The sequence below is a fragment of the Sander vitreus genome, chromosome 4 (assembly GCF_031162955.1).
Source record: "Sander vitreus isolate 19-12246 chromosome 4, sanVit1, whole genome shotgun sequence".
Taxonomy (NCBI): Eukaryota; Metazoa; Chordata; class Actinopteri; order Perciformes; family Percidae; genus Sander; species Sander vitreus.
Genome location: NC_135858.1, coordinates 23459529 through 23603707, shown reverse-complemented (window position 1 = coordinate 23603707; position 144179 = coordinate 23459529). Strand labels below are relative to the sequence as shown.

The 144179-nt window shown below is 39.6% G+C and overlaps 6 protein-coding genes across 6 annotated transcripts; 3 read left to right on the top strand and 3 right to left on the bottom strand.

The window, feature by feature from the left end:
* Positions 1-19920: 19920 nt before the first annotated feature.
* snrpc (small nuclear ribonucleoprotein polypeptide C) lies at positions 19921-23197 on the bottom strand. The gene is made up of 6 exons (XM_078249078.1): positions 23112-23197; positions 22249-22291; positions 22032-22140; positions 21127-21186; positions 20841-20945; positions 19921-20501 (listed from the first exon to the last, which is right to left on the bottom strand). The coding sequence occupies exons 1-6, from the start codon at positions 23117-23119 to the stop codon at positions 20380-20382; spliced, it is 447 nt and encodes a 148-aa protein (XP_078105204.1). The 5' UTR covers positions 23120-23197; the 3' UTR covers positions 19921-20379.
* A 3671-nt stretch (positions 23198-26868) lies between these two features.
* On the top strand, positions 26869-36970 carry ilrun (inflammation and lipid regulator with UBA-like and NBR1-like domains). The gene is made up of 5 exons (XM_078249076.1): positions 26869-27164; positions 30283-30437; positions 30585-30782; positions 31078-31382; positions 34167-36970. The coding sequence occupies exons 1-5, from the start codon at positions 27007-27009 to the stop codon at positions 34200-34202; spliced, it is 852 nt and encodes a 283-aa protein (XP_078105202.1). The 5' UTR covers positions 26869-27006; the 3' UTR covers positions 34203-36970.
* A 12828-nt stretch (positions 36971-49798) lies between these two features.
* Positions 49799-59571, top strand: spdef (SAM pointed domain containing ets transcription factor). Its single transcript, XM_078249075.1, has 6 exons — positions 49799-50165; positions 55749-56207; positions 56820-57017; positions 57370-57417; positions 57821-57955; positions 58609-59571. The coding sequence occupies exons 2-6, from the start codon at positions 55763-55765 to the stop codon at positions 58785-58787; spliced, it is 1005 nt and encodes a 334-aa protein (XP_078105201.1). The 5' UTR covers positions 49799-50165; positions 55749-55762; the 3' UTR covers positions 58788-59571.
* Positions 59572-62715: 3144 nt separating this feature from the next.
* Positions 62716-96060, bottom strand: pacsin1b (protein kinase C and casein kinase substrate in neurons 1b). The gene is made up of 10 exons (XM_078249074.1): positions 95937-96060; positions 74774-74900; positions 70880-71036; positions 70532-70767; positions 69549-69704; positions 68156-68331; positions 67943-68063; positions 67310-67434; positions 66156-66352; positions 62716-65313 (listed from the first exon to the last, which is right to left on the bottom strand). The coding sequence occupies exons 2-10, from the start codon at positions 74831-74833 to the stop codon at positions 65204-65206; spliced, it is 1338 nt and encodes a 445-aa protein (XP_078105200.1). The 5' UTR covers positions 74834-74900; positions 95937-96060; the 3' UTR covers positions 62716-65203.
* A 2717-nt stretch (positions 96061-98777) lies between these two features.
* rps10 (ribosomal protein S10) lies at positions 98778-105901 on the top strand. The gene is made up of 6 exons (XM_078249073.1): positions 98778-98879; positions 99350-99499; positions 101589-101763; positions 104913-104990; positions 105456-105511; positions 105820-105901. Exons 2-6 carry the CDS (start codon positions 99350-99352, stop codon positions 105859-105861), a joined length of 501 nt encoding a protein of 166 aa, XP_078105199.1. The 5' UTR covers positions 98778-98879; the 3' UTR covers positions 105862-105901.
* Positions 105902-108605: 2704 nt separating this feature from the next.
* Positions 108606-116698, bottom strand: nudt3b (nudix (nucleoside diphosphate linked moiety X)-type motif 3b). The gene is made up of 5 exons (XM_078249072.1): positions 116420-116698; positions 115108-115218; positions 111693-111737; positions 111486-111570; positions 108606-111175 (listed from the first exon to the last, which is right to left on the bottom strand). The coding sequence occupies exons 1-5, from the start codon at positions 116528-116530 to the stop codon at positions 110979-110981; spliced, it is 549 nt and encodes a 182-aa protein (XP_078105198.1). The 5' UTR covers positions 116531-116698; the 3' UTR covers positions 108606-110978.
* Positions 116699-144179: the final 27481 nt, after the last annotated feature.

The following is a 144179-nucleotide window of genomic DNA, read 5'->3' as shown; positions in this document are numbered from 1 at the left end:
ACATCTAATGAAGCAAGTTGAATTGCACATTTTGATCTCTATGACTGTGATGAGGATGAAACAGTTTAGGTTATCCACATATTCTGTGTCATTTTAAACAATAGAGGCTCTGGAATACAACATGTTTCAAGATAATGATGTCTTCACGGCATATTAGAGCGTCTAAAATAAAACATGCATCCCCTCCCTCAGCTGGCTGGCTGCTGAGCCTCGGGCTAAAGACAGTGGTGACTCATGAACGCTGTTCTCCAACAAAGACATGCACACTGTGCAAGTCACAGAGAGACAGCACGTACAGTAAACACACACACACACACACACACACACACACACACACATACACACACACACACACACACACACACACTGGAGTGCAGTGTTTCATGTGCATGGTGTCTGTGTTTGTGGGCTGTGTGCACCTTAATAGTTTGTGCTCCCTGACACACGGATGCCTTTTCAGGATTCTTGTGCGTGTTTGTAATTGTACCATGTGGCCCCACGTCCACAACTGACTTTTTTAATAACAATGCACAAGTTCTAAAACCACTTTTCTCACCACTTACCAGCTCACCAGCCTTATAAATCATAATCCTTCTCTGCAATTTTGGCGCTCTGCAGTTTCCACCTGATCAGCCGACATTATGGAGAAGGAGAATGAGGCCACTGGGTAAAAGATCTAATAAAGCTAATCAACCTTGGAAGCTATTACCTTCAGATAGGCTGCTTGGCTTCAAAACAAATCTGGAAGTGGCAACAAAACTCCAAATCAGCCTCTCATGAACGCCATAAAATGTGCTGTACGATTCCCTGTATGCCTGGGAATCTACAGACCTAAATGACAGTTATAGACCTATGCTTCACTCTCTGAAATACCATAGTGCGTTGTTTGGCTTGTGTTTTTCTCCTTGGAGAGTTTGAGTGGACGTTAACCCGAGAGTCACTGACAAGAATGTTCTAATGCTAACCCTTTAAGTCATCTGTTCCCCGAGGCGGCAGGGACGTCATTCTTCCAAGCTTTCATTTTCAGAGCCCCGAAATGTGGGAATTTGTACTGTCAGTCACTGAACAAGCAGAGAAATCCTAGAAATAATAATGTGCTAGATCAAGTTATGCTTATACAACACTGTAAATAAAGAGGTAATTTCACAGGCCAACAACATAAACAGCAAATGCATTTTGAAATAAGTAAAACAGTGATGTTGATGTGGTGATGCATTATTTTGGAGATATCAAACACAGATGTCTCACTTTGAAACAACATCATCAAATATGACTTTGTTGTAAAGTAACTTCAAAGTTGAGGGATGAAATAAATCACTTCAATAGAGGCAACAGAAAATCTACTAGCTCAGAATGGCTAAAGGTGCGGCTACTGTGAAAGCTTTCCAACAGACGAACAGAGCCGACCTCTCAGCAGCGACATGGGAGGGCAAGCATGCATGGCTGAGTGAAGATGCAGCGCTGCACATCCATCAGTGAGAGTGTGATAGAGACAGAGAGACTGGAGGGTGGAGATACAATCTTTTCTCAGCGTCTAACTGGGTGTAGGTAATAATCTTATTGGGTTAGTCTGTGAATTTCCTCAAATACTCTCTTATCACATCTTCAAAATCTTTAGGTTGTGGGAAAATCGGCATGAGGTTCCCCACAGAAAAGGGATCTGACAAATCTCTACTGGTTTACAGGGGACATTTTAGCCACCCTCGCGGCACTGCTCTATGGATCTCAATGTTTATCAGTGTTTTTTTAGTCAGTCGCAACAATTATTGGATGTATTGCTGTGAAATTTGGTACAGACATTCATGGTTTTCAGACAATAAATCGGTCAAAGTTTTCACTTATTTTGTCAATTATCTTAGCATTTTCAAGATGGATTGGCACAGAATCTTTTGTACAAACAGTCATGGTCCTGCGACAATGAAACCTAATGACTGTGACTAAACCATGAGGTTCATATCTGTGGTTTTAAGGGAAATATTCTTGACAAATATTATGACTTACTATTACAAGGGATTGCCATGAAATTTCATACAGACAACTTCAGTGACTTTTAATCTAGCACTATCATCAGGTCAAAATGTAAAGGTGTCCAGTACTTTGGTCTATGACGGAATATTTTTACACATTGACCAATCTAATATACATCATCATTGCGAGCATGTTAGCATTCTGATGTTAGGATTAGGATGGCATGGCTGTAGACTCTTGTCCCATGCATGGAGGCATAGAAATATAAATCTGAAGGCTCGAAGAAGTGTTGATAGCCTGCAGATGCCTTTAAACAAGATCCATTGTTGTGACACTGTAAAATAGAGAGCAATCAATCCTGAGTGGGGAATTTCAGCATTGTTGCCATGAATTCACACCTTCAAAAACGGGTTATCAGTGATGTTATTACAGCATTTATAGTGTATCCTTTTCAAATGGAAAACATTTTTTTTGGTCTGGTGTGATAAGGGATTGCTCATTCTTTTCTATCACGCTGCATTGCATTATGTGCCACAACAACCACTGCCGGCCACATAAGAATAAAATTTAACAGATAAATTCAGTTTGCTGGAAAGATAAGAATCACCGTGGAATCCAGCTGTAGTTCCTTCATTTGTATGTAAGATGAGAAACGATGGCATGATAGAGGGATGCGTGTGCATGCAGTTGTGTGCTCACTTGCAGTGTATTCATGTATGCATACATGCACGTATGTGTGCACATGTATGTGTGTACGGATGGGTAAATGTTTGTGTTGAAGACAAAGGCACGCAGTGCTTCCTGAGTTGGGTTATTGCTCTTGTTGTTGCTCTCAGTGAAAACGCTGGGCACAGCTCCATGTTTCTGAATTTCCCATCAGGGGCATGATAATGACAATGGCCACTGACAGATTCCCTGTTTTATGAAACTCCAGCATTTTTCAATTGAATCTAATAACAATCCAGTGTGTCTTATCAAAGGTACATGGGGAGAAAATGAAGGAGGGACACATTCAAATTCAGAGGGAAGAAATGGGACAAAAGGAATGAGTGAGCAAGAGATGCCACAGAGGAGAACAGGTAGAGCAAGCTGTTCTCATGAAGCACACTGGCCATTTTAGTAATCCACAGATAATGTTGACAGTTCACAGGCAGGTCACTTTCAGTGTAACACCACCATTATAGCTGCCCTTGACAAGCTCTATATCCAGAGAGTACTGGTGATGTATGTGGTAATGATAAAGATACTGGCAGTCATGAATCAATCAGACATGCTTGATATATTCAGCTGAGAGTCAAGAAAGTGATACTGTAAGACAATCCACTTCCATTATTACACGGCTCACACAGCACTTTAAGATTAGGAACACCCATTGAGAATAAAGACATTAATCAATGTTCATAGTTGAGGGAAAATCCATTTATAAAAGAAGAGTTTGCATGTCGTCAAGGTGCAAAATACTATAGGAACATCTTTTGATTATTACGTTGCACTCTTTGTTGCACAAACCATGCCTACTGTCTCAAATCTCTTTAATAAGTCATTCTTTTATGTGCACAAGTGTATTGCTTTGGTTAAATCTGCCTTCATCCTTATATACACAGCGCTTAGCCAAAGGCTTTTAGCCTTTTTAACTTCTGAACATCAAGTAATTTTAGAGAGAGTAAGAATCCTCTCCTTCCTTAAAAATAGACTCTGCCCTTGTCTCTATATTGAGCACATTTTTAGAAGCAATTTCACTTGTTGCTGGATTAAAAGACAAGATAGCAATCTCGTATTCAGTCCTAGCTTTCTGTCATGGATGAAAATGTGACTTCACAGTAGATTTTTGTTTTAACCTCGATTTACCTGCTCGTTCTTTTTTTTTAGAAAGAGAAAACGTTCTTGCTGTTTTGTGCACAAGAAATATGTCATTCTTTATCTAGGAAAAAAGTCACTCATAACTACAAATGTAAAAAAATGAACAACTCGTCAGAGAAGTTGTAGTACAACATGGCACTAAAAGAAGAAAGTCAGTGAATTGTCAGAAAAGGAAGAAAAAAATGTGAAAAAGATGACTACCTCAAATCTTTGGCAAGTAAGCACAGAAATAACAATACCCAACAGTGGAAAGCAGTCTCTCGCATACTTTGATAAAGACGAGTTTTGCTTATTTCTAACAAGAGCTGAGTCCTTTTATTAAAAACCATTACATGCATGAATGAGCTGGTAACCGATGATGGGTTTTTCAATGCCACCTTGGGCGCATATTGACTGGCAGAAGGGAACAAAAGAAATTTCTGTAGGGGAGATAACCAGAGAGACAGCTTCCCAATAGAAACAATTTAGGATACATGAGGCAGTTTTTAAGTATGCCTCTGAGGCTGGAAAAGAACTACTTTGTGAAACTTCTCTCATCTCTACTTGCTGGTAATCTTCCACAATCATTATGGATAAAACTGCACCTTCATTTTGGATTCATCATGTTGTGTGTTGGTGTACAAGTGCTGAACTGAAGGGTTTTAAGATTGTTCATGCTGCTCCTAATGAGAAGACAGACAGAGAGAGTGGGAGCAGGAGTGAGAGGCTGCATCCACATTTATTTTATGCCTGCACAGCACGGCACACATGCCTGACTGTAGAAACCTGCCTTTTGGCAGAGAAGCAGTAACTTTAGAAGCAGCAAAGTTGAAAAAAAATGTTTGAGAATTTCAGGCTGGCAAACTGCATAACAGATACAGAGGTTGTAAGCCTTCATTTTATGCTTTTTTTAGGCTAATTATTATACTAAAGTAATTTAGATACTGAACTCTGTCTTTGGGTAATATTCACAAATGCAAGTATCCAACACCAAAATGTCCATTTAGCTTTCATTTAACAATTCCTTTACTGTTATTTTGCATGTTACAGTATCTTTTTTTTTGCATGTGAATCTATATTATTATTTGTATTTAAATCAATATCTTTCTATCATCTACAATTTAATACACTTAAATGGGTTATTTAAATGTGGCTTACCACACCAAATAGCATGAATTCCCCCATGCAAAGTCACACACGAGATGAGATGACAGTTAGTTGTTGCGCGGCTAAGGGTTAGGGTTGGGGTAAGCTAGTTACGTTAGCTTAAGCTGTAACGTTTTTTCCCTATATCATGATTGGATTTAGCTACTGCTTCAATTTATTATGTGGAATAAAACACTGAATAACCAACATGTCAGTTCATCAGAATGTATAACAACAAACAGTTCATCAAAAATAAACAACAGTTATAGCTAAGGCTATAGCTTTCATTTGATTTAGTTGTAGTGTAGTTACTGCGGTTAGCTTGGTTTTTAGCATTAGCTTTGGTTTAGCGTTTAACTTTTGTAGTCACTGCAACTTTTCATGGTGTTTTTACAGAAATTATACATTTCCATGGAATAATGTTTTGTATATAGTAAAACAGATGTCACAAAGTCAGGTTCCTGTCTTAGCTCATTTTTTAACAAATATAATGGAATATACAATAATATATAATATTAATGTAATACATATTAAACCAGATTTAATAAAAAGCATGGTTCTAAGAGTAGGGGCTCGGTAGCTTTTAAGAGTAGTCCTTAATTTACTGAAATAATAACTGAATGTTAAGTTGCGTTTCCGTCAAACACTTTCGGTATTAGGCTACCTTTAGAACCTTACATAATGTAACCCGTATGGACATGTACCAAAACATTTAATCTGTTCTGCGTTTCCACCGCCGACAGTACTCTTAAATGTAGGCAGGGTTGTAGGATGGAAATAGGCGATGACAGCCATGCGGTGAGAAACGAGCAGAAAACCCTTTTTATTCCATCCAGCTCTCGCTGTATTTCCTCGTCAGTGACGATGCAGAGGAACGTCTGCACCAATCACGGACTGCAGTGTTTCTAGCTTCACCTTTAGTATCAGATCAGTGTGCTAGGTAACTCAACAAAGTGGTAATGAAAAAACTGAACGGAATAGAGCAGTTCTCTTGGTACCATCCACAACTTTTCAATGAAAACACAAAAATAACCGTTCTAATTCTGAACTGAACCGAACCAGACTGCTTGGAGGAAACGAGTATATGTGTGTATGTCTTTTTAGAATAGAAATAAAATAAAATAAAATAAATGGGGCAGTCAGTGGAACAAATCAAGGGAAGGTAAATTAAACCACTTACAATGGTTCTGGAAGAACATTTCATGAACACGGGGGCAAAATAAGTTTTAGACTAAAAGATTTTCTTGCAACAAAGTGATAAGAAAGGCAAAAAATAATCTTTATGATGGCACATCAGTTATGGGCCAGGGACACTCGCTAAAGGCAGACATTTGCAACTACTTTTATATGCATGTATGGATAAGAACCATATGTTTGAGGTGATGAGGACACTGATAAAAATATCCTTTAGCTGGAGGTGAGCTTATATGACATATTTATCAAGTCAAGTTATTCCAAATTCAGACTTTCAGAATTGTGGAAAACAAAACACTCCAAAGGAGACTATAATAATAGGATCACCTTACACTGTAAATCCAGATTTAGTTGTAATTAAAGTTTTTACTGGTCACTACTTATTATTTAATGTTTTGTTATAAAACATATTCATTACTAAATCACATTAGTTGTTTGTAATAATAGGCTTAGGTATGCAGTGCACAGATCATATTAAGCCGAGATAACTAAGGATTCTAAGTTTCTGTAAGGGAGGGGCGGGGTCATTTGAACTGTTCTGCGCTGAAGCGATGCAAAGGCTCATCCATCCATCCATCTTCGTCCGCTTATCCAGGGTCGGGTCACGGGGGTAGCAGCTCCAGCAGGGGACCCCAAACTTCCCTTTCCCGAGCCACATTAACCAGCTCCGACTGGGGGATCCTGAGGCGTTCCCAGGCCAGGTTGGAGATGTAATCCCTCCACCTAGTCCTGGGTCTTCCCCGGGGCCTCCTCCCAGCTGGATGTGCCTGGAACACCTCCCTAGGGAGGCGCCCAGGGGGCATCCTTACCAGATGCCCGAACCACCTCAACTGGCTCCTTTCGACGTGAAGGAGCAGCGGCTCTACTCCGAGCTCCTCACGGATAACTGAGCTTCTCACCCTATCTCTAAGGGAGACGCCAGCTACCCTCCTGAGGAAACCCATTTCGGCCGCTTGTACCCTGGATCTTATTCTTTCGGTCATGACCCAGCCTTCATGACCATAGATGAGGGTAGGAACAAAAACAGACCGGTAGATTGAGAGCTTTGCCTTCTGGCTCAGCTCTCTTTTCGTCACAACGGTGCGGTAAATTGAATGTCGATTCTCCGACCAATCTCCCGCTCCATTGTCCCCTCACTCGCGAAGTACTGAAGTGCTGAAGGTCACAGGCCGATGATGCCATCAGGACCACATCATCTGCAAAAAGCAGCGATGAGATCCCCAGCCCACCGAACTGCAACCCCTCTCCACCCCGACTACGCCTCGATATCCTGTCCATAAATACTACAAACAGGATTGGTGACAAAGCGCAGCCCTGGCGGAGGCCAACTCTCACCTGAAACGAGTCTGACTTACTGCCGAGAACCCGGACACAGCTCTCGCTTTGGTCGTACAGAGATTGGATGGCCCTGAGAAGGGACCCCCTCACCCCGTACTCCTGCAGCACCTCCCACAGTATCTCCCGGGGCACCCGGTCATATGCCTTCTCCAGATCCACAAAACACATGTAGACCGGTTGGGCATACTCCCAGGCTCCCTCCAGGATCCTTGCGAGAGTAAAGATCTGGTCCGTTGTTCCACGACCAGGACAGAATCCGCATTGTTCCTCTTCAACCTGAGATTCGACTATCGACCGAACCCTCCTTTCCAGCACCTTGGAGTAGACTTTACCGGGGAGGCTGAGAAGTGTGATACCCCTGTAATTAGCACACACCCTCTGGTCCCCCTTTTTAAAAAGGGGAACCATCACCCCGGTCTGCCACTCCTTAGGCACCGTCCCAGACTTCCACGCAATGTTGAAGAGGTGTGTCAACCAAGACAACCCCTCCCCACCCAGAGCCTTAAGCATTTCTGGAGCGATCTCATCAATTCCTGGGGCTTTGCCACTGTGGAGTTGTTTAACTACCTCAGCAATCTCCACCAGGGAAATTGACGACAATCCCCCACTATCCTCCAGCTCTGCCTCTACCATAGAGGGCATATTAGTCGGATTTAGGAGTTCCTCAAAGTGCTCCTTCCACCGCCCTATTACCTCCTCAGTTGAGGTCAACAGCGTCCCATCCTTACTGTACACAGCTTGGATGGTTCCCCGCTTCCCCCTCCTGAGGCGGCGAACGGTTTTCCAGAAGCACCTTGGTGCCAACCGAAAGTCCTTCTCCATGTCTTCTCCGAACTTCTCCCACACCCGCTGCTTTGCCTCTTTCACGGTAGAGGCTGCAGCCCTTCGGGCCCTTCGGTACATTGCAACTGCCTCCGGAGTCCTCTGGGATAACATATCCCGGAAAGACTCCTTCTTCAGTCGGACGGCTTCCCTGACCACCGGTGTCCACCACGGTGTTCGTGGGTTACCGCCCCTTGAGGCACCTAAGACCCTAAGACCACAGCTCCTCACGCAGCTTCAGCAATGGAAACTTTGAACATTGTCCACTCGGGTTCAATGCCCCCAGCCTCCACAGGGATGCACGAAAAGCTCCGCCGGAGGTGTGAGTTGAAAGTCTGTCGGACAGGGGCCTCCTCCAGACATTCCCAATTTACCCGCACTACCCGTTTAGGCTTACCAGGTCTGTCCAGAGTCTTCCCCCACCCCTTGACCCAACTCACCAACAGATGGTGATCGGTTGACAGCTCCGCCCCTCTCTTCACCCGAGTGTCCAAAACATACGGCCTCAGATCAGATGAAACGATTATAAAATCGATCATTGACCTTTGGCCTAGGGTGCTCTGGTACCAAGTACACTTATGAGCATCCCTATGTTCGAACATGGTGTTCGTTATAGACAATCCATGACTAGCACAGAAGTCCAACAACAACCACTCTGGTTTAGATCAGGGAGGCCGTTCCTCCCAATCACGCCTCTCCATGTGTCTCCATCATTGCCCACGTGCGCGTTGAAGTCCCCCCAGCAGAACTATGGAGTCCCCCGACTGGAGCCCCATGCAGGACTCCACTCAAGGTCTCCAAGAAGGCCGAATACTCCGAACTCTTGTTTGGTGCATATGCACAAACAAAAGTCAGAGTTTTCCTCCCCACAACCTGCAGGCGTAGGGAGGCGACCCTCTCGTCCACCGGGTTAAACTCCAACGTAGCGGCGCTCAGCTGGGGGCTTGTGAGTATCCCCACACCCGCCCGGCGCCTCACACCCTGTGCAACTCCGGAGAAGAAAAGAGTCCAACCCCTATCCAGGAGTATGGTTCCAGAACCGAGACTGTGCGTAGAGGTAAGCCCCACCAGATCTAACCGGTAGCGCTCCACCTCCCGCACAAGTTCCGGCTCCTTCCCCCACAGAGAGGTGACATTCCACGTCCCCAGAGCCAGCGTCTGCTGCCCAGGTCTGGTCCGTCGAGGCCCCTGACCTTCACTGCCACCCATATGGCAGCGCACCCGACCCCAGCGGTTCCTCCCACAGGTGGTGGGCTCATGGGATGGAGAGATAGGTGCCACGTAGCTTTTTCAGGCTGTGCCCGACCGGGCTCCGTGGCAAACCCGGCCACCAGACGCTCGCTGACGAGCCCTCCATCTGGGCCTGGCTCCAGACGGGGGCCCCGGGCTTCCTCCGGCAGGGTCACTATATCTCTACCTCGGTCACTCATAGGGTTTTTGAACCATTCTTCCCTCTCCGGGGACCATCACCTTATCGTGGTGGAGAGGTTTGTGTGTCCCTATGAACCTGAGGGCTGTGTTGTCTGGAGCTTTGTGCTCCTGGTAGGGTCTCCCAAGGCAATGTGGTCTCAGGTGAGGGGCCAGACAAAGAATGGTTGGTGCAAAGGCTCATGGGTAAAATATATGTTGTAATGGTTTCTGTTCTAGTTAAGTGTGTTTTAATAATGTTCTGTTAATGTTTTGGGTGTGCATTTATGTCACCTGGGTTTTAGTTTTGTATGGTTGATTTAGTGTTCATGTTTAGCTACATTTATTGTTGTACCCTGACTGACACCCGGGTGGGGACTGATGGGGTCTGGGCAGTGGCAGAGTGTGAAACTAATCACGCATTACAATACATTGAGAAATACAATTCTTATATGCGAACTGATGTCACCATGCTTTGGAACAAATGTGTTGAATACATTGATCTTAAAAGTAGATATAACTGTTAATATAATCAAATTAATCCTTGCTTATTTTAAACAACACTCGAGAAAAAAATAATTTATGTTTACTAATGGCTTTCACCTTGTGTAAAAACTTAAAGGAAATTTCTAGTAAAGTCAACTAATTCGGGATAACAGTGTATGTGTACTTGAGTTTTTCATCCACTTCAGCTTCTAAAAATGACCTTTTCCTGTCTGTATGTAAATGTGTGACCACATACAGCTTCTTTTTTTAAAAACAAAACCAAGAAAGTTGCTTAAAAAAGGAGTCAAAAATAATTACAATGGACTTCAATCAGTACCCAGGCCAGGGTGACATTTTCATGTTTAGATGTTAATAATTCTGTAAAGCAAATATTTAGTGGACAAAACCAACTCACAATTTGAAGCTCAATTTAGTAGCTGTTCTGGAGCTATCACACGATATTCATCAAAATGAATCATGAATCATAAAGAAATTACAGATCTGAGCACTTTTTTAATCACTTATAGTTTTTTATTCAGAGTATTTCAAAATACATTCTGTTTTTACATTATAGACCACCATTATTCATTATGTTTTTGCAAATATATAAGCACAAACTATAAAAAGAAAAAGAAGCAAGCAAAGCACACAAAACAAAAGGTAAGGAGATGTTGGGAACAGAATGGAATAAAGACAACTTGTTTACAGCACATAAAACATCACATTCATTTATTCCCTTTAGATTACAATGGTAGGGACATTATTATAATTATAATAATAATAAATAATAATATAATATAATATAATATTTATTGGTTATTTAAACATAAAATAAAATAACCAGGATAAATGGCACTAAAGCATCCATTTAACCCAATATAACTGAAATCTGCTTACTTGCAGCTTTAAGGAAAATGTCAATTTCTCCATTACACAGATATCCCTCATAATTTCAACAAAGTTTTGTAATGTAGGCGGTTCAGGCTGTAACCATTTTCTTGTTATAGTTTTCATACTTGCAGCCAAAATTATTTTAAACTATATAATAAATAATGATGTCTTAGTAAAGTCATGTTTGCAGGTGGTTGGCCTATAGGTATAGTACATCAAACCTAAACGGAATATTAATATCAAGTACACTTTTTATAACGTTATGCATGTCCTGCCAAATTGTAGCTCTGAGCATTACTTAAAAGTTGAGCATCATAGTTCATTCTTGACCACAGAAATCCACTAATGAAGATCATGGGATATAATCAAAAGCCCCAAACAACTACGGACGGTTTTCGAGGTCAAGAAATAACTATGTGTCGTGGCTGGGTTGGTTCAGTGGGTAGCGCGGGGTAATATACTGTCGAGGTTTATACCTCGACGCAGAAGTACAGGGTTCGAATCCGACCTGTGATGATTTCCTGCGTGTCTTCCCCCTTTCTCACCTAGCTGTCCTGTCAAATTAAAGGTGGAAAAGCCCAAAAAATAATCTGAAAAGAAATAACTTTGTGTGGATCTTTGTTGCACATCACTTTCAACTGTTTGATAAAGGAGTAGACCGCTCAATAACACTTTGGGAAAAGAAGAATTATCTTTTTCTGGAGTAAAGCCTCAGGCAGATAATCTTACTCTTAAACAGCCATAAATCATAAATTTTGACTGATGAATAAATGTTTCTTTTGGGGCTGCATATAATACTGACGTGTGAATGAAATACAGGTACGGTGGGTGGGTAAATTTTAGTTTAGTAAAATCCATTAAAACATTCTGACATATGTTTAACCAGTTTTTAATGTCTTATGTCACACCAGTTACAATCGTGTCAATAAATGGTTGTGTAAATTGTTTGGCTCTCCTTTTGACTTTATGAAACTCAGCTGTAAAGTACAAAATACTTTGCATGCAAATGCTGGCAGATGAATATTTAACACGGTTATTTATAAAACATGGCGATGCACAACGCAGTGGAGCAGGTGAAGGAGAATCACTGTCAGTGTCTACACAGCGTACAGCTGGTCGGTGGCAGGCTGCCACGGGGTGGGCTAAAGACAGTTCATACTGATGTAGGGCAGCCAACAATGTTATGTGCACTGAAAATGTTCACCCAATGGCAGCGAGTGACTAATTCTTACAGTCACATTTAGACTTTTAGCCGATGGCATGTTGTTATCTTGTTAGGGGACACGTTAGCAAGCTGTTTGTGGTAATTGAACCTTTTTTATTGCAGTGTAGTAAAGCTTTATCTGCCATCCCAGTATGTTACATTGTGCCAACAGTAAATCCAATCCTGGAGGGAATAATAATTCCATCTTTCTTCCTGGTCACTTACAAGGCCCACTAATCAAATTAGCCTTAATTGAATCTATTTTGATGTCATTCATTTGCTTACCGACCGGGCGTTGCATTTCAACATCTCAGTGGAAGAGAATAATTCATCTGTGATCAAGAAGAGAGCCTTTTGGGATTTTAGGTGATGCAAAGTACAATAAAAAAGTAAAAAAAGAAAAGTGAAAATGCATATAAAGCTTCAACATCTACAGCTGTGTTTTTGTTCCAGCAGGTTAGTGAGAAATTAGGTGTGAGCTTTGCTTTGTTTTGTCAGATACTGTGGTGTACTACGTCTGAATTAGCCCGCAGGCCCGTGGGAGCCCCTGCTGGCCAACACAACCACTGTTTGAAACAAGAGGATTCAAGAGTCTCTCCCTAAGGCCAAGGAAAATGGATATTGATCTGGAGCCATGACTAAATGGATTAAATTACAGGCTAGTGTTGGTAGCACGGCAGCAGAGAGAACGCTATGAGAGGGAGGAGGAGGTAGACTAGAGGTGGAGGTAGAGACAAAAGGGAGGAGGAAAAGGAGAAGCAGGGGGTATTGAAAAAGTCTTCCAAAGTATTTGTCTTTCTCTCTGAGTCTTTTCATCAATAGCCCACCCAGCAGCCCTGCGTACTTCATGCCATACTCCCCAGCATCATCCTGGTCATTGTGCAGTTTTTGAGTCAATTGGCTTTAGAGGAATCAACAGTCGGGGGGATTATCATTTCCATTCAACCAAGGCTGTTAAGTGGTAAGAATGCCAACTGCATGCTGGGAGCAAAAGAAGATGCATCATTATGAATACAGAACAAGTTAATCTGGACGGATGTGGCCAGCCTGCGGTTGCAGTCAAACCTGTAAAAAAAAAAACTATAAATAGTTAGTCAATCAGCTCTCAAGACCCTCTTGTTCATGGCCTTGCTGATGGGTCGGGGAGATGCAGAGAATAGCTGTCTGAGTGCCTGTCCTTTGAGCCCTGAGAGTTGATATTCGGGACATTAATGTGCTCACTTGTATGCCAGGAATATCAAAGAGGTGAGTGTGAACTGAACTGTAAAAAAAAAAAAAAAAAAAGAGAAAGTTAAGTCAACCTACAGGCAACAAAATACAATAACATCATAAGTTCTGTCTTTAAATTAATCCAACTTTGAATAATTTCTCCCAAGTCTTCAGTACATGCACTAACAAATCTTAAAACTCGTATCCTTTAAACTGAACCGACTATACTGACTCATCTTTGTCACTGAGTCTGTAGCTTTTAGAAGTGGAGCTCCTCTCACTGGTCACTGAAAGCAAGTGAGGACTTCCTGGATAAAAACGCACTGAAAGACTGTGAAAGCCACGTAAACATTAATGATGTGATACTCCGTTGCAAGTAGGTGGCTGCTGATCTATTAAAGGACAGGTTCGCATTTTTTTCAGTGAGCTTTCTAAAGTCTAGCTTAAGATAATATTATGGGCAGTCTGAGTTAATCAAATCAAATGGAAGGAGATAGTTACACAAAGAGGGAATGTTGTAAGAAAAAAACAGTAACTTTGGAAGACTTTGGATTAGGGCTGCATCATATGACCTAAAATCACGATTAATTGCACATTTTACCTCGATAACGATAAATAAACGATAATTAATCATGTTGTTCTAAATCATCTTTTCTGAAGCCAAAAGTTTCCAGATGACGGAAACTGTGTTTTTTTTGGGCACAAGTTGCTCAGTTGACTCGGACTCGATGTTTGAGTTATCCTCCATTATGCTTTCCATGCGGCTGACTGGTCCGGGCGAAGTCATGTGACTACACACGCGATAGAATGTTTTTAAGGAGAAAGTAGCAACAGGAATAAATAATCAAAATTATCGTCATGGGAAAAATACATTTATAACAGCTTCAGAACTTCGATGTCGATACATTTTCGATTAATCGACCAGCCCTACTTTGGATTCATTTGTCCAACTCAAGTTGCACAAGCCTCAAATCAACCTCCAATATACTTTGGAATATGTTTTTGTACAGACCAAGGTCTGGGGATATCGATACCGATTATTAGTATTTAATAAAACCAATAACGGATTTGGAATCGATATGCATATACAGTGTCAAAATTAAGATTTTCTGAATGTTACAAAATACAACACAAAACTTTGTTTAGATGCTTTAAGCAATTATGTAATTGTAATACACAGTAACAGATAGTCAGATAGTGTTGTGGGCGGGACATTACGTCAGACTCAGTGGTGAGTGAAACCGAAGCAGAGGGACAGACACAGAGTTGTAGCCGAGCCAAAGTAGTGCACTTTAATTAACTTTATCGGTTATCAGGCAAATAAAACGCTGATACAGATAATCTGCAAACTGCCAAAAAACGGGCAGATAATCGGCCAGGGCCAAGAACTGGTCTGTCCCCACTGGGGATTTTGCCCCCGATCACTTACATTGGAAACATGTTGTATAAGTGATGCAAGGTCAACACAGTAACTTTAGCTAACAGCATTAGCTTACCTCTGCTCTGTCTGCAGCTCTCCACTCTTGGAATAGCATTTTTCTTTAGGAAAAGGTGCATTGGTATTGGATTTATTCCCCTTTTTTGGCTGGCAGTAGTCATTCCCAGTCAAATTCCTGATGGTCTGCAAGTAGCAGTATATGGACTGGAGTGTTCTGGAGGATCCATTTGTACCTGTAGCACAATTAGCCACAACTTCAGCCAGTAAGTATCCAAAGGGGATGTCTACGAAAGCTGCACGAAGTGTAGCTCAACATTTTGTTGGCATAATTCAAAAATGCACAATTGAAAATCAAAAAAACTCAACGCTACACTTCCTGTACTCAAAAACAACAAACCCCCCGGAACTCCTTTCTCCCCATTCACGTTCTACAGCGCTGTCTTTCGGCAAGTCACCTCGCAAGATTTCAGAACAGGACTTCTTTCTATGATGTAGTCAGACATTAATAATAACAATCTGAGCCGGTCAGTGGCAAAAACAAGCACTTTTAGTGGACGTACTGACAGTACCTTATAGGATTACATTGCAGCAAGGCTCCAGCTCAATACTGGACCAATTAGAAAGATGTTAGTTCATATTAGTCACTTAAACACAAATGCATAGGAAAATAGGGCCCAGGTTAAACAATTATGTAAATTCCTCTTTAAAATTGAGAGATATAGCATGTCTTAGTGGAGGTATGCACTCACTGAGTGCCTTTCTAGTTGATTATATTTTACAGTGTAGATGAATCTGGTATAGACAGCTGAAGCTGATGAGTTAACTGAGTTGACTTTGTAAAGAATTCCAGCTAGACTGCAAATCATCACGACATTTTATATTTTATAAGTCCTAACAGCTTGTAATCCTTATTTATACCAAAATAAAAATCAGTCTGAGTTTTTACAGTGCAGCAAATAGGAAATGCTGTTTTCTCCCAAAGGTCACTTCTCCTACGATTGTTGAAATAATATGAATGACATTTTGCACGTCTACTGTAACATTTACAATATCTAAACGAGACCTACAGCGCCTGTTCATGAATGGTCTCCCTGCTGTTAAATTTATTATAATATATACTTACTATACATACTTCTCATGATCAAGGCTTATTTCCACAAGTCCTGAGCTCTAGTCATAAACACTTTTCCCCACTCCACTTCATTCCCTTCAGGGCATTGCTCCACTTCATGGCTAGATTGAATATTCATAAAGACTCTTCTGATTTCAGATGACACACAGGCATCCGCATATGCTCGACATATGCATAAAATGTGCATTAACATGGTTTTATTCCTGTATCACTGATGTGGAGAGTGGATGTTTATAGGACTTTTAATGGAATCCATCCTTTAGAGTGGCCATCAGATTGCATGTAATCTACCAAAGTCTCTTTGAAGATCACAATTTACAACATGCATGACCGACAGCTACCAAAAATTATTTGATGTGGTGCAAAGCAGTAAAGCAGTTTGGATTGTCTTTGCAGTGCTTTCCCTCCGGTCTGCAAGTATATAAATTGGCAAACACAGCGTGAAGCACATGGCTACTGCCCCCAACAAATTTGTTTCTTTTTTATACGTGGCCTAGAAATTTCCTAAACCATAAAGCCACAAAAGTGTCCTCTGGGAATGTGAGATACAAAGAAATTTGACAGTCCATAGAAGCACATAATCAGTCATCACACATCATTTCAGTGTCTTGGTTCTAATTGCAAAACATGACGACTCTCTAGCTCCATCTGTTGAGACATTTTCATAATTATACACTGGGATTATGGATACAGAATTTACAATCCAGCTAGAGGAGAGTGCTGAATTCTTGCAAGGCATTGTAGTCACAAACGTCAGCTGAGATAATGATTCACTAGCAGCCACAGATTCTTATGTAAGAGATGTAATTCTTCAAACATGCTTGACTGAATAAACTAATGAGGGCTGGGTCAACATTCTCATTCGTCTAGTGAAACAGTATTTTAAAACATCGTCTGTTTTCTACATCTACTTGTAATATTTAGGGTCTTGAGAGGGTGATGCTCATTCCAGGATGCAGTAGGCAGGGCGCAGAGTTCACCCTGAACAGGTCACCAGTCTGTCACAAAGCTAACACACTTGAACAGATTCACGCCTGCAGGCAGAGTTAACATGTCAAAGTCACTCTGGAAAACCTGAGGTGCCAGGGTTGGGTTTAAATCAGGGACCTCTGCTGCCCAGCGACAGTGCTGACCTTAATTACCTAATTTAGGTTTGACAAATAATGGGCCTTGTTTTTAGAATGATTAAGTTTGTTTTCTCTTGCAGCATAGGCAAACGTTTCTTTCTTTTGAGTGATGTTTTGGCAAGTTTAAAGTGAAAATGATTTGGGGGAACATTGTGTGTAACCTTAGGCTGTGGCATATCTTTCACTACTGTGTTGAATGGAGAAAATAATCAGCAGATCAATCGCTGATGAAAAGAATCGTCAATCACATCCCTCTTTTGAACACACGTTCCACACCTTGTCATTTTGTTGTCATTGCATTAAGTTGCCACCTAAAAGTAGGGCTGAACGATTAATTGCATTTGCGATAATATCGCGATCTGTTAAGATGCGATTTCCTAATCGCAAAGGCTGCGATTTGGTCACGTGACTCCCAAGAGCAAATCAGTCTGCACCCGCAGAGAAAGCATCAACTTAGCACGCTAACGCTACGCCGTACCTTGAGCAGATTTCTGTCATTCAAACAACTCTGAGTTGTAGTTTAAAACTTTTACAGCCATTTTAATAAAATGAAGGGTTTTATTTGGACTCGAGTCCATACATGCAGTTAATGGATACAGGCACGCAGAACTGAAGGCTCGGTTAGCAACGATTAGCTCTGATTAGCGGTTAGCTCCAGTTAGCTAGCTCCGTTATAAAGATCAAATGTAAAAACAATACACCGTTGTATATACTATATTTTTACTTATTTAACTGTCTAGTAAAGTTCAAAGACAGTGTTTAAAAAGTGCAATCCACGTTTACATATGTTTATTACAGTAAATGATAATTAAATATAAATACTACTAAGTGTGGTAAAGCCACATTTGTTTTTATATTTCTGCAATCTGCACTTTATAGAGGAGACACACCAAGCCGATAATCGGCCGTCGGACCGTCTGGCGAGGTCGGTGACTCGAGTCTGTTCGGTGTGTCCCGTGCCTTCGTCCGTCGGAGGAGCCGTCGGCCTTCATTTGGGCCGACCCGACATGTTCAGTCTGGAGACAGGGCAGTCGGGACTCGCCCGAAAATGGCGAGCCGATGAGCCGCTCAAAATCTGACGAAAATCTTTTAAACTGACCTTTGTCAATCTGAAATGAAGACAGATTCAGAAACTGCACGGCCTATTTCTCGCTTAAAATGTTTTCAGAAACACGTTTCGGTGAACTATTTTAGTACAATATGAGATCGTATTCTGAACAAGCCGCCATGACAGTCTGGCTGTGAATTTCCGGAGAAAAAAGAACCACGTGACGCGTTTGTCCAACCAGCTGCCGGTTTTCATTTTCTGGGAAACAGACTGTTAATGGAAACAATACAGAGCAGCGCCGCAATACAGAGCAGCGCCACCTGACAGCTATGGAGACGTATTATGTTTCGCGCATGCTCAAGTCGGCGTCTCTTCGGTGTGTTCTGCGGCACTTTTTGGACCTCGGGGACCCGACTGATCAGTCCGACTGCCTTTTCTGCCGACGGTCGGCCGTCTTTTTGGTGTGTCTGCACCTTTAGTTTGTGTGACTTGTTTCTGACTTTCATATGAATGTTTACACCAGGCTTGGTCAGTGCTCAATATATTACTGTGACTGTAGTAGTTAAATAAAAGATGTCATTCATATAAATTCATGGGTTAGGGTTAGCCACCTAATTTCATCATCACATACAGACCTGGCCTCCAGGAAAGAACAGTTTGTTTAATATATCTAATATGTACTGTGCTGCCCTACCTAAAAGCTTTCATTTCTAAGCCTCAGCTGTTTAATTTTAACATCGTTCACAAATCAATGTGTCAGCAGATACACTGATATACTATATTACCTAATAAAGTTGATGCTCCAAAGCTGTAAGAAAACAATTGCCCCACACATCAAGGAACATTAGCATTCATTTGGAGTTGTGTTTCTGGCCACGCTACGAATGGAAGTTCTATTTCCTCCTCTTTTGGCGTTCCACTTCTGGGATTGCTGCGGTGCTGCAGGAAATTCCGCCGGATGCATGTATTTTTCGTTTCCTTACGCTTTGTTTGTGTTGGAATTTTCAATTCGGTGGATTTATGAGGTATATTGTTGACTCCTCAGATCTCTGCATGGGAAATTGAGACAGCTGAGCACCTGAGTCTTTAACAGCACCTTAGCCAAATAAAAAAAAAAAAAAGTGCTTTGAGTTATCTACCACATTTTGCTGTTATTTATGGTTGCCCCAGTTTCTCTGTCTCCCCCCCCCCCTTTGCCCGTTTGACCGATGGCTCGGCTCAGCACGCACACGCGTTTTTACACAACTCTTAAAATTTTGCAAATTCTTGTAAACTTAGCTGCTGGCTGAGTCAGCAGCGCCCCTCTCTCTCTACCACTGCAAGCAGAGAATCACAGCAGCAGCAGAGGGAGGACAGAGAACAGGATGAAGACTCACACTGACTGATGTCAGAGTGTTCTTCATTCTTTCTAAATTTCAGTCAGTATTGTGATGTCAGCAATATTATTTTATTTACTGACATTTTAGATTCTAATCCTGTTCTGAATTTCTTTTTTTTTAATAATAAATTTTTTTTTAGTAATGGCAAGGCAATCACTCACAAATATGTGAAGGATTACATTAAAGCTGTTTTCCTAAGCAGAGCTCCAACATGACTTTGAATCAGCTGGAATAATTGAAAACGCAACTTTAAAACATTAAATATTTGCAATTATCTGAAATTTTTAAGAAACAGGTTTGAAATCACTGTTTTATTTCTCCAAGCAATGAAATGAAATAACAAAAACATGTAAAACCTAAAACAAAAGTAAAAATATAGTAACAAATAGTCATATCAAACGCGCTCTTTAAATGTGCTTGGTGAACAGTTTGTCAAAGCGAGACGAGATATTTCAAACTTGATACTAACAAGAAGAACGTTTAATAAAACAAATAAAAAGGGTCTTTAAAAACGGGGCTCTGAAATCAATTCTAATGGAGGTGAATAGTAATAAATACCACAATTCTGGCACAAGAAACTAAAGTAATTATACAAAAAATGACATAATTACATCAGGGACGTCAGGTTTGAGGTTGAAGAGTTTGGACATCTGAAAATTTAAAAAGTCGAAAAATCCAAGTGTTAACCCAAGCGTCCTCACTAGACCGTATCTGTTCATGGCAACAAAAAGCACAGAAAATCCACCCGGTCTTATCTGTCTGGTCGCATCATGCCCGGCCTGACCGGCATCATCATGGGCCGAGGATGACGCATCATGTGTGGTGGTCCTGGCATCATCTGCATGGGTCCTCCCATCGGCGGCCTCATGCCTCCTAAATGGGACAGTGAAGGGAGTCACAGCTTTAGGTATTGATTTATGACAGCAGCTTTATATAAAAAGGAGTCGCGTCCATGCATCTAAAACTTCACAACTCATTTAGAATAACCTGGTCAAGATTGTACTCTTTAATAATCACATATTAAATGGGCCACTGTGGTGTGGAAATCTCTTCTCTTTTGCTTTTCTGATTCTGTGCAAACTCAGAGTCTTAAAGCTATAGTGCGTAGTTTCTGTCTCCCCCACGAGGAATTCTAAGTAATGACAACAAAACTGTCGGCGCGTCCATATGATACAAGCCTTCCGTGATCGCAATAATAAACATATTAATTACCGGGTCCACCGGGCATCATTCCATGTGGTGGAGGCCCCATCATGGGCATCATAGGTGGACCGCCCATAGGGGGGGTTGGTAGCATGCCTGGGCGAGGAGGACCGCCTGTATTACAAACAGCAAAAGTTAGTGTACCAGCAATACTATGCACATTTATTAGATCAGATTCACATGCATCACAGTGAATTACATTATATTTTGACAGCTTCATTTGCATTGACTTCTGAGTAAACTAACTAATCAGAGTTAATCAAATTACTGCAGAGCTGAAAGACGATAGGCTCACCTGGGGGAGGGCCACCAGGGAACGGTGTGGGAGGAATCTTTCCTTGTTGAAAGGCAGCCGCTGTTGGGAGAAAAGACTAAAACATTAACACACATTTTTGGGTTTGTAAAGAATTCATTTAAACCAGTTTCATATGGTTCATATGGAATGCAAACACCACAAATTAAACCGCATGGGGTCTTTTATTTTTTTTTATTTCTGAATATACTAAAATACACTACATGGTCTAAAGTTTATGCTATAATGTTGCTGTCCACTGCAACATTAAGTGTTTGGGGTAGGGCTCCAAATAAAAAAATACAGATAAAACACCACTATCAATAAAGCAGTCTACTTTAAACAAAAACTGTAACTTTGCATTCTTTATATGTTCAAAGGATGTTTAGCCTGCCCTCTTTTGGGGTTGCAAAAGGAGAATTTAGTCTGTAAAACAACATGATCCTTCGGAGTGGACAATACTACACTAGCATCTCTGATGTGGATTAGTGGTTTGTAGTAAACTGCCGTGACCTAACGCGACACACACACAGAACATCGAAGGTGTGTTGTTGCCACAGCCAGAAGACACATTTTGTTTCAAATGAAGCTGGAGGCAGCAACATCTGGCTAAACTATTTAAAAATAGCGGGTTTGTTCAGGACACCCCCGTCTGTCGCTTTCACGTCACCTTTTTGGCTCGCCTCAGCTCGCTTGGAACCTCGACTGAGGGTGTACTAAAAAAGTACCTGTTAGCAGGTACCAGGTACTTTTTTCGTAATGGAAAACCAAAAAAGGCGAGTAGAGTCGAGGCGAGTCGAGCAGGTACCATGTAATGGAAAAGCGACTAAAGAGGCATAGCAGTTGTTTAGTACTTCTAGGTTCCCTCAGCCATGTTTTTCAGATAATTGAGCCAATAATTAGCTTACTTGTTTTATCGATCAGGCTCTGAGCCTGCTCCTCCATCCATTTCTGGTAGTAGTCCTTCACATTTTCTTTGTGTTTTCGGCCACTGCAGTGGGTCTTCCTTACTGATGGCTGGAACAAAGAACAGGTTTGTGGAATTTTACAGGAGCAAAATACAACAAAGAGATTATTTAATGCTTTTCAGTAATTTGAACTGATACACACACAAGCACAACTTACCGAATCATGTGTAAGGTAGGTATCACAGTAATCACAGTAAAACCTGTTGAGGGAGAGGTTTGAAGTTAAAACAAAAAAATCCAGCAGACATGACTTATCCCAAAACTGTGTGTGTTTTATATATATATATATATATATATATATAAAAATCCCAATTGTTAATGAACTGTAAAACTGAATAGCCAAAAAACTCATTTACACTGACACATGATACAACCTTTTTCGGTTTTAAAAGATGCAATCTAGAAATACTATTTTGTAAACCTTTTTGTTTGGTCTGTAAAGCGTGTTTTTCGCCATCATGTTCACATTACAAGTGATTCCTTTACAAAACCGTCCTACAGAAATATATTTTAGTTGTGGAGTCCCGTGGGAATTATAGTATGCATATTGTGCAAATGTTGTCCTGCAAGGCAATTCAATATCCTACACGAAATGTTGAGATGTTTAACACTTTAGTTTCCTGTTTAGCAGGTCATCTTTACGTTATGCAAGTCTGCGCTGCAGGATATCTTTAGATTTAAAATGATTGTATCTATGTTCACCATATAGCCAGATGAAACCCGGGTTTAGGTAACCATCAAATTCATAAAAAATTTAAAAAGAACATTGATTTGGTTTAGTGTCATGCTCTTAATTCTATCAACCTTCTTAGCTGGTAACATCGAGGTTGAGTGAGTCCAGCAAATAGACACAGCCCAAACAAAGCTCACATCGTTCACTGGGAACAAACAGGTCTGTTTCATTAATTTTCTAAGTATATTTTACCGTCGTTCGTTACTTAATACGAACACAAACAATAATTAAGTTCGTTGAAACGTGGAAATCATAGACTAAACATATAAGACAATTCAAATATGTACTTAGGCATGTTCCCCGGCAATCTCCTTCGAGAGCGCGACTCCGGTGTTCCCAAAAAGTGTTCCTACCAGATATAAGACCTACCGACAGTTAGTTCCACCTGAAATTATGAGTTACCACTGCACGAAAACATACCTGTAAATAAAATACTGTAATAACTAAAGGGTAACTACCGTTTTTTTTCAACCTGCACTCTATTTTCCTATGTTTTTGTGTCTAAGTGACTGATGGGAACAACAATCTTTGACACTGGTCCATTAAGCAAGATCGCTGCAGTCGGCAGCGGCGAAACAAGCTACAATATAAGTTATCGCTGAAGTATCTCTGAAGTCGCTAGCGCAAAACCCTTCAAAACCAATTTCGCGGATGTTTTTATGTTTAAAAAAAGGTATCTGTAAATAAAATACTTTGTTATTTTTGTCCCCCCAGTGGACCCAAATTCACATTTTAACAGCAAAGCACTAATTGTTAAATTGAGAACATTTTGCTTAAACAATTTAGTGTCAGTAAATAAAAAATTACAATGATCCTAGTCAGTCTGTTTAGATTAAAATTAAAGATCTTGCCCGCTCTAAGTATACCCTACCTTTTTATGATTATTTTTTAGCGGTTTAACAGGCCAAAACGTACCTATTTCTAAATACGAGTGAAGCAAAGCATAGCAAGTATCTTAGAATAAGTATTATATAATTTGTAAAAGTAGCCTCAATATAAAAATCTTTAGGCCTATTACAAGTCAAACTCATGCATCCATCATTTTACTTAAGTACACGTACAGAAGTATTATCTGCTAAATGTAGCTACTCAAAGTAAAAAAAAGTAATAAAGTAGGCATCATAATGGCCCCATGCTATATCACTTAGAGTTATTGTATTGCTATGTAAGCAGCATTTAAATGTTGTAGCTAATCAAGGTGAAGTTATTTTAATTCATGACTTTACCAACTGTTTGAAAATATTTTGTAAGATCATCATAAAACTCATCCACCGTTCAGAGTAACTATGTCAAATAAATGTAGTGGTGTACAAAGTACAATATCCCCCCTTAAAAAGTAATGGAGTACAGTGGCGGACTGAGGCTGTCTGAGGGGCAGGGGTGGAAAAAAATAAAAAGGGCATCAGCTGCATGCGGTGGGGCACCAGTGCACAGTACGTTTTCCATGTAGCGCAGCCCCCCAGCACTGCATCTCGTTTTCTACACTGGAAGGACACTTCATCATGTTTTCTCTACAGAGTTTCTGCAGGAAAGGATCCCTTCAGAGATAGACCTTTAACTCCTCTTTGAGACCTTTCTGGTTAAAGGAACACGCCACCGTTTGTTGAAATAGGGTAATTCACCGTCTCCTCTGTATTTATATAGGTGGACAAATGCATTTTTGTCTCAGTGCATGCATTGTCTTAGTCCGGCAGTGCCGCCGCTAGCTTAGCTTAGCGTAGTAAATGGAATCCTATGTTGCCGGTTAGCATGTCATGAGTAAAAGTGAGCCAACAACAACAAAAAACAACCTAATTACTTCTTGTGGCCTGCGTATTCACAACGAGTACAAATAGCAATGCCGATTAAGACTAGACGATTTCCTAGGCAGATATTGACCTGGGACTATATTGGGTAGAAGTACAGCCGAAGCACTGCTACTTGGGCGCAGAGATATCACGCAGCAACTCCGTGTGAGTACAGGTCTAATATGGGTCGATCTATCCCGTAAAATAACCATGCGTCATGTTTACAATAATCACTTACTCTGTGGACAGCTGTTTATTGGGTCCATTGGGCGTTTTTTCTCAGTTGACTTTATCGAACTGAAAAAAAAGTTGAGGACTGCAGGATGGATCAACGCCGAGAAATCCTCAGTAGCTGTACCACAACTGTGGGCACGCTCATCTTGATCTGACACGTTGAGCCTGGTCATCGATGGCAGTAACTTGTCCCACTCGCCACAGCACAGACACTCTATTTCAGTCGGCATAGGTTGGCATATTCCCCCACACTCACACCACCAGTTCGTGTTGGCTCTCATCCTCACGTCCTTGGGCTGTTGAGCGATTGCAACCTCCTCCTCCTGTCATTCCATTTTCAAAGCACCCAGCTCCTCTTCTGAAAACTCTGGTTCGTAGAGGTATGGTTCTGCATCTTGACTGTCTGAGAAGTCTTCCTCTTTGTCTCTCACAAAATCTGCCATGTTCATCGCCATTCACTGTCTACTGTAGGAAAAATAGCCAGCTAATATTCACGCTGGTATGTTGACGGAAGTTGGGGGGTTTCAGTTGCTGCGTGATATCTCTGCGCCCAAGTAGCAGTGCTTCGGCTGTACTTCCACTCAATATAGTCCCAAGTCAATATCTGCCTAGGAAATCGTCTAGTCTTAATCGGCATTGCTATTTGTACTCGTTGTGAATACGCAGGCCACAAGAAGTAATTAGGTTGTTTTTTGTTGTTGTTGGCTTACTTTTACTTACGACATGCTAACTGGCAACAAAGGATTCCATTCACTATGCTAAGCTAAGCTAGCGGCGGCGCTGCCAGACTAAGACAATGCATGCACTGAGACAAAAATGTGTTTGCCCACCTATCTACATCTAGGGGAGACGGTGAATTACCCTTTATCAACAAATGGTGGCGTGTTCCTTTAACCAGAAACAGCTTTGAAGTCGCTGGCGCAAAACCCACCAGACTCCATTTAAAAAAGCAATACTTTTAGCGTGTATAGAGCCAACATATATAACTATAAGTTTATTTCAACCACAACTTTGTTGAAATGAGTTGTGATGGTTGGAAAAGTGGAAAGACGACCCAAAATGGCTTTTCATAGTTCTATTTTGTTTCTGTCGACTTTGAATGAAGTGTATTTTACAGTTTATTTACATGGAGTCTGTTGGGTTTAGTGAACACAATTTCGCGGATGTTTTTATGTTTAAAAAAAGGATCTTACTCTTCAACAGAAAGGTCAACTTAGAAATCATTTCCATAATGTTGTCAGACACTTAGAATATTAATCGAAGCCTGTCAGTGGCAAAACAAGCACTTTTGTGAAGGTAAATACCAGCTGGACCATTGCCCTATTAACGTACATTGTAGCTTGTTTCGCCGCTGCCGACTGCAGTGATCTCGCTTAATACTGGACCAATGTCAAAGATTGTTGTTCCCATCAGTCACTTAGACACAAAACATAGGAAAATAGGGTCCAGGGTTTCCAGGTTGAAAAAAATGGTAGTTACCCTTTAATGGTGCATTCAGAATCTTTCTCAAACTGCCAAAATGGACTAGAGCGAGTCATATGTTTGTGACTAGTATGTTCCCACCTTTCATGCTTTGTTGAGAAATTGTATGTGCAAATGTGTCGCTAAACTTTTTCCAAAAATGTAATTATAATGGCTTTAACTGACCCCACACAGAGTGAATTTACATACTTTTTTGTTTTGTCTCTGTTGTTGTGTTGTACATATGTTTATACTGATATGGACCTGTGTGCCTGTGTCTGAAATAAAGTTGAATTGAATTTGACATTTTTGTTGACGTAATATTTCAATTGTATAAATATGTTGTCTGTTGCAGCACTTTGATTTATTGTTTATTTCATTTTTAATATTTGTATGTATGCACCAATCACCAAGTTAAATTCATTTAAGTGTTACATAAATCCTATTCGGATTCTGATTGATAAACCAATGAAAAGGTGGCTGCAAATAGCAACAGATGACGTCGACGCCCACTACGTGATTGGCGAAGGTGACGCGCGGGCTGTTGCAACGTCAAACATCGTCCCCCTAGTTGTGCCATGCGCAGTGACGGTTGTTATTGTTGAGCTGGTTGTTATGGCTGGACAAGGCCTCGGACTAAACTGAAAGAGGTACCCCCCCTCGCACCACCCCGTCTCCGCTACGGGACACCCGCCACCCCATGGAGGGCACGGACATGGACGTGGACGCGGAGCTCATGCAGAAGTTCAGCTGCATGGGCACCACGGACAAGGACGTCCTCATTTCGGAGTTTCAGAGGCTGCTAGGCTTTCAGCTCAACCCAGCCGGCTGCGCCTTCTTCCTGGACATGACCAACTGGTGAGTACGGGGATACGAGGGCCTGATCTCGGACAGCAACATGACGCTAACCTAGCAGTATAATTAGCTAGTTAGCTTACGTAAAAATGCTATAAAAATGGAGGTAGACACACACGCTGCTATGTTAATGTTGTTCAAACCCGAGAAGATCATTTTATCATTCCTTCACGGGAAATGGAAAACGGGCAGTTAAGTTGTAGTTAACTACTAACGATCGTTTCGGGGACAAGCGGAAGCGAAACGGTAAAGTTTGCCCCAACTGTGAGTTATTAGCTAGGTGAAATAACTGGAAAAGCAAAAGGCAAGCTGGCTGACTAACTGGCTAATGTAAGTACAGGGAACTCTCAGTGTACATTATCTGCCCTATTACATAATAGTGCCCAGAGCCAGTTAAATCAGGCTCTTCGGGAAGCTACAACTCGAGGCAGAGCCAGCCACTTCACGTCTGATGACGTAACCAGTCGTGATCTGAACGGTTGACAACAAGTGGTCTTTGATCAAATGATACCAAGCTTTTAGTTCATCAGTGGTCGATGGCCTTGATCACGTCTTGTTTGTTACAAGGGAGGACCCACCCAAAACACATTTTTTTTTTTTTTACAACATTAGCACACAGTTCAAAATGATGAACATAAGTGAGAATATTAAGGACAAATTACATAACAAATAAATAAAACAGCAGGAGTACATGTATACACAAATAAAATCATATTCAGTCAGAGGATTCAGGGGAAGAAGTTCTAAAGTTTCCAAAAGCTTTACACTTTTTGTTGTTTAACAAACTGAGTGACATGACCAAATAATTCAGTTCTATGGGAAAAGGTAAACAATTAGGTAATGAATTAGAAAATTTCTGTTTTTGAATAATACATTTGGCATATAGAATAATGAACTCAGGTATTCAAGAGCACCATTATTTGGATTATCATAGAAACCGATGATATCTCTAAGGTTAAACGAGTAGACAGAGTTAGTGGGTTAAAAAAAAGCAAGACTCCAACCTGTTCAAAATCTTAGAAAAAAAACATCTAAAAAAAAAAAATAGGTCAGAAATTGTTTCAATATTCTGTTTACAAAATGTACAGGAAGTGTATTGTTTTGTTCAGGTTCATTTTGGAGTGTGGAATGATGACATCATCACGTGACAGTTGTTGGGTATTTGTGATTAGAGATGATACTGCCTAAAATGCTGGTATCGGTATCGGGAAGTACTGGAGTTTATGCACCGATCCGATACCACGTAATAAAGCCCTAAAGAAAATCTACGTTAAAGTAGTTTATTTATGTTCTTTTCCCGTTATAACTGACTGTCAAACTGCAGAATAAAAGAAAGTTCTGGAGCGTTCATTGTTTGTGTTTGTTCATGTTTCACAAAGACTTTAACCTGAGCCAGACCGACAACAAAGATATAGAAATAATATCACATCCATACAGGGATAGTAGTATACAGTTGTTAAAACATAATAAAATATAGACACACTGGTATCGGATCGGTACTCGGTATCGGCCGATACGCAAGTTCAGGTATCGGAATCGGTATCGGGAAGCAAACAATTGTATCGGGCCATCTCCATTTGTGATACTACTGAAACTAGTTTAATATCCATCCATCCATCTTCGTCCGCTTATCCGGTATCGGGTCGCGGGGGTAGCAGCTCCAACAGGGGACCCCAAACTTCCCTTTCCCGAGCCACATTAACCAGCTCCGACTGGGGGATCCCGAGGCGTTCCCAGGCCAGGTTCCTCCCAGCTGGACGTGCCTGGAACACCTCCCTAGGGAGGCTCACAGGGGGCATCCTTACCAAATGACTAGTTTAATAGTGCTGTGTATATTTTATTTTAATCCAGAGCAGCAATACATTAGCAATTGTCCTAGGAATATTTTTTTAGATTTTTTTTTTTTTTTTCATGTTTTTTTTTATTTGAACAGGATCAGGGTTTCCCCCAAGACATTTTAAGTTGGGAAATCACCTAGGTCCTGATGCATATGTCTCATGATCAGTTAGTTAGCAGATGACACAATAGTCACTTTCATTACAGGTTTTCCACACATTTTACATGCACATATCAGTTTAATAATCATGGTACGTACCATTCAGCCTGTAGAAACAATTGTACGTTATGTCTTCTGTGGCTCTGGAGGAACTTTGTCAAGTCTGAGAAAATATCCCCCGATGATGTCAGTGATGTCATCAAGCATACCTCAATTTGGGCTTGGAGATGACAAATGTATATCAGACAGTCTGCATTACAAACCAGAGGTGTGGAGTTTGACAGACATTGATGTTAACCAAGCAGGACGGGTCCAATGAACGACGTTATTGAGTTGCATTATGATTCCATTTTTTTGCATGACCCGTACTATGTAAGTATGTTTTAAACCAAAAAGCTTTCCAAAACCGTCTATCCGGCAAGTATGCCTACTTTTCACAGCAATTGGCCAGATGTGAACCTGCACCTCTCTCTCAAATTGTATTTTTATTTTTTACACAACTACGTGTGACTTTTGTGCATACAGTGCCTATGAGTAGAGATTGACCCACAGGTCTCCATCTGAACAATTATTGCGTCTTGCCACTAATTTTGTGTTGATCAATCGCTCAGTCACTTAAGCTTTAGTATAAAGCACATGTTTTTTCTCAAATAGAAAAAATGTGAATAACAGAGAGGAGAAGTATTCAGTGTCCCAGGAATTGCTCTGTTGTTAACAGTTGTTATTTTTTTTGTTTTTTCTTTAGATGTTTTGCGTTGAAAGAGACTAATGAATTGTAATTGAGCTATCTAATCTATGTGAATCCTGTTTTAGGATTGATTGTCTTTGTAATTGTCAGATTGGTGGACTCTCACATTTAATGATATAGTTTGTGAGGCAGCAGATTAGGAAGACTGTCCGTCACCTGGACTCCTTGACTCAGCAAGTTTTTAATAAAAAAAAATATGTATATATGATTGTGTATTCAGAACAAGTATTCTAAAGAAACTACAATTTTCGCACAAAGAATACCTTGTCGGTTTTGTTGATGTCATCTTATATTCATAAAGTACATAACCTTGTGGCCAGCGTCACATGTGTGATGCAGACCTCTGTTAATACCATGCCCTTCCTCGTGTGTAACAGGAACCTGCAGGCTGCTATTGGTGCATATTATGACTTTGAAAGTCCCAACATCAACACGCCATCCATGTCCTTTGTTGAAGATGTGACAATTGGGGAAGGAGAGTCTGTTCCTCCAGATACACCGTTCACAAAGACCTGGAGAATACAAAACACAGGTGTGGAGCACGTCACTGCATTCACATGTTCATCTTACACAGTATAAGTTTACAAATCTGTATGTACTATGCACCAGAGCAAATGTCAGTGACAACATTGTGGTTTTGAACTGTGATTTGACTGCACTCACCTTTTGTGGACAATAGGTGCAGAGTCGTGGCCACCTGGGGTTTGTCTCAAATACATTGGTGGGGATCAGTTTGGACATGTAAACACAGTTATGGTAAAGTCACTAGACCCCCAGGAAATATCAGATGTGAGTGTGCAGATGCGAAGTCCCACAGCGCCAGGCATGTACCAGGGCCAGTGGAGGATGTGTACAGCCACCGGATTATTCTATGGCGGTACGAAATTGATTTTAAGACGTTTCTATTTCTATTATTTGTTTCTAATGAGACAAAATATTGGGGCTGCAACTAACATTTATTTTATTTTTCTATTAATGTCAACTTCTGTTAGTTACAATTTCATCAAATGTATCTGAGCCCAAGTCTTTAAATTGCTGGTTTTGTCTGACCAACCACACCAAAACATTCTATTAACACTGATAACACTGAAACAAAGAGGAAATCAGCAAATTGGTTGGTTGGCTCAGTCACATAGTCAGCCCATGTTTGTGAATGCTTGTTTTCTCCACAGATGTAATCTGGGTAATTCTTAGTGTAGAAGTTGGAGGTCTCCTCGGCGTGACCCAGCAGCTGTCCTCCTTTGAGACAGAATTCAATACCCAACCCCAGCGCAATGTGCAGGGAGACTTCAACCCCTTTGCCTCGCCACAGAAGAACAAGCACGACGCCACTGACAGCAGCTTCACAGATCCTGGCGGGGCGTGGGAACGCACGCAAGAGCCAATCCAGCAAGATCAAAATGGACAGTCTCATAATGCTGTAAATAGGGCGTCAAATGGTCTCCAAACCAATCTTTCTGTGGTGACTTATGGTCAGGTATGTATGAATCAAATTTAGGGTTTCACATTTCACAAAGCTAGTACCACTTACAAACCTGCATCACTACATTCATGAGGTTAGCTCATATAAGGAGCCTTTCAGATTTATTGTGTGTGTGCATGTGCAGTGTTCATGAAACCTACATCATGTCAGTGGGACACGCTTCCATCTACAGTATTCAGTTGCTCCACTGGTGTGGTATGTTAAGTGCTTCTTTAACTCGTATAGTCGTCGTTAACATGATCCTGTTTAAATCGGTCTAAAATAAAAACCACTACAGCTAGAGCATTCATTGTTCTTGCAGCAGAAAGCACAGGCTTCTGTCTGTCGCGCCATTACGCTGCACGTTACGTGACGTCCGATTCAAAACAGGCTGACAACTAGCAATGGCAACAGAGTATTTCCCCGTAATGGCCGCGGGAGATCATTGTTAACATGATCGTGTATAAAACAATGTAAAATTAAAACCCTAACAGCTAGAGCATTCATTCCTTTTTTTCAGCACAAAGCTAAGGCGTTCCCATCATCACTTTGTACGCTTGTGACGACGTCACCACGTTTTGTGATGTCCGGTGCAAAACTACAGGCGAATCATCTCTATTGTAGAGGAAACTATCAAAATGCCTTTACACTATGCTCATGAAAATGAGTATATTGGTATATCGGTACCGGTATCGAAACATTTTGAACGATACCCAGCCCTAGTGTTAAGAAATATTTTGTTCATGTTTCTACATTTAGAAATCTTTTGGATCAATATGTTAATTTAGTCAAATTTGATGAAAACACAATTTTTTCATCAAAAAACCCTTCCCGGCTGACCGTCGGCCGGGAAGGGTGAGCAACGATGGTGCACACAACTGACTTTTACATTTACTCAGAGTACATTTTAACTGACCTACTTTTTACTTGTTATTCAAGTAAATTTATACTCAAGTACTTGAGTATAATTTCGTTAAAGTAGCAGTACTTTGACTTATGTACAGTCTTCCACCTCTGCTGACTTGTTATCCAGGGCCACCAAAAAAGGTCAACATTTCTATTTTTCTAACAACGTATGCTATGTTCACACTAAACATGACGTCAAAAGCTACAAAACGGCCAAGCGTGGCCAGCTACACTGTCGCAGAGTCACTGTTGAAGTGTTCTTCAAGCGCTCATTTCGTTTCACATTTCGCGGCTCTACTGCATCCCCGTGTGCACCGCAATACACAGAAAGCTAGCATAGCGTCAGCTAATTTAGTTAAATAACACAGCTAGCCCTGTGTGTTTAAAAAAAAAAACAACACATCAGTGGTTGGCACTTCACCACATCATTGGAGCGCTGAAGAAAGTTGGGGACAGCTCAACATTGATATGTAGTGCGTCATGCCCATCACACAGTGACAAGTGTTGGGCGTCAGTATGTAGCTTCATGTAGGGCTGGGCAATATATCGACATCGATTATGAGGCTGGACATCGTCTTAAATTTTGGATATCGTGATAGGACACAAGTGTTGTCTTTTCCTGGTTTTAAAGGCTGCCTTACAGTAAAGTGATGTACTTTTCTGAACTTACTAGACTTACTAGCTGTTTTTATTGTTTGCCTTTACCCACTTAAGTCATTGTATCTTATCATTATTGGTGATTATTTATCAAAACTCTCATTGTGTTAATATTTTGTGAAAGCACCAATAGTCAACCCTACAATATTGCCACAACATCGACATTGATGTGTTTGGTCATAAATATCGTGATATTTGATTTTCTCCATATTGCTCAGGTCTAACTTCATGTCACTGACTTCCATTGAAAATGACTTGTATCCTGTTGCATTGTTGTGTCATAGTGTGAACACAGCATTCGTTTTAGATGATCTACCTCAAAAACTAATGTTCAAATTCCAGGGAGCCCCAGCTGCACTTTGAGATTAATATAAAGCCTCTATATTAATATAGCCTTTCCTTAAACTCCACGCTCAGGCCAAATTTAACATTCTTTGGCCCACTGGTGGTACCTTAGCAAAGGGTCTCATTCATCCAACTGTTTTCTGGTGTATAATGATCATTACAGCCTACTGAGGTGGCCACCGTGGCTTTCAGTTTTGTTAAAATTGCTATCAAAGAGGATGTTAATGTCAAAGATGAACTGTGACTAAGGGTGCGATGATGAAGTATTTTACTGCCCTCACGTGAGTATTGCTATTATTAGTTTGTGAAGTGCTTACCTTGCAAATTCATTGTGACACGTGTGACACATTGTGACACGTGACGTGTGTCAGGAAAATCTATAGCTTCTTTAAACCAAGTTTATGGTTTCCGTTGAGGAAAAGTCCATCAACACTCCATCTACCTGTAAGTGTAAGAGCTCAACTGAATCTCTCAGGCCACATTATTGCATGTAGTAGTATCACCTCATGCCTGTCATCGCTGAGACTGTATTCAGAGTTTCAGCTCATAGCCTTTCCTGGATGGCTAAACTGGAGTATCGAGAACCACTTAGCTTTGTCATCCTGTCTGGGCATTTAAATAAGACAATTATTCAAAAGGCCGATAACTGAGCTGCTTCCTACAGGTAATGCAGGTTTTGTTACTGCCCTGAAACTGATGGTCACAGCAGACAGTGGTGCAGCTCCTGCATACAGTACATACCACACTAAAGTTTTTCACATGTAGCTCCTGTTTCCATGTGCCTCCTGGTTTCTAATTACTTCAAAATGTAACTTTCATCTTCACATATATGCTCACTTTCATTCTGTATAAACTACTCTAATACCCTTTCTGTCATTTTTTTCCCCCCAGGGTATTCATGGACCGTATCCATTTGGACAGAGCTAGAATGACAAAGAGCCCCTCCCCACATCACACCATGGTGGATGATGAGATTAACACCCTGGGAGTCCTTAAATGCAGAGGAGTCGGACAGGGCGGGTGGAGGAACTGTTGTTTTATATTGACTCATGACAACCTTCTCCTCAACCCTGTGGTCCTTTCCACAGAAACACAAACTACAGTGAGGGGATGGATTACATCCGCTACAGTGAAACATCCCACCTGACATCAACACCCGGATTCGCATGTGTGAATGCTTCATTGAAGAGTGCTATAAAACCTTACAAATAGATACACAGAACTATTTTTATTTCCACTGTAAAACACGCCTAATTAAAGGGAAAATCAACCTCTGAACAACCTACATACAATTTAGTATTCCCATGGACAAATGAATACTTTGTTTCAGGGTTCCTACACAGGTCTGGAAATTTGGGAAAATTGCTGAGAATAGTCCAAAATTAATGTGATCATTGATAATCGTGAGGCCTTGAAAAGTGTCCAATCTGGTATTATTTCAAACCGCTTGTGAGCTATTAAAAAAACAAACAAGTGTGCTTAAAAATACTCTGAGAACATATGATGGACTGTCTTGTTTCAAGTATTTTTGTGGAGAATAGTTGGATTTATGCCTGAAAGGACTAAAAGTTACCACCATTATTTGTTTTTGTATTACATTTACTCAAAAGTTACTGTTGTAAACAGCGTTCCCCTTTTCAGGCTAAAAGTAAGCAGTTCAAATAACACGTGGCTCCGAAAAAAGTATTATTATTTTTTTTTTTATACTCGCACAAAGACATTAACAAGACTAACAAAAAATAAATAACAATTGTCAGACTTATTGGACCATTTCTTGCATTACTCACTGTTGGTAACCGAAAAACATCTTTGACACATTTGAAATTAAGTAACACAATTACATTGCTCTCAGGAGTCCACCATCTGTGTAATTACAGTAAAAAACAAACCCATGTTTATCATGTCTGAAAGAAGTATTGGTTTCCAAACACTAATCACACATATTGAACACCACATGTTCACATTCAAAAATATTCAAGGATGGGGCAAATATACTCCATTTCCACTTTTGCAAAGAAAATATGGACCATGCCTGTGTAGGAACCCTGTCTCTCCCAAAGATAAAATCCAGGGAACCACGACACTAATCTGTTCTGTCTGCAGGTTTCCCGCTTCAGACTGTATGGGATGTGTGTGTGTGTGTGTGTATATGTGTGGGTTTTTTAGGGTAGGTTTTTGCTTTAAATAGATGCTGAAGCGCAAAAGGATGCAAGTGAGTTTACGCAAGTGAGCTGTGAGGAAGGGTTTAAAAAAAGCCATCTAAATCTATTTTGCCTGGTGAGAGACTGCAGTTGTGTGTGTGTGTGTGTGTGTGTGTGTGTGTGTGTGTGTGTGTCACACGCACGCGCCTGTTAAGTGTGCATGTATGTTATGGTTTCTCTTTGGATTTAACTGACATAAAAATGGTGTATACTACTTGGGCAAAGGATGACATGTCTATTCACATACAGATCGACATGGAGAGAGCTTTACTGGCCGTGTACCTTTGAAGTATTGTTGAGTGATTCGGCACCGTTTGGATGAAGTGACTCACTAACTGCCCTTATTATTTATTTGATGTCTTGTTGTGCGCTGCGGATGCAAAAAGTCCCATATATATAGCCAGCAGGTGGTGCTAAAAATCTGATTTCTTCAACTCCACATCATGCTAAGTACATAAAAGAATGATAAGTTGTAGTCTGAGACTATTTGAATATGAAAATTAATGGTTTGCATCAGCTTCATTGGCACTGATATTCTGTTACTGCTATTTGCACAACACTGTCCGCCACTTCTGAGGAAGAAACGTGAAATTATTTTTGGCTTTTTGTGGATTGTGATACCAGCATTTTCCCAAAGGTTCTATTGGTTTGTTTTGCTTATCTGCTCTCCCCTAAAGGCCTATGTTCTTCACAGCTTTAAAGTTTGTTTTCAAAGTGTTAACCACAAAGTTTTAAACGTTAGTTTCATCACTGCACCGGTGATTTCTGACTTTAAAAATGAAGATTGGCTGATGTTTACATTGATCACACATTTAGGATTTGCATACCTGGAAATTAGTTATACAGGCTGTCTTCTATCACACCTTAATTTTTACTTCAGCTCTGCTATGTTCATTATGTCAGACAGTGCATTCCATCATGTAGTTTGGGCTTAAAAAGAAAATGGGAGAAGTTGACTCCACGATGGTGTTACAATTTTTTCTAGGAGGACATTTTCATTTATCAAACTTGTTGTAGTTATGATCAGTTACATGTTATTCATCATGATCTTTAGAGTTTATTGCTTCTATGATCATGTGTATCCCGTTTGTACAGTTCACCAGCATTCTGTGTTGCAGCGCTGCTGTATTTGTATTGAATCAACTGATGGTCCTCCCAAACAGTATACACTGTTCTGCGTTGCCTCTTTTAGTCACGTCAGTCCTTTTTTTTTTTGTGTGTGTGTGCTTCCTTCCTTCTTGTGAGCTTGCTTGTGTGTGTTTTGTTGTGTGAGAGAGACAGATGGTAAGAAATCTGAATATTGCTGGATTCATTGTCTAGTTTTAGTTTGTGACTGTACGGATTTGAGATGGGTGGTATGGTGAGTGGATGAGATGAACGTTTACATAGTCCTTAAATAGCACATTTATCTGAAGAGAAACTGTCAAAATAAAGCTTTCCCCCCTGTATCTATAATTAAGCATTTGTATGATTAAATTAACACTGAAACAATGAGTATGAGTATGTTTTACTTCCTCTGCTTTAAATGACTCCCTTCTCAGCCAATATACTCTAATTGTAAAGCTGCTGTGCCAGCAATTTCAGTACATCCTGTGCTACCTAGTAAAATGTCTTGACAAATCTTGGATGGATTGCTGAAATTAATTTTGTATAGATATTAATGGTGCCTAAAGGATGAATCTTAATGACTTTGGTGATCCCCTGGCTTTTCCTCTATAGTGCCACCATGAGGATATTTGTCGTTTTTGTGAAATGTCTCAAAAAACTATTGAATGGACTAATGGATTTCCATGAAATTTGTTAGATATTCATGGTGCCCAGTTTATCAATTCATTCAAACAAATGGCATCCCCTAAGCCTCTGCTGTACTAAGTGTTCAGTGCTGATTAGCAAATGTTAGCATTCTTAAACAAGAACAAAACAAACTAATCTGTTGAACATGGTAAACATTAGCATGTTGTCATTGTTAGCATGCTAATGTTAGCATTTAGCTCAAAGCACAGATGTGCCTTAAGTACAGCCTTTGTTTGTGTTTTAAAGGGGACGTGAAAAAGTCACCTTTTCAATGCATACATTTGGGTATCTGGAGGGCCTACCAACCCACACACTGAAATAAGACATCCCAGTCAGTTTGCTGACTCTATATGCTGATAAGAAAACATGGGATTCAACAAGCTAATATTTGGCTCCTCTTCCTATGTCACAAGCTCATATGCCCCCCACCCCCCTCATCTAAGTATCTCCACCCAAGGCTTGAGAACTATCTTAGCAAAAGTTTGCCATATTTTTTCGCAAGCCAATCACAGCAGACTGGGCTTTTTTGGGAAGAGGACTTAAACAGTGTTATAGACAGAGGGCGAATACAGGTACAGTATATTTAGAATGACCGTATGTGAAATAAAATGTGTTTTTTGAACATTAAAGCATTTTAGAAACCCAAAATACACATGAACCTTAAATGAACATATGTCTTCTCTAGGTTTTATATTTTACCTTTCAAATATGCTAAATATAAGAGATTTGTGTACATGTATTTATTGACTCCGTCCTTATCTATTTCGATAGTATCTCTCCTATGCATAGGTCTCCAGTATGTGGTTTGTTTTGATTAGCGAAATGTGACTAATTGCAGCTAGCATGTTATGAATTGGGTGAAACAGCCTCCAGGTTGGTAGCTAAAATTAAGCTAACCCATAATGCCAATGCTAATTATTTAAAGCAACACAAGAGAACTTTTCCCGTTTCGGTCCCCCTACAGGTTGGAAGCGGAATTGTCCATTTATGTCTCATTCGAACTACAGAGCCGCTACCCGATCTGGCAAACTTTCATAGTGCGGTTATAGCCGGTAGAGGGCCGCAAAGCGAATGGAGAAGTGCTGTCCACCCTGTTACGAGTTGATGAACCACTGAAACGATTTTGGAAACATTATTTTAAGTTACAAAAAGTTATCTAGCTTTGCTTTAAAATCTAAAAACAAAGTGTACTTTTACAATGGTTGTTAAATGAGCAACCATTGTAAAAGTACACTTTGCTGTATATTATTAACAATGTTAATATACAGTAAAGTCTTTGGCTGATGGAATGACGAGATGTAAAGACAGAATCTTTGGTTTTTGCTGTTATTCAAAAACTTCTTTAAAAGGTAACCAAACAAGCTATCAGACAGTGTCTCATACTGACCCAATGATATACACAGCCTTCCCACGGAAGTGTTATAATTCATGACCAAATATTCAAATTCCTGTTTGTTTAGTAGGTAACACTAGACTCTTTCTACATTCATAGATTTCCAAAGAAAGATGCACACATACCATATGCAAGTATCTGTTACCTAAAGTCCGTGGAAAGCTTCTCGCTCAGGCTCCTATGGCCTTGAAACTCAAAATGAATAGTTTTGCACAAATATTCATTAGTTGGTCTTTTAGGTGCACATCCTCCACTACATGGACATGAAATATTAAGTAAGGACATCATTCTTTAACAATTCCCACTTTGGTAATCAACATGACAGCTTGACTGTTTGTTTACGTTATGAGACAGTGCATCTTGTGTGCGTGTGATGTCCATGTGCATGCGGGTGGAAAGCACTGAGGCGATTATTTGAATGATGCTTGGGTAGACATCATGTGACAGGGTAACTGAGGACAAATATTGACTTTTGTTTCAGCGTAAATCCTCCAAAGCTTTATCATATCTGTGATCTCTCATAGCATTTGAGTCAATAGGTTTGTTTTGTTAACAATGGATAACTGGCCATCATTATGTCAAGTCAAACAGACCTTTAGCTCGAGGCCTCGAGAGCATAAGAGTGAAGGAATGAAGAGATGGACGGTGGAAAGCAAACTATAAAATACTGTCTGCATTGTACTGTATATGTAGGTCCTTTGTCATTGTGGACAAGCACTCTAGTGCTTTTTAGTAATTTATTAACTTCAGTGAAAAAGAAAATTGTCGTGCAGAGAAAATGAATGGATGTCGGGGTCAAAAAACAAAAGTTAAATATAAAAACGTGTATGTTTTTGATCCATTTGTGCATATTCCTATTCAGGATCACAGGAGGTTTAAAATTTAAATGTAAATAAAATGTTTAATGAAGAAGTGGTTGCTGCAGTTAAATGCTTACTTAACATATATTCTGTTTATTGCACAGCAAACACCACTCACTAAAATGCATGCTTGACTTCACGGCAGTGATATTAGATTTTACTTCCTCAAAATAAACAATTTAAGATCAAATTCTAAAATTTGACTGTCACATTGACTCATTCAGTACAATGCAAAAACTGTACAGTGGGTCTGACGGGTCAAGTGGTGCAGTCTGGGATGGAGACAGGAAGCAGCCGTGTGTTTTCATACATCATCTGGTTGATAGAGTTCCTACTGCCTCGGAGGTATTAATGTAATTAGAGATGTTATTATTCTGGGTGGGGAGCGCTGTGGGCATCATAAATGATGACTAACGTGAACAAGAACAATAGAAGATCATTTACTCAAGTTAAACACGAGTTACTGCAATGAAATAATATTGCATAAGTAATATTCCTCATTCAAAATTCCCTAGTACAAAATGTGCAGAAGAATTATTATCAAAATAAGTACAAAGTATAAAATCTGGCCTCTTTCAGAGTAATCTTGAATCATTAACAGCATTTTAATGTTGTAACTGGTCCAGGTGCCAAGTTTTACAATATCATATACTCCCCATAGCAATATATAGCCTCTATAGCAAGGCAACATGTTTGATCATGACAAGTTTTACCTGTAAAATCTTTATCTCCAGAGGTAAACTACAGCTGTTGGGTAATTATAGTTGATTAAAATGCATATCCGTCTTTAACGTAGCAGAGTGGAAGTATAAAGTTGCACAAAAAATACTGAACTAAAGTAAGCGTGGGGAGTGTGTGGTAGCAGTGGTCTAGTCTAATGTATTGTAGTGGGTATACTGTACTGTATATGTATGGACCTATATATATATGGGCCAGAAGGGGGGTCCGGGTGTCCTCCCCCAGGGAAATTTTGAGCGTCAAAGACTTCAATTCCTGCATTCTGACACACTTTTATGCACCAATTTTACGGTGGAAATACCTTTATTTAGCATATGTGAAGAAGAAAAACACATGGTATTTCAAAATATATCAAAATTATAATGGAAGTGCCATTGCGCATTTTTAAGTGGGTATATGGAAATCCTGGATCTTTCTTAGTGGGTAGACTGCGTATACCTGTGTCTCACGTAGACTACACCACTGTGTGGTAGAGAGTAAGAGTAGAGCTGTAATCGGGCCTTAAAAGTTAGGCCCAACAAGGCCCGAACCTGACAAGTACATTTTGATTGACAGTTTTTTAAAAGCCTGAACTCTTTTACAGCTCGACATTATTCAGATGTGAACACGCACACAGCTCTTTTGCCTTTTGTCAAGAATGAGTCGTCATATTACATTTTTTAACATCATTTATTCATGACTAACATAGGCTATAGGCCAGAAGTATTGGAAGTTGAAACAAAGAAATAAAATAAGTCCTCCAGAGGCCAGCCTCCGTTTCACCTCCTCAGCATCCATTTTCGCACTAATCAAAACGCATCACCTGACCGCTCATTTACCATGCAACCCGGAGCGCAACCCGGAGCGCAAGCCCGAGCTCGGCCCGAGCCTGTGTAAAATGATAGAAATTAACCTCGGGTTCGGGCAAAGATCTTCAGCTCTAAGTGAGAGAGTGACGGCGATTAGCTTAGGAGCGAGTAGCGACTCTAGAGTCAGAGAAACAAAGTGTCTCCCCTGTTCTTTCTGACTATGGTCGGAAATCTGTAGCAGGAAAATTTAACCCTCTCCTTGATTTCATGTTGTTTATGGAGAAGGAGAACCAGGAAATGAGTAGGGGGGAAATGCAACGCTACCAAGCCATGGCCAAGCGACGTGCGTCGCCGCGATGTGTAGTTACATTTTTCGAGAATTGCCCCACGTACCTACATATGTACCCATGGCGTAGATTTAACGCAGAAGCATAAATCACGCTTAAGTCCTGCTGCAAAATGTCTGTAATCTTCTTCTGTGATCGTTTTGTAAAGCACACTGTGACTCAAATGTCACAGCTGTTTCATGTCATATTTATTTGATGGGATTGGGCTATCAATAATCTATACATTTACAATGTACTCCTCTTGTAGTAACTACTAATACCTCTTTCCAACTGATCAAAAAACCCACTAACATCTGGATTTTGTCTACAGTTGGGAAGGTTACGATCGACATTCATTAATTTAAATGACTCTGCAGTAGTTAGGTATTTATTGGCCCCAGCTCCGATCGGCAGTGATGGAAACAGGAAAACCAGATGGAAATGCTAATTTTCATCTTTTTTCTGGCACAATTCTATGACGTGTGTCGCCTTCGTCTGTAACTTCTGTCATCACAGCCACCAACTCTGTCCGTCTCAGCCCCAGCAGCGCTCAGACATTGTTCCAAATTAGTCAGCACCAAGTTTGAAAGAGAGACTGAATTACTAACATAGCCCATAGGCCTATAACAAAGAATCTAAGGAGTCTAACCTATTTTAGTGGTTTTACCAGCGTTTAAAAAAACCTGCATTTAAAATCTGATTTTGGTGGCTAAAGGGTATAACTGTTGGATGCCTTAATGTAATGTTGTTTGTGGTTTCAGGTTTCTTTGGATTGGATCCATACATCAAAAGTTTTCTTTGCCTGAAAGAACCCCAAAAGGTGTTAAAAAGGTGTGAAGCTTTTGAACTTCTTGTTTGTCTAGTTTCTATTTCAATTCAGGAACACAATCATCAGCAGTAATATATTCCAGAAGGGATACTCTTGTGCAATCTGCCTCCTATGTCATTCACCTGCACAGACATGTAATACACTTTTCACCCTGAGGCAGGACGTGTACCTCATTTTCATCAAGTGTTGGTGAATACAGTTGCTGTGTAACTACATTGTTCTCTGAAGAGGACTTCTGTGTTTTGGGATTTTCTTATGTTGAGAGAAGTTCTACCTTTAACTCCAGAGATTCATAATTTCAGCAATTACTTAACCTTCTTCAGCTAAATGTGTCTCATGCTGTGTGTCGTCAGTCTCATGCAGGATGCTTTCAGAAGTGAAATCTCCAGGTTGATGCTTGTCAAAAAGGGCACCAGTGGTATCGGTTATCAGCACTTGACGCATTGTGATTGTCTATCTGGTTTTCTGGACATATCTATTATTGCATTCAACAGTTCCAACTTAACCTTATTTTTTTATTTTTGCTGACCCAGCCCTTTGTCTGGTGACATGCAAAGATGCATCCGGTAAAAGTTTGACTACTGTCTATTAAAATAATAAATGGGATGTCATGTGATCATGATTTAAAACTGTAACTTTCCTCATGTGCAAACAACAAAGATGACAAATCAGTCTAGACTGGCATTTGTCAAGTTGTTTCTATTGTTGGTCTGCAGGGGAAAATGTCAATAATGAAATAACATGAAACCCAAATGATTAAGCACTGTCAGGTGGAATTCCATCCCTACAACTTTAATACTTCTTTCTTCATTGTTCATTTCTGCCTTGAGTGAATGTAAATGTCATGACACTAATAATTGATAAATTAGGAACTTTTTTTGTTTTGTTTTTAGGCTAATTTTTTATTACTTTTCTAATCAATATCATTAAAGCAGCAGCTATAATCAATATTTGTCTATTAACAGTGGATCACATGGCTACATGTATATGAAAGTTATGAACCACTCTAGTTAACATTTTATTTAAATTATTTCATTTCATTTCATTTTAATTATCACCCGACTCTGCACTTCTCCTCGGCTCCAAAATAACGTCTTTCAGCTTGTTATTTTGGTTTATTCACTCTCACCGCTCTCATAAGCCTTGTTTTCATTGGGCATGCCATTGACATGCTCATACATGGGTCGCGTGTATGGCAGTTGTTTTGTTTAGTGAAATGCATTGAAATTGATGGGAGAAGGAATTATCCTCCTTTCTTCCTATTTCTTTATATTCTTTCTTTGGCACTTTTTTATGCTTGATGAAAAGTGCTTATTGTTCCGTATGTGTATCACAGTTTTGTGTCAAAAAACTCACAAATACATACATTTTAAATGCTCTATTTGAATCCACAATCACATTACAAGTATGCAGGAGTTTACATAGATTTTGTGACACTTATGGGCCTAGAAAACACCGCCTGCATCACACAGCTAGCTACCTTTTAAGGTCCTTTCAGACTAAAGGCGGTCCATGATGGCACCACCGTTGAGCGCTGCAGCACAGTTTAGATGGGTGCTGAACCCAGCAGCAAGCGCAGTGCAAATCACGTTCGGTCTGAAAGGCCTATTAGAGTTGACATGGAACAAAAAACTGTCTAGCTCTTCTTTTCGGTGGCCTGCCGATCATTCAGCTTGTGAACATGCCCAACACTGACAAACATCGGTAAGCTACCTCTGATCTACTGTACATATTATAGATGACTGTGTTTTGCAACTATAGGGACCGGTATATGATTAGTTTATCAGAAAGAGCTTCATCCATGCACAGATAAAAAAGCCATCTCAAGGATTAAAACTCCTCCACACACTTCCACCACTGCATGTCATGTCTGTCCCTTATATGACATATGGTAACACTATTCCGTCTTTTGTGTTTTTTTGCACATCTGCAGGATCAGGCATGTCACTGCAGCGCTAACTGTTTTATAGGCATAATGCATTGGCAAGCTGCCCAGCTGTTGAAGTGGAACATCAGGAAATGGATCTTGACTCCATCTCAAACTGTTAAATGCATCGCTGTCAATAAACCTCTTTGTCTGTTTTGAGAGAAAGTCATCTAATAGGGCTCCATTACTCATAATGTGCTGTTGAAATGTAATTAGTTGTATACATTAATGACATGTATTCTATCAGCAGCAGGTATTTATTCAGTACATAGTACAGTGTACATAGTACAGTTCATACAACTCAGGTGGTTCATTGACACGTTTACCCTAGTAGGGACACCTGCACAAGCGTTATGTCGAGATCACAGTTGACAAATTATGGCTTTGTATTTGACATCCAGTCTGTAGCTTCTTTTCTTATCATCTTTGAACCATGAGATTGTTGTTCTAGAGCCAAGGAAAAGGTCAAACACTTGTTGAAGAAACTGCCATGCAAATTTTGTTGATGGACTGGATATGGATAAAGCCAAAAGCAAACAGACGTTTTCTCTTCATAGAAATATGCAATTATTTCTTTTAATATGAGTCAAATATTACAGTACAGCCAGTTTTAATTACAAGGTAATTAAACTGTGTAACAAGTCATGAATTACAAATTGTTCTGCATGTGTTAATTAATGCACTTGCACACACAAATACACATATACAATTATTATATTAAATTGTCCAATGAAAGGATGTTGTCATTACGGTTTGATTTGGTGTGTCTACAAACACTAGGCTGCTAAGAAGCCTTGACGCAGTTTGTACACACCCTTATTGTATCTCACAATTAGTCCATTCAAACTGTGTGGCTAACCATATCAAACCCACAGCTCCTGCATTGGAAGTAAAATAATAGAAAATATGTCTTGGAACTGGAAAAGAAAAGAAAACTTTAGGATGTAGTGGGTTGCTATCAGACGACTGGTCATTTAGTGACTGACATGGTGAATTAAAAGATAGATTAGAGGGGAAAGATTAGATATACAGTAGTCTCAAAGTACTTTTATTGTTGTGGGTCACCACAGCTTTGCTAATAACAAGCTTTTCTTTGAAAGCCTTTTCACAAACACCTGTTCTTTCTATGCTTTTGACGGAGCCACATTGTTCAAACGGGCTTAAATTACGCAAAGAGCTCCTCTAAAAGAAACTGTTTTTCATTACAATGCATCACTTTGCAGTCGACAAATAGAATTACACAGACAGTTTTTACATTTGTGGTTAAGATAATAAAGGCAAATAATCAACTATTTCAGTGGTGAGATGTGGCGCTGCCAAAAGTACTGTGCAGTGATAGAGATCTTAATATGTGCTTGTTATTGTTGGTTATAAAATCACCTAAGCAACTGAAATGCTGCTGGGAAACCACTGCAAATGAGGCAGAGACCTTATCATACCATTGTCTGAAGTGGTGTCACTGTATAATATAGCCTAAATATCATGCTAAGATGATGATTACAGTAACCTTAAATGTAACAGCCATTTGTGCTTATGGCTTTGCAGGTTTGCAAAACGTGTGTGGTAAGTGGATGAGGGAATGGCAACACCATATTTGGACTGTCCAATGTTAAGACATAATGTTAAAGGACAATTCCAGCGCAAAACAAACCTAGGGGTTAATAACAGATGTGTACCCACTCTGTCACTCTCTGGGACATGTTTTCATGCTAATCGAATGAGTTTGTAGCTTGAAACAAGCTAGCACGGACCACTGATTAGCTTACAACGCTAGTATTTGGGGCACAGGGAAAATAAAAACAAATCGCTTATTATACCACTAAAAAGGCTCAAAATATCACCACACTTCAATGGTAGCATAATGAGGGTCCCTAAATGTTAACCGAAGCATTGAGAACATTGTAAGTGTACAGACAGTTTATTAAAAAGATAGATTATAAAGACAGTTGCGTTCTCGTATACAGGCGGCCACCGTCTTGGGAGCTACTGTCTTTTCTAAACTATCTTTTTAATTTTTCAAGCTACAAACACATTCGATTAGCATGAAAACATGTCCCAGAGAGTGATCGAGTGGGTACACATCTGTTATTAACCCCTAGGTTCGTTTTGCGCCGGAATTGTCCTTTAATATAAGCTCAGGTTTTAAGCCAACATGGATGAGAGGTCCTAAAAGTTTTAGCATCAATAGTTCAATAAAACTTGATCTGCTGACAAAGACTGTGTGATATGGTTATAGCTCTGAAACAAGTGAGTATGTGGGCCTTGAGTTACAATTGTTACAATTTTTAGCATGAAACATAATACATGTTTAAAGATTTAGCAATAAACCCTAAGGCTGCAGCTCTATGAAATAATCATGTCTGTGTATAAATTAAGTCTTTGCTTTCACTTTACTTGTCTGACATTGATTCTCAACATGTATTAGACAAGATGAACTTAATTTTACAACTTAAGTCAAGGTTAGCAATTTGTTAGGCTACTTAAAGGGACAGTTCACCCCAAATCTAAAATACATATTTTTACTCTTACCTATACTACTAATTATATATCTAGATTTCCTTTTGGTGGAAGTTGCCCAGTGTTGGAGATAGCAGCTGTAGAGATGTCTGCCTTCTCTCCAATATGATGGAACTAGATGGCACTCGGCTTGTGGTGCTCAAAGCGCCAAATAAAAGTCTCCTTCCAGAAATCATGACACGGTTACTCAGGATAATCCACAGACCTGGTTGTGAGCAGTTTCATTTAGGAACTATTTTCTTTCTACCGAACTAAACCCGCCAACCGTATCACCATGCATAGACTAATCAGAAAACACTTTGTGGTCATTATGGAGAGGAAGATGAATAACAACAACTAATAATGCTTTTATGTACATAATATAGGCATGTCAATATTGTTTTAAGACATACTTAAAAAATTGTTGTTCTAGGTTTTATAACCAAATGTGAATAACTTAATTGCTGATTGATTTAAGTTTTTCAAATATTGCCTGAGCAGAATTTACAACTATTTATTTCCTGTAGCTGCACTGTGAAGCTAGCACCTGGAATGAAATCCAGGCAAGCATTGGAAGATTATGTAAATTCAAACTACCAATAACACAATGTAACTAGAGACCGTCTTGCAATGGGATCACAGCAGCCGAGATGCCATATCGGGCCAGGTGCGAAAAAGTGGTGGGGCCAGTGGGCCCTTCCCTACTTGAATGACACCTTTATTGCCCCGAGGGGAATTTGTTTTGCACTCAAGGGAGCCACATTGAATACAGACAACAGTAAATAACAATAAACAATAAAAACCAGACCAAACATCCAACAACATTGAAGACGTAGAAGATACAGAAAACAGAACAACAACAACAACAACAACAACAACAACGCAGCAATGGTGGTGACATGCAATCATCAGTCCAATAGCTAAGATAAATCAATAAATAATTAAATAAATAATCAATAGTGCACGTTATAAAATGTCTATGTGCCTGTGTCTGATCTGTTCATTAACTGAATGCTCCTCGGCACAAATGATGTAATGGAACATTTGGTTTTTGTAAGGGGCATTCAAAATCTACGTCCAGAGGGGAGGGGGGGAAACTCTGAGCAAAGTGGGTGGAATGGATCATCCAGTATCCTTAGGGCCAGATTGAGGGTATACTGTTCTGTGAGGTTGGAGATGCTTTTAACATCGGATGCAGTAATTTCCCCGCCCATTTAAGTCACCTTGTCCAGCATGTTCCTGTTCTTCCTACCCCCGTTTTTATGGCGTCCTTGCTCGGACCACTCCCATCTCTCTGCATTCATTTGGGTCTCAACTACACACCTGTGAAGTTTTGTGACTGCATCTTGCAGAGTTGTGTAGCTATCAAGGTGAAAAAATCTGGCCTCAGACATGTAACAACGTAGTCTCATCAATGGGTTCAAAACTTATGCATGATTCATATGATAGTTTGCGAAATATGACATTCCATTTAATGCTATAAAACAGCGACTGTTTACGGTCACGTGACAGTTAAGTTACGGCACCAAAACAACTGGTTAAGATGAGTAAAAAGTTTGTGGTTTGGGTTAAAGTACTTCGGACATGAATACCGGTTCCCTTAAGTAGTACTTCAGGGACACAAACGTCAGTCCCTCGTGTGAAAGTCCTGTGTTTTGGGACATATCCACCACCCTGACCTCCTCCCAATGCAATGAAAAATTGCTGATATATTATTATGTATGACATTATTAGATTTATAATACTAATGCAGTTATGTGGTTCCTAGTCTATATCCACGACGTTCCACTTCCGGGATTGCTCTGGTGCCGCAGGAAATTCCGCCGGATGTCCCTCTTTTCGGCCAGATGTCCGTTACCTTCTGCTTTCTTTGTGTTGGAATTTTATTATTCGTGGATTTCTGAGGACTATGGTTAACTGCTCCTCAGATCTCTGCAGGGTAAATCCAAACAACTAGCTAGACTATCTGTCCAACCTTAGTTTTCTGTTGCACGATTAAAACAAAGACATGTTCCACCAAAACAAGTTCCTTCACCGCCCATGACGATTGTGATTGGTTTAAAGAAATGCCAATAAACCAGAGCAGGTTTTTCTCCCATCCCTAACCTAAGGGTCAGGCCCTTCTAGAGTGTCACCACAAAAATCTGAGGGGTCGTGAGATGGTTATTGAGGTAGAATCATAGACTGTAAAATAGTGGACGTAGCATCCGTGACATCTCCCATTGGTCTGCGGACTGCCGTTTTGAAGCCTCAGGTTTGGCAACACGGACATAACGCTGAACAAGACCTTTTAGGCCACCAAATGTTCCAATTAACTTTGATAAAGTGAATACATGTAAATAAAGCTACGAGGACAGCACTCCAATTTGATAGAATTTATTGCCAGCAGGCGTTGCCCTTCCTCAGCGTGTGCCGAAATGTCCGTTGTGGCGCAATAAATTCTATCAAATTGGAGTGCTGTCCTAGTAGCTTTATTTATGATTATTCACTTTTAGGATCCAGCACCCAGCCTTCAAAGATTTTTATGTATCTACGTGAGTTGAGCGTGTCCAGTCCTATTTTTTATAAAGTGAATACACACAGTGAAAGGGTCAAACTTTAAGATGAAAACACGGACAACACCCAAAAACAAGTTTTCAGGTATTTTAATATATGCAGGGCCATGGATATGCACTGCTAAGCCTCTGTCCTGATTGACAGGTCAGTGTGAAACTACGCCCTAAAGTATTCCCTGCTTTATCGTCTATTTTAAAATAAATGGGACCATCATTTACAAAATGAACATCAGGTTGTGGTTTTAGCTTTAATAAAAGTATTGTATTTCATAAGCTTATCCTTTTTAAATGTAAACTATTTTTAAAAAAAGAGTAAAGAGTGCAATGTTCCCCTCCAAAATGTTATAGAGTTGTAAAATGGAAAGACTCAAGTTACAAAGTATATTCTTTAGTGTCTTATCACTTTGAATTGTCTGTCACCTAAGTACTGAGGGCAACTAGTAGTGTTTGAGGTCTGAGTCTAATGGCACATGGCACTTCAGACACACACACACACACACACACACACACACACACACACACACACACACACACACACACACACACACACACACAAAGTAAACACGACTGCCCTATAAATATAAGTTGCAGTCAATGGAGCTGAAATTCCTTTGCACTCACTCTCAGAGTCACTTGCTCTCACTTTGCACACACCCCCAGCAGGTGCTTTCACTTGAAGTTTGTTTGCAGTTGTGCTTTAGGCTGTGACTTTCAGTTTAGGTGTAATTCCACCAAAGAGCCTGAGAGGGTTCGAGGCCTCAAGGCTGGGGGCTCTGCGACACTCATTGGGGGGGAAAGAGATTGAAGGGTGCCCGCTGCATCTCTGTCCTCAGATAGCGCCTAGACGTCCCGTCTGAGCTGAGCTTTAGTCTGCAACAGGGACAAAAGGCCATCCTTCATCCTGCAACAGAACCAGAGCTGCACTGCATCTGCTATCATCCAGTCAAGTCATTGCCTCTGGCCATCAGAGCATCTTTGCCTTGGTAAGAAGACGCTGCTATACATAATGTCCTAAATATGTGATGTGTGTCTTAAAATACAGGTTTTATTTGCTTGTTCACACCATTACTATTAATTGTTAGAGGAGCCTTTATATGACGCTTTTTATGAGTAAACATTATTGTAAAATTTACTGTCTGATGTTGATATAATCATCTCATCTTTCAGGGAACATAAAAGGCATCTTCTATGCAACTTACCTGGTACAGGATTAACAACATTTATAAATAACTTTTTAGTTATTCATTATAATCTATGATTATTAATTAACTTTTACTACCCACAATATGGAAAATTGTCTTTGGCTTCACAACACAGGTTTAAAAACAACATGAGACTTATTTTATAAAGACAGAAAAGTTGTTTTATTAATTTACGTAATCATTTGTGTTTTGTTTTCTTTGTGTTTGCTCTGTATCTTTGTCACGTCTACAGGATTTTACTTGTTTCTATTTATATCTAATTGCATATTTCATACAGGGAGATAAAACAAATGTGGTCAGAAAAAAGTTGGCTGGGGGCATTGTTTGCAGTTTGATGCCAAAAACACAACAATACGCTGACATGTTAAAAAGAAATGTGTCATTGTTGTCTGTGATAAGACCTCGAAAGTTTTTTTTTAAAGGTGGAAATTAAATACGTCTGTCACTATAATAAGAGTAAATTACAAACAGAAACAACAGAACTGGACTTTCTGCTCTATTGTTTCTGAAGGTGAAGGTGCCTTTTACCCTCTCACTCAAATCTATCATGTCACGCTGATCTTTATCATTACCCTACAGCAGCAGTTAATTAGAAAGCCAGATTGACAGGATGTCTTTTATTGAGTTTGCTAAAAGCTGTGATGATTCTCTTAAAAAATAAAAAATAAAGTTAGAATTTTTTTTGGAAAAGACAGCTACACCCTCCTCACTAACATTTTAAAATAATATAACAGTCATCTGAAATAAGATAACAAATGTTGAGTAAGGTTTATCTATGAAATAATCACTAGGATAATGATATTGTAAGATTTGAATCAGATTCAAAGTTAGAAGTCACACCAATATAGTTTTCATATTTCATGTGTGGACTTACCCGTATTGCCAGACCTAATGTCAATGATCTGCACTGTAAACATTACACAAGGTGACGTCCATAGAAATGTCAAATGTCATTCATGTAACACTTAATATTATAAACCTTTATTGGTGCTATAAAAAAAAAAAAAAAAAATAAAATAATATATATATATATATATATATATATATATATATATATATATATATATATATATATATATATATGCGATCTTGCATTGCGATCTTGCATTGCCAGACCTTTCTCCAAGCGCTGTGGAGGGTCTGGCTAGTCCACACAGCATTCTGGGATGGGACAAAAACGTGCTCTGGTTTATTGGCATTCCTCACAATCGTCATGGGCGGCGCTAAGTGCCGGACAGAGCATGGTGCCTCTGCAAAATAGACTCGGGAAGGAACTTGTTTTGGTGGAACGTGTATATTCAAAAGTTGTTTTAGTCGTGCAACAGAAAACTCCAAGAGATAGTCTAGCTAGCTGTCTGGATTTACCCTGCAGAGAGCTGAGGAGCAGTTAACCGTAGTCCTCATACATCCACCAGAGTTCACCAAATTCCAACACAAAGAAAGCGGAAGGTAGCGGACATCTGGCCGAAAAGAGGGACAACCGGCTTTTGTTCTGTTATGCACAAATTGAAAATGTGCTAAAAACATGTGGATGAAAATTGACCATTAACTCATGAAGGCCAGACATGAAGTAGTATAGTTTGGCTGTCCTATTCATCTACATTGTTACACTACTGTTGACACTTTCTAAAGCAACTGCTGATTATACTACATGTTTTGTGTAACTTTTAAAACTGATATTAATTTCCTGATCAACCCGCATGTTACAGTTAATCCAGCTGCGCCAGAATGCCTTAGGCCTCATACATGGTGAGAGTCTCCATATCTTCACTATCTCTACAAAAATAGTCAACAGGTTTATTTTTCCATCAATTCGTGCTACACCTCCAAATCTTCAGGTCCAATCTCAGTAGTATGACTTTTATCATCTGCATCACTAAATGTAAATGCAGCTCTGTGTCAAAATGTATTTGGACCAACAGCAAAGCTTTTGCTTGTATTGTTTCCTACTGGCCGAATGCCAGTGCACCTGACTAACAGAAATGAATCACCGAATGCACCAACATTCCATATTGGCAGTTAATACAAACCACCAGATGCAAAAAAGGGGGTATAACAAAATGTAATTAAATTATTTTTTTTACAGACAGGAAATAGAAGGATGTGATGATCTGTAAACTACAAATATTGCAAACAGCAATAAAAACAGAAGCCACACACAGAAAATCAGCCTTTGTTTGTGTTTCATTAAATAAGCAATTAAGCAAAAAGTCAACCTAAAATGAACTACTGTTACACCTGAACCTAATTTATAATGTGAACAGAGCACCTGCACATCAAAATAAAAAAAATAAAAAAAAAGCACCTGCACATCTCAAGGTGTGTGTGTGTGTGTGTGTGTGTGTGTGTGTGTGTGTGTGTGCGTGCGTGCGCATGTGCGCATGTGCATGTGTATGTCTAAGGCAGCAAACCACAGATCCAAATCTCTTCCAGCCTTGCACACCAGTGACTTCCAGTAATAGTTTTATTTTTCTTCTTGGGGAACAATGACTTCCTTATTTGGTCCAAGTTTCCCATGAGAAACAGTAATAACGGTGGAAAAAGTCTCCCTTTAACACTCGCATGGCAAACAGTCACGCCTGGCTGTACACACTTTTTTAACTCCAGACTCAAACAACACAGACCGTTTTTTGTGACGAGTCGGACATATTTTGGGCGCTAATAGATAGAAGATCTCAGATCCCACACACGACCAGCTCAGATTAAATCATTCAGGTTAAACACACTTGAAAGAGCAGACTTTTGCTTGTTTTAATCACTACTCATTAACTTTAATCTAAACACTTCAGCCGACTTCTGTCACAAAATTCTGATAAATGAGCTAACACGTTTATTTTAAGCTAGATTGGTAGTATTGGTCTGCAACTTTTACCTCCTTTATTTCAAGAGAGGGTTTGGAAGTGAAGGATTTCATTTTTGCGTTGGATCATAATCTTTCTGACTCAATGTTAACTGTTTTTCCAGGCATTATAAGGTCCTTATGTTAAGGAGGGTAGTTATGACATGTAGGTGAAAGCCTAACAAACTGAATTAAATGGACAATATTTGTGATCCCAGTTGGATTCACATGACTGTTATTCTTTTCATCCTTATGTGACTTTTTCTGTGTGTTTTTCCCCCAGGGAAAACATAGGCTAACACAAGTGGCTCAGTTTCATTTCTTTTGCAGAAAAAACACATCATTCTGATAGCACAGCTACAGTATAATGACATAAACTCCAAAGTGATCATACAAAGCTCATCTCAAATAATCACCCTCTTCATGTTAAATGAGACCAAGCATATGGAAGAAATATGGTTCCCAGGGTGGACGCCTGCATGGAGTCAGTTCTTTTTTGTCAGTGTCAAAGGCTGACTTTGCTGAGTAAATGGAGCAAGCTCTAATGCTCCTGAAATGAATATCAGCATCTTGACCAAACTCATTTAGAGATCAGTCAGGGTCTTAATCCCTCTCCCTGGGGGTGTGTGTTTGTGTCTTTTTCTTGTGCCCCCTCTTCCTTTTGGAAGAAGGTAATATGGCTAAATTTGCTTTGCTAATGGGTTTAGCGCAAGCTGTTACAGAGCAGAGTTGACACGAAGCAGCCAGGCTGGGATACCAGTGGCTTTTAATCTGACTCCTGATGGAGTGAAAGGGAGTGTGGGTTGTGGTTTACGAGAAATTTGGAGATAAAAGGAAAACTGGGAAGGAGGTTTTACAGTGGGGGGTTGAGGACCAAAGTCTGGACGGGTAATCTTTTTTAGGGGTGGGGAAGATAACTTCATTTAACTTTGGGGAAGTTTGGTAAAAGAGTATTTTCTCAAATGTTATATAATATAGTATATGTTATGCAATCAGCGTGTCGGTAGACAAAGAAAAAAAGAATCATGTAAAAGGCTTGAGATCGGCATTATAAAAGGGTTTGCGTTCTTAAATCCAGGTTATTGAAGAAGTGTGTGCCACTAAATAGACAAAAAAGGAATGAGAGGCGCTTCAGATGCAAATAGGAAATCAATTCATTCCATGTGCAAAATGTGAAAAAATATGCAAAAAAAGTTTCGGACATGTTCTGCTGATGATAGGCCTACGATCAAAATGTCCACTTGTTTTCACCTTTTGCACATGGAATCAAATGATTCTTTTTGCCTCTAAGGGCCTCTTTTTTTTCTGGGTATTTACTTCTTTGAGAAAAGTTTAACATTACCTAGATTCATTTTACACTCTCACCCTCACAAATGATTTTGGCTGACGGGTGTAGTCTATCATTTAGCAAATTTTATGAGACTTTTAATTTCTTTGTGTCTTGACAAATAAAGCCAAGACTCTCCTTGAACATGTGCTCTGTGGGAGCACACTTCCTTTACAGTGGCATCAGCCACAACCACTGATAACCTGGTGTGTGACAGCAGTGTGCCTTCCCATATGCCAGCTGTGGCAGGTACACATTATGGGCGCGCCATATTACGAGTTCACCCTGAGATTACAACACTTGTGCCGTAGCTGACGTCCATAAACAAACACTTATGATAGCAATTTCCTGTTAAAAAGAAGCTGTCGCAGCTATCAGTCGAGGTTCATAAAACAGACAGCTTGGTTGGTTTCAAACATGCGGTTTAGTGGACACTCTTCTCCACATTATCTAACTTGATTAAAAACTCCAGCTGACAGTGGAGACAGAAGGCTGCAGAGACGGCACCTTGAAAGCCGAGGCAGGCGGCTGGGCTGCTTCAGGTCTCAATACAAGTCACCTACCCCCAACACATCAGCCATTCTGGGCCACTGACCCACAAATAACAGACTCAGTCAAATCCATTTTGCCCCATGCCTGTCAACGCTGTGTGTGTTTTAACTCTCCTTAGGGTCATTTCCCCAGTATTTCCATTAGGCTCCGGGTTCTTATAGAGCATCGATCAGCACAGTTGCACCTCAGTTCTGCTCGTAACACATTCTGAAAAGGGTGTCTGCAGATGCTCTGATGGAGTTTATTACTAAACAAAAACAATTGCTGGTTTAGCAGCCAGGAAGTTGCAGGAGAAGAACTGTTGGAGAAGGTATGATTTTAATCAGTGATGCTGAACTGCTTGAATGAAATTTTGTCAGACAGGATTATCATTTATGAGCTCTTGTCGACTGCAGATTTAAATTATACATTGACCTTTAAAACATATTTTCTCATTTTGTGAAGTGCTTATGTTACAGGCAGATCTGTTGATTCTTTCTGATCTCACTCTATTCAGAATAATCAGCCACAAAGACACTTTTTAACAAAGATTTTGCAATGCTGAAAGGATACTTTCAAACGTTTACACGGCACTCAGTTCATGTAAGTAACATGTTAGAAATATAGAGTTTAATGTGACTTTTCTTCATCTCTCTCTCGTCTCCAGGTAATAGTTACAGTATGACAAATCCAGTGGGCAGTTTATCGGAAGGCCCATTGTATGGATCCCGGCTCGGGATGACAGAGGACTCCCTCGCCATCCTGGAGCGAAACAGAGGCTCTGGAGAACCCTGGGACCTGGGGGAGACCAAACCAAGCGTGGAAGCCCTGGAGCGCGGTGTTCCGGGCTTCTATCTGTCCTGCTTTGACATGCTCCTCACTGAAGACGCCACCTGGCTGGTGAAAGTTTCAGAGGCCTCCCCGACGCTGGTTTCAACCATGACTCGCATGGAGCCCCAGGAAGAACCAGAGCAGTGCCCCGTCATTGACAGCCAGGAACAGGGACTCTCTCCTGGGCTGGAGGGGCAGGAGGAGGAGCGGTCTCTGGAGCAGGTGCAGTGCATGGTGGTGGGAGAAGTGCTGAAGGACATTGAAACAGCCTGCAAACTGCTCAATATCACCCCAGGTAGGCTGCCTTCCACCACACCTGTTACTGCAGTTTGACATCTTCAAGAGAGGTGTTACAGTACTAAGGAACAAAAGACACATTTGTCATGACAAAAAAAGAAGCCCGTTATTTTTTAAGAAAAGGGATATTGATTCAACTTAAGCTACTGGCTCTTTCCCCCAAAACCAACACATATTAGTGTGGATAGCTCAGACAAGATGACAGATCCGTTCAATCATGCCCTTACTGACGCACAGCCATGTTTGCCTGCTCCAGGATCTGTTTAATCCTGACCTTTGCGTGAGTTCTCCTGGATTGTGACAGCGAGGTTTCTTTCCTGCCGATAGACAGTGTACACAGTGTTAAGGGCGAGGTCTCTCCTGCTCCCAAAAGCAAACAGAGGAAGCATTATATATTGTAAGGCTTCTGGCTGTCATAAAGCTTTGTAATCTCCAGGCATATGTTGTATTGATTAGAACTGTAGTGGCATAACAGCTTGATTACTTTGCGGTTTCAGTAATACAAATGTATTGTGTGTAAATAGAACAGAACATAATACACTCAAACTGGGAATTTAACTGACTTCAGGGAGTTTTCTCACCTTTTCCCCATCTTTCTCTGTTTTCCTAGACCCTATAGAGTGGAACACAGGGAACGTCCAGAAGTGGCTTCTGTGGACTGAACATCTATACAGGTTGCCCCATGCAGGAAAGGCCTTCCAGGAGCAGACAGGAAAGGACCTGTGTGCCATGAGCGAGGATGAGTTTCGCCAGCGCTCGCCGCAGTGTGGAGACACACTGCATGCACACCTGGACATATGGAAGTCAGGTGCGTGCGTGTGTGTTTGTGTTTGTGTGTGTGTGTGTGTGTGTGTGTGTGTGTGTGTGTGTGTGTGTGTGCGCGTGTGTGTGTGTGTGTGTGTGGGTGAAATTGAATTTAACATTAAGTTCATCATAGCCTGCTGCAGATCCTACGATGATTGTAGTGTCCAATGTTTGGAACTTTTGAATTAGCATTTTGAGTGTGTTTTATTATGTACAGTATGAGTGGATGGGAATAGTGAAAATCAGGGCTTTACAATCTGTACAATACAATAGTAATATAGTAACAGGTATAAGCATAAAATTAATTTAAACTCAACCTTTTTTTAATAAAATGTCTGTCTCTCTTCTGTCTTCAGCTGCCTGGATGAAAGAGAGGTGTTCAGTTGGGGATACAAAAACTACCAGTAGGTTTGGTTTCCTCATTCACCTGCCATTTAAAGAATATATTAAAGTCTAATGACTAAATACTGCATTGTAACTTTGCTCAGAATCAGTGGTGGTTTTTGCTCGATGGGGGTCTCGCCCTGGGTGTAATTCAATGTAGAACTGCCCCCTCAGAATTAAGCAAAATTAAATATTAAGGACATTTACACATCAATACGGACCACTGGACATTTTTGTTTACTTACTTTTGTACAAGATTTTGGCTTTCCTGCAAATTAAGCACCTGTTTTGTGTCTCCTGGTTAGTTTGGAAACCTTAACGGCTTCGCCTCGTCAACTTTTGGGCCTTGGGAATGTGTGATTTCCCTCTGAGACTCACTACACTGTGGCCTTAAAGTCCAAATGTTGTGTTTGTGTTGTTTAGATGGTGAGGATCTTTGGTCTGAGGCAGATTCCTCTTGTTCCGGTCAGCCCATTCATCTGTGGCAGTTCCTCAGAGAACTCCTACTTAAACCTCACAACTATGGACGCTGTATCCGCTGGCTCAATAAAGAAAAAGGTATTTATTATTTTTATTTTTACTTTTCATCTCACAGTTCAACTTCTTTTAGTAATTACACATCAACCAAAAGTTCAACTGTTTTCTACACTTTCACCTCAACTGAAACTTCAGCTCATTTCAGTGAATAACCGTTCATCTGACACATCAGCTGCTTTCATCTGACACTTCAGCTGAGACCTAAACTCTTTTACATGCTTTCACTTCAACTGATTTCAGTGCAACAACTGACACGTGATTCGTTTTAAACTTATACAACATATCAAGCATAGCAAATAATTCATAGTTAAAATAGTTTAACTTGTTTACATTTCAAATATTTCCAATATTTAAACAGCTATTTAGGAGAGAGAACATGTCATTTAGTTTTTTGCTTTTCGTTTGTGAAGATATATGTAATGCTGCCTTCTTGACCAGGTCACTTTAGAAAAATAGATTTTAATCTTAATTAGACTACTGATTGAAAAAAAGAAAGAAAGAAAGAAAGAAAGAAAGAAAGAAAGAAAGAAAGAAAGAAAGAAAGAAAGAAAGAACAGGAAAAACAACAATGCAAATGTGAGTGGAAGACTAACATTGCTCTCTATGTGGCCCACTGATATTTTCACTTTGTGGCGGGTTGTTACAAATGTAAAATCTCTTGTAATTCCCACCAGGTATTTTTAAAATCGAAGACTCGGCTCATGTTGCAAGACTGTGGGGACTCAGAAAGAACCGACCTGCTATGAACTATGACAAGCTGAGCCGCTCCATACGTCAGTACTACAAGAAAGGCATCATCCGCAAGCCTGACGTGTCTCAGAGACTGGTGTACCAGTTCGTTCACCCAGTATGAGGCAGCAGCAGGGTGGGAGGACAAAAGAAAGAGGAGAAGGAGATGGAAACCTACAAAACTACAAGGAAACACTATCTCACCATGCACTTCAACACTTAAGCCCGAGATGAAAAGGTGATAGGAAACACGTGCACTGACCAACCCCAATGGTACACACTTTCACTGCCAACACTGAAGCAACAGCTGGCAGCTGGTGCGTGAAGGCTTATTTGTGCATGAATGAGAGGAAGAGACAAAACAAAGTGGCTGTTGTAGCTTTTTTTTTTTTTTCTGCTGCAGAATAAAACAACCACAGATTAAAAAACAGAAACTGCCTTGTCATTTGCATAATCTGCCTGTTTATTTTCCACAAAGGGATTCTAAATTATCCTTTACTTAATAAAGCAAATAGTTAGAACTGATTGCTGTTTCGTCCATAGCTGCATTTGTTTTGTCTTTTTGTTTCGCTCATCTTGACCACTGTCTCTGTTTTCCTGCCGCCGTGGAAATTGTGGTTATGATTGTTTTGCTTCTTTTTGGGGTTTGGTCCTGGCTGTTGTATACACAAGTAGTCAGCCAGTTTACACAATGGATCTGGATCCAAGAGTGAAAACCTGTTATCAAAGGATCCTCAACACCTGTGCCATGTAATTGGTTTTTGAAGGTGTAACCTGGTAAACAGCCCTGCTTTATATGTTGTGCTGTAAACGTTGGTTTGTACTGCTGTACATTGCATTTTATGTTGTGGGTGTTTTTCTATGGAGACCCAAAGTGTTCAAAATACAATAAATATATATAAACAAAATATGTGATATTGTAAAATAATTTAGTGATGTTTTTCGGTCGGGTTAGGGTCTTGACAATTATCATTTGGTCCAGACATTCATGGTCCCCAGAGGATGAATTGTAATTGCTTTAATGATCTCTTAATGTTATATCTAGTGCCATCATCTGGACAAAATTTAATTTTGTCTAATACTTTGATTTATGACCAAACACCTTCCAAACTAAACAAAAACTAATCAGCCTCATTTATACTTTGCTGTCTTTGAAGCTTCAATACTAATCAACAGCGAATATTTGAATATTCAGGGGGTGGGAGAATGCGTCATAGCACAGTGCCACTAACTTTACACACTGCCATTCACTTCATTAAATCACCTTAAAAGGACACCAGGCTGTTACAGTATAACCACACAGACCTCTACATACATCAGCCTGCTCACTTATAACGTCTAACGCGACTCAGCCAGACATTTCTCCGTTCTCAACCGAGCTGGACGGTATAGTGCTGCATAAATTAGCCTGTGGCTAGCAAACTTTATCTAACAGCTTAATCCAGACCAAACATCAAGGTGAATTTCAGCCTGCATGCATGTTTTTTTCAGCTTAACATTATTACAGTAAAACAGAGCAGCTAATATTGGTAGGGAGAGTTAGCGGACCAATGAGTTGTTACTGCACCTCTCTTTGCGTGTGTGTGTGTGTGTGTGTAAGGAGAGGAGAGGAGAGGAGAGGATAAGGTCCTGTGTCCATATCGCGGTTTTCTCTGGCAGAAAATGGCATCGCTTTATCCCAAGCACTAGCCGTGGGTTTTGTTTCTATGACAACAACATTACGTTAGCTACGTTGCTAACTTATAGTGCGTTCCATTTGTACTCGGACGTCGGCTTTTCCAAGGGTCAAAGCGGGTCAAAGTCGGAAACGCCACCCGACCAAGCTCGGAACTCGGACAACTTCCGAGTACCCCAAAGCTCAAAATCCAACATGGATGCCCTATGCATCAATAGTTGTGGAAGCTGTAGTAACATACAGTGATTAGCACTTCTGTCTTATTTGTGTCTCACTAAAGCAGTCGTACACACTGTCCAACTTCTACCTGTGGACATGTTGTTACGCACATGTATGCACAAAAAACAGCGCAATGCGTTGTTACGTACGGCGAAAAAAGTCACTCACTGAAAAACACTCACCAGCAGCAGTCAGTGTTCGGCCGGTCTACTCCCACAAATGGGCTTTTCTGTCTTTGACAGCACCAGCGGCCTTCTGAAAAGTTCAGAGATTTTCACTAGAACAATTGGAGCGGCCGAACAAGGAAGATGGAGTGCGCTGAAAAAAGACACTTGGTGCAGCGCTTTTTCTCTAGGTGGTAAACACTCTCTTCTTGTTGAAAACGATTTCAAAAAGACACTGACGCTCAGAAAAAAACCTATTACAGGCCCTACTGCAGTAAAGACTCTCACATGAGCTGAAATGGAAACACTGTGCTGTAACACGTCTTTTGGTTTAATTAAAGGCTTAATTTTTAGGGATTCTGTTATTATACATACAGTACAGTATATCAGTATTGAAAAAAAATCTAAAATCCCAAAATTGAAAAAACAAAAATACCTACTCAGCAAACGAATAGTGATGTAGTTAAATATTCGGGTCCAGCTTTGGTGTTTTGTGCTAATTAGCAAAAGTAAGCATGATAGCATGTTAAACATCAACGTGTGAACATTTTGTACAAATTCTATTTACACACTGCTGTTAGCATGGCTGCAGACTCTTGTTATTTCAAAACTCAGCTCAGCCATTGTGACTTTTTTTTAAATTTGTCTACTTTTAAAAACTACACAGTTTATTTCAGGTCATTCTTTATTCCAGCGGGTTGTAATTCAAAATAGTCCTAAGTCTGTTTTCATTTCACAGCAGCATTGTCCCAATACGAGTTTTATTTTATGTAACTTTCATCACAAATGTTTATTAAAAGTAACATTTAAGGAAATGGTAATTGGGGGGGAAATGCTGTTCTGAAATCAAATAACTGTTGGCAAAAGAACTGCTGGAATCAAATAAAAATACCTGCAATAAACGTTTAATATATAAATAATAATTATAATAAATAACATTTCGTTTTAATTTGATTATTTGACAAGTTAATAGTCATATGAGTATTTATTTCATGTTTTATTTATTTATTTAACTTTGAAGCTTTGGGGAAGCTTATTTCACACTCACACTTCACATTCATCTGGATACTTCCTAAATGTCTGCCTGAGGATAGGACTCAATAAACCATATTTCTGAACTGAATATGCATCTGTGTGGTGTCTCTAAATAACAAAGGGTTTGTAGTGCATGTAAATTCAGCCACATGCTTTGGAAAGCAGCTATTTGAAGACTCAACAATTGATATGCAATTTTCTTTTTTCTGATCCAGATCTTTTGTTGGCGTTTCATCTTTCATTCTCACCACTTACTGTTCTTTCTTTCACATATTTCAACAGGTTTTTAAATTTGCTTTTTTGTCTTCCCAAGGTCAATGTTCCTACAGCAATCTGCATTAGTTGATTGATGTCCATTCAGTTACATATCAATAAAGTTTGGAAAAATAAAAATCAATCAACCTGTCTATGTTGGGAAACAATGTGTCAGCTTATGTATGAATGTCCATGAACTGTCAGTAGGTGTGTTGATTTAACTGGATGCTGCTGAAGGATTGTTGTTGTGTGTAGGAATCGACAACCTGATGATTGATGTGACAAAGAGCTGAATGTGGTTACTCCTGACCTCTAGTGGCAGACTTGGATATTAAGTTTAAAGTTAAACTCAGGAGGCCAAAGACTTCATTCAAGTCTTTCTGGTGAAGAAGCTTAGACTGTCACCATTAAATACTTTAAATTTATTTTGAAGGGGGCACCACTCACTGTAGATATTTAGGCGTGTGATTCCTACTGTCAGACCTGCCTACTGAGAAAATTAACACTAACTCAAATCCCAAAACCAGAAAACTAAGTTTGAAGCCTGTAGCATCTTTTGTTTATATTCTGTTAGAGCTGTGCCCAAACTATATGAGTTATAATTTTATGTTTTGAATCTCCATCTTTCATTTTTTTTTTACAGTATCATATGCTGACACACAATTCTACCTCGCATTTTTATCTCACAGAGTCTCATATGTGCCTTTGAGTTTTCTGATGACGTCTTTTATTTTAGCGTATGCAGATGAACAGGCACTACAGTTTGGAAATGACAGCACTATGCTAAAAAAAAGCCCTCTATAAAGAGTTTTCCTCAACATTGCAGATCAATGTTTTCAGACAGAAGAGAAAGAAGCATTTGAGTATAAAAAAAAAAGAAAAAAGATTGACCGTCCTTCAGCATATCACAGGAGTTTCACAGTGGATGCCGCATTTATAGCTTTTACACACTTTAACAGTACACTTGTTAACAGTCCAATTCTGTTTCAAATACAGTTCAAACACACTGAAATCTTCAAATTCATATGATCAGTCAAGACAGAGGGCCTGTGTGTTGTGCCAGTGAAAACTGAGCTGGAGAAGCAGGAGTCAGATTCTGTGGAAGCGAGCTCTCTTTCACTTTGTTAAACACGATGGTTGAGAGACCTTGGATGTGGCAGGGTGGTAGATTCTGGCAAGGCAATATTTATTTCACCCTTCCTAATCCAGTGCTTACAAGGAACAACTTGTTTTACAAGCATACAGAAGCACAAACACGGCACAAGAGACATTTCCCTCCTGGATCTTTTAAAAATGAACTCTCTTGCAGCAGAAAAGGCAAATGTCTCATCAATATTTCAGAGACGGATCCTCTTTCTGCTATTTTGTGCAGCGCTTGTTGCACTGCTCTTCTCTGTCTGCGTCAGTAAGAGAACACCCACCTTCCTCATCGACAAGGGTGTAGTTTTCACCAACACCCCTGGTTAACAGGAGCAACCCACCAATGTGCTGTACTGCCACATGCACTCCTATTCTTTTGATTGTATAAACTTAGATTTTATGATTCAAACAAAAACATTTAACTTTAAAGATGCGTATATTTATCACAGCCTGTAATTTGGTACACAGTGAAACCAATAAGGACTAAGTTGCAAACCAATAGCATCATCATTATCCTGATCAGAGTTTTAATTTAATCAAGAAACTGTTAATAATGTGGTGGAAATAAATTGAGGCCATGCACTGGATCAGAGCGGTAAACAGTGTGTGGGAGCATCAGCATGTACATAATCACCAGCTGATAAGAGCTGGAAGCTGATAATGCCAAGTCACTGACATACACTGATAGAAAACAAGTCTCATTAACTGCAGAAATAAATAAACAATTTAAACATTTGTGGTGAAATTAATCTTATTTTCCAGGTAGGTTTTGTTCATGGTGCCCGCATTATTAACACAGTCTGCACGTAAAGACAAAGGAGGAGACACTGAATGAAATGAATAGTTATAACAGGTACCTTCTTAGTGTCAGGTTGGACAGCAGAGGTCAATGTAAACAATTTTTTGCACTGAGACGCTCTGCTAAGTGAATGTTTTATTTTACTGATAGTGAGCTGTCTTTTATCTCGGTTCAAAATGCTAATTCAGTGACATGCTACGGAGAGCAGCAGGAAAACAACAAAATACATCAAAGGAAAAGTTTGACATTTGCTTATTCAGGTTTTTTTTTTTTGCAGTTAGAAGATTGATACCACTCTTACATATTGTATCTTGTTTGTTTAAATCTTGTTTGTGTAATTGGTACAAAAACATTACAAGGTGTGGTTTTATGGGGGTTGTGTGCTCTTGTGAACTCTTTCTTGGCCAGAGACAATGACTCCCGAAACTGCAGCATATAGTCCATTCGATATGATAATATGATATGATATTTGTTATTAACATGTCATGCCACTAAGTGGCCCATTTTTCAAAGTCTGACACTGTTAGCCTCCCACTTTCCAGATTAAACAAAGGAGATATAACGTGTTAATTAGTGAGCTTTAGAGGTGCTGGTGGGTGGATTTTGTTCCCTTCAGACAGAGCCAGGCTAGCCGTTTCCCCCTGTTTCCAGTCTTTATGCTATGCTAAGCTAAGCTAACCTGGTCCTGGCTGTAGCTTCATATTTACTGTACAGACATGAGAGGGGTATCGATCTAATTCTCAGGAGAAAGAAAGCAAATAAGTGGATTTCCCCTAAAATGGCAAACTATTCCTTTAATGCTAACATGTAAATATTTCAAAGAGAAAAGAAAACACTGTAGTCAATGAGGAATAAAACTGTAAAAAAAAAGAAATATATATGTACATGAAATGCACAATGCATAGCGTATTCTCCCTATCCAGGCACAACTGACAATACCATATCAATATTATGATGAGAGAACATACTATATGGCATGTTAGCGTCACATCTGGAATCACACACAGCTCCACACATAAGAGACTAAAATAATTTGCTTCAGTGTTTGCAGTGTTTGTGTTGCAGTGTTTGGATGATGATGTGATCCTGAACAGTAAAGTCTTCTCTGTGATGAGTGCTGAGATGAAGACAGCTCACTGTGCCCAACGGGAAGAGGAAGCTTTGCTTTCAAGTCTCTGGCAATGTGCAGTTATGACTGGACGGTTCAGTCTGGGTTTGCCCTCTGACGAGGCAAGCGTCCTCAGCTGGAACAGCTACATCGGCTCCACATAATTGGCGGGGTAAAGACCCAGCTGCCCGTTGTCTAGGCGACCTTTACACCAGCCCTGTTCGTCCTCGTCCTCCAGCTTCATCAGCTCGTCACCTTTAACAATGAAAGGAGACATAAATGCACAGCAGGAAGAGATTATGTGAAACAATTCTTATTAATGTCATGCAGAGTCAAGGGTAACGTGGATCTTATTGCTGTCAACAAGAACATGAAAGGAATACTGCGCCAAAAAACACATGTAGGCCAAGGTAGTGTAAAAGACAGCAGCTTTTTACGGTAGACAATAAATGGCTAGTTGCATGTCAAAAACAAATTACCAAGATATATCCAAACTACTTCTTCAGCATAATCCACTCATCCATTTGTAGGTTTGCTGGGCAATAAAGATAAAATCTTCTCCATCAGTGGATCTGATTCAATATTGGGGCCTTTCTAGTTTGCATGTTCTCCATGTGCTTGCGTGGGGTTTTATAGAGCAATTAACCCAATGTGAATGTCTGTTTTTGGTCAATCTAGTGTACTGAAGGAATAGTTTGACATTTTGGAAACGAACAGACCGACACCATTCTCAAATCTGTCCATTAAATGTGAGGCCACAGCCAGCAACTGGAAGCTTAGCTTAGCATAAAGACTGGAAGCAGGGGGAAACAGCTAGCATGGCTCTTTTTAACAGTAACAAAATAATTGCCATAAAGCAGCATAGTTGATGGGAATGAATTTGCTTTGGTGAGCTTGTGTAATACAAAAGTTTGTGGTATCAAGCTTGATTACCGATTTTTCAGTGGCGTATTCCTTTGACATGTTGTACCATGCGGACAGTGCAGCAGCAGGAACTGTCCTTGACTTACTTGCATTCACTAGTGAAATGGTTGCTATCGTGAGGCATAACTGTGCTGGCAGGGATTCACAGTTTTGTCCCCAGGTGTCACACTCACCTGCTCTGAAGCTGAGCTCGTCCTGCTCTTGGCCTTCGTAGTCGTACAGCGCTCTCACTCTAACACCTTTGCCCACATCATCATCGAAGGGGTTCGGCCCTCCGTTGGTGTCGTTGCCCGAGTCTGGGGCTGTCTGGTCATCGTCCGACCACTCTGTGGAGGCCGTGTACGCCTGGTTCTTCTCATAGCTGCTGACACTGAACATTTATATGTATAAATGTTACATTTATAAATGTATAAATACGACTACAGTACTTCAGATGTATTTGTGTAGTTTAGTGATTGAAAGCTGACAATAGTTACTTATAACACTTCACTAACTAAATTGCATACAAAACTAAAAGGGCACTCAGAGAGCGCAGACCTTGGCCAAGGCATCTCACAATGTTAATGCAATGTGAATTGTCCCATTTGGGAACTAATTTTTCCGATTATTGCGACACCACATGAATGCAGTATCCTCCCTGTGATTCGGATCTGCTCCAAAATTTAACGTATTATTTATTGGCCGAAGCTACACCCTTCTACCAGGTTCCATGAAAATCAGGCCAGTAGTATTTCCATAATCTTGCTGACAGACAAACAAACCAACCAACAAACCAACAAATAAACGGACAAACCAAACTGAAAACATAACCTCCTTGGCGGAGGTAATAATGATATGAATACGTACAAATATTTTCAATATAATTATTTTGTTTTTTATTGTGTAATAAAGTAATAACAGAACAAGTGAAGACAAGTACAGGGACACACAAACAGCCAAAAATGATTATATAAAGTAAGACAAAGACATATGACAAAACAAGGAGGATAAAAATAAACCTCAGAATAAAAAAAAAAACAGCAAAACAATAAAAAGAAAACAACATTAGTTCAAACTGGAGGGACCATTATAGCGGGACGGGCACCAGATCAAACCAATCGAGGGGGCCATCACAGGTATACGACAATAGAGAGACAAATATGAAATATTGATCAGACACCATACAGTGAAGGAAGACACTGATTATACCAGATATAGTATGCAAAAATAAACTGATGATTTACACTGCGGGGATCAATAATATTACAAGAATGTTGTCGATTGTTAGAAGGTTGAATATCTGTTAAATAACATTAAGAATATGAAATACACTGGTGTTTAATCTTACCTTCCCCGGTCTCCAGCTTGAGCGTGGTCTACTGCTGTTGTGACGTTAGTCAGCATCACGCCATCGCTGCCTTTCTTTGACTTTTCTTTCTTCGAGATGTTATGGGTATGGTCTGGGTTATATTCCTGCAAAACACGAGACAAAACATCTTTAGCTTTGGGTTTGTTTGTACAGCGCAGGAACTACTGTTCAATTCCAGTGTCAAATTTAAGTAATGCTTATTTTTGTACGCTAATGCTCATCAATGCTGGACACTGCCTCAATATTCTATAACCAACTTTTACACTACCACTTTTTTACACTAGTATTATCAAGAGAAATGATTGATTATTATTTATCTGTAATCTTTCACTGCCACTGTTAAACTAGGATAGATAGAAATGTATTATTAAAGGAATAGTTCAACTTCCAACTCGTCAAATCCTTGCAACTTGGTCAGTGGCCCAGTGGCTGTAGCTTCACAATTAGCATATAAACATGAGGGTCGTATCAATCTTCTCATCTAACTCAGCAAAAATGTGAAAAGGTGAATTTCCCAAAATGTCAAGCTATTTCGTTAACAGTATATATTGCAGAATGCTGCAGCTCTCCAGTGATTATTTAATGCCTTAAAGTTGTTGCTTGTTTCTGTACCTCAAACTGTGGCCAGTTCATATGCATGCCGGGGCCATGGGTGTTGCTGAACCACTTCAGATCTTCCTGCGGGCTGGACGATGTGATGGAACGTTCAAGTTCTCTGTACACTGTAGCATAGCTGTGAAAAGACAACAAGGATATAGCATACGGGTAAAGGATACTCTGATAATTGTGTCTGGTCATATTAACTCTTTTATAAACGTCTCAAACCTTTGGTCTTCTGTGAGGTTGAGGTGACGTTTGACGTCCAACAGCACCTCCCTGAGGAAGCTCAGCCTCTTCTCTTCAAACTGCTGGCACTGATCAAACACCTGCTCCATGTTTTCCATGTAATGTGGAGTGCACTTACTCAGCTCATCCAGAGCCTTCTCATACTTCTCCTTGGCCTAGGTGGTAACATACACACAGGAAACAAACACTTAACAGCCTGAAAAACGTATGTTATGAAATAGGGCTGGGATGATATGCCTTTGCCCGATTTGATTCTTTCACAATACATGGGTGCCGATTCGATGTTGTTTGCGATTTTCATTTATTACGATTCTAGAAGTACTGCCATTCAGTAGTATTGAGCATTGCTATTATCTTGTGCTTAAGAAGAACATAACATGTATTTTCTGTTTTCGCTCTGTTTTGCTGGAAACAGATATGATGTAGTCGCCGTCAGCGTTACCATATAAACAGAAAATATTTAGGTGAATCACTGGTAAAAAAATAAAAAATAAAAATAAAAACAAAAAAAAAATAAATGATGATTCTCTTAAAAATTAAAAAAGCTAGTTAGAAATATTTTTGGAACCTATCCATTAATAAGGAAAAGACAGCTACACCCTCCTCACTAACATTTTTAAATAATATAACAGTCATCTGAAATTTGATAACAAATGTTGAGTAAGGTTTATCTGTGAAATAATCACTAGGATAATGATATTGTAAGATTTGGATCAGATTCAAAGTTAGAAGTCACACCAATATAGTTTGGACTTACCCATATTGCCAGACCTAATGTCAATGATCTGCATTGTAAACATTACACAAGGTGACGTCCATAGAAATGTCAAATGTCATTCATGTAACACTTAATATTATAAACCTTTATTGGTGCTATAAAAAAAAAAAAAAAAATATATATATATATATAGATTCCAGGGAAAAGAATCAATTTTAAAAATTGTTTCAAAATAAATCATGATACATACGATTTTTCAACCCTATTACGAAATATCACTGATGACACGTGTCTGGTACACATGTTCCTTTTTTTTCCAGATCTGTGGTCAAATGGGAATCCTATTAACCTTGAAAAGGACAATACATATTCAAGCACCAGAAAGACTTATAGGAGTGTGAATGTCAAGGCAGTCAAAGGAGACCAGAGTCCACTTCAGCAAATGTTGGACTAGTGAGGGAGACACATCCATGTAGAGGGGGAGGTGTGGTATTCAGTCACACATTAATAATGCCACACTGACTAACAGCTATGATGCCTTTATGTAACAGAAACCAGCACTACATCTTAAAATGGCCTGTGAGTTGATTTGCTTTTGGCTTGATAGTGGAAAACAACTTTTGCATAATGAGCTGCAGGAGTCGCTGCTCTCACCTTCTGGGAGTCCTGTTTGCACTTGTCCACTTTCTCCTGGAGTTTCTTCTGCTGGTCAGCGGTCACAGAGGCCTCTCCCTTACCGTTGGCCTCTCTGATGGATGCCAGCTTCTCCTCTTTGCAGGCCATGTGGTACGACTTCTTGGCAGCCTCGAGCTAAAGGAATAAGGTGACATAAACAAATTAAACTTTTTTGCACTGATCATGTACGTTGGGTAAATCTTCACATATGAGAAATACTGTATACAGTACATGCACAAGCATGACATTGTTAGTTATAAACTTGGCATAAATAAAGAGGGCTACAACGGCAACTAATGATTATTTTCACAACTGACTAATCTGACCATTATTTTAATGCTTATAAAATGTTAGAAAATTGTGAAAAATGCTCATCATCAAAATTCCCTAAAGCCAAAGTTGATGATACTAAATTGCTCGTTTTGCCCGACCAATAGTCCAAAACCTAAAGATATTCAGTTTACTATCACATTAGACACAGAAAAGCTACAAATCCTCACAATTTGGAAGCTAAAACTAAGGAACTAAGGCATTTTTGGTTAAAAAATGATTTTAATGATTGACCAATAATCAAAGTAGTTGATGATTATTTTTCTGCTGATCAACAAATCATTTAATCTGTAAAGTAAAGCTGACAGGATGAATATTCTAATACAATTAATGGTTAATTATTTATAAAAGTGTTTCACGATAAGTGACTACAGAACGTAGTTGTAAAAACTCTCTTAGTTGTTGAAAAATTAATAATTTTCACTGACAGCAAAAGTGACATAAAGGGTCTGTCATTTGTGCTCATGTCACTGAAAGATTGTATAACTCAACAGCAGCACTTGTTCTCAGAAAGACTGTTTTCAAATGTAATTCATGTGATAATGTGAGTTCAGTGTCTTTGGACGGTCTGAAGATGGGTCCACTAGGTTTTTACATGAATGGATGAGATAATAAAAACCACACTTCCTCACCTCTTTTAGCTTTTTGGCCCAGGGTTTCTGGGCCTTCTTGAAGCCCTCGTCTGCCTCTTTGGTTTCCTTGAATCCTCCCATCATCTGTTTGTGGTACAAGTCTTTCTGCCAGTTCTTTACCTTCTCAAAGTCCTCGTTGATCAGGTTGTTTTTCACTTCCTGGTGAAGCTCGCTCACCTTCTCCGCCTCCGTCATCACCCCCATCCAAGCTCGCTCTACTGTGCCGTACTGAGGCCCTGGTGGAGGACAAATCAAGTGACGCATTAGATCCAAAAAAAAGAACCACACAGATATTATTGAAAAACAAGATGTGAATTTGCATAATATGAGTGTAAAAGAAATGGTTACCTTTGTCTACCAGCTGCCTCCACCTCTTGGACCACTCGGTCAGTTGCTGTGCGTAGGCTTTCTCGATTTTGGCACGCTCCTGGATGCAGTTCATCAGGTCGTTGCAGAGCCGGTGACCATCGTCAATCCGCTTCACTGTACGTTTGTAGTTGCCAACCTTACATCAAAACAATGTCTCAAGTTACTTTAAGTGCTTCTTTTTCTCAGAAATGTAAAGTATACAAATGTATAAAACTGTTACTGTCATGTTAGCCTACTGAAAACATTTAAAACTGTTTTCATGTTTAGAAATGTAAACTCAACAGATGGCAGGTGGTACGTTGTTACCAGGCAAAGGTGCTTTAAACTAAAACCCCTATCAATGGGAAATGAACCCGCCCATACCCATGCTGATTGGTCGTTGTGCAAGCATCGTCTATTACACCAGTGGATCTTAGATTAGACACCATCAGAAGATGATAAAAGCAGCTCAGTGGTTAGCACTGCTGCCTCACATCAAGTAGGCACTGCTAAGTACGAAGTTCGATCCCTGGGCAGATGTGTTTGCATGTTCTCCCTGTGTTTGTGTGGGTATCCTCCTGGTGTTCCAGTTTCCTCCCAGCATGGACATATAGATATGCTGTTCATGCTAGGTAACTCCTGTCATTGCCCTAAGTAGTTAGGATGGGTTTAATGCAGAGGCTATATTCCTCGTATGTGTGTGTAAAATATGTACTTGGCAAATAAAGGATATATTATAGATGACTTAAAGAAGATAGGTAACGGCAAAACAGGCGATTCAATCTCCATAAAATATTGCTTTTTTCATCTGAGTCAACAGTGATTCTCATTGGAAATGTTTTATTACTTCATTATTTCATTTTATTACATTATCGGTCAAGTTATTACATTATTGGGTTTTATTACATTTTCGATCATGTTAAGTGCAAATTGTATTACATTTTTAGAAAGTTATTCAATTATTGGGTGCTACAGTCCTCTTGTCTGTAGTTGGTATAAATGGTCTGCTAATTACAACAACAAAGTGGCAGTTTCTCATTATTGGTTATTATTGATTCGTATTATGTTTCTAAGACAACTGCTGTATACTGTACTGCTGTTATAAGGATCACTGTAAGGTGCCGCCTTTGAAAAGGAACTCAGCCTGTAAATGATGCATTGAATAGGCAGGAGGGAACAGCAGGGAATACACTGCTGGTGTGAGTGGACCTATGCAATGAAAGCAGGGGGTGAGTTAATGTCATATAATCTCCAACTATGCATGGACACGGGAGCAGCAACCTCCCAGTGAGCTGTTAGCTTTGCCCAGAGACAGAGTGAGAAAAAGGGGCTAAAATCCCCCATTACTGCAAACATTGTACAACTTTGTGAAAGAGAAAAAGGGGACTGCATCTTTGCTGAATGTGTAATAGGTGTTTACCTAATACCTCACCCTGAAAATGACACTCAACAAATCTCAAACGAGGACAAAATGAAAGCAGCCTGGGGACAAATGATGTATTCCACACCAGCACTCTGCTTCAGCCGAGTCAGCGATCAGCAGGCAGCACTGCAGCAGCTAAAGCAATGAGTGGCTGTGATATAGTGACTTTGTGCTGGAAACAGGCAGCTTTGCTGCTCCAGCTGATTGCTGGTCGGGGAGACATGATGAGGATAAAACACAGCGGAGTCTGAGAGGAAACTGACCAACGTTTTCTGTCTCAAATACTTGCTGAGTCCATCCATCATACATACTGCGTGCAGCAACATGATAGTCAATATTATCTATAGCTTAAGATGTGTGAAACTTTTTTCCTGGTTTGAACACCATGAACCAGATCTCCTTTATAATGAATAGACTTCTGGGAACTTGTTGCTCAAATGACTTAGGACTGTCCGTCCACAGGAGAGGTTGTTGTGGATGTAATCATGGACGAGAAACCAAGTACAACAAACTGTCATCTAGAGCTAAAACAATAAATCAATTATTGAATCAGAAAAATAATAATCTACCACTAGTTTGCCATTTTACAAGCAAATGTAAAAAATATTAGTCCCGCCTGCTTGATTTGCTGCTTTTCTCTGTCTTACGTTATTTCCCCATTTCTGACCAAATAATTAATACATTAATTAAAAAACTTTACATCATAATATTTATTATAGGTTCAGTCAGATAACTCACGTTTGACATGTTTATTATAACAGCAGAACATTGTGTTTGGCGGCCAGACTCCGACCACGTCACTCCCCGCAGATTGGGTTTACATGAGAAATTGGGGCGTGATGATGCATTAGCTTCCCCCTGACTGGAGCCTGCAGGTGCATGCTAGGGTGGTGGTGGGGCTAACAGAGGGCAGCGATACAGGTGCAGGGTGGCAGCAACATTGACAAGGCAGAGATGGGGAAATTGTGCAGCTTAAATAGACCGCTAAATTGAGTGGGTGTGTTTGGTAAATGATACGGAGAGTGAAGCACGTCACGTGTGTGTACAGCAGTGCAGCTCGAGTTGACTGCCTGAACTAGCTTGCAGGCATCGCACCATTTATTGTTACTTGCAACCCTACTATCATTTATCTATGAACCTGTCACCAAAACTCAAATAGTATTTGCAAATTGCTGATTTAGATATATTAACGTGTCAGAAAATATTTGGTCCCACGTAAGACCGTAAGTAACAGAATTTTTTAGCAATCAGCTGATGTGACATTAACAATTAAAAACCCCACCTGTTACACTAACAGGCTTATTAACAAAGGCTCAAACTTCCAAGACAATTAGGTTATGATACAGAGAATGGTTCAGCTTCAACTAAAATGTTTAATTTTGCATTGACAGCATGAAGGCAGGTGGTGATAAATGCTGCTTACAGTGTCATCTCTAATAAGAGCTGTATCAGAGGTCAGTGTCACCTCAGTGTCATCCATAGATGAAAAAATAGTTGGCAATTATTGGTGAGAAGTCCCTGATGGTTACACTGAGAGAGCAACCACGGTACGGGCTGAACCATAGTCGTAAATCATTTGTTTTTTAATTGTTGCCCTTATTGCAACACTTGCATAACAGATGGTTAAGCTGGCTTGGTGAACTCAATTAGAAATAATGGCACTTAAACGTAACCATCTGTCATTATGCTGAGTGATTCAAAGTGAATGTCACCAACAGATCTGTGCTGGCTCAGAGACCAGGTGCTCAGTAAGCGATCACTATTGATAAATTGTTTGTATTGAATTGAGTGTTTATGTGTGAATCTGTGCCTATCAACTGCGTGATAAACTAGGCCTCGGATCTTTCCTCTCAGCTCTCAGACGAAGCAGGTTCAGTGAGAGTTCATCACTAAGTAGTGTCAGTTCCCAGTTACTCTCTAAGAAACATCTGTGTCTTAACAGAAAATGTCCATAAAACGTGATTCACAGTTGTATTTCTGTTTATTTACATTTCAAATTTCAGCAGTAAGTAATTGTGTGGAAAAACAATTAACAACATGTTAATGGATGTATAGTAGTTTAAAATGTTGTTTGGGTTGGTCATGTGTTCCATATGTGAATTGTTGTTGGATATCACTAATGCTAGCTAACGTAGCGAGCTATTCACAACACCGGTATCGTATATGATTAACCAGGACTTGGATTAGCGAGCGTAAGAGTTTAAACCTTAAAAAAAAGTAATTAAAAAGCTTTAAATTATTTAAAGAACTGATTTCTTTTCTGAAGTTTACTAACTGAGCAGCTTTGTATGAGAGAATTTTGAATAACAGAAAATGTTCTATGTTTTTACTGTAGCAATACACCAAACGTTCTGTGTTTAGTTACGGGACAAAGTTCGGTTAATGAGCTGCCAGTACTTTTCTGTCAGTTTACCGATTTATTTCTTAGAGTATAGGTTTAATCTGCCAAAGACTGTTTACTGCTGTCTCACCTCCCAGAAGCTGTCTGTGGTCTCCTCCTGGCTGGCGGACTCGTCGTAGGCTCCAGACATGGTCTCCAGATTTGGCAGGATGGCTTCAGGCTGTGGCGGTCTGCAGCAGAGTCACACTCTTCATGCACTGTGAGAGAAGACGAGCATAGAGGAGGGGAAACACAGAGATTGTGAGAAGTGCTAACAGTCTGCCGATTGTTTTTCGATTAATCATCTTAAAATCTCTAGAAATTGCGAAAAAATGCCTTTCACAATTTCCTAAAGCCCAAGATGACGGCTTCAAGTTGAGTTTTGCCTGTCAAACAGGCCAAAGCCCAAAGATATTCAGGTTATCATACAAAACACAGGAAAGCAGAATATTATCACAATTGATGCCTGGCATTTTTATCAGAAAACAATTACTTAAACAATTCATTGATTCATAATTTAACGACAAATGGACTAATCCATAAACTGTTAGCTTTAGCTGCATTTTTAAATTGTTGATTAAAAGAAATGCCCCTCATAATATTTGAGAGCCCAAGGTATTGTCTTCAAATTATTGTTTTATATAACCAACAGCCTCAAAATACATTTATATAAAATGGAGAAAGTAGTATTGAATGAAGTATTTTTGTTTGATTGAATTGCTGTTCTGTCAATCAAACAGTTGCTTCAGCTCTTAATAACTTTCACAACTTTGAAACACATACTGTAGAACACACAGCTAAATAAGCTAATAATACACATTTGTAAACTCCAAAACTAAAGGTGACGAGATCGATGATTACCATCAGGGGAAATCAAAGTTCACCACCCGAGCATTTTACTTTTTACACACTGTTATCAGGTAGACTCACCCTAACACACCTGTTTCTCTCTCTACTCCTCTGAGATGACTACGTCAATATGCAATGACTGGCAATTATAAGTCTTCTTATCATCTACTTACCCAGTTTCTGTCAGAACAACGCAGCCTAATTGCAGAGTAATCTTCCATCATTCTAGACAACTAACATAATCGCAAGGCCATGCTGGAACACCTTAACGCTGCTGCAGAAATGAATAGCTGTGACCTGACTGCTAATTATGACTCATGCTGAAATTAGGGCACAGCATGAGTGGAAGAAGAGAGAAAATCAAAATGATCCATCTATCAATCCATCCATCCATCCATGGATGGAATGCTGAACAGGCTTACCGGGCACAGGAAAGGGGTCCAAGGGGTCCTTGTTGGAAAGTCAATCTAATGACTACAAAGACACACAAAAATGCAAACGAAAATGCAAAATGAGAAGCAAAACAACCCCAACCAGACACAAAATGACCATGAAGAGACACAAAATGACCACAAAGAGACGCAAAACTATAGAGATAATGCAACATGACTTCAGAGATGCAAAATGACACGCATAAGAACCACAACAACTACAAAAAGATGCCAGCGGACTACGGAGAGAGGGAAACAACCACAGAGAAGCAAAATGATCACAAAGAGAAGCCACGAACACGACACAAAACAACTACAGAGAAATGCAAAACGACCACTAGGGACATACAAGCTTTTGTCTGAGGCCCATTGTCTAAAATCTGTCCATGTATCTCTCTATCTGCACAGGGACTGATTATTACAACAACCCAGCAAATAGAACAGAATAAGTAGGCAGTGATCTATGTCTAATGATGTCTAAGTGAATGCAGACCCTCAGTATATTAAATGAGTGAAGACACAGACAGACTGAAGACATTATCCTGGTGCTACTGCAGCCTCATCAGTGCCACGCTCACCTCCACATGCTCAGGTTCAGTCCACAGCCCACACTGCAATTTGAAAAGGGACTGCACGGATCACACAGCATACTGAAATGCCGCTGAGTTTTGTTACAGCTTCATAAACCCTAGTCAAAGAGAACCTCTGATATATTTTGCCATCTCCAATTCCTGACCCTGAACTTTTGACTGACCGTAACCTTTTAGGTCCATTCAATAGAAGAAAAAACTAAAAAAATTTAATTAGATTTTAGGTTACAAAAAAGGGTAATTTGTGTTGTTTTACATAATTTGTTAGGCACCGTCATTCAAGATGGGCTTACAGTAAAGGACTATAACAGGCTTTTAGCCCATTTCCAAACAAATTATATTGTTTGTATATTGTATAATCATCAACTTGAGTGAGATTTAAAACTTGATTAAAAAAATCAGTAAAGCAATGCTTAGCTGCACTTAGCGCCTCCGTTGTAGATTTGGGAGTAGTTATAATCTTCACAGGGATCTTTGGGAGAAACCACACAAAGTGGTGAAGGTTAGCATGACCCGTGGTCAGAATGGACAAAATTATGCGAATATGACACCGGTTGAAAAATCACTACCCCCGCTATGATATGATATGCTATGACAAAGATAACAAAGCCCAGACATGTTTACTTTAGATATTTGCACAAGCATTAATCATGGAAGAAAAAAAGATAGATTACACAAAATAAGAAGTAGGATATGCAGGTGTGCATGTGTGGTGGGAGCTACAAACAAACAGAAACACAGCTCAAGGTAAGAAGCAAAGAGAGAATGCAAATGAACTGCTAGTTGACTGTTATCAGCGCCGTGAAATGCCAGCTATAGCTACAGACAGGTTTAACTGAGCCTCTGCTAGAATACAAAATACCAATAAACAGATACCGTGAAGGCATTTGATAAAGGTTTGTTCTGTGATGTTGATGCATCGTTTGTTATATCATTTTCAACCAAAGTATGCTGAGAATGAGTCATCTAATCTCAGAATGAATAACAAACATTGTATGTTAAAGGAATAGTTGGACATTTTGCTTTCTTGCCAAGGGTTACATGAGAAGGTTGATACCACTCTCATGTCTGTACGGTAAATATTAAGTTACAGCCAGCAGCCAGGCAGCTTAGCTTAGCACAAAGACTTAAAAATGGGGAAACTGCTAGACAAGGCTCCGGCCAAAATAACCAAAATCTGACAACCAGCATCTCTAAAGATCTCGTTTGTTTAATCTGTATAAAAACCGTTGTGGTTTTACCGGGGTTTATGTGCCGGACTATTTCTCGGCTAGGAGCAGTAACTTACTGGAGTCTCTGCTGGTTACCTGGCAACCTCATATAATATATAAACCCCCCCCCCCCCCTTTTTATACTTTTATACGTTTTTTGTATGGATTACACAAACGAGATATACCATATTAATTAGCAAGCTTTAATGGTGCTGGTTGGCAAATTTAGTTACCTTTGAACAGAGCCACCATCCCCTGTTTCCAGTCTTTATGCTAAGCTAACCAGCCGCTGGCTGTAGCCTCACATTTAGCGCACAGACATGAGAATGCCAAACTATTTCTTTAAGACACAGTAATGAAACAATAAAAACAGAGAAAATTTGGTTGCAAAAACAGTTGATTTCTTCTCAAAGTCAACATTAAAGCAACACTATGTAACTTTTCCCACTTCGGTCCCCCTACAGGTTGGAAGCGGAACTGTCCATTACATTACATTGTCCAGTTCATAAGAACTACAGATCCACTACCCGATGTGGCAAACTTGCATAATGTAATGTAATGGACAATTCCAATCCAACCTGTAGGGGGACCGAAGCAGGAAAAGTTATATAGTGTTGCTTTAAGAATCACAATTTGATTGGTCACAAACATTTATAAAACATCATGAGACTGTCAGGTCAGCACTGTCTATGCAGTCTATATTTATATCGTATGGCCTTCTCTAACTGAGACCACCAGCTGATTAGTAATTGACAATTAGATGATTGCCTTGTAATTAACAAAAAACAAATCTCAGGATTTGATGCAGAAGAGACATATAGAATGAAACATATGAAACAATAGAAAGAGAAAGGCAGTGATGTGTTTTGATAGGAGGTCAGGGGGAGGGGTCTGAGCTGCATGGGTATTTGGGTCAACCATGGACCAGTGGATGGAGCAACACTTTTGACAATGAAGGGCAGAGATGAAATGAGAGAGGGAAGTGAAGGAAACTCCAAAATCCAAAATCCAGTTAATTGAGGGGAAATTCCACGGTGGTCGAACACAACGGCTTCGGGAAAAACAAACGCCTCAGCCGGATGCAGCATGGCGCATGTCATGAGTGGGTGTTTATCATGCTGAGTTAATCCATTAGCTGCGTGCCGAGAGGGGGCTTTTGTTCAGGGGAGCCCTTTGCTCGGCTTTGCAGAAAGGCAGATCTCAGTGTAAGAAAACAGCCACTGACTAGCATCTTCCACTTTTTTGTTTTATCAAAGCCAACCAGGAGAGATGAAACTAAGACATGACATCAATCTGCCTGTATTTGTAATTTAAATTTAAATCTAGTGAGTTATTGATTGTAGCCAGACAAACAATACCTACCCCCCCCACACACACACACACACACACACACACACACACACACACACACACACACAGGCAGAACCCTCCAAGGTTTAGTCACCATCAAATTGATTCATTCTTCACTCTTCTTCTCCTCTTTCGTCAGTACATTGTGCAGTCTTAGTCAAAGATCCACATCCTCACAAACAAGCAATGAGACTAAATGAGCATCATTGGGAATCCCCATCCGTCTAAATGCAAGTACAGAGGCACCAAAAAGCACCACAACTCGCAGCGCAGCCAGCCGGTAGCATCAACACTTTAAGAGAGTCAGAGCCCAAGAAAAAGACCGTCAACACACCCAGCCGGAGCGAGGGAGAACACAGCCCCCCGCCACAGCAACAAAAGCTTACCCCCAATCCTCCGTTAACAGCGGCTAAGGCTATAGCTAGGAGAAAAGAGACACGTGGCCTCCTCCAGCAGTCAGCCCCTTTCCTCCTCGCCTCCTCTTCTCCCCCTCCTGTTGGCCTATTGTTGCTCTGCACTGCCCGCCGTCCTCTCTGACTGACTGAGCCACGAAGCATCAGCGTGCAGAGCAGGGGAAGAGGAGCACTAATCTGTGATTTGAGATCTTCCAGTAGCACTGTGCAGGAAAACACTGTGTGTTATGTGTGTGTGTGTGTGTGTGTGTGTGTGTGTGTGTGTGTGTGTTTCTCAATGAGTGAGGGATAATCCTGTGGTGCTTTGCTTGAATGGCTCAGACAGAGCAGCAGGGCAGAGGGAGGGAGAGAGAGAGAGAGAGAGAGAGAAGGGGGGGTGGAGGTGGGCTGCTGCTGCTGTTTATGAACACTGTGGATGCTGTAGTGTGGATGTGTGAGGTGTTTAATGATGAGCCTTTGGTGGAAATGGGGATAATGGAGACACTTGAATGGCTCTAAAAAAGCAGCTCAGACTAGGTAATATTACTGAATATATTAGTCATGGATATTTTATAAAATGATTTTTGCACAGATTTGAGTGTGCAGATGCTTTTATTCATTGAGATTGATAGTCTATAACTCCAGCACCTCAGCTAAGTCTGATACCAGGTGATTTTTTCTCTATATTAAATGCTGGGAAACAAACCATAAATAGTGGTAGCTTCTACAAAAAAAGCAAGAAGACTCCGATACTGTTGTATGATCACACTTAAGCTCAACATGTATTCACTCCTGTTTTTTCAGGTCGTAAAGATACCTGTCTACAAATGCTTAAACAAAAGGAATTTTTGGTTTTAAATATTATTTTGGCTCTGGTGCCTCAGGTTCAGGAGAGTAACTGATGCAGCCCAGTCAGTCTGCTACTCTGCAGAGACAACAATGACATGTCAAATGTAGGTTCACTTAGTTTGACTTTGAGTATGGGCATATTCTGAGAAGGAGGAAGGGAAGAACAAAGTAAAAGGTGGAATAAGAGAATGTTTTTAAAGACTTTGGTCCAGTGGTCACGATAATAAGAGGCTCCATTTCAACAGACCACAAATTCCTTTCAGTAGGCTCCAGTAAAGCACATAACTAACGGGAGATTCTGACAATATTAAGCAGAGCATATGAAGGGTGAAGGTGACTCTAAGGTAGATATACGTAAGCTGTTCTGAATTTGCATTGTGCAAGAGGGCAGGTCTGCGCTGTTGACATGGCAGCCATAAATTGATTAATAATTAGACAACTTGTCATAAAGTTGAGGACAAAAGTTAAGCTATACGACAGTAATGTAGTCTATGTCAGGGTAAACTTTAGAGCCAAATGCAATACATTCATATATTCGTTCATCACAATGTTACAATCACGCACGTAGAAAGTAGTTTATCCTCTTTGACCTTTTATACCAACACCTCACATGTGCAACATTTTACCAGCCCTCTCCTTGGCAACATTATTTCAAGCACAGTTATTATCCGAGGCATCCGGGTGTGTTTGAAAACCAGTAGAACAAGAGATCAAGACCTCTTTCACAGTCTGGGCTGCAGCTCGATCACCCTGCCAACGGCACTGACATGATGTCACTGTCTTGATGGCCCGACTGTCACGATGAAACAAAGCCCACAGAGAGCAGAGTGGACCAGTGTGTGTCTCTGCTGAGTGTTCAGCTGTGTTTGGAGTGTTGACTTGTGAACAGGACAGGTGAGGTGAGGGTGATGAGGAGGACACTGTGGTGAAAAGACCGAGCTACAGTCAGTAATAAGTGCTCTTGCACTGGTAGTGCTGGGTATCGTTCAAAGATTTTCAATACCGGTACGTTTATGATACCAATTTGTATAAAATCTATTATAACAAAAATAAATTACGTTTCACATTACGCCACAAATATTTTTATTTATTTTTTAGCCCTGTCTCCGTGCGTAACATAGAGTTTTTCCTGCCTGCCTCTACAATGTGTAACATTAGACAGCCAATCACAAACATTATTATATCTTGGTAGAAGCATGCTGCATTCTGATTGGCTTACTGAAGCCGATGAGATTTACTCCTTAGGTATTGAAATTGGGTATTGAATGATGAGGCATTTTTTTCGATCCTCATAGAGGCAATTCGGTCGGTGCCTAAAAAGTATTGAATTCGGTACCCAGCCCTACACGAAGGTGATTTCAGTAAATCCGAGATCAAATCCAAAAGCACAGGAAGCATAACATGATTTTGATAGATGGATAAAAAGAAGACTGTGTCTGATGTGAATATGTTACATTCAATTTCGCAAGAACTCTGAACATAGCCTCTCCCATCTGTTTAAATGTAAATCATACATTGTAACACCGTTTTCCTTCTTCAAGATTTATCTGTGTGAACCAACCTTGAACCAATCCTCCTCTCCTAGGACCTCTCTCTTGTTTATATACTCTCACATAATCTAAGTGAATGGATTGTTGTTAGAAAATGTATATATCCTTGTGTGTCTCATTCAACTTTTAGAACATGAATATATGAACTGAACCCTGTTTCATGTTGCTTTGTTCTCCGAGATCTTGCCACTGCTTTCAGAATCAACTCACAGATTTCAAGCCAGTAGATGATAGGCTTCGAACCACAAAACAATCGTGATAGGATTGTTTCACAACAGTGACACATTAAGAATAGGGATTGACAAGACTAAAAGTCTACATGCCAGAAATTCAATTCAATTGTATTTATAGAATTAAATCATAACCAGAGTTATCTCAAGACACTTTACAGATAGAGTAAGTCTAGACCACACTCTATAATTTACAAGGACCCAACAATTCCAGTAATTCCCCCAAGAGCATGCATTTAGTGCGACAGTGGCGAGGAAAAGCTCTCTTTTAGGGAGAAGCCTCGGACAGACCCAGGATCTTGGTAGGCAGTGTCTGACGGTGCTCTGTGAGGCTGTACTTGACATGCTTTTTAATAAATATCCCCACTGCATGATTTTTCTAATCAAGGATGGACACGAGGCCCATATACCCAGACGGAGATTGCAATAAAAACAGTCTCTGCTTCAGTTCATACATCATACTGAATGGAACAAAAACAAAAAACAAAGGCTGCTGACATTTTCCAAAAGAGTTGATTAAAATGAGGTGACAGTTCAAGGAAAAGCAAGCAGACAGAAATATTGCCTCTTTTGCACCGTGACAGTCACACGGTAGCTTTTTTGTGCTGTTTGAAAAGTTAGTTGGACAGTTAATGATTTCCACTGTCTTTAAAGGTCCAATATGTAATATACTTTATTTACTGTAATAAATCCAAAAATGACCCCAATACTTAGCATATTTCCTTAATATCTGATGATGATCAGATATTAAGGAAATATGCTAAGTTGAAATACTATCTTTTCTGACAACAATGCTAATGCCAGTATTTTCTCCTTTTGAAATTTCCGTTCTGTGGTGGAATTTATGTTTGTGTTTTGGCCTGTGTTGTTATCAACTGCCCAGTTTGACAGCCAGGCCGGGTTGCCAGATATACCTGTAAAAACGTAAACCCAGCGTACTACAGCTGTAATGTTAGTACAGCCATGAAAGCAGCAAACAAACGAACAGGATCAACAGAGATAGATTCTACCCGTCCTAAAAAAAACTGAATAGTTCTAACAGTTACAGCGTAACCAGATATGTAACAAACCCCGGGTAAATACTGAGATGTATTTGAAAGATGGAGACAGCTTAGAGCCCAAAAGGACGCCGAGTTGGCTACTTTCCTCCTAAACAGGTAGCTAAGCATTAGCTTCAGGCTAATTTATCACGGCTACAAGGGACGGGCATTTTATGTCATTTCAACATTTGTGTAGCTACTCACATTGAATTATATAGCTAGAGTACCCGAGTTGGTTACACGCAAAAATAATTGAGACACAGCCAGTAAAGTGATCCCGACTGGTCCTGGCTAACGCTGCCATGCTAACCCTGCTAACTGCTAACGTTACCGGGCGAGGACCAGGCAAGCGGGCCACGGCTGTTTACACGGCTGACAACGGTGAGCTAAGGTAGTGTTATTTTTAGCGGATCCAACCGTAATTCTAAACCGAAAAAGTGTGTCTGTCTGTTGGGTACAGAGCTCCGCGTGAGCACAGGCTTTTATGACTGTCAATATTGCCAGCATTTAACATTAGCTACTCCACTGTGCTGTGGAGTAATGTCTGGCTATATGAGACAAGCATCTAGCAACATTGTTGTGGGTGCCGCGGTCTCAGTCTGGTAACCTCCGTGAACTTCGGATCTGGGGAGGGGCTGGGGAGATGACTCTCTCCAGTATTTTGAATTTGTACTGCAGTAACTATTTTAAACACTAGCTGTCAGTATTACATATTGTACCTTTAACATTCTCATATACTCTCGCACACATCCATCCAGACACACATTTACTGTATCTGTCACTGGAGCTGCCCTCTGAGCAGGGTCCAAAATTAGCACCATCTACTAGCCAAATGCTGGTCGAATATGCAAGTGGCTGGCAGATTTGCTTCATTAACCAGCCGAAAAACAATGGTAATCTATTTGGCTGGTAACATTTGATCATTCACTAGCCCTTTGGCTGGTGGACACAAAAGTTAATTTTGGACCTTGCCTCTGAGCACACCTCCTGTATGGCGAGATCTTGGCCACATTATTCAAATGCAGCACTTTTTCTCTCTTGGGACAAACTGCGTTGCTGCTGCTGTCCTCATCACATTCAAGTCCTATATATAGAACCCCATTCAATAATTCACACTGCTGTAAACAGATAGATGAGATGACCAACCTGACTCACGTGGAGAAACTCTTTAAGGTTTTATGTAATCTGAAATCGCTGTCGAGACAATTGGATTATAAAACAAAGGGAGATCGATACAAGAGAGCAGCACTACAACAGGCCTGAAGGAGAACTTTGTGTATAAAGTGTTTTACACCTTGAGGACAGTTCGGATAATCCCAACAGCACAAAAGACATCTACATGTGTACTGCAAACTAAAGCCCATACCAATGTGTGCGTTCATTTGAAATCTTATGCTATTTTGCAAACGGAAATACACTCTTCTCAAGCTTAATATCACTGCTGACATTCCCTGGTAAACTACTCCAGCCCTACAAAGCATCCTGACGTCCCAGCTGCAAACATGAGTGCTGCAGGTAAACAAAATGTGAATGAACAAAGACAATCTGTAGCCGCTCTTGCCGCCCTCGATAAGGAAACCTTGATAACCCTCAGCGGCTCAGCAGTTAGCAGTAGAGGATTGTAGTTGTGCAGTTCCCCGGTACAAATATGTGTAGCTGTATCTGTCAGCTGAGTAGTTTAAACACATGCCAAAAAAAAAGGTGTTGATGCTGCATCCAAACAAATAAAAAGTGAAACAAGAGAATGCGCTTGTAGTGCTTGTAGAAATATTTCAGGCAGCCAACAACGATTTGTCAAAACCTCCGTAGAATAACTGAAACTCATTCCTGTTTCTCTACAATATTCACGATCATTAATAATACAGAAGTCCTGGACACAAGCAGACTTAAACACCTACAATAGTCCTCTTTTTAGCTACTAGCAGAACACATTCATACCTCAGACCGAACTGTCAGTGGTCAAATTGCATTGTGGGTAATATGGGTGCCAGATTTTGACAAGGAAGAAGAATGCATGGAATAAAAAAGTCAATATCTTTGGTTCTGCTACATTGATTTTGATCCTTTTTGAGTCTGACAACATTATAGGAGTGCAATGCTTTATCAGTGGAGTACTCTTTTAAAACCCATACCTTTAATTAGTTAGGCAAAGATCAAGGTCCATGTGTACTTAAGCTAAGATGACTTTCTTTCTAACACTAAATACACACACAAAACGCCATACTTAATTCATTGAAGTTAGAATGAATCTTCTGTTATAGGAGAGCAAAAACTACTGGAAAAAAGCTCACAACTTCATATTCAGCTACACAACTACAAGTATACAACTATAAGGTCTAAAAGTAGTCGTGTGATTACAGATCAGAGCAGTTGTAGTAGTACTGAACCTGGTCTCTCTGCAGGCGCTCAGTCCTCAACAGCGTCACTCCAAGTCTTTTCTGACAGCTTTCAGGGGAACTAGCATCTGAAACTTAGAGTCAAAGAGCGTCACCGCTCAGCTGCAACCATGACACATCCTGCGGTCTAGCACACCTTTTCCACACACGTGCACACTCATGCACACACACACACACACACACACACACACACACTGAACTTTGACATATCCCTGAGAAGACACACCAGGCCATCAATAATTTGCTAGGGAGGGAGAAAGGGAGGGTGGACACTTGAGGGCTCTCCCTTGTCACACACATTCATTAGACAGGTGCCATGTTGTCGGGCAATTCAGAGACAGACCGAAAGAGAGAGGAGGACAAAAGTTACTCATCGCAAAGTTAAAGATGGCAGACAGGAAGTACAGAGGGAGGAGACGGCCACACAGGTGGGTAGATAAAGCCGGCTCTGTGGAGGACAGACAGGGATGAGTCAACATCGGGGTATCAGGTCAGCCACGCTGCATCCTCGCAATCAATACAGATTGGCCGATGTCCAATGAATGACACGTGTGGAGAATGAATAGTCTGAGTGTCTTTCAGCTGAAGGGAACCATGTCTGAGGCCAATATTAAAATTCAATGATGCATGTATACATGAATAAAAGAATACTCTCACAATAACAAATTATCTTGGGAGGACACCTTTTGAGAGCATAATAAATGCCTAAACATTTCAATACACAAAGCTCTTTTGTTATTTAGTGTGATGCTGTGAATGAAAGGAATCAGAGCAGGCAGGTGTGTATGAGTCAAGAAAGACTCAAATAAAGCCAGTTGTCTATTCACACAGACAGATGCTCATCTCCCTATTATGTGCCATCAGGTTTCTCCCTGTGGGGCTTAACCATTTGACCCTGGTGTTATATCCCATTATTGCAGGAAGTAATATATGACCCCCATGCAGGCAAAAGAAGAACTGAAAGGGCTGCAGGTCTGGTATAGAAAACACAATCTTATAATTGAGGCTGTTGTCATGATCTACCACTTCACTCTAAAATATTTAAGCATATTTTCATTATTTATAATATTTGTATTTTAGTTATTCAATTTGTGAATATTTGCTGTTTTTTTCCTTTCAGCCTTTATGCTAAGCTAACCATCTCCTAGCTCCAGCTTCATATTTCACGGACAAATGACATCGACTTTCTCATCTCACTTTCTGTAAGAATAAACATATTCTTCAAAATGTCTAACTATTCCGTTAACTCTGCTGAGATACCCAACACCTTGCTCAAGCTGCAGAGCTCCAGTCACATCATCTGACATTATATTATTATATTATATTAAATGAAAAATGCAGGAAATGCAATGGAAATTTAGGAATTAAATTAATTCAATGCAAATCAAAAAGAAAAAGTTAATGCTTTTAGATGTAGTACATTGAAACAATCACCACAAGCTCCATTTAGTGGCTGTTCTGGAGCTTTCCATCATATCACACAAGCTTCCTCAGCAGCTGTCATGGAATTGCAGAAGTGTAAATGAACGTTTTTCCGGTGGCTTAAAAACCACAAACTGAGAGACTTACTGATATCATTTTAGTTTCACTTCACATTTACAATTCACTGTAGAGTGAGGGAATTAAACCCACACACATACTGTGGCCTACTGGTTGTCTCAGATTAAAGAGGGAATAAAACATGCCTGCAAAATTTACCAAACAATACCATTTAATATTCTGTGTAGAGCCACTTTTTCATACTCCAGGTTAAAAGATTTTAATCAATACTCCAGGACATGTGTGAAGGACCTCTGGGCTCTCCATCCCAGTTTCTTTGTAATCAATAACCTTTGTTTTTTTTCACTGCTCAGTGCAGAGTCAGTGTGATGGAGTTTATTAAAGCCCCTGGTTCAGCTGCTAAAGTGCACACACTGAAGATGATACAGGGCAGGAATATGAAAGTGACTCACTCAAAGACAAAAGACAGTGCAGCTGCTAAAAGCTTTGAGAGCCATACACACACACACACACACACACACACACACACACACACACACACACACACACACACACACACACACACAAAGCCTCTGTTGTTGTATGAATGAGAACTCCTCTGGGCCAGAGGCTCTGGCAGTTAGAAGAGAGATCCACTGAGAGGAAACACCATCAGTGATGCAGCAGGCAGTATGTAGGCGGCTGTTCAGCCAACAAAGTGAAAACAGCTTTTCCAGGTATAAATATGCCTAGTAGCAAACACACACTCAAATACACCCATATGGAAACAATCTGTGCTAAACGATTAGTCAATTGATTGATTAGTCGAGCAACTAAGAATTTAAATATAGATACAGTATATATAGAATCAATTAATTGTTTCAGTCATTTTTCTCATAAAAATGCAAAATATTCTCTGGTTCAAGCTTCTCAAATGTGATTATTTACTGCTATTCTTTGTCACATATACATTTAGGTTTTGGAGTGATTGTTAGAGAAAATGAGGTTCTGAAGATGTTAATTTGGGCTAAGATAACTTGCTATCTCAGATTTCTGCAAGGTAAATCCAAACAGCTAGCTAGACTATCTGGCCAATCTGTTGCACAACTAAAACAACCTTTGAACGTAGACATGTTCCACCAAAACAAGTTCCTTCCCGAGGCTATTTAGCAGCGGCACCGTGGCTCCTTTCGGCGCTTAGCGCCGCACATGACGATTGTGACTGGTTTAAAGAAATGCCAATAAACCAGAGCACGTTGTTCTCCCATCCCGGAATGCTGTGTGGACTAGCCAGACCTTCCTCCGCAGCGCTGTGGAGGAAGGTCTGGCAATGCAAGACTACCTGAAGCTCAATATCAGCAAAACCAATGAGCTGGTAATGGATGACCAGAGGAACAGTATATGGGACAAGAATGGGATAGAGATGAGGTCATAGTGAGCTTGACTTTTGACCTCCAAAATCTAATCAGTTTTTCCTAGAGTCAAGTGGATGTTTGGGCCAAATTTGAAGAAGTTTCCTCCAGGCGTTCCTGAGATATCGCTTTCACATGAATAGGACAGACGGACAACCCGAAAACATAATGCCTCTGGCCACGGCTGTCACCTACGTGGAGGCATAACAACAACTTCCTAAAGCCAACTTGTGCTTTCTGAAATTGTCATATCATTCTTTACTATTATCTACATTTTAGAGACCAAATGACTAATATATTAATTGACAAATAAGATCTGCAGATTAATCAATAATAAAAATAAATGTTAGCTGCAACCCTACTTCAAACATGCACTACTCACTGCTCCACGCCCATCACACAGACGCCATTTTTAACAAACCCTGTCGCCATGGCGACACCAAGCCCTTCTCATTACTCCTCTTTTGGCTCTAAAGCACTTCACTGACACAATTAATCGGACACACTTGAGTCTCAGAGGAGCAAAGCAAACCTGCAGCCAACAACCTCTAATAGCCTCTTCTTGTTGCTCTTAAGCTGTTTGTAATGTACCATCTATGGATTACATATTTCCGAAAGTGGAAGCATGCACATCACATGATGCAAATTCACAACCACTTATCCCACGGCACATACATTGCTCAATGAAACTTTGACTCTCTCTGATTTACATTAAACTAGCCTAATATGAAGTATGAGCAATCCTACAGCCATGCAACACTTGCTTCCAGCCTTTTTGTCTTGTGAGCCCTTGAAAAAAAGAAGCAATATGTACCTCAACGAAGGTTAGGGCACTTTGTGTCAACAGTTGAGAGTTTTGAGCAGTTCAACAAAACAGTGATTATTCTAGAGCTGCAAAGATTAATCGATTAGTTGTCAACTCTTAAATTAATCGCCAACTATTTTGATAATCGATTAGTCGGTTTGAGTAATTTTTTAAGACAAAAGTAAAAATTCTTTGATTCCAGCTTCTTAAATGTGAATATTTTCTAGTTTCTTCTCTCCTCTGTGACAATTAACTGAATATCTTTGAGTTGTGGACAAAACAAGACATTTGAGGACGTCATCTAGGGCTTTTGGGAAACACTGATCCACATTTTTCACCATTTTCTGACATTTTAGAGACCAAACAACTAATCGATAAAAAAATCAACAGATTAATCGACTATGAAAATAATCATTAGTTGCAGCCCTAGATTATTCCTTCTAAAATATTTAGTTTTTAAGGATTTTAGAAGCTAGAAATGGTCAGCAACAACATTAGAGAAGTTGGGAACTAGAGTGATCTTCATAGGTGATGCAACTAATGATTGGGCCAATATCCTGAAGCCCAATGTGATTTTTTGAACAGTGCACAACCAAAAAGTATTTGATTTACCATAATGTGAGACAGAGAAAAGCACAACATTTTCACATTGGGGCACCTGGAAATCAAAGTCAAAGTTTTTTGCTTGGAAATGACTTAAACAGTTAATCAATTATCGAAATAGTTGCTGATTAATTATCTGTAGATTAACTAATCAATTAATCGACTAACCATTGCAGCAGATTCTTTATTTCATTAGAAAATGTCACAAAAATAATGACAAACACCCATCACAGTTTCCTGAAACCTAAGATGAAGCATTTAAATGGCTCGTCTTGTCCAACCAACAGTCCAAACCCAAAGATATTCTGGATCCAATCACAAAAGACAAAGGAAAGCAGCAAATCCTCACAATTAGGGAACCTGGAACTAGATAAAACTTAACAATTTTGCTTAAAAAATGACTTTGAATGATCAACAGATTATTATTTTTTGTTTGTCCATTCATCCATCCATCCATTTGAGGTAAAACGTTTTTTTAAAAGTCAATTTACTAAACAAATCTTAGGACTGTCTATGTGACACATAGTATGTGTTCATGAATCATCAGGCAGGGACTTGGTTAACCTCTGGTTAAAAAAGCTGCATGGGTGGCCGGGTTGGATCAGTGGATAGAGCAGGCGTACATATATTGGGAGGCTTACGCCTCGACACAGAGGTCCAGGGTTCAAGTTCGACCTGTGACGATTTCCTGCATGTCTTCCCCCTCTCTCTCCCCTTTCTCACCTAGCTGTCCTATCGATTAAAGGCGGAAAAGCCCCAAAAGAATAATCTTTAAAAAAAAAAAGAGCTGCATGGCCGGACTGTGTTGGCATGAAGCCGTTGCTGGTCTGCACCATGCAGCCTGCTAGTTAGATTCTGCTGATTCAGCATCTCTTCTATAGGCACTGTGCAGCAGAGTCAGACGGTACGTCGGGGAATGTATAATCAGTGTCTGGGAAGATGCTTCCAGAACACCTCATACATAACACAACACATAGTAGATTTGCCTTTCATGACTGATTTGCTGAATCAGCTTTGGGTGAAAACTGGGAACTCTTTTTGGAACTCTAAACAAACAAATGTCTAAACCAAACAGGTACACCCAGATAAATGCTATGTGTGTATTATTTATAAACAGGAAATTTGTCAAGCTGAAATGATTAAACAAAAGGTCAATCGACAGAAAAATTATCTGCAACCCTTTTTCCATGATCATTGAAGAATTCAGACATTAAAATAAGTTTTCTTCTTAGAGTTAATAGAGAGATTTCGCACATAGCCTTAGACTTCTATTATAAAGTGAATATCTTTGGGTTTCTGACTGTTGGTTGGTCCAAACAAGCTTTTAGATTTAAAGCCATCCTCATTCTGGGAAATTGTGATTTTTAATCATATTCTGAATTTTTTTTTAGACAGAACGATTAATGGGTTAATCAAGAAAACAATCAGCAGATTAATCAATAATACAAATAGCTGTTAGTTAGTTGAAATTTGAAATCCAAACATATTATTGTTTAAAATACCATGAAAGCACTGTAAAGTCCTATACTAAGAAATAGGCCTGTTGCGATTAAATAAATTAATCGCACGATAAAAAAAATGAGCTCGATAATTTCTCCGGCCGCGATAATTTCCATTTGCATGCTTGTTTGTTTTCCTTGTCTCTCTCTCTCTCTCTCTCTCTCTCTCTCTCTCTCTCTCTCTCTACCAAAGAGACTGGAGGACCACTCTCGGTTCCTTAGCGTAACGAGGAGTGAACCCTCGCATGGTCTTTGTGTGGGGGGAGGTGGGACTCCAGGCGGAGAGAGAGAGAGACAGAGAAAAAAAAAAGAAAAAAGTATATGAGCGATTAGTCGGCGTCCTGTTTTCTCCCTTTCATTCCAAAGCACACAGTTGACAACCTGCAGGTGGAGACAGGCTCGGTACATACACGCCGCTGTGGACAGTCTCGCAATCGGTTTCAGGAAAGTGGCTGCATGTGTCCGACAATGCACAGAACATTAACTGGTACAAGCCTACAGCTGTCCGCGGATATGGTGAACTGAGACTCCGTTACCTGCTTGTCGGTCAACGGTTAATGATCAGTTATTTAATTTCATTGTGCTTTCTTTTGGAAGGCTGGCTGCCAAAAATCTCCACTTACTAGCTAATTAATTAGCCTGAGGTAAACGATAGCTATCAGTAAACAGAAGTGACGTGGTGGCTGGTGTCTGGTGTGTGCGCCAGTTTTTGTGTGTGCGCCAATGTTTGTGTATGTGTGTGGGTGTGTGTGTGGGTGTGTGTGGGTGTGTGTGGGTGTAGGTGGGTATGTGGGGGTGTCGGCCCGTCCCCGCAAAGCTCCGACCTGCAGACAGCAGAGGAGCAGAAGAAAGTAGCTGCACCTTCGCTAAAATGAAAACTGAAAAACAGAACTATTTTGATACAAACATTTACTCGCCATGTGGCAGATAGCCACATAGATATAGATATAATTTATTAATGATATATTATTTAAATTTAATATTTAGTGTTTAATAAATCATTGTTAAATGTAGGACAGAGTCTGTAGTCTATCGCACAAACAAACACTCGAGGAATGCTGCAAACATTTGACAGCCAGTACGAATTGCCTGGGAGAACATATACGTGTCACAAACGGCAATTCCACAACTGTACAACAACGTGAAAGACGACATACTGAAGGAGATCAAAGACATATTGTGGATATTTAAAATGTCTTCCAGTTCCAGTGTTAAATATTCTTTAGAAATAAAAGTTTATTGATCTTTCAAAATGTGTACCTGCATTATTATGCCATTATCATTATATTAGATGAAAATGGTCTCGGAACGACAATATTATCGTTTATCGCAATAATTTCTGGGACAATTTATCGTCCAGCAAAATTTGTTATCGTGACAGGCCTACTAAGAAATCATGTATGTGGCTAATATCACACACACGCGCACGCACACACACACACACACACACACACACACACACACAGCTAAATGTCTGTTAATTCAGAATCAGGTTCATCCTATAGCTTTTCATTTTCCATCACGGAGCTGCCTGTCATATTTCATTAAACACAAAACAATGAATGACATGTATTCTGTGCTAAGGCAGGACAATTCTTCTTATTGTTATTTCAAGTTAGTCTGCAACACCACAGTTCAGGCAGTTGCACAACACAGCATACCCTGGTATGTAATGACAGCTCTGTCCTTGCAACCCCCCCGGGCCTTTAAGGAAATGCAGCCTGCCTTTCTGCATGATCCCCTGTGAGGATCCTATCACAGGCTCAAATTACCTTACAGTTCAGGCCAAAGCCAAAATCCTGCGCTCATACAATGAGTCCCTGAACATGTAACAAAACATAGGAAGCTTTAAGATGATCCTTTCCATTCATGGGTGTAAATTATTGACTTGAGTGTTTGTCCATAGAGATTCGATACAGTAAAGCTTTAAAAAGATGCTCCAAATCAGCTCATTCAGATAGCTTCAGCAGTAGTAAGTAACTTTAAAACAATTGTAGCTTACTGTGTTGTGGTAATTCTCAGAGGAACTAAGATGAAATTTAAATTTTAATTGCATTGATCCAAAACTCAGACATAGATGGAAAGGCTTAGGATGTCTGAAGCTATATTCTTGGTGACCAAGGCAAAAGGGACTAATGGAAAAGAATAGGTTTAACTGCTTTTAATCAACTAACGTCAGGCGGGGCTCGTGAGCACCAGATGTGACATGCCAAGTTTGTAAGGGAAAATGGAAATTGGAAGCAAACAGTGGCGTCTATGCCCACTGGGAATAAACATGGTAAAAATCTATTGTTATTTATACAGATAAAGAAAAAAAGAGACTTGGGGTTTAGTAGTCAAAGTAATTACATTAGCAATGACGGCTCATTTGTCATTGCTCCTACAAAAACAGAGAGGAGTTAAACTGGGTGCCGCAAATCAAATGAGTGTCTCTTATTTGTCATGTGAATTAATCCAATCAGGCACTCATTCTAATAAAAGCCCTTTAACATGTGTCCACTCATGCCCATCTCTCTCTCTCTCTCTCTCTCTCTCTCTCTCTCTCTCTCTCTAAATGACCCTCAGCTATGATATTGCTATGAAATTCAAGACTGAATTAGTAGGCCAGATACTTGTGCATATGATTAATTCTCCAAACTAAATAAACCACATATATATGCTTAAATGACCCTCAAAAATCTAACTAGCGCACTGTTTACGTTATAATAATTTGTATTCCTTTTGTTGTTCATGGTAAAAAAATCAACACTATTCCTCAGTATTTAGTCCCTGCATCCAAATGATCCACTCATAAAGCATATCTGTGTTTGTTAAGGCTTTGCTGGTTGATTGGTTGGATTTGATGACCAGAAATGAGTTGAGATCATTTCCTCATAACAAACCACGTAGGGGGCTGAGGATCTCTACTCTTGTTGACAGCAAAAACACTGAGTGAGAATAACCATTATTTTTCTGAATAACAAATTCATGGTCATATTGCGTGTTTTGTCCAACTTACAGTGTAGAATGATTGCAAAACAGAGAAAGCATCAAATCCTCAACTTTAAAAAGCTGGAACCCTCAACATTTTTGCTTGATAAATTATTTAAGTGACTAAGCAATTATTAACACTGTTGTCGATTAATTAGTGATTAATCAACTGATCATTTCAGCACTAGTGAGAATGAGATGAAATGTACTGAAATCAAGGCTGACAATCTTTTTGTCCAGCACATGATAGGTGACACTCTAGATTACTCTGCTGCAAATACTACTCAGTTTAACAGATGCAAATATACTGAGTGACATAAAATGTACTTGGTCAGGCTGACAATCTCCTGCATACAGGAAATTACAGTATTAGTCTGTTGAAAAGACTACAGACAAATAAAGTGACTTTTAAGGTACTTTCACCAAGTTGGGAGACTTCAAAGCAGTAGAGGCCGAGATTTCCTAACCTTTAGCCATGCGTCAAAAACACTGGATCCTACACTTCCCAAAATGCAACTCAAGAGCATCTTCTGAAGACTTGGTAAATGCCCACTTCTTTCAAACTTCACACCTCCAATTTATGACACACTGCACATGTGTCGTCAGAGTCAAAGCTGAGACAATGCTGATATTGTTGTAAGACTCAACAGAAAAAGCTCCTCCAGAGCTACAGAAGACAGTTTAGCCTACTAATGTTTTTACAGGCTGAGCAGCGAGTCGAGTAAACGGAACTTCATGTGTGAACAGCGGAGTGGCCCTTTAAGACATGAGAAAGAACACAATGTTTTTTTAATGAATTGACTTCCGTTAAAGGTATAGGCGACATCACACTTTTGCTTTAGATGGTATTCAATTTGATATCTACAGATTAGAGATGCACAGTGTCCAGCAGCCTGTTGTACCACTGTACTGTACTGTAGCCCTATGCTGTATGCACGATGCAGCAGAGTTCAGAACCGTGGACAGAGCTCCCAGATCAGAGTCTGGCTCACATGGAGGTCAGCAGTTCTGATCTGATTTACCACCAGCTGCTCTCCAATGATAAATCAAAGAAATGTGCTGGTCTGGAGGAAGCACAGGCTCTCTCCCCAGGGACGATTTTGTTTATTTCGACATCCCTCCCTGCCCTCTGCTGCTGAAGCCACCACAGGCTGCTGCTGCGTCTCTCACTGCATCTTCTGCACATGCAACTCCTACTGAATGTTGTTAAATGTATTCTCTTATGTCAAACTGTAAATGTATTTTATATACACCCTGAAGCTTTTGGATTTTAAATAAGTGTCAAGAAAGCAGGAGTGCAGACTGGCAGTGGTTCAAGTTGCCCGCACTTCATCGCAAAACTGCAGGTTTCAGTGATGCAAACAGAGACGCTATAACAATAAATTTCCTTCTCAAAACAATTAACTTGTAATGCCATGGACTTTAATTTAGTCTCAGGAAGATCATCAGTGAGTGAAAACGCCTGTTCTCACCGATATTAGCTAGATGCAACGGTTCAGCACTATAAATTAAGCTACTTTATTCACAACTGAATAAACCTAAGCTAGCTGTTAATAACATGTAGGCTATGTGGTTATAAAATATTAAGAATAACATACCGAAAAGATATTTTAGTCCAGCTTTTTTGAATATTTGTAAAATGTAATCATTGTCTTCATCAGCAGAGATAGCCTCCGTTGGATCGCCTGTCGTTAGCTAGATATATCGCTGAAAGGAGCCCCCAGATGGGGGATGGACTGCATTAAGAACAAAATAACTTCCGGAAAGCTCTTTCAAAATAAACGTTTTTAAGAGGGAACATAGACTGTACAGTCTACGGGAGGGAACGACGGTTTCATCCATGGGAACGACAGGAGGAGATGTATGCTAAAGGGGGGAAATATAGACTACATAAAAAATAAAATAATACAATAGAAAAAGATAAAAGTAAAGAATGAATGAAATAAAAGAATACAATCAACGAATAAAACAGACTCATCATAACTAACTAGGAATAAAAAAAGTAAAACTTAATTTAAATGCCAGCTAGCTAGGCTATATGTTACAATCATTGTACCTAATATAAAACAGACTCAGAAACAGGTTTATTGCCCAGGAGGTTTTCACAGCAAGGAATTTGCCCAGAAAAACTAGTAGGAGAGTAAGAGTCAAGAATCATTAAAAAATTACAGTAAAAAAAGATAAAAAATAAAAATAAAAAAAATAAAAACTGTATAAATAATATGTGACTTTGTAATTGAAATAGTTCTGCATTCTTTAAAACGAAGAGGATGGAACGTGCAAAATGGTGACCAGGAAAGCCGATGGTAAATGTGGTGCAAAAACTGTAAGGTGATTGACACAAAATGAATCAAACTTTTTGAGAGTCGATTAATCAATTAGGTAATTTATCAAAAAAGAAAATGCTAATCATTGTCAAGTCCCAGCTTCTCCAATGTGAAGATTTGTTGCTTTTCTATTTTTTTTAACAAAACAAGTAATTTGGTGATTTTGTTGTTGTTGTTTTTTTACGATTTCAATACATTCTTTAGACTAAACAATTATTAGAAGCCTATTCAGAAAAATTATCAACACGTTAATTAATAACAACAATAATGATTAGTTCCAGCCGTTCTCACGGAGATTGTTTTTGCAATCAGTCTGAATGGAAATCTTCTGCCTCCCAGTCTGTTTGTTTTGAGGAAATCATCTCATTTGGGATCATACAACCCATTAAACTGCCATAAAAAGGCTTAAACAAACAACTCTGCTTTGAAAGGGGATCATTTGGAGGTAGGGAATCATTACTGAGGAATATATGAGCAAGTGAAATGTTTTTATCATCACACACAAGGAATATGAAAAAAATATTTTTTTTTTATCAAGTTTGTCACAAAATGTATTAATAATATTTATTTCCAGTGGAAGAAGTATTCAGATCTTTTACTTAAATAAATGTAGCAATATAATATGAATATGAATATGAATATATATATATGTTATTATTGGTTAAGGTCTTGAATGTTTGTTGAAAAAGTTATTCAAGTAGGCTATATGAGTATTATTAGCAAAAATAAGTATCAAAAGTGGATTTGCAGTCCCTGTGAGTGTTATATGTACTGGATTATTATTACTGATGCATTAATGTGTGGGTAGCCTTTTACTGTTGTAGTTAGTTGAGGTGGAGCATATGTATTGCTAATCTATAAAGAGAGAATCATATTTATAAGAAGAATTTATGTTTTTGCATGTAGTCTTAATCTGTAAAGTAATGACTAAAGCTTTTAAATGAATGCAGTGGTGTATTTGCCTCTTATTGTAGTATAGAAGTATAAAGTAGCATTGAGTGGTTAAGTACAAGTACCTCAGATTGTACTTATGTGCAGTGCTTAAATAAATGCACTTACAGTATGTCAGGAATCCTGCTTCCTAGGTTCATTTTCTGCCTCAGTTTCTGTTTTTACCTGTGAGTCTGTGTTTTTCTGAGTTCCTGAACGCATCCTGTCTAGTTGCCTGGCGACGAAGCAAGGTGGGAGAATTTGCAATCACACTCACCTGTATCTCATCTGCAATCTGCACACCTGGTCCTGATCATCACCTCTCCACCAATTTAGCCGTGAACTGACATCCATTCCCTGCTGGATCGTTATCCTCACCAGTATGTTTGCTAGAGTGCCAGTTAGTAAGTTTGAGAAGTTTGTTCTGCTCTTTTGTGACGTTTTACCGTTGCTAATCTGCCTGTTCCTCTGTCTTCAGTTTTGGGACCTGGAAGATTCTCTCCATCACCGTCTGGTCGTCTGCATCACCTTTATTACTGAGTCTGCACTAATCCATCAGCCGACTCAATTCCACCCACTTCCTCACCAGCTGGATTCCCCTGCTTCCATGTACCAAAACCAAATTACCTTTTTTCCACTCTACTTACCTTGTCTGCTTTTGGGTTCCTGTCCTAGTGAAGCGTGACACAGTAGTTACATTTCGCCAATGATTATTTCAGATTTCATCCAATGTTTTGATACAGATGCTTTTGTAGAATATTAAAATATTTTCAAAACAAAATGATGTACTACCTTACATTAACCAGGATTTAAATAGTTCAGGACTGCAATGAGGCAAATCAAATCACAAAAAAAAGAATGGATTGAAATACCCAACAGTAATATAAATAGGCTATAATAATAATAATAATAATAATACAGATAAGACATGGAAATAAAACAATGCTAAAATTAATAAAAAGACAGGATTTGAGCATGTACAGACCCATATATGCTTATATTTATGACATTCGCCAGAGCGTTGTATAGAAATAGATTTTTAATAGGTTTTATTTAAAAAACAAACAAAAAACTGATAACTTAAAAGACGTTGTTTCATGTATAACTAATAAATGCAGTCTTTGCTACATCATCACTGTATATTCCCTAGGCTGTTTCCTGTTGTTCTTCCCCTCCACGCCAACAGGGGGCGACACATCTCCAGCAGGCCCGGGTCGCGAGGATAAACCTTACCGATCAACGACTGTCGTTCCTTCCGGCTCCGGTCCCTTAACAAGTGGAAAGGTAAAGACAGAAGTAGCGTAGTAATCTAAATATATCTTCAACATCTTATGTTCGATAAAACAATAATGTTTGATATTCGATTGTTGTTAATGTCACAATGAAAAACCTAAACGTATTTCAGCCTTACACGCTTTACAGTCGTGGATATTAGACTTAGAAGTGGGGAAGTGACCCCGGCACTGATGTTCACGAACAGGCTGCCATTTCTCTCGGTTAACGCGGGCCGACTTGGTCGACGTTAATGTAACGTTATATGGAAGTGTGTGGCTAGTGATGTAAACCAAACAAACCTAGTATATTGATTTAATAAAGCGTTAGTTGATGGGCTTTGTGCTGCTTTTGGTTTATATCAGTACATGTAGCTAACAGGCCAGCCGCTAACATGCCCTCATAGTAGAAGCTATTGTAAGCTGTCTGCAGCGTTAACGTTACTAGAGGAATTTGATGCATAAATATGTCGTTTACAATAGATGCTGATGCCCAAGAAGAATCGCATTGCTATCTATGAGCTCCTATTCAAGGAGGGAGTCATGGTGGCCAAGAAAGATGTCCATCTGCCCAAGCATCCGGAGCTTGCTGACAAGAATGTGCCCAACCTTCATGTGATGAAAGCGATGCAGGTGAGAAACTGGGTGATCCAAGGTTTATATTTGTATGTGGATGTAGCTATATTAGCTGAGCTGTATAGACGAATGTTGGTCTCTTTCTTGTAGAGCCATTCTCTTTGAAGAATAAACTATTTGTAATGTTACAGTGCTATCGTTGCACTTGCAGAAGCAATAGGTCATGTTTCAATAGAAATAATTCACTTAACTGGACACACATCAAGATCCAATAGGAAAATTACATTTGAGATAGTTCAAAATGCTGGGCAACATCCACTGGCATTTTGTTAAGATTGTTATATTTCATGCTTGGATTTTACTGTTGCCTTTGGAAGTAATTATAGTCCAATGCACAGCTGAATTAAGTTAAACTTTGAAAGTAGTTGTTTCGATACAGCGTGGCCATTATCCCCAGTTTGTGCCTCATGCATCAGTTTATATTTGGGTCACAGAGGTAAGTAACCATTTGTTTCTCTGATAGAGATTCTTATGCACTGGATGGAATGTTGTTGTTTTTTTTATTCAGATGGTTAGCCTTTGAGGAGTCTGGTAATACCAACAGAACAGCGACTCATGTTTTTACATGGCTTTCTGGGTTTGTCAAACATCGTGCTTAATTATCTTTATTTAGAGAAACCAATGATTGCCCCTGTAACTAAGGGGCACAGAATGGGAGGCAATAGCTGCTTTCCAACCAAGTAGTTACAGGAACGTAGTTAGAGGAAAAGTCCACTTCTAAGCATTTCTACTAACTACTCTCCCCCAAAACCGTTTTTTTCCCGTTTGCATTCCCACTGGCCAAGTGGCCATAGGAACTGGTAGGAGAGGTAAGGGAGTGATGCAAGCACTGCAACGGTCTTTTATAGCGTTAAAATCAGAAAACAAATTCACCAAAAAAAGTATTTACTAAATCTAATGTGTATATAGCATATTTGTTATAATTTAAACAAGTCTCCCAAAGAGGTGTGTGCGCCGGCCGGCCGAAGGGCACGCTTGTGGAGTGTAACTCCGAAAAGACAGTTAACCACAGGTTCCCGTTAATCTTATGATGGACATGTGTTGTGATATTTAAACAAACGAACCGTCAACGGCGAAATAAAAGCCTCTGATTTACGATACCGGTCTGAGAGACCTCCAGCTTACTGCGAGGTGTCTGAGCATGACTGACCGAGCGACGAGCAGGCGCCTGCTGGCTGTCGCCTCACTTGATGGAGCTTCTCAACTCCGAAAACTTTGAAGCAAATTGTCAATTCGGCATCATTTTCCGCAAGACTGCCTATATTCAAAATCTAAACAGTTCATTTCTCGCCTAAAACGGTGTCAGAAGTGAAATTAGTGATGAATAAGATTTTAAAATTGTCCCGTTGTTGGTCTGTCTGTACCGGAAACCCGACCCTCGTTCACCTAGGTTCATATGCGGAAAAGGGAAAAGACCCTGCCCTGAAGTATGAGCTGAAAGAGTTACAGGAACTGCGGCCAGAGGGACTTAAAAATTCCCAAATTGGTCCGGTCGGAACACGAGAAAAAAAGGGTTTTAGGAATTTTATGTTCTAGGAACTGCAAAAACCCCTCTGGTCGGAAAGCGGCTGTTGAGACTTGTGGTGGTACACACATGGCTAGGGAGAAACGACAAAGTTGAAACCTGATTTTATTTTTTTGAAAAATACAATTGTTTTGATGATAACAATGCTGGCAAGATACAGGTTAGCGGGATTGCAGAACATGTAGCGTAGAATCAGTCTTTGTTTTGTTTTTTTGAGGGAAGAGACGCGTATCAGTAAGTATCACGGGAGTTTTGTCGTTTTTGTTTCTAAAAACTCATTTGGACATAGTTGACTTTTTTTTTTTTGACTTGAAACAGTTTGTTCTTGATAAGGGTATCTTAATAAAACAATGGGGCTTTTTTGGTTAAACAGTTGGTTCATGTGGTGAGGTGGGTGGGCACGAGAATAAAAATGAGCTTCAAAAGGGGGAGCATGACATGTTAATGAACCACTGTCTGAAAAGATGCACTATGTGTAGTATGTGCTTACAGTAGAGGAGTTGGTAGTACTGTACCCATTGTGAAAACTACCACTACATTATGTTTGTGCTTTTCCTCCAGTCCTTGAAGTCCTGTGGGTATGTCAAGGAGCAATTTGCCTGGCGTCATTTTTACTGGTACCTCACCAACGAAGGTATCCAGTACCTGAGAGACTTCCTCCACCTTCCCCCTGAGATTGTTCCTGCCACTCTGCGCCGCCAGACCCGCCCAGAGACCGCAAGGCCCAGGCCCAAGGGTAAGCTCACTGTAGTACACGTAATGGGCGTTTGGTTGAATGTTGCTTGCTTTTGTTCTATCGTTGGAATATTTTTTTTTTTTTTTACTTTAAAGCCAATGCCACAATCTGCAGAATACTGACAGTGATAACTGATGTTGGTTTTTAAAGCCAGTATCAGCCAATGCCACTAGAATACTAATGTATTAATCTGTCTAGTTTTAAGTTTTCAAAATACATCAAATTGATTGTAGACTCCCTTTACGTTTTGCAGTCTGAACGATTGGAATAACTATTTTTGTACATTATGTCCATAGGATGGCAAACGTACAAGATATACATAACTACTTGTGTAGGCATATTTATTACAACAATAACACGTCTTTTAAAAGATCTCTACATACCTACACATTACAAAATAACCTAATGTCCTATACCGTGATATTTAATGTAAAGACCGTAATAGGCTTCTCTCTCTCTGCACCGCTAAACAATTATCCCCCTAGCAGGCAAGCTAGCTTAGCAGCCAGTTGGCCAGCCTCTAAATTAGTAAAATGTACCAACTTAATGTTTAATTCACACACTTTTGTCACATCGTAGGAAAGCACGTTGCTATCGCCAGATGAGTGACAATTTAGTTTGGCTAATTTACAGTAACCAGTGTATGATGAAGGCATGTTGAGTGGGTGAAATTAGCAAGCTAACGTGAGCTAACGAGCCAGCAGCAGGCCGTTCAGTCCCTCCCCTCCGTCTCACTGTAGGGAGACTTCTTTGCAGAAAGAAAGCATCAAATACCGGGAGAGGCACAGTCTGGTTAGCCATCTCCCAGTACCGCTGTGGGGAGTGAAGAAGAGGGACCGTAGGTTTGGTTCTGCCGCTGATGGAGCAAACGCCGTTTGTTGTGGGTATCATAGCAACGATATCCGGTTTTCCTTGTTGAATGATAGATTACCGCCGCCTGCTGGAATGGAGTTATTTCCTCTCACGCAGGCGCAGAGCGTACGTGGTACTTGGCCGTCGGCTGTAGTCTCTGCGGTGTGTTGCAATGCTAATTTTTGGTCCAGACAAAGGCAACGACGCCACAGTCAGCCGTCGTTGCCACTAGTGCCCGGCCGTTGGCTTGGTGCGGTGCGTCAGGGCCTTTAGCCTGCTGAGTGGAAGCATTCCAAAGAGATTAACATGAAGACAAAAGGTTGCAGCCATGGCTAAGTGTTGAGAGTTAAGCAACTGATAGTTGAGGGTTTCAGCTGTGTATTAACCTCAGATGACCTGCTGTAACTGAATTATGTTATATAATTATAAAATTGGAAAATGCAAATCCAACCACTGATCAAGTCTCAATATTTTCTGCTAATTTAGTAGGAAGGGCTGGGACTTTGTGGGGAAATCACAAGTCCGATAATCACCCTTTCTTTATCGGTACATGTGTCTGGATCTGCTACCTTATTCAGAACAGCTGATGCTTATCATGTATTTAAGGATTTTACATCAAACAGGAATCTTTGAGTAGATCCCCAGAAAATGTTGTTGTGCTTTAGAGAGATTTCCAAGGTGATAACAATAAGACACCAATACAATAACGATGATATAAATCTTACAAAAGCAAAAAACATGAAGAGGAAAATAAATAATTTATATTGACAAGTTTATTTTTGTAATAAAACACCAATATTTAGAGAGCCTACCCCATCCCTAGAATTAAAGAATACATTAATTTATTGTCAACTTAGTTTAGTTTATTATTTTTAAAATTATGTAGACTAATTAATGGCAAATATGATGTACTTATTGACGTGTGTGTATGTAGAGAGATATATATATCTCTCAATCTACAAAAAACATAAGAATTACATACTGGTGGACTGGTTAATAGTTACCTAAAGTTGTTGAACTTCAGGTTAAGTAAAGTGTGCCGGCCAATTCCAACAGATCTGTAGCATCATTGATCCTCTCAGCCTCCCTCTGCTCCGGATGTGAAGACATGGAGGGGCTGGGTGGTCTCAACTGCAAAGTCTACAAAAATTCCACTACTTTGCAGATGCATAGCTAATTAGGCAATTTGTTCCTTTGTAGCGCGATCATAACAATTTGCGAGCACACATTCATTTATTTGTGGCCGACCGGCAACGATATCATTTGCTGCCACATATTGATTTTTTTTAAAATATATATCTTGAGCTGGTCTCACTCTCTCATACACATTTGGATGTGCTCAAAATTAGTCACTTTGAGCGGCAGTGCGCACAAACTGGACAGTTTGTAAATTTGAGCGCTCAAATAAAATATACACTCACAAAGCGTACCCTTGCACTTTGTCTAAGAAGACGGGAGCAGCAGAGCGCCAAGCGCAGTGAAAGTGACACTTAACCATTGGTTAAATGTTGTTTACAACCTGCTTCAGATGAAACCGGCCGCGATTGCATTGAAACCGTGCCACAGTCCAGCACTAGGTCTAAACCGAGTAAAAGCCGCAACAGGAAGTCTGCTGTTCCTGCGCACAGCAGTACATTCTAGGGTCAGGTTTCGCCCTTAAGCATACAAGTGTCTTCAAGTTGGTCATGAATAATCTGCTCCATAGACTGTATCTAAAGACGGCCGACACGCCTCACCTCCTTCCACTGTACAAAAGTGAAGCCAAAATATCCCAGATACGGGTGCTGCATCTTGTCATTTTGGAGCCAGTCTGCGCAGTAGGGATCAGGCGTTGAAGCGGCAGGATCAAGTCCCGCCCAGACACCCACCTGACCAATTGCGAGTCAGTCACAGCTGTCAATCATGAAATTTCACCGTTTTTATAGCATCAAATAACCAATGAAAACCACCTTTTGAATATATATTTTAGTTTGGCCCATGTCCTATCTGCTAACATGGAGGGGATGGGATTCATGGTCTATACTGCAGCCAGCCACCAGGGGGCAATCAAGATGTTTTGGCCTCGCCTGTACAGTCTATGCATCAACCCCAGCTCATGATAGAGGCCCTGAGGCCAAATGTTAACCAATACTGTTCCCTTACATGGCTCACTGTATTTAGTGAAACCCCTTGGCTTTAAAACTAAACTCACTTCAAAGTGTACTGATTTTCCTCTTGATTTCATCCTTTTGTGTGCAGCAAAAATAACCCATAACCAAAGTGGACCTGAGCTGAATTTTCCTTGTTTATTTCTGCAGGAATGGAAGGAGAGAGGCCCGCCCGCCTTAACCGTGGTGAGGCTGACAGAGATACATACAGGCGATCTGCTGCACCCCGTAAGTATACTTGTAGCAATGTAATCCACCCTTATGAACTGAGTTGCTTATGTGGCCTTGTGTTGTGTTAATAGTTTAAACGAGCAGCATAAAGTCTTAGAAAGGCAGGTAGAAATAGTGACTTTGTCTTGGAATAGTAAGTTGGATTGTTATGCATTGAGAATGCTCTGTAATTGCCAACAATTTATTTTTGAGAATGAAAAATGTATATAATTGAAAGAAAATCCCTCAATTGAAACTTTCATTTAAGCATTGAATGTTAACTTGTTTAAGCAGAGTTTCACAACAATAGACTGAAGTTATTTACCTTGGGTATCTTCCCTTCCAATGTAGTCAAAGACTTGGTAAACAACACTGTGTGCTATAAGCCTTTTTGTTTAGCTAGTTTAGTGGTGGCTTATGTGTTTTGAAGCTTAAGATTTGAAAGTTGTTGGCTGACTTGTTTATTCATAACTTCTCCATCAGCTGGTGCTGACAAGAAAGCAGAGGCCGGTGCTGGAGCTGCCACAGAATTCCAGTTTGTAAGTACTGCTTTCATATTTTCACTGTAAAACCATGTAAATTTCCCTTTGTGGTAAGTTTTTTTATTTGTTTTCGAGACGAGCATTTTTTTTTTTTTTTGTATGGCAAATGAATGTTTTATACAGCAATTATACAAGAATGTCAAACATTCCTCCCTGAAACATTGTTCGCTTGTGGGTGCGGTTTTATAATGGGTTCAATAAGGAATGCCAGCAAGCTGACTTTAGTTGTATAGTGCAGCGATAAAACATTCTTCTGTTGGACTCTTGTTAGCTGATATATTAACAAAACCTTTTCCCTGTTGCAGAGGGGTGGCTTCGGACGTGGCAGAGGACAGCAGCCTCAGTAAATGTCACCATTTTTCTGTACAATAAAGAAAATCAAAATAAGTCACCCATCTCAGTATTGTTTGTATTAAGGAGGATTGTCTCAATTGTGGTTGTGGATTGTGACAAAGGATTTAAAAGTTAACTGCTTGTTTCAGACATTCTCAGATCTTTTATGCTGAGCAGGGGGATGTTAGCAGTTAGAAGACTAGTGAGCACAAGTCAAGATGACTGTCCAGTTATGTACAGAACTTAAAATAGGATCAGACCAATCCAAGACCAGAACAAACTGAAACACACAGTATATACACAACTAGTTAATATTTAAAACTAATATTGGCTAAGTCACTTAGGGTGAAGAGCTTTCTGAAGAGTTTTGGTAGAGGCATATTGAAAATTAGCTAGCTGGCTTTGCTAGCTTCACTTAGACTTTGCTCACCTTTCTTTATGCTTCCTTTATAAGTGGCAATAAAAATGTAGGTGGTCCCAGCTGTCTGTCAACATTGCGTTGCAGAAGTGACACATGGCGGTTTTCTTTTCTAGATGTTTTACTAAAACTTACGGTGTAGGAGCTACATTTATTGGAGGATTTGGCTGATATCTCCCAGACAGCCAGAGCTGCCTGTCTTCCACATTCACTTTCTTGGGAGTGCGTGGGAGAGGGGGTTAACCGTAACAAATTAGAAATGAGTCAAGCTATTTGAAGCAGGAAGTTTTGCATCCAATTGTGATGTTAACAGTGTGTACACTATTGTCCCACAATTTGAATTCAATGACCTTAAGGTATACAGCATCCGTTTTCTCTCATCACTCTGCAGCATGCTTATTGTAACCTATCTACTAAGCCTGATAGTCTTCTGGTTTTGCAGTTGATATAAAAGAAACATTCAACCGTTAATACTAACATGAAATGATAAACATCAACCTCAATTTTAAGAATTAAACTGCTAGTTTGAGACTGCAAAACTTTTTCCCCAAAACAGTGTTACATTTTGGCTGTCGTGATTCTGAGGCGGTTTCAACACCATCCACAATCTTATTTTCCAGCTGTGAGCAGCTCTGCCATTTCCCTTGTGCATTGCATTAACAGCACACTCAAAGGAAATCTGATTTTTAGGGTGCATATTGACTGTTAACTTTGTTTTCACTTTGTGTCCACCTTTCCATAGTGAAAACAACTTAAAATCAGTATGTTTGGGATACGGTTCGAGGCTCTAGCTACAGCTTAAACACATTTTAAGGGAGGTCTTTCTCCTTTTGCTATTTGCAGTGGCGTTCTGATAGCGTACATAATGGACAATCATTTCTTTTCCTATAAAAGTTGTGTGATAATTTATTGTATACCAAATGCAAAAATAGTATACTGTTAACATTTTTTTTATATATCATATGCCTGTAGTGTGGAATGGGGACACAGCAATAAGTTATGACACTGCCTCGATTTATAAAATATATAAAACTTGGTACAGAAACAAGGAATTCCCTGTTCAATAACTTCAGTACAGCACACTAAACTTCAAATCAATCATCTTGTCTAGATTTTAGTGTATTATTACTGTATGAAAGAGTACTACAGGCACAAATAAAAATAAAACTTGCCGACATGAACACGACACTGGCCTGAATGTGAAATACTGGTGTTTATTTGTTGGCACATTTATATTACAATCTTCAGTCTTCTTGCACTGGTTTAATTCCAGTCCCAAATGACAGAGAGGAAAAGAAAAATTCCAGTGACACGTATACCTTGGAGAACACAATTACAAGTATGCAACTTCAAGGCTGAGGTCGGGTGCACATGTTCAATTTATTTAATTACTAGTATTTGGGGTAATCTTTTAGCAGCTTTTTCAATCCATTTCTAATCATTGAAGTCATTTAGTCATGAAAATGACCTCATCGTGCTAAAGGAAACTGATTGACATTTGTTGTTGTTGCTTTGGCCACAAGATGAGGCAATACATATTTAAACCATCACTTTTGGTAAATGAAAAAGTGACACTCTGATCGGGAGAAAAGGTCTGACGCCTTTTAACTCAAACGTGCTTATATGGATACATGTACTTCATAAATTCCCTCCTGAACTCCAGCCCAAATCACTTTACTTATAAACAGGAAGTGCCTGAATTTTAAGTTAGCAGGGAGTGGTTTATAATAATAAAAAAAAGACACTATTCCTTATTGACCAAAGCCAGTGTGTCCTCTGGCTGTAAGGGTGCTGTGTTAGCTATATACAAGACATTAGCTTGTCAATAACACAACAGATTAAAGAAAAGAGAAAGATCAAGAACAAGTGGTCATTAATAATTAAATCACTGGCTGTTACTTGTAGAACTCCTCCTCACATTCATTTTGACAGTACCTGTCACTGGCGTCCAACCACCAAGAGCGAATTGCCAATCACTTCAGAGAGGTTTTAGATTTTTTTTTTTTTCAAAACCATATAAAAAGGTTCATCCCCTTAACATCCGATTGCACATTTCATTACAGACTTAAAGTCTAATCAGCACAAACTCTCATGAAGTGCCAGGTAGAGCATCATAAAGCAAGACTTTGGCCACCTCACCTTTCTGATACACAGCAACAAAACAGTTCAAAGGCTCAAACGGTTGTGAAGGAGCCTTAGACTCCTTTCACATATACTGTCAATCAGAACAAGTAGCTCAACTTTTTATATTTTTTATATTTAGACGACTTTTTCTTGTAATATTCCCACTTAGGTTTTTCTTGAAATAATTGGACTATTTTTCTCTCTCTTTGGGGGGTATTATTAAATGGGGGTCCATGGTCTAATTTGTGTCAGTTTAGGGGTCCTTCACATGAAAGTTTGGGAACCGCTGTCCCATGAAGCCTGTCTTCCCCCCCATCAGTTTCTGTTCGACTGAATCATGATACTTGAGTTTTCTGTCCATATTCAAAGTTAAATGAGCATCTGCTACTGTACTGGACAGTACATACTGAGCACCCCATCATTTGTAATTGTAACAATTTTGCTTATTTTGTTGGCATTCGAAAACTACAGCTCCCATGAATCTTAGCAATAGATAAAAACCCAATTAGAGCTGTAGTTTGAGTGCTGGCAAGGTAATCATTGACTTATATGTATTAAAAAAAATACATATAACGTATGCCAATTTTGCTCCATATGTGTATGTGTAAATATGTCAACTTTTTGCCAACAAGTTTGCCATATAATCTTAACCAAAAAAAACGTCAGTGTTTACAGCTTGTTTTCCGCAGCTCCCAAGTGGTCAAAAACTCTTATTACAGGTTTAAATATGGATAGAAAACCACAATCATGTTTACCTTCTTTAGTAAGACCAATCAAAGAAACAGCCTATGAGAAAACACACTGACTGGGGACAGTGGAACAGCTGCTGGCTTGAAAAGAAATTTCAGGTCTGCTTTACTTTTAAACTAAGTAGTGGTTTGGAAACTAGACTTTAGCTTGGCCAAAAAACAGAATCACTTACGGTTACAAATTTGTTTTGGTCTAAATGAAAAGGAAGGATTTTGAGAATAGTCTATCATAGACTTTTCACTCTCACCAACAACCACAGCCACATGCCTTGTTCTTTAGCCTCAGATGTACTGTATGCTATCGCAAGAGAAAGGTCCCAACAGCTCCAAAGCCAACGCCAATCACTTCTTCCAGCCTCGGTTGAAATGACATGTCGGACTCACAGATGTGCAACAGGTGTTTTGTCATTTGTACTCTCACCTTTGATCTATACAGAAATAAACAATTTACAATAAAAACCTCTAACATGCTATCTACAGCGCCTCCAGTTTCACAGTATTGAGCCAGCTGCCCCTGCCACATCGAGGCCAAGTGACGCAGCTCGGCTAAAGAGACTTTAGCCAGACGTTAGAGAGAAAAACATAAAAACAAAAACTAGTATCCAAAAGCATTTTACATGTTAAAAACGAGGTCTCAAACTGTACAAGGTTTGTTTGTTCTGCATCAGCGTTATATTTCGATGTCAAGCAGGTGTTTTGAGTGTTTTTTTGGGATGCCGATTAAATACTATACTTAAAAGGATGGGTAAAAAAAAGAAAAGAAATATCATGACCATAATAAGTGCCCACTAGTCACCTGCGCTGTTACGAACACAGTGTAAACAATTGCTTTTAACCAAACTGAATGTGAGGAGTTACATATGGAAATGGGCTTTAATAACTTAAGTGATATGTGCTGCATTTTGAAATTACCATGACTCAATGATTTTAAGCTCTACTACTTCTACCCTCTCAGTATGTGGAGGAAGACTTTGTAAGGAAAGAATTTATAAAAAAAAAAAAAAATAGATAAAGGGATTAAAAAGGATGTAAAGACACTGAGGAGAAAGGTGGTAATTTGATATTGTATGTTGACAGTCTCTCTCTCTTTACAGTCTATATGCTCTGTTGAAACCTGTAGTGCTTGGCTTGCTTCCCAAATGGGAGAGAAACACACGACACTTGAAATTGAAGAACTAGTGAGGGGCCATATCCTTCTGATTCAAGAGACTCCAAAAACCACGATAAGCAGCAAAATGAAGACCTTACCACAAGCCTGTTGCACAGTCAGCATCAGGTCACTCGAGCGAGTGAGACACAACATAACAGTGCTCATGCAAGACAAGTCACTTCCCACAATTGTGTTCATTCAGATACAGACAACATTTCCTATCCTTATTAACAGGGGAGAGAGTACACTAATGGGCACATTCATTCACAGAAATAACTGAAAAAAAAAAAAAAAAAAAAGGAGACTTAAAAAAAAAAAAAGACCACCAAAAGCCTTCAGCGTAAGCACTAAGTATACAGTTTTACATTACAACAGTAAAAAGTAGTTCTTGCATTCAATAAACACCACGCTAAGGGCGCGTTAAGGAAAGAGAATGAGGGGAGCGAGGAGACATTTCATGCAGTTGTCAGTAAAAAGAAAACAAAAAATAGGGGTCAAAAATTACATTTACAAAGTGTTTCAGACTATTCACCCAACACTTGTCATCAGGTCTGCGCCACAGTTCTGGCACAAAGGAGTTGGCAAGGCAAACCATGTTATTTAGACAAAAGAGAAAAGAACAGAGAAGAGAAATGACACAAGTAAGAGCGCAAGTGGTGGCGAAAACTCCCGGAGGTGTCAGAGTTTTAGTTATCTGATACCCGAGACGGAGCTCTGATTGATGCTGTAGGTAGGGGAAAGGTCCCCGCCTATCGTTGCCACCAAAGGTGTTCCATTACTGGTCGGGCAACTCTCCTGGAGAGCCTCGAAGTAGGTGGCCTGCACAGGCTTGTGACACTGCAACACTTGCATGGCATCGTCTATTTTAAACCATTCCCTTTTTCTCCCTGTCGACAAAACACCATTGTGAAACAAGTTAAGACATGAGAGAGACAACCCAAGAACAAAAATAAATAAAATAATAATAATAATAATAAATTTGACGAATTATCAGTACTGTGCACAACATTAAAGTAAATATCACAAGGGAAGGAAGAAAGCTGGTCTCCCCCACAACAAACCTACAATAAAATCTCTGAATAGTAATATCAATAAGGCCTGGGAAAGAAAAACAAAAGTGACAGACAGCAGGTGACTGACTAAGCACTTTGTCCCTATGATCCCCATTTTGACAAGTAAACAAATGCAATGCTTTACCAATGTTGACCGAGTCCTCCCAGTCCTCCAGCAACTCCGTTACAATAAGAACGTAGACGTAGGTTCTGTGTTTCCTCTCTTGGTTCTGTGGGAGGGGGGGGGGGGGTGGTCATATTTTCAATTCTCATTCGCAAACATGCTTCACAGTATGTTTACATTTGAAGACCAAAAAAACAATAAAAAAGGTCAACAGCAAACAATCCTCACCTCAAATACTCCAACTAAGCGACCTAAAGTCCCCTTCACACCGGCCTGTTAAGTAAATGAGAATGTCAACAAATACATAGCACAGCATACAGTTACAATGGACAACCAACGGCTGTTCTTAAATATGAAGGAGGCAAAAACATAACACCTGTACAATGTAATTAGATCTAACAGCCGAACAACACTACATTTGTTAACCTCGTAGTGTTTAGTTGAGACTGTAATCTTGAAAGCGTTTGTGTTTCAGTGGATTACATTACATCATATGATGCAAATTCACTCATCTAATTCCTGGGTTGATGCTGAATCCTCCAAGTAACATCTAGTAAAACAATTACAAAAACTGACTGACTATCTTACCAAGTCAAGTCATGTCTCGCAAGTACTTTCTTCATTCATTTCACACTTCAGTACAATGAGGTCTAATTTAGCCAACAGTAAGTAATAAAGTAATCAAATTAGTCTGACAGTCTATGTTCTGAAAACAGACACATAGGCTACGTTCACACCGCAAGTCTTAATGCTTAATTCAGATTTTTTGCTCAGATCCGATTTTTTTTGTTTGGATGTTCACATTACCTTTTAAAATGTGGCCTATATCAGATTCCAGTGTGAACTGTTTGCGGTTTCAAACTGACCCGCATGAGCAGAAGAACAATAACAAATGACATCAGACGCAGCACGCTGTTGCACTAAAGTTAGGGAGGTTGTGGAGGAAGTAAGCATTTTCGCTTTTATTTTGAAATGCTTGTGTAATGGCAGCCGTACCATTAATGAGCATACACTAATTAGGTCTAACACCTCACTCTCCCTCCATTGACTTGCTCCATCAATGCTCTCCATTTTGTAGGCCTAGTCAAGTTTTAATTTTACTGTCTGTGTCTAGGGATAATTCCCGCCGACGCATAATTGTGACAAATGTCGATGTAGATTGACGTAAAAGTCGCATCAACTCCGCCTTGGTTGTTCACACTGCAGCCGCATTGAAAAATAAAATAAAATAATATAATATGGAAGTGGTCTAAATATAATTTAAAAAAAAATAAAAATAAAAATCTGATCTGGGCCAGATTTGAGTGTTCACGCTACTTCTGAAGAAGTATGACCTGGTCACTTTACCCCCCCCCCAAAAAATAAATAAAAACAAGTTAATTGTAATTTTGAACTTTCCTGACCAACTGTAACTCAAACTAAAAGTGCATTTACAGTATAAGCTATATTAATATTATATTAGCTATTATAATATTTTTCACTACTGATTTAAATTGCCATTTATTTTCTTACAACCTCCTCGAGCCCAAGCCTCGTCCAACCAACAGTGGGAAACCCAAAGATATTTAAGATACAATATAAAACAGAGAAAATCAGCTAATTGACAGATTTGAGAAGCTGGACCCAGCAGCAAAAGTTTGGTATTTTTGCTTATGAAATGACTTCTACTTTCTGTCATTTGAGTAAGGATGCTGTTCTAAATTCAACAGCTGCAAACAACATGTTAACACCTTTGTTCAGCTATCACTTACTGTCACATACTGACGGCTGTAAGATTTTGAGTACCATAATCGTATCATGTAAAAAAGTTACGAACAAACAAAACAACCAACTCTTCCCATGATGACCCTAACACCTGAGCAATGCCAATGTCACAATCTTTCCTAGAGAGAGGACAACTTGCTTGTTACCTTCAAACATATATTAATAACAAAAATAATCTCCAAGGTCTTAACTCCCAGAGGTGTAGGTCAGGTTTAGATACAGAGCCAGGCTGCTTGCTGACATCTTTGCAGCTTCTTCAGGTTCCAGTTTCAGTCTATAAATAAATGTTGACTGCACTCTCTGCACCATGGACTCAGAGTTGGACTCTTCAAGCCTTCAGCAAGATCATGTGTAAAAGAGCAGGTCCACCACTAGAAACCCCCAAAGACATGCTAGGTATTAAGTAATAGGCCAAAAGTCAACCTGTATGTTTTGAGATTGAAAATGTCTCCCAACATTCATGTAACTAAAGACTACTGGGCATCATTTCGGAGAGGATGCACAGCATTGAGGCATTACAAGTTATGCAATACTGTCTTGTGTCTTCCTGGTGCAGGACGTATGACTAGCGAGCATAGGCCGAGGTCGTGAACAGTCCGATAGACAAAAAGGAACCTTCTGTAACCTTTGGCCTGCTCTTGAGTGCTGTGTCTTCACTGTCATCCCTGGCAAGACTCCAAACCTTTAAGCACAAGCAATTACTACACAGCTCATATGGTTGTCAGAATAAGCTCGCCAGGATTAGGAAATGTCCTGTTGCACCACCGTCAAATAAGAAGCTTAGGACGCCACAAGACGTGGTGATGCATTGGGTACCACTCAAAGTCACCACGAACGTTTCTGAATGCCTCCTTTCAGCACTTTTAACAAACATCCGTAGTGATGGGACTCTGCTTTTGACCTTTGTGGAAATGTGCTGGCAAGCCAGAGCATCCTGCAACCGCCAAAGCTACCTAACAGCAGGAGCCAGGATAAGGTATGGTATCAGCATCCATCAGTGTGATGGATCACACACGGACAACAGGCTTTATATGGTCAGTAACCCGCCAAGAGCTGACAGCTGGGTAAGATTTAGTGTCTTCAGTGACCTGTCGCCATTCTGATCAAAATACCCAAGTGATGTACAGCTCATACACAAGGGGGATACCCGATTTAATGGATCGGCGCAAGCAGTGGTATTGATTTTCAATGAGCTGTAGGAAGGTTTACCAATTGGCACCTATCCTCCCACACACACACACACAAACAAAACAGACACATTTTGCCCTTCAAACCTGTCTTTTTTAACAAGGCTGCTGTTATAAAAAATAGAACTGTCTAAAAACATACAAAGAATAAAAGCCGATTGTTTTCCTTCGTTTGCAGTATTTGTGGTGTTGGATAGTGCTGCAGTGCAACCACTGGGTAGCCAGTGTTCAATCTCAGTGTGACCTCCTTTGACACCTAAACACTGCTTTGTAACATGATGCTATTATAGAGCTTACATGTTGCTAGGCTCTTTCTCTGTCCATGCAAACAAGATGACTGCACTGACGAAATGGGTTTTGAGAGCAAGGTATTAGGCCCAGTGTTAAATACAGACATGATTTAATAGAAATGAAATACAATACATCTTATGAGCTTACACTCAAAACGTATTTGCCACACTGCAAATGGAAATCTTTTCTCAGAACAATATTCCTGGCCATGAACTAAAGCTAGAAAGGCATGTTTCACATCCATGTTTAAGATACAAGTGTCAAGTAAAGTTTTCAAGTGCACAGTCTACATAGGAACATCAGTCAGTCAGTTACAAGCAAAAGAAAGAAAGAAAAAAAGGGGCCCACAATATAGGCTTAAGTCAGATGTAATAATTATGAAAAACAGTTACAGAACCAACCTCTTCACACACTTCTCGAGCTGCAGCAACACTGGGCTCCTCCTCAGGCTCCATCCCTCCTCCAGGAACTATCCACTTGTCAGGATGTCGACTACTGCTCACCAGCAGCACCTGTGAAGCATCCCATACAAGACTGGTTAGGCATTACAGCCGAACTCAATGTTGTTTGATAATCGTGTAGTACCTGTCAACTATGTCAATGAAAACTACCAAAAAGTGACCTGGGGCCCAGTTATTGTAAATGTATTTAGTTCACACTTTGCATTGCCTTTTCAGCACAAGTATGGTGAGTTCATGGTGTCAACAATCTGTTGGGAGAAAAGCTGAGGCTTGTCCAACTGTCGATCTGGTAGACTATAGTCTCTGGTTAAAATAAAAAAAGGAGGTTCCTAGCTACGTGCAGGTCATACCGATTTGTTTCCTATCATCAACAGCCCATGGTATTTACAGTCTAGCTTCTACTTTAACCAGAATGAGGAATTAGTTAAGTCTCCATTAGCCGTCCCCCGGTAATAATATTTCCACTACAAAGACAGCTTTGTGCATGTTGTTGACTAGGCATCAGCTTTGCAAAATCGCCTCTGATCTCAAATAACCCTTTGAAAGCCCCTTTGACTGGTTTTCGTGGAAAAGCACATGAAGGTAGCGAGTGGCATATTAACAGTTACGTTGACTATTATGCATAGTGATGTAGGCTAACCGGGTATTGCTGCCAGTGTTGTATTTTGGCTAACGCTAGCATAGCTAATGGCTACATAAAAGTCCACTGTTTGCCAAGCAATACCAGTTGCATTTACGCCAAAGTTAACACTATTTTGATCGCGAAATCATCTGTACCATGAGCAGATAAACATCTCAGATTGTCACTTTAGAACACTTAACAATGATTTATATCCAGTCGCGTCTCATTATGATTAAAGTCACCGCCACTCATCACAGCCTGTGCAGTGGGCTGTGGCTGCCCACAGCAGCAACACGGCTAACGTGAGTTAGCAAGCTACCGTAAGTATTAGCATGCAGCTAACTGGTTGATTCTAACTAACGCTGTGTATAAAAACCCGAGGTTGGTTTTATGCACAGCTAAAGAGGCTTACATAACACCTAGGTAAGTACGAGCTCAAAACTAATGTTTAATAAACAACCGCACACGACAATACCGTAGGTTAAAAACGAGTGAGGCATTGTTTCCAGCTGGCATCAAACCACAGCTGTGTTGATAAATATACCGATTTACAGACAGAGAAGACACTGGAGGCAGCTACGACTGCTAATGTTAGCTTGGCCCGCCAGACAGCAACATCACCGGACTCACCTCCTCCTCAGTCTCGCTCCTGAAACACAGACAGGCGGCCCGCTTCTTGTAGCCATCCCCGTCGTACGTCCGGGTTTGGTTTGACTTGAGCTTCATCATTTCAAAGGGCATAAAAGTTCAAAAGTACAGCTAAGTTTACCACTTATAAAGATGATGCTTGTAGACGCAAAGTCCTCCTCCGGGGAACCTCGGCGTTTTACTTAAAAGAAATAACTTCTTCTTCGCTTCATTTTCACAAACCTAGGCACATCTACGGCACGGTCGCCATTACAAGAAGCCGCTACGCCCACGACGTAATTTACCCTTTAATAGCCCGGAGAGCGTAAGAAAACCACCTATCAGTCGTTGAAGAATTGGAGCAACGGGGAGAGGGGAAAACGCAACACCACGCTCTGACTGGAGTGAGCCGGTGAGGGAAACTGGCACTTTTGGCTCCAACTAGCTTTTCACAGCCACTTGTTTGAGGCTAATGTATAATTAAGTAAGATTGTACCACTTCACAGGAATAATTCAAATGTAACGTTATCCAGGTAGTATGCCGTTAAAATTACAAAATGGTTGATTACTGCTGGTTTGACTAATCAGTTTCAGCACCGCAGGTAATGGACAGCGCCTGCATGATTCTCAAAACCGATCCAATAATGTGAGCTAAATGGTTGGCTTATTTTACATACGAGTTCAACCTTGCAATACAGTTGGTTAATCGATTACAGTAGGTAATTGACAGAAGCTTCATCAGCAGCTATTTGATAATAAATTAATATTTCAGTAAGTTTTTTTTAAGCCAAACACTTGCTGGGTTCAGCCTTTGAAATGTGAGAATATGAAGCTTTCATTTGTCGTGTATAACAGTTAACTTAATATGAATATGTGGATTTTGAACTGTTGGTCCGATAAGACAAGCGGTTGTAGTGGCACCTTACAATTGGGCGCTTTTCACTATTTTCTGACACTTTATAGATAGAACAATTCGGTGATTTAATCAAAAGATAACTAGCTGATTAATTGATAAGGGACATGATTGTTAGTTGCAACTCTTAAATAAATCACAAACAATTGCAGATGCATTTTCAAACACATGACAGTTTTTAAATGTTTATGGTGTGAATTCCCTGAATGAATGAGATGATCGCTGCAATCATGCACACATCTGATCCTTCTCCCCTTTACTCCAGTCTTCTTCCTTCTTGTTCTTTGTCTTTTTTTTTCCAAGAAAGAGGTACAAATCCTAAATCTATGCTATAGTGGAACAGTTTTGTCTTGTTGTCTAATGCCATCTTGCATTATCAGTATTTTCGTCACAGCTATAAAGCATGTGTGCCTTATAGGCTATCTGTGATGACATGCCAAAATTATTAAACAATATGTACACTTGCCCATTTCCCAGATAAGTCATCCCAATATTCCCAACATTGTATATGCATAATAAGCTGTCTCTGTGCCACAATTTGGCTTACTTCATCTGATTCCCAAAATAATAGTGGTGGACCTTAATTGTACAAACTCATTTGGAATTAAAGCAATTTGTCTACTCATCTACTCACTCACCAACTACAAATAATATACACTGACTAATAGCATGTAGCTTTAGTAGTAGAAGCAACTGCAGAGACATAGAGGAAGTCTGCCAGCACTACTACTTCACATCAAAAAATATGTGTTCAGTTAGGCTTAATTGGATAACAAGCAAAGCCATAGCTCCAAACCTGTAATGCATTCAAATCTCACTAAAATCATTTTTGAACTATTTCATTTATCAACTTTTCGGTCTCTACAGTCCAATTTACATACACTACAAATTGACAGCATAATGATTTCTGACATGAAGCTGTTTATTCTATGCTCTTGGTTGCTTCATTGCTCATATTATTGTGACGATTTATTGCTTCTTTCATGTTTGTCTTTTTTCCTGTTGAAGTCCCATTGTTTTTATTGCTGCAAAAATCCAATTTCCCACCAGGGATCAATACAATTTCTTCTTAGCTTATTTACTTAGCTTATCCCTCTGAAGTTTCTTCCAACAGAAACTGACATTTGAAGTGGATCTTACTTTCCTCTCACAACATCTCAGATGGCTCTTCATTAAAACAAATCCCTGCTTTTCCCATTCAAAAACTGCTTAGTGTCAAACTGAGATATAATTTTTAAATAAAAACACCACCTATTGTTCTGCAAAAGTGGACAGATTATGGTGTGTGTATATATATATATATTGTATACTATATATACCATATTGTTTTTCGAGACGTATATTTTTAGAATTAGACAGATATCTTAATCAATTAATATCTTTTAACATACAGTATGTCAAATTGTGTTAATTACAGCCTTCAAAGGCATACGCTTGGAAATACAGGAGGCTAACACAATATTACAAACACATTGTACGTATTGTATAGGACAGCATTATCCAACCCAAGTATCAACCTGATCAAAATGAGACCTTATTAAATGTATTTCTATTGTTTCAGTACAAAGACACATGTTGCAAAGGTAAACTGTAAAATGTATCACCCTGTGTTTTCTTGCCTCTCTATTTTTTCAGGAGGATACCAGGCTTTACGCAATTAAACATAATTGTATAGGGTATGGTATGGGTAGGGTTAGAGGTTGTACATTTACTATCTGCAGTTGCTACGGCAACACATTCTCTTTTGCCAATCTCTGGTGAACCAGTCATACCCAGGAGCAGAGACACGGCCCCTCATGTCCAAAAGAGGGCGCTCACTTCCTGCAGTAACATATGTACAGTGTGAGCCAGGTTTTGAAAAGGTATGCCACTCAATTGTTAAAATGCTTGTGAATTATTTTTTAAAACCATTGACAGTGTAGTAACTATTTGGTCATAAGGAACTCCCTTATTTGCTTTTGTCACCTCTTTTTTTTGTCTGTATATACAACTCCTATTGCATGGCTGTCTGTTCTGGCAGAGGCATCCCTCTTTTGTAGTCTCTCCTGAGGTTCTCCTTTTTCCTGTTTTCCTGTTTCCTGTCTTTTCATGGACTTTTAAATTGAGGGTCTAAGGTTATAGTTGTGTGTTGTCAACCCTAACCCATTTGATGCTGGGGAGGCTTCGATGAGTGGCTGGCGAGGAGAGGACTTTTGTTGGCACCGGTACCATGTGTGTCAAAGAGGTTTAGCATGCTTCAGAGGGCTGTGTTGGGTGTGTAGTTGCAGTTAAAGAAGAGTATTGTAGACTTCCCTGCACTCTGACACTCATTCATAGAAATGTTTCTGGTACCATGGAGGCTGCTAATGAGTAAACTATTTGTAAGACTAGTGGAGCTAAAAAAAAAAAAACAGTGGCTTGACTGAGCAGGCCATGGCATTCAGATGAAACTGCCCATCAAGTCAGTGGGGCCAGCTAATGTATGTGTAGCAGCCTAAGCACCCTAGCACCACAGCCTAATGTAGTAGCCTAAGCAGATACAATGTAGAGATAAACCCCGGTCAAGCCGCTGAATATCTGCTCTTTGATTGGGATTCAAAGGCAGTTTAAGTAAAAAGGTACATTAGTTCAGGGTTAGAAAACAGTGTCGCCTGTCAGAGGGCCCAGTAAATTTATGACAGCACAGCCTGATACTGTGAGGCCTAATGATAGGTCAAAACATAATTTAACATTATTATTGAGCTTCCATAGATATGCTCACCCAAGTTTTGGCACATTCACTATGTGTAATAATGAATAAATAAAACTGGCATGACATATGACAAATCATGTAAGAATTGTTTCACAATTCCTGAACCACTAAATCTGGCTGGCATGGGACACAAGTCTAACAAAGAGCACTGCTATGTTATGTTTTTGTTGTCCTTCTTGTTCTAAATTCTGCCACTGCAAGCTGGATCACATGGAGTGCAGGAGCCTGTTGCACAAGCTCTTCTTGAGGTCTAACATAGTCTAATTATTACAATAGTATGTGCCTACTGAGTTGATATTTGCACCCAGTAACTGCCAGGTGTAAGTGTTGCATAGCTGGAATGGAACTAACTGACAAAGCTAATGTTAGCTTGCTAATATATGAACAGTTTAGAGTGAGTAAAAGAAGTTATGAGAAATACACATAACATATAATACACTCGACAGACCTGACCTGACAACTTAATAATGATGTAACCTGGGAAAATTTGAAATTACATTTCACAAGAAATAACACAACATACATCAAATTGTGAAACCTTATGCCAATTAAGTTTAGCTAAATGATCTTCTTACATTAGCTAGGTTAGCAATTAACACTACTAACTCCAAAGCACACATATTTCTCTATTTATGCATATATAAATGGCAAAAAAAAGTCAATGTTAAGTGACTTCCTGTTTAACCCTATATTGATTGCTTTTTGTTTTTGCTTAATAGCTGACATAGTTTAAGTTTGAATACGCAACCAGATTTAGGAAATCACTCATTTGAACCAGCCAGTAGTCACTGAGAACTTAGGAGATACTTTGCGCACACATTTCTTTACACAGTAACAAATAGGTGCACGCACCCCAGTCAATGTTTGGAGTTAGATTTAGTTTTTAGAAGAGAACATAATAGAGTTCTTAAAGTGTGATAATCTTAGTTCTTGGTATATTCTATTATAGTAGCAGACGGACAGAGCAGACACAAGCAGAGCCCCACTGTGGCAAAGGTAAATGAGCAGGGAAATTGTGCTCATGTGCTATATCTCCTAATATGGCAATCCCTGTGAAGATGTATGACACACAACTAAAGGCTCAGTTTAATTGAAGGCTGCAAAGATATTGGCAACATTAACCTTTCAGGCACCTTTTTTCTTCAGGTAAATATGCACGTTAATGACTAAATAAGCAGGAGATTGTGTTGTTCTGCCCAGGGCCAGAATAGATTGTGCTTGGTTTCACACGTAAGAGAAGCAATTTACCGTGTTGTGATTTTCTGGGCTTAAAGTTGCCCTCGCTCTGTGTACGATATGCTCTGTGTACGGTATGCTTTTCTCGTCAGTAAGCTGACATGGTTAAAAATCAATAGTTGTGTTATTATATTTTATATAGAATGTTGCCCTTTTTTGTAATATTTAATTTTCTGAGACAAAAAATTGTGACATCACTCACAAACATACACAACCCACATTCAAAAGAAAACTAGACAAAAAATGCAACAGAACATTAAAAAGACAACAATCACAGATTAGAAACACTAGACAGAGATAAACACAACAATGTTTCAGCCTACATCATAAAAAGAAAAAAAGCATATGTCACTTTTTAATCGAATGCTGTGTCAAAAAGACGGGAAAATCTACTTAAGATGTAATTATCGTACTCACATCACTGTTATTGTACTTTAACTAATCAGATCAATATTTAATCATTCAATGTATGTCTCACCACTTTTATCGGCTATGTTAAATTTAATTAAAAGGCTTAGATTAAAGTGCATCAGCCTGATATGAAAAACTGTATTTTTTTTAATAAAAAATATCATATATATATATATATATATAGCTTATGTGCCTATTACGTTATGTTGTAATTCTAACATACTTAACCATTTAAGGATGTTAAATGTCATAACCACCAGGGGTTGCTGTCATGCCAGTTACAACTGGCCCAAACTCATATTTCTAGTGACAATTCAACAACAACTGATTTATTTAATAGCCCAAGAGCAAAGAGATCATGCTTACAGTATATTCAGAGAATATAACAATCAGTGAACTATGGAATATATATATATATATATATATATATATATATATATATATATATATATATATATATATATGAGATATAGTTATTGCAGTACAAAAGAGACCTTATATTTTGTGTCCCTACAATGTTCGTGCCTCATGAATCAACTCCATTACAGCCAATCAACACTCCATCTCTTATTACACACAGTGGTGCTGTGACAACTACCTCCATCTGAACATAGAGACAACAAAAGAACTGGTCTTTAACACACCAAACGCTGGACTGTTTCCGTCTCCATTCATAACAAGAACAGGTCAACAAATTAAAATACCTTGGACTCACTTCAGTTTTGATTAACATGTCAACAATATCCACAAACAATCTCTGCAGGGATTACATGCCATTCGTAAATCTTACATCTTACAATTGCTATATATATATATCAGAGGTCGCACACCTCTGGAGCAAGTGTCTTGCTCAGGGATACATTGGTTGATTTATTGCAGTGGGAATCAAACCCAGGTCTCCCACACCAAAGGCATGTGTCATATCCACTGCGCAATCACCACCCTTTTAAAGTTGTACATGTGGTTGTTTCTATGTGTCTATATACCTGTATTTATGTTATCTATTGATGTATTTGTCCGTGTATATTGCCATGTGCATGAAACAGACAGTGAAAACAAATCTCCCTCACGGGACAATATCTATCTATCTATCTATCTATCTATCTATCTATCTATGAATAACACCACACAACGTCTGGCAGAGATAACTGTCCTTTCAATAATTAAGTTTTTGCTTTATTTCAGGGTCATTTCAAAATACTGTAAAAAAATATCCAACACTAATGAGACCAAAGACTCAAATGGCACACATGAGGATTTAGTGAGAAAAAGTGGAATGAGTATGCTTCCACTCTACTCAGCAGACACCCACAGAAAATTCATAGTTTTTAGATTAAGGGTACATATAACACCTTCCATACTGTACTTTATTGTCCTTTTTGTAATTTTAGCCTCCAACTACAAGGTCACTTTCCTGTCCCTTCTGAATGCCCACTACAACATACAGTATATACATTCTTTCTGTATGGAATTATTCACAAAGACTTGTGGGATTGAATTCTGTCACAAATAACAAACCTTTAGTATTTTCCAATTCGTATTTAACATCAGCAGCAATTTAGTTGTAACTAACGATTGTTTTCGTTATCAATTAATGTGGCAATTATTTTCTCGATCAGTCATTTGTCTATAAAACACCAGAAAACATTACAAAAAATCCATTGCATACATTGCAATATCCTAGAGCCAAGTCAGATGTCTTGTTTTGTTCAACCAATAGTCCAACACCAAAACACATTCAATTTACTACAACATAAGACCAAGAAAAGCAGTGAATTCTCACATTTGAGCACCTGAAACCATCATTGATTTTAGCATTGTTGCTTGAAAAATAACTTCAACAATGAATGGATTTTCAAAATAGTTGACAGATTTATTTTCTGTTGATCAACTAATTGTTGCAGCTGTAGCCTATATGGCCTTTAAGATAAGCTAAATTAGGCTGCTTGTTCAATAAAAAAAACATCACAATAAAGGGGCACACAACCTGTATACACGGTTGATCTAAATAATAAGCACATTTGCACGGCTTTTATGAATGGGATGTAAAGGTGTGTCCTTGTTCTACATTTTCCATCCTGAACATCACTTGGTCAAATTATCCTACAGCTTTAAAGTGGTAAATACATCATAAATACACTCTTATTATTCTATTGTTCGCAAGGCGACCTTCTAACCCAGAGTATGAGACAGTAATGTGATATAGTCTGTCTCAGTGTTTCAGTGGACTGCAGATGAAATGTAGAATGTATCCTTGTGCTCACTCTGGACTTTAGATATAAATATCACTGTGGCCAATCTCTTCTATAAAAAAGGGTTTCCAGTTCAAAGGTTACACCTGTGACAACTGTCAGCCAGCCAGCATTCCAAACAACTTCATCAGTCACGCATGAAGCACATGGCCAATCTGTCCGCCCTGGCTGGCCTGTTTCATCTTTGTTAAATAATGCTTTAAAAAGACCGTGACAAATGGACTCAGTTCTACGTCTTTCAACTTGTGGATGTGTTAGACAGTCAGAAGCTCAATTTGATATTATCAAATGTCATCAGATAGTCCGTATACCCCCAGAGTTCAATATTAGATGACACAGATGCTGATGAAAAGATGCGAGATACAAACATCAGATTTATTTTCTTCCAACTATTAGATTATAATTTATTTCATACTGACAGGCTTCGATGTCTTCTCTTCCTCCTCTTCCTACTTCTTCAACTTATCGTCTTTAGTTGAAAACTTTTAAAGCAGCTCTTCCTCAGTCAGTTTAGCGCAACATTTATTTAGTGAAGCTCTTTTCTCTTTTTCAGTAACGCGTTGGAAAAAGAGTCAAAAGGGCTTTTTGTGGACGTGGGTGGGTGTGAGTGGGAAAAACGACCAAAAACAGGTCAGGGCTGTCATCGGCAGAGGGTCACTCTAAATCATACAAACACTGCAGGAGCTCTGGCCTTTAATGAATCCCATCAATAAACTGAAAACCCTGTGACCTCAGAATTTACATTTTGAGTAATTCCCCTAATGTATCCATGAAATGAGAGATGTCTGGGGGCAGGCGATTATGCCTCAGTGGCTAGTCTTTTTCACTGGGATTTTAACAAGTGACTGGAATTAACATGGCTTAAATTCTCTCCGCCCCATAGCTAATTGAAACCAGTAATCTCCAGAGTTTGCTTTGCGCAGAGGGACGGGGAGGACTCAGAGGCGTAACATGTTATCCTCCGAGCAGACGCGCTCAACAAGACCCGTCTCCCAGTGCACTGCAGCAGAAAGCAAAGCAGGAGTGGGTCTCCTGATGGAAATAATGTGTATCCATTCTCCACAGCTAAATTATTCACTTGCTAGCGAACTATATGCTCAACATAAATAGAACAATGGTTTGAGGAGCTGACAGATGGGAGCGGGCTGATGCTTTTTGGGGTAATAAAGACAAGTCAAACACTTTGTTCAATAATATGCATAAATTACACTATGTGATTTTTTGGTAACACTTTACAATAAGGGTACATTAATTAGCATTAGTTAATGCATTAATAAGTATTAACTAACCTTTATTAAGGATTGAATAAATTGTCTAATAAACATTTATTAACAATGCTCATGTTAACTAAGGTATTAATTGATGCATTATTTACCATTAGTTGATGCCTTAACTAACTGTTAATCACAGTAAACTAAGGTGTCTATTTTACCATTAGTAAATGCAGTAATAAGCCCTGACTAACTATTAAAAACAGTTAATTAAGGTCTCTATTTAACCATTAGTTAATGCAGTAACAAGCCTGGACTAACTTTTAATCACAGTTAACTAAGGTGTCTATTTTACCATTAATCAATGCAGTAACAAGCCTTGACTAACTGGTAATAACAGTTAACTAAGGTGTCTATTTTACTATTAGCTAATGCAGTAACAAGCCTCGACTAACTTTTAATCACAGTTAACTAAGGTGTCTATTTTACCATTAATCAATGCAGTAACAAGCCTTGACTAACTGGTAATAACAGTTAACTAAGGTGTATATTTTAACATTAGGTAATGTACTAAAAAGCCTAAACTGGAGATAAAAGCTAACTAAAGTATCTAAGTAAACCCTTAGTTGATGTTGATGAAGGTATTTCCTAATATTACTAGGTGGTTGATAAAGATGTTTGATAGCATGTATGTCTTAAGGTTCACGGCCAAGCCATGTCATTATGAGAAAACTTTTTTTATTGTTTATTTATGGGTTATGGCTGTCCACATACCTTTGTCCACTATATTTGTCCATCCTCCAACATATGACTTACTTTTGGTAGAGGGTGAGATCAGGGAAAAGACTCCATAGTCTCCATGAAGAGGTTTGCTTCTTCCTTTGTCTTCATGTAGACATTAACTTAAAGGCCAACTTATAAAAATTATTGAGCATGATATATAAGCATTACTTAACCTTAAATGGTCACTTAATTAATGTGTAACAATACTGAATAAGCCTTACTAAACCATCAATTAACAGTTATTAATGTTCTTTGGTAGACTTATTGTAGAGAACATATGCACCTTAAATAACACTTAATGTGTAACAATACTGAATAAGCCTTACTAAACCATCAATTAACAGTTATTAATGCTCTGGTAGACTTATTGTAAAGTAGAGAACATGCACCTTAACTAACACTTAATTAATGTGTAACAATACTGAATAAGCCTTACTAAACCATCACTTAACAGTTATTAATGCTCTTTGGTAGACTTATTGTAAAGTTGAGAACATATGCACCTTAACTAACACTTAATCAATGTATAACAATACTGAATGAGCCTTACTAAACCATAATTAAAGAGTTATGAATGCTCTTTGATAGACTTATTGTAGAGTTAAGAACATATGCACCTTAACTTACACTTGATAAATGCATAACAGTGCCGAATAAACATTACTAAACAATGATTCACAGTATATTAATACTCTTTGACATAAACATTAACACAGCTTTTAAACATTAGTGAAACATTGTCAATGTGAAATCAAATCTTCATGACAACCTTCTGTTATGCACACATATTCAAAATGTAAACAAGGTTTTCATTTGATTCTGAGTTTGACTCAGTCAGTTCTCATCTTTCTTTCCACTGAAGACTCAGCTCTATAACAGTTTGAGTCCTGTATGGAGATTACACTGGGTATTTTCCTGCTCTCGTCATCTTCACTGTCATGTCTTCTGGATAGTTTTCCTCTCTTGAAACCTAACAAACCAAGTGGGATATATCAATTTCTTTTAAATGCATGCAAAAGCTACGGATGCAAGAATTGATCGTTCACTAGATCAACATCAAATCTTTACACATATTGTACAAATGACAACAAAACAAGATAGGGCAGCCTTAATGGTACACACTCTACCTAGTGAGTGCTGAGCTACCTTGACGATCATGATTATCCATTATCTAGATTGTGTCCAGAATATTAATGCATTGATGCATCTGACAGCCAACAATCACAGCATTCACATGTTTGTTTATATAAATCACAGAATATTATGAACCATAAATAATCATTATCATAGTGTAGCCTCCCCGGCTGAAAGATGGTCTGGCTCTCTTTAACTAATGGTTCAGCAAGACTTAATTTTACATGCCTTGAACACACGGCATCTAACCACTGTAAGAGCTGAGAAAACAACGAAAACTAAATATTTTTAGTTTAAATATATCCATCTTTTTTATTTTAACCCCTTTTACACATATATTATTGTAAATCACCCTTTGAGTGCTTAAATTGAGTCTTACTTCCCATTCTTATTCACTTGTTTTTCAGAAATCAACCTTAATTATAATGAAATATTCAATTAAATATAAAATAGTTCTCCTTTGAACCTTCTGTCACATCCAATATACTGTAGTAATTGCATTTCTATCTCTGAAGTTACACCCTTTTATGTAAACAGGCTCATTAGCCTGGTAATATTAACTGCAGGCTAATATGTTCGGTCTTTTCAAAATAAAGACGCTATTGCTGGAAACCGCTATAGATTATTAAATTAGTGAAACGAAATGATATGTGGGTCACTTAGAGCTAGCTTGGCTGTTATGTTAGCTCTAACATAAGTTAATCGCAGAAAAATCTGCCAGAGAACAGGGTCATTTTGGTTACCTAAAGCTAGCTAACTTGCGAGCTAGCGCATTTATTTTGAAAAGAACGAAACCGGAAGTATTATAAGCGGGCTGAGGCCTCGGGCAACATGTGCTGCTGATACTCCGCAAAAGAATGCATGGTGTATGCTTATCTTGTTTGTCAGTCACTTTATGATATGCGTTTAAGCGTTTTACGGACTTGGAGATGAGTATGTGCAAGTAAAGCTAGCATGTCAACTTATTTTAGCCTGCAGTTAATTACCAGGCTAATGAGCCTGTTTAGCTACATGAACCGGTGTAACTTGAGAGATAGAAATGCAATTACTACAGTATATTGGATGTGACAGAAGGTTCAAAGGAGAATCATTTTAATATTGTATTAGGCTTTTAATTTAGGTTGATTTCTGCATAGAAAGTGAATAAACTATCCAACCACGAAGACCATCTTTCAGGCGGGGAGGCTACACTATGATAATGATTAGTTATGGTCCATAGTATACTGTGATCTATACAAACAAACATTTGAATGCTGTGATTGCTGGCTGTCAGATGCATCAATGCATTAATATTCTGGACACAATCTAGATAATGGATAATCATGATCGTCAAGGTAGCTCAGCACTCACTAGGTAGAGTGTGTACCATTAAGGCTGCCCTATCTTTTTTGTTGTCATTTGTACAATATGTGTAAAGATTTGATGTTGATCTAGTGAACGATCAATTCTTGCATCCGTAGCTTTTGCATGCATTTAAAAGAAATTGATATATCCCACTTGGTTTGTTAGGTTTCAAGAGAGGAAAACTATCCAGAAGACATGACAGTGAAGATGACGAGAGCGGGACAATTTCCAGTGTAATCTTATAGGTCTTAAAGTTATAGGTCTGAGTCTCAGTGGAAAGAAAGATGAGAACTGGCTCAGAATCAAATGAAAACCTTGTTTACATTTTTAATATGTGTGCATAACAGAAGGTTGTCATGAAGATTTGATTTCACATTGACAATGTTTCACTAATGTTTAAAAGCTGTGTGAATGTTTAAGTCAAAGAGTATTAATAAACTATGAATCATTGTTTAGTAATGCTTATTCAGCACTCTTATGCATTTATCAAGTGTAAGTTAAGGTGCATATGTTCTTAACTTTACAATAAGTCTATCAAAGAGCATTCATAACTGTTTACTTATGGTTTAGTAATGGTTATTCAGTATTGTTACACATTATTTAAGTGTTAGTTAAGGTGCAAATGTTCTCAACTTTACAATAAGTCTACTAAAGAGCATTAACTGTTAATTGATGGTTTAGTAAGGCTTACTCAGTATTGTTACACATTAATTAAGTGTTAATTAAGGTGCATATGTTCTCTACTTTACAATAAGTCTACCAAAGAGCATTAATAACTGTTTAGTGATGGTTTAGTAAGGCTTATTCAGTATTGTTACAAATTAGTTAAGTGTTAGTTAAGGTGCATATGTTCTCTACTTTACAATAAGTCTACCAAAGAGCATTAACAACTGTTTAGTTATGGTTTAGTAAGGCTTATTCAGTATTGTTACACATTAATTAAGTGACCATTTAAGGTTAAGTTATGCTTATATAGCATGCTCAATAATTTATATAGGTTGGGCTTTAAGTTAATGTCTACATGAAGACAAAGGAAGAAGCAAACCTCTTCATGGAGACTATGGAGTCTTTTCTCTGATCTCACCCTCTACCAAAAGTAAGTCATATGTTGGAGGATGGACAAATATAGTGGACAAAGGTATGTGGACAACCATAACCCGTAAATAAACAATAAAAAAAGTTTTCTCATAATGACATGGCTTGGCCGTGAACCTTAAGACATACATGCTATCAAACATCTTTATCAACCACCTAGTGATATTAGGAAATACCTTCATCAACATCAAGGAAGGGTTTACTTAGACACTTTAGTTAGCTTTTATTTCCAGTTTAGGCTTTTTAGTACATTACCTAATGTTAAAATATACACCTTAGTTAACTGTTATTAACAGTTAGTCAAGGCTTGTTACTGCATTGACTAATGGTAAAATAGACACCTTAGTTAACTGTTATAAACAGTTAGTCCAGGCTTGTTACTGCATTAACTAATGGTTAAATAGACACATTATTTGACTGTTATTAACAGTTAGTCAAGGCTTATAATTGCATTTACTAATGATATAATAGACACCTTTAATAGTTAGTCAGGGCTTATTACTGCATTTACTAATAGTAAAATAGACACCTTAGTTAACTGTGATTAACAGTTCGTTAAGGCATCAACTAATGGTAAATAATGCATCAATTAATACCTTAGTTAACATGAGCATTGTTAATAAATGTTTATTAGACAATTTATTCAATCCTTAATAATGGTTAGTTAATGCTTATTAATGCATTAACTAATGCTAATTAATGTACCCTTATTGTAAAGTGTTACCGATTTTTGTTGTTGTTGAATGACGTATACGGCCCCCTGACAACTCAAAAGACTGTCAGTCAGTCTAGTCATGTAGCTGGAATTTGCTCCAGCAGAGGTGGGAATGAATATTCAGAGGCCCACAGAGACATAACACATCCCTCCAATGACCCCCCACACACACACACACACACACACACACACACACACACACTGCACTTTCCCTTGATGTGGTGGAGTCAGTCCAACACTCCACAGGTGTGACCCACTCAGGCCTGTGAAAGCCTCCACACACACATGCTAGGCCCTGTGAAAGGAAGGCAGAAAGGGCAGCTGCACATATACAGGAAGCAAAGACAGAATAATGACCACGAGCCTTCTATTGGACACCATAGAAAATGAATCCCCACACACACACACACACACACACACACACACACACACACACACACACACACACACACACACCTCAGGTCTGCAGGTAGCACTTGTGCCACAGTTAAATTGATAGATGAGGAGAATTTTTGTCTCTGTGCAACATACTTTTGAAGGTTAATAGCCAAAAGATTGATCCATCAATCGCATTAAAGTCTCAAATAATAACGTCCCATGCTCGGTTTAAAACTAATTTCTTGCTTTTTTGCTGGATAATGTTGGACATATAGGCATGCCCTTGGACATGATTTCATATACTCTGCTGCTGCAGTCAGTGAAACACACACACACACACACACACACACACACACACACACACACACACACAGACACACACAAACCCAGCATCTAGATTGAGTTTTTTCACTCAATGATTGGACTTGATATGTTCGTCAATGTCTACGCACACTACATCCTCCCAGGCACTTTGAGACTCAACATGCTGCATATGCTGCACAACAGCACCTGAAACGTTTGAGTCGAACCCAGAAGCGTCATATTTGAAACTATTGCACCACATCTTCTGTTGTCACCATGAGAATTTAATTGATTGTGCACTTTCATATTGCATTTTGCATATCATATTGGATCTGTCCCAGAATATCATTAGATCAGATTTAAGAATATTAATTTGGTGAAAATAGAATTGTTGCATCTCGTCCAAATGATCTGACAGACATGCAATGTGTCGCCCATATAATCATTAACTGCTCACTAAATAGTGAGATATTTAAAAAACAGAGTTTAACTGCTAGTGCAGACAGGCAGTGTGCTTGTGTGTCACAAATAAATGCAGAAAAACCCGACACTATAGTCTGTGCAGAGAGGTAAGACACCAGGCGGCCAAATCGACGTTAAGATTTAACAAATGGAAGCAAAGACTTCATGACACACTTTGACTATGCAGCCACTGCCAATGCGCTGGTGGTAATACACGCTGTAATCTGGCATTCACACATCACCCCCCCCCCCCTCCGATTCATTGATGGTGCATTTCTTCCATGACAAAGGCGGTGTGCTGCGATGCTTGTAACATCAATCACATCCAGTGCACGGGGCGCATATCGTCTTCCGTCTATCAGCTAGAAAGTGCTCTCGCCTCGGGTATGGGATATGTGCTTCTCCGCTCTATTATCCCGTAAAAATCTGATTCTCTCTTTGCAGGAGCTGTATTACTGAGTGGCCGTACTGGACGTGCCATCTATTTCCCATTCGCACCCAGCCTAAAGTTGGGACTTAAGACTTTCAGCACCACTTTTCTGTGGACAGCGCTCGCAATGATTTGGGGGGGATCGTCGCAGCAACCAATGCGTGTGGGTTCCTTTTGGATACTATTCAGAAACAATGTTTAGGTATTGATTTTTTTTTTTTTTTTTTTAAAGCCAGAATCGCTCAGGAAATCCTCCATTCACATATTGATAGATCCAACAATATACGATTTTGCTTTGGATATGGGTCACTTCTAATGAAAGGATTCTTCGTGGACAGGAGATAGGGGTAAGTACAGCCACCCAAGCTGTAAAAATGGGTCATCTACGGTAATCACATGTTTTAAAAAAAAAAAACGTCGTGACTAAAATTGACTTAAGCTAGTGCATTGAAAATATACTGACAATTAGGATGCATGATACAAATCTGGGGATGCACGCACAACATTTTTAAATGCAACTAGCATGTTTCAATGTTGTTAATACTTCAATGAATCAATGATTTATAATGTTATGATAGTTTTGAAAAGTAGATCTCTGGATTGCCTATAACCATGAGTGCAACGCCCAGGACTGTAGGTGCATTGATTGTGTTTACGCGTTACAGCGCAGCGTGTTGTGTGGAGCGCTGTGCCTTGCTGCGCTGCAGAGGCGCCCGAAGTGTCACAAAATATGATAAAAGAATGACTCCATATCGTAATTGCTGGAGCTACAGGGTTTAAATGTGATTATAGTTACAGCTTTGAAAGCACAGATTAGACCAGACCGCGGACAAATCTTATCTTCACTAAAAGCCAATCCAGTTTGACTTTGAATGGCAGTAGCAGGATGCAAACAGCCGCTTCTTCATCCCCAGCTCCCCTAGATTTATCTAATCTCCACCTCTCTCTCTTCGTGTCTCTCTCCCTCTCAGCCCTGAAACAAGTTGAGTCATGTAGGTGAGCACTCTGGCTTGGTGGTGTTTTGTGAGTGTGTTGGAAGATGGGGGGGGTGAACGGTGTGTGAACCATCATGTCAGTCACTGTGCTGTGCAGATGTGCAGCCTCCTGGCAGTGAATATTGGAGAGAGCAGTAGATGCTGATGTGAGACTGCTGCTGTGTACCCCAGAGCAAACTTTAATAGGTTACTTAGGCATGCGTGGTTGTTACTTCAAGGCCATTATTTTGTTGACAGGGATGTATATTATGCTTCATTTGCATGCACACTATTTGTCTGTTGGCATAAAAACCAAGGCTGAGGGTAGTGGTCAAGGGCCACGAGACAAGCAAAGATACCTGACACGCAAAGAAACCATGGTATTAATACTGCTTCCTTATTGGACTGCTCCCTCAGGCCTTTTTGTGGGACCAGAGATTAGCTTTGTGCTATCTTACTCTCATTGCTCCAATTCATGGTGGGGGGGCTGCTATGATTGCAGCCAAATATGCCATTGTCTGCATTCCCTCTGAACTTACAGCCAAGAGGGGAAATGTTCCTCATATCAGTGGATAATTATCTAAAGTGTCTGACTCAGCAAAAGAGAGATTTTAATTTAACCTCGTCCAGGCTCCAAGCCCCCACACTCACAAGATAGATTTTATGTCTTACGTTTGGTTATTCTTGTTGGCATGGTCTTCACAACTGCAGTGACTGATAGCCTACCTGGATTTTGCTACAAAGCATACTTAAGGTATCTACCCCAGAGAGACATTGGGAGGAATACTGTGTGTGTAGAGCAGGAAGGTGCAGGGGCTTATTCAAACAGCCTTAGATTTACTTTTCCAAGCTTTGCCTGGCTTATCTTGTCCTCTGAGTTAGTTTAGCAAGTGCAGACTCAGCATAAGACCCCTGGTTTTCCTGCTGCTATAAGTTCTCTTTAATTTGTCATGGGCCAGATTGTAAGCAGCTTTGAGGAGATACTGTAGCATTGCCTCATTCTCTGCTTAATAATACACCAGGACACAGCAGCGTACTGTAGATTAGCTTGCCCAGGGAATAGAAATTCGTTTTTTACATCTCATTCTGTTGACAAAGCGGTCAAATGATGAACACATTTGCTTTATGTTAACCATAGTGATCAAAGTGATTGAAATCATTCCAAGAAAGGGAGGTGAGGATTTGGGGGGGAGGGGGTCTCAACCCTGTTTTCCAGCCTGCAGAGAGTATCCAGTATCCACTATCCAGTATCCACATCTTTTACTGTAAGTGCTGCATGGATCCAAGAGCAAGGCTGCAATAAACAAACGTGTACACTATTTCCCAAAACAGCCCCATGGTTAAATTCCCGATAGACCTCTGTTGTTCCCTTTTACAAAGGCTTGTGCTGGAAATGGGAAAATGTGTGCGCAGCGTATAGAGCCCAGGTTCTAGCTTCATTCTCCTCTCGGCAGACGCCATCTGCTCACTGGGGAGGTTTTCCAAACAATTCCATAGTAAAGACAGGAGAAACGAGAAACATGGCTACACTACAAACATACAAACACAGCAGGCTCAGATTTCTTTTCTTTAAAATAAAAAAATCAGGTCACTTAATGTTAAAAAACTGAAACAAAAGAGTTTCAAAATAAATACATGACTGAATAAAAATCCCTGCACTAATTCAATGCCCTCATGTGGCATTAACATATATGTGTGCACACACGGATGTATTTTTCTAGAAGCATGCATGAATTTATTCATTTGTCAGGTTTTCAGGAAAACATCCTACAGTTAGTGGACTACATTTCATCCATCTGAGGCCAGTTTCTTTTTATATTATATGTTGAAAGTGTATAAAATAAAAATGATATGATATTTAATCTCATGGATACGTGATGTGTGTATGAATTACATCAGTCAGAGTTTATTTTGAATTATAATTAACTAGTGACACTCAGTGAGATGATGTCCTATCTTAAATGAAGTGTTTGTCCTTGTAACAGGTAATCACATGTAAACAGACACAGTTATCTCTTGAGGTATTACTACTTAAATATTGTGCAGTATGTTGTACATTTAAAGTAAAGCAACAGGTAGAAATTAGACCTTCAAATTGCATTTTAATATTGGTAATACATCTTGTGAAGTAAAGCACTACCAAATACTGATTTCCATTGACTAGTATGAATTTCAGACATAACATGGATTTGGCCCTTATTATATTCCCGACATATCATTAATTTTGAAACAGTGTGGAAAAACGATGGATTTTTAAAATTATTAACAATGGAGGAAAACAACAACACAAAGATCCAGAAGAGTGATGTTGTGCATTCCCTGAGTCATCATACACACAGATTCTTCCTAGGGCAGTGTTGTGTGAAATGGAGTGTGAAATGAGTGCACTTAACATCCCTGTAGTGGATTATACACGTTATCATAGGGGTCGAGAGCATCTTGCCTCTCGCCTGCAAATCTGTCATCAAGTTACATTCACCTTTACTTTCAAATCCATTGAATGTTCCTTACATGACTCAGTTCATTTGTTCAGTCAGTCCATTCCTGGAGCTCCAGACACAAGTGAAATAATATCTTCAAATATTTTAATTTGACTTGGAGCACCACGAAGGGTTTGCTTCATAAGTTACTTGTCTATCACCAAAAAAGTACCCAATCTGACTTTTTAAATTGTCTAAACTTTCTTCTGCTCCTTCTTTAGCCCTTTATTACAAACTATATAGATTATAGAATGCCTGTCACATAGATAGAAGGGAAATGTGCTTTGTTGTGCTTTTACATATTAATTACAAACCTCTAATGAAGGAGAAATTCAACTCTAAGCACTTTGACACATATAAAAGCAGCTATTGCTTATGTACTGTGCTTTTTGTTGTTGTTTTTTATATTTTATATTTCTTTTTTTATTCATTTGGATAACTGGCCAAACATAGAAGTCATGGTGGAATATTAATATTTTTGCAATGCATCTACAATGGAAAACTTTCAGACATTGTTTTAAATCTTTTTTAAAAGAAAATCCAAAGACTTGTTTTTTTGTTGTTGGTGTTTTAATAAAGCAGCACACTGTACACTTGATGATGACAATACATTTAAAATATATATTACAATCAGGAAATGACCAATGTAAAGAAATTAAGGAAGAAACTGAAATAGTCGATAGATACAAAATACAAAAAGAGCAACTCAGTGCAACAGTGTTCAACATTCACACAGGGAGCAGTGGGCCTACATCTCTCCACCTAAGTGACTAAAATGCAGACTAACAGACTAAAATGCAGTGGGGAAAATACTGCAAGAGTAAAAGGAACCGCCAAGATCACAGATACAGCCACACGTTACCCAGCTGGATGTCTAGTTGTACTCATGTGCCCAAAGGTCCATACTTGCTGGAAATTCACTCTTCTTCTCTGGAGGTTATCAAGAGGCGTTCTGGGAAACTAAGAAGTAAACACAAACTGTAGTAGAAGCAGATGAGCCAGGTGGATTGAAAAAAATGGGCACGCAAAAAGGAAATATCCCCATTTCATCAAAAAGTGAAACCTTGAATGCACTTAACATCACAAACTGATGATATTTCACAACTCAAGAGAAGCTTGCAACAACAGATTTTTTGGCCATTTGGGGGTCGTGAAAACAAGCTGTAAAAACATATTTGACATATCACCTCATAAGTTGATATTTTAGCAAACATCTGCCGTTTTACTGTCTCCACCAACTCCTTACGAAAATATCTGGCTCTGGCTGCGAAATGCTCAGTTCATCAGTTAGTCACTCATCTCTGTAAGCAGATATCTGCATATGAATGCAGAATTTGTTGGCAATGGAACAAGATTTTGGTATGGACAGCGTTTCTAGTCCCAATAGTATTGACCAAACACGTTTGAGGTGGCTTTGGTTGCATGCAGGTAAACAGTCAGTGTGGACAGCAAAGGAGGCAGAATGCATTGGCTGAAATGCAATCTCCGACTGCATCAGCTATCGCCTGATGACGATTTCGATTTATCTGCATTCATATGCAGATATCTGTTTAGCTAATCAGACCCAGTGCACAAAAGAGGAAGTCTTAGTCTGTATATCCGCTGGCTACACCGGAACCTCCAAAATAGTGGCCATTGCCCCCAGAGCAATAAGCAATGGTTTCCAAGATTGAGTCACTAACTGTGTCTGTCTGCACTTTTTCTGTGTAAAAAGCTGCCTGCTGCATCCATAAAACGGCACTATGAGAGCAGTGAGAGTGAACCAAAACAGTAAAGTTGTGGCTGTAAAACCAAAACAATGAGCTGAAAAATGCATAGCTCTGTAGAGCTGAGGGGAGCTGCATAATCTCTGTGGGTATTCCATAATCTCTAAGGACAGTCCCAGCGGCACGGATGGGCATTAGGATGGGCGAGCCAACTGTGCCCGCCCTGGACAAACCTCCGTCCCCGAACTCGGACTAGCTAAATGTAATGGATATTACACGCACACACAGTGGTGCCAACTTGGCAACTGCATTTCCACGAAACTGCTTATATATATATATATATATATATATATATATATATATATATATATATATATATATATATATATATATATATATATATATATATATATATAAAACTGTCAATGACTTCAGATCAGTGAAAATTCAGCCCAGGAAGTGGAACGTGCATGCTTGGTAGGCTAGATAGGGAGCATATGCTGTATAATCAGCCTGATCAATACACTCGTGCATTTAGTCCATTTAGAATATGCGCCAAGAGATTTCACCTTTTTTGTGTTGAAATTCTTATTAAGATTTATAACTCAAAGTGGAGATGGAGTTAAACCAATGAGGAAAGAAAAGTGTAAGAAATGAGCCTTTCAATAATCACACATGAAGTAAAATCAACAAAATTTAAGATATGAGATCTTCCCTCTCTACCGTAGCCATTTTCTCCCCTCCTTCCTTACCTCCAACCAGTCCATCCTTTGCATTGATAAACTGCATTAACATATAGACATGGGCAGTGTCAAGACAATATATATTAACAAGCAGCACTTTAATGCATTCTTTTCTCAACATTAAATTATGGTAGCCATAAAAAGAGAGTTGTGCTCCCTTCTTTTTAACCAAAGAATGAAGTTACAAAGACACCTGAGATGAGAGCCGTGGCTGAGAATGAGAGCTGTGTTACAGCCCTAATGTTACCTTTATAACTGTTGCCTCCTATTTTCCCAAATGATCACCTGTTATTTCTTCTCCTCGCTATTCACGGATGGTTATATAATGTTTGCTGATTTCAGTGCTTCTCCACCTGATGAAATAATAGAAAAAGAAGCTGCTCTCACGTACCAGCTATTCAGAAACCATATTTAGACATACAGTACTTTTATCTCTTCTTTTCACCACCATTACAATCCAGCGCAACTAAGGTGCTAGGCTTAGGCTATTAGTGATGTGAGAAATAGATAGATAGAAAGACAGATGGACGGACGGACGGACGGATGGATGGATGGATGGATATATAGATACTTTTTGAGCTGTTCCTTTTAGTTGAGAGTTGAGTTAAAATTTTAATAACAAAGCAATGCTCCTGCTTGGAGATTCTTTCCACCTCTGAATGTGGGTGTAACCGGACCGAGGCAACAGTCCACTGTGATCACGCTGCACTGCGCTCTATATATCCCATTTGTGCTCACTTTCCCTTGAAACCTATTCTCAGATTACCTTATCTTTGCAGGTAGTTTAGTATGCAGGTTTTCTCAGTTCTTTTTTTTTTTTTAAGATTCTTTTTAATGATGTTTTTTGATAGCATATGAACAAAATATAAAAATCACCCAAAACCCAAACAAAAGAAACACATGGTTTTTGTCAGTTCTTAAGAACAAAACAAATGTATATCAAGAATTTAATATATTATTTAAAATGTATGTTCTGTCGGTGCAAGCCTGTATAGTTGGGTTTTTCAGTGCTCTTGTCTTGTGTTACTTCATTTCCATCAGTAAAGACATGACGTCCTTAATCAGGTGACATAGAAAGTTCCATTTGTTCCGTAAAGTAAAAAAACCCCTCCTGTTATATGATAAAACTATAGGGCGCTGCCACTGTAAACATAAATTGGTCATAATTGCTGCTTGTACAAACAACATATGTAACCAACAGTGATGTCACAGTGTACTGACCCACCCTTGAGTAAACTTGTTTATCACTGCAGCAAAGTGAGAAGTTAAACCACTACCGGATGATTAGTTGCTACTTAAACTTGCAGTCATTTTTTGGCCTTTAGGGGCAGTTCAACAAGCTGTAAACACATAGCTGACCAATTGTCATAAGATGTTTGCAACCATTTGCTTATTTACACATCCAGCAGACACAAAGCAACAAAAGTATTCATTCAGAGTCATGTTTGTGTCCACCTGAAAACCAAAAGTCCAATATTCAGTCTCTCTTTAGCTTTGTTTTGCTCTCCACCAACTCCTAAGGGAAATTGCTGGCTCTTTTGGTACTAAATGCTCCTCTATTTTTACAGGATAGTTTGCCTGTTATGCCCTGTCTAGGGATGGCTGAGACACAACATGAAAAGGACCCATCTGTGTCCCACGTGGCCACAGAAATAGATCATTGAGTTTTAACAACTGAAGTGTTTATTTTCAATGCATTTTTAAAAGAAGGTGGAGCTATAGGATTTGGCTTCAGGGTGGGAAAAGTCCAAAATAAAAAACAAGGAAGGTATGTCTAGGAAGGTATGAGAAATATAACCTAATGAAATCAAAGAAACCAAAGAACAACCACTTTCCTCCCAAACTACAAACTCTAGAAACACAAAGGCATCAGAGCGGTAAAGATGACAAGTGTGGCTTGTTGGGAGGAGAGGGAGATGAGCTGTGCCCCACGCAGCACCACCGCTTCTTATGTAGTTGAGTGATATCAGGAATGAGACAATCACAGGCACACCTGTCACATTGTCAAATGCCGTCATTCAAAGTGATGGAGAGAGCACACATTAATAGCACAATAAAACACCACCACAGCCCAAACACTGACATTTGGTGCTGGGCTGAAAGATGCTAGAGCTGACGAGGACTGCAGAGGCATGTGATTTTCTGTAAGTTCGTCTCTACGAGGAACCCCTTTCACGACACAGTTAATTGATCCTTTGTTAATATAAAAATATTGATAAAGCAGCTTTAGGGAAAGTTCAAGAAAAAATCTGAATAAATGAAAGAATTAAATTGAGGGGAAGAACGTAAAAAAGGCATAACAAATGCAGAGGAACCCTGTTGGGGTGGGGGGTGGCTGTGGCTCAGGAGGTAGAGCGGGTCATCCTTTTATTCCTGGCTCCATCGGTGTATAAATGTGTGTGTGAATGAGAGGCAAATTGTAAAGCCCTTTGTCCGATAAGGTAGAAAGATCCTACAATAACGAGAACATGTGCAATGGTGAGGTCAAGGATAGCCACAGAGGAGGACAATGGGTTTGTATCCTGACCACAGTATACTAAAAATGTAGTTCTTCTGGTTGAAGGTAATGAAGTAAACCAACATTTCTCTATTGTTTGTCCCTCAAATAGACTTCCACAGACTTGTAGAGTCTATAACAAGGAGCACTGAAGCTCTTCTGGCTGCTTATGATGGCCACAGCAACACCTTTTTAAGACACTTTGTGTTGGTTTTTCCTTTGATTTGTCAACCAAATGTATTTCAAACTGTACCATCAGATGAGCTGTTACAAATCCATATGGTGAATGTTTCTCTTATACTCTACAATGCCGCCTTTGTTTTAGTTATTGCAGTCATGGGCACAATAGGACCCATTCTTGTGAGAATAACGCCCCCAATGAACGGGCCCAATGCACACACAGATGTCAGAATGCCTATCATGCAATTAAATATCTTCCCGATAATGTATAATTCCTGTATAAAGGGAACAAGACTGAATTATAAATTCCACCTTTTCTAAAATTATACTTTAATCCATTCAACACACTTAAGGTGGCATGTTGAGTGGATTTCAGGTCAGGTAGTCACAGCAGTTAAAAATGAACCATGAACTTTTAACTGCTCTGTTGCTTCACTTCTAACTGGGACAGCATGAGCATCAGTGGATGCAGGTTTTTACGTTAGTTTCTCCAATGACTCCCTCTGCTGCAGATATGACATTTACACAGCCACCACTTATCAGCACAGGTGTTGACAAAGGGACTGCAATTACTGGCTCAGCATCAGCATCACAAATGGATGCCTGGGCCGTTACATATGGACAGCTCCGGTACTCACACTCTGCTGGCTGGGTGGAAGGTGTTTGATTAAAAAAGAATTCTCTGCTCAGAAATGGATTGCTGGGCTTGCTGTGATGAGATTTGTGTGGTTCAGGTTCTGGAAGCGCAGTGCTCTAGTGGGAGAACATGAAGAACGCTTTATAGCTGCTATATGGCTGATGTGACGTAGAATTATGGGCACCAAAGAATCCTCTGATGTCATGTAGTGATACATTTAACTTTGCAACGGCTGATTAAGCTGTCTCTGCCTTCTTTTTAACAAAGCATGACAGGATGACAGTTTGACAGTGAAACCTGTTTTATTTTGAAACTGCAGTGCACCGCTTACAGCCGTCAGTGGCATTGGCTTGTTAAAGTGAAAATTGCAATCACTGGTGCAGATGTACATGCAGGCACACAAGAAAGAACTGGTATAACTGAATGTATGCGATAATCTGCCTCAATTGCAACTCCAACACTGCAATTTAGGTTGCAAATTGTGGTTGCAAATTAATGTGTATGTGTTTTTGAATGTGTTTGCGCACAAATTCAATTAATGTTGACTTGAAATTATGGAAGATAGAACTGAAGAAGGGATGAAGGAAAGAAGGCAAGGAACAAGCAGAGAGGGATTTGCGCAAAATTGAGGTGTGTGAGTTATTCCTGTAGAAATTTTCATATTGCAGCAAATAATAAAGTAGCTCGAGCAGACTTATCAGCATTCACACATGTGAATATTTACTAAATATCAGTGCTTTTCATTTAATCCTCTTCATTTGGGCATCATTAACAGGGGCTGCCTAAAATAAAATCCAAAACCTATATCTCCTCTGACCAACTGCTGCGCATGCACACATAAAAGGCAGAATATGAGTTAAGTTCTGTGAATATCTGTGTCAACCCCATCCACCTACACTTTGCACACAGAACACAAAAGCATATGCACATGGTGTTGAAAGGCACACACAGGAAATGATACATGTTCAGGAATATCGACACTTATTACAGCATGCTACACATATGATGTATTACACATATCTGCAAACATGCAAATCAAATGCATGCACAGCGAGAGGGGGTGGCTGCAAAGAGAGTGAGTCCATGAGCTGTATGAAAGCTCTTCTGAGATCCCTCTAGCCCACCGTGGGTGTTTTGTCTTTCCCGCGAGGGTTGCTCGTTGTTTTGCGGAGGCAGGTTCAGCTCTAGGATTAATGAAAAGCTCCATCTTAGTCATGAAAAGAGCATTTTCACAATCTATTTAACATCATGCATACCAAAGGCTCACATTAGGCACTGTTGACTTATGCTTGCCTACAGCAGTGTTTTCTGATGCATTCATTGCCACTGCTGTGATCTTCTGTGGGTAGGCTGCCCCCCCTCCAGCCATGCCCATTGAGTCTCTTGCATTTCTCATGTTCACTGTCAGAAAAGTCATTTTTCAGCGCAAGATGAAATATGGCACGCAACTGGAAGTCTGAGGGAGTTATTGAAGAAATGGGAGTAATAAAGCTTCCCAGGACTTTAGTGTTCTTTTTGGATAATGTCTTTTTTTTCTTTTTTGGCGATGGATGATTGTCCACAGAAACAGAGGATTCAGTGGCACAGAACATGGTATTAGCCAATTTAGTCAAACCTTTATAGGTCAAACACAGCACTCTGTGAGCTCGCTGTGAGTGGTGCCAGGTCATAGAATTGTAATGCAGGATGTCAGCCAGGCTGACCCGACAAAGAGTAAAGTGGTATAGTATAGGCTGCAGTGGAAAAGCTCGCAGAAGTGCATTCCATGAGTGCTGGATATTATTTCAGTGGTTGCTTTTTGGTGAATTATTTAGTGCAAATGGTTGTAATTACACAGTGACTACAGTGAGGGTGATTAGGTTGCGGTGTGTCTAGATCATTGCAGGGATCACAGGACTACATGATGAACTCGAAGGCATTCCAGGAACTGCTGCGCGCTCCTGCATCGCTTCTTCTCCGCCGCCCTCCTTCCCTTTAGCTCTGTCAGCGATTTCTCTCTTGTGAGTGGCTGGCGTCAGGCCGGCCCTCTCAGAGCTTTTAAAAGGCTGTTAAAGGTTGTTGTGAGACACGGCCCCTATCCCTCCGCCGCCACCCACACCACCTACACAGCCCGCCCACAAAGCCCTCGAAGCAATCACAGCCTCTCAGGATGTCAGCTGGCATTACTGTAACCCTCCTTACGCCTGCGATCAGGGCTCAGCCATGCAAGGGGAACTGGGGCAAAGCGAAGGCACTCACTCGTGGCAGCCAAGGGAGAGACCGGTCATCTCCGCCACACTGACCTTTGAGGGCCTTTCGAGGATTGTGATGTGATGGCATGGGCGATGAATGATGGTGAAAGTAATGCTCTGATTCATTTGTTGGTGTAAACACAGAATGACTAGCACAGCAAAACAAGATGCAGCGAGGGACTTAAATAAGACACAAATGTCATCCGATGCACTTTTTTAAGGGGGAAGACAACTGGAGGGTCCATTATGTGGCCCCGCTCTCCTGTCCTGTCCAGGACGGTTCGTCTGTCAGGTTAAAATGGCAGGATTGCAAATTCTGTCTGACAGCCGAAGTTCCCCTCAGGGAGACTAAGTGGCGTCAACCTGTCGTAGTCACACACTGTTGCTGACAAGGTAATGATGAACACCTTTCATTAAAGGCAGAAGCTGGGCTTTTCCTCTGAGAGAGCATGTTCCAGTCTTAATGTCAAAGGGAAAGGACCGGGACTGGAGCAGGAAGCTTTGGGGGCCCAAACTCCATATGATTTTATATGCTAAGACCTCCTGTATGTCACCACGATGTACACTCAAAAATCTATAGGACCTACAATCAGAGGCGAAGGAAGAGGTGCATTCCTGCTTTGATTGGAGTCATCCTATGAAAAATGTTTGAATCTCATGTAGTAAACATGATATGTGGATTGATATTGCTTAAAATCTACACTTGGCAGCGATGGCCGCTACCAAATGGCAGCGTGAGGTAGCTGTTTTGACAATTCAAAGTTTACTACCCTGAAATCATGGCTTGAGAAGTCATTACACTGCACACAGCCATACTGGCAAGTGTTTGATAGATTGTAAATGGACAGTAGGGGCAAAAGCTCGTTGACATTGCTGAGTCAATTTTTTTTATGTTCAGGGCAGTTGCTTGCTAATGA

What these genes read in the sequence shown, in the direction of transcription:
- snrpc (XM_078249078.1), bottom strand. An exon ending in CCTACCTTACACATGATTCG is followed by an intron (nt 22,141 to 22,248) that starts GTAAGTTGTGCT and finishes TCTTTGTTCCAG; the next exon opens with CCATCAGTAAGGAAGACCCA. An exon ending in GAGCCTGATCGATAAAACAA is followed by an intron (nt 21,187 to 22,031) that starts GTAAGCTAATTA and finishes TTCTCCCAACAG; the next exon opens with CGGCTGCCTTTCAACAAGGA.
- spdef (XM_078249075.1), top strand. Translation starts at nt 55,763, where the DNA reads ATGACAAATCCAGTGGGCAGTTTATCGGAAGGCCCATTGTATGGATCC. An exon ending in CCTGGACATATGGAAGTCAG is followed by an intron (nt 57,018 to 57,369) that starts GTGCGTGCGTGT and finishes TTCTGTCTTCAG; the next exon opens with CTGCCTGGATGAAAGAGAGG. An exon ending in TGGGGATACAAAAACTACCA is followed by an intron (nt 57,418 to 57,820) that starts GTAGGTTTGGTT and finishes TGTGTTGTTTAG; the next exon opens with ATGGTGAGGATCTTTGGTCT.
- rps10 (XM_078249073.1), top strand. Translation starts at nt 99,350, where the DNA reads ATGCTGATGCCCAAGAAGAATCGCATTGCTATCTATGAGCTCCTATTC. An exon ending in CGCAAGGCCCAGGCCCAAGG is followed by an intron (nt 101,764 to 104,912) that starts GTAAGCTCACTG and finishes TTATTTCTGCAG; the next exon opens with GAATGGAAGGAGAGAGGCCC. An exon ending in CTGCCACAGAATTCCAGTTT is followed by an intron (nt 105,512 to 105,819) that starts GTAAGTACTGCT and finishes TCCCTGTTGCAG; the next exon opens with AGGGGTGGCTTCGGACGTGG.
- nudt3b (XM_078249072.1), bottom strand. Translation starts at nt 116,530, where the DNA reads ATGCCCTTTGAAATGATGAAGCTCAAGTCAAACCAAACCCGGACGTAC. An exon ending in GCTTAGTTGGAGTATTTGAG is followed by an intron (nt 111,571 to 111,692) that starts GTGAGGATTGTT and finishes CCCCTCCCACAG; the next exon opens with AACCAAGAGAGGAAACACAG. An exon ending in GGAGGACTCGGTCAACATTG is followed by an intron (nt 111,176 to 111,485) that starts GTAAAGCATTGC and finishes TTTTGTCGACAG; the next exon opens with GGAGAAAAAGGGAATGGTTT.
- ilrun (XM_078249076.1), top strand. Translation starts at nt 27,007, where the DNA reads ATGGAGGGCACGGACATGGACGTGGACGCGGAGCTCATGCAGAAGTTC. An exon ending in TTCCTGGACATGACCAACTG is followed by an intron (nt 27,165 to 30,282) that starts GTGAGTACGGGG and finishes CGTGTGTAACAG; the next exon opens with GAACCTGCAGGCTGCTATTG. An exon ending in CACCGGATTATTCTATGGCG is followed by an intron (nt 30,783 to 31,077) that starts GTACGAAATTGA and finishes TTTTCTCCACAG; the next exon opens with ATGTAATCTGGGTAATTCTT.
- pacsin1b (XM_078249074.1), bottom strand. Translation starts at nt 74,833, where the DNA reads ATGTCTGGAGCCTACGACGAGTCCGCCAGCCAGGAGGAGACCACAGAC. An exon ending in GGGCCAAAAAGCTAAAAGAG is followed by an intron (nt 69,705 to 70,531) that starts GTGAGGAAGTGT and finishes TTATTCCTTTAG; the next exon opens with CTCGAGGCTGCCAAGAAGTC. An exon ending in CAAGCTGGAGACCGGGGAAG is followed by an intron (nt 66,353 to 67,309) that starts GTAAGATTAAAC and finishes ATAAATGTTCAG; the next exon opens with TGTCAGCAGCTATGAGAAGA.